Below are 129070 nucleotides of genomic sequence, written 5' to 3' on the forward strand. Positions count from 1 at the left end.
CTTTCCGCACTAGCATCGATATGTACTATTATAGTTCCGAACAACTGACAGGACGATATCGTCCGGCGGACTGGTAATCAGTGGGCCCCTTACTATGCATAATTACAAACGTTAGGTACCTACTCCCGCCCTCGTTATTTCTTGTTGGTTTGCTAAAAATTATTTGAATTAGTTTTAGTTTGATTTTTATTATATTATACAGGGTGGCCAACTTGGGAGGTATACAACTTTGTTTTGCCGCCATTTTGTTTTCGCGGTAAATATGACAGTTGTTGCATGAAAATTACTTTGTGTATATTCTGTTTTTTTATTCCGTAGACTAAAATGACATTTCATGTGGTACTAAGAAATGTCATGTCTTACACATAAAACGTCATTTTAGTCTACGGAATAAAAAAACAGACTATAGATACGGCAAATTTGTTATGGAGCGTTTTACGACGGAACAACGTGTTTTAATTATTAAAACGTTTTACTCAACCCAATCATGTACCTATTGCGGAAACTAAGAAAATTGCGGAAAATTCGAGAAACGATGACATTGATTGGCCCCCAAGATCGTCTGATTTAACAGCTGACTTTTTTCCGTGGGGCTATCTAAAGGGACGTGTCTATGCTAACAGGCCAATGAACCTTCAGCAATTAAAACTAAATATTCGAGACACAGTCACTGAGATAACGCAGGAAAAGCGCGATTAAAAGGGTTCACATCTGCTATGCTGCTAGAGGTGGACATTTGTCTGACATTATTTTCCATGTTTAACTGCCGGCATATTTAACAAGGAATACTTATAATTTTTTATATTTCATATTTCATATATGAAAATTACAAAACTAAAGTGTATGCCTGTTATTTGGCCACCCTGTAGTAACAAACTACTTTAAGAATGTATTTAAAGATCAAATTTACCACTTGTCATCACAGTTGCTGTTGTTTCGTAACCTTCTCTGGAACTGAAAAACGAAAATAGATTTATTAAAAAAAGGCAATGCATATAACTTAAGTATTACAAATCCCTAGCAGGGAAAAAGGGAGTATTTGCATTTGCTCCTACTTCCCGCCTCTTGCTCAAGGGGCGAAGACCAATGGGTACCTTTACCTAATAGTCCTAATACACCGATAGTGGACGAACACATTATAGTGGACGTCCGCTTCTCCATACATACGTATTCCCCATTTCATACGTTAATTTTCCATTTCAGCTTCAGTGATATCTGAGGTTAATAAATAACTGTTTAAGTTTAGGTACTAAGTCAAGTTTGGTATCATTTTTAACTACAACAAAGATGTAGGGCATACCAAATTTCATCTAAATCGGATCAGCGGTTATTGATTTTCCATACAAATTTCTAACCCCCCCCCCCCCCCCTTTCACACCCTTAAGAGATGATTTTTGGGATAAAAACTATCCCATGTCCTTCCCCGGGACTCATTATCTCTATACCAAACTTTAACTAAATCGGTTCTGCGGTTTTAGCGTGAAGAGGAATTTCCGAAAAAGTTTTTTTATCCCTACTAATACTATAAAAACCAAATTATCTTAATTCACACGGAATTAATGTAAACAGAGGTGTGGACGGTGACAAAAAATTTTTGCAGCATTCAAGTAAACATATTTTTTTATAAATATTATACTACAGAAATGACTGACTTTGTTAAAAGGAAACTAAATTTTAAAATAAAATATTTTAGTATATTAATGGAAAAGAAAAAGCTGATTTCGTCGGGTATTAAGGTTCCGTAGCCAAATGGCAAAAAACGGAACCCTTATAGATTCGTCATGTCTGTCTGTCCGTCCGTCCGTATGTCACAGCCACTTTTCTCTGAAACTATAAGAACTATACTGTTGAAACTTGGTAAGTAGATGTATTCTGTGAACCGCATTAAGGCGGTTCCCTGAGCCAGAAAGCGAATAATCTCCTTATATGATCATGTTTTTCTAAGAGCTGTTGATATTCGTAGACGTGGAAAAAATATATGTAGTTCTTGACTATATTATCTTTAACATCATAGCTTCCGATACACGAATTATGACACTTCGCTCGATACAAATAGTTCCCAAAGTAACCTCTAACTCGGACTTTTAATCCTACTTTACTCGGTTATTTATTATGTGATACTATAAACAAAAAAAAAAGAAAAAACAATCTTAACATAAATAGTAATTCCATAGCTTTAGAATTTCGATATTGTAAGGTAACGTTTTTAAAATAAATAAAAACCGACAAAATTTGATCTAAATTGACACTTGGCGCGTATGTTCTTTCCCGTTCTTTCTTGCGAAATGTGACAAAGACAGCGGCAAACCGATGGAACGGCCTTAAGACTTTCACACAAAAATAGAAAAAAAAACTATAAATTTTGGGGGTTCCCCATACTGAAACTGAAACTAAAAAAAATTTTTTTCATCAAACCCATATACGTGTGGGGTATCTATGGATAGGTCTTCAAAAATGATATTGAGGTTTCTAATATCATTTTTTTCTAAACTGAAGTTTGCGAGAGACACTTCCAAAGTGGTAAAATGTGTCCCTCCCCCCCCAGTAACTTCTAAAATAAGAGAATGATAAAACTGAAAAAAATATATGATGTACATTACCATGCAAACTTCCACCGAAAATTGGTTTGAACGAGATCTAATAAGTAGTTTTTTTTTAATACGTCATAAATCGTAAACCGCAATTTGCCTATCACTCACGTTTCACATAAAAAATACATTGTTTCAATTGTGTAATGTACGGAACCCTTGGAACGCGAGTCCGACTCACACTTGGCCGGTTTTTTATTTATTGCACTGGTAAGGCGACGAAATATAAAAAGACATCGCTCTCCATAGAAAAATGCCTTCCAAAAATGACCCCAGCCACACTGACAGCTATCCCTTCTCTATTAATATGTTTAGCTCAAAAAAGGTTAATATATCCCACTTTTAAATATATCCAAATGATATCCAATAAACAATTTAACGCTTTAAAAAAAAAGTTGTGATTGGTCAATATAAGTTTTGACACCTGTCTTGTAAAAAGTAAAAAAAACTTTTGACACTTCCGTCATTGTGTATTTTTATTTACAAAAACTGCAAGTTTTATGTATAAAATATTATCAAAATAGGATAAATCTGTACATAAAGCAACAAGGGAAATTATATTTAATATTGTTCAGTTTTGTCAGCGGGAACAAAACAGCTAAAAGACGACTATATCGACTTACAAAAAGTCACACAACGTGCTTCCGCTATAACGGATATTTATGTTGTATTTAATATAAAATAATTATCTATTTAATAGTCCCCCTAAGTAATTAGCCTCCGGTACATAATCGGTAAATATTATTCATTAAAAATATATTAATTTACGTAAATAATGAAGGTCATTCGTGATCTTGAATAACTGACAAATAGTTTTGATACTTGACCATTTTAGTCATATTTAATATTTGTTTAATTTATTTTCAGGACTGAGTAAAAGTACCTACGGTATCTCGAATAAAAGACCGTTTTATTAGATGATATGCCATAATTTGTAATCCACATGTCAGATTCAAGCACATCCAGTTTAGATGAAGACAGTTCGATGAGTGTCTTTGCAAGGGTGGTTATTCTAAAGCTAGCTCAATCATAAGTTACGTTGAATATTTAGATTCAGAGGGCCTACCGCGAACACGGAAGTTCCCGAATTGCGGGCACCTTTCTCTTTTACTCCAATCAAGGCGTAATTAGAGTGACAGAAAAAGATGCTCGCAATTTGCGTCTTTCGGTGTTCGCGGTAACACGCCCTCAAAACCTACGTCGCTTGACTTTCCGCACAGACTCTACAATATTTTGGCGTTGTCAAACCTTATAAGGATGATACTAACAAAGAGGGAACCAATTCATATAATTATTATTTTGACGCGTAATTCTTGTTAAGATTACGCATGTCTAAACTTTATATTATGAGTATATCGGTACATTCAAAAGTTGAAATATAATATTAATGCGTAGTATGTATTTTGGAACAGTGTCCGTACATACAAACTTTTATAAAATGCCAGTGGTCAACGTTTCTCAATTTTATTTAAAACACTTTTCTAGGTAGGGACCTAGGTACGAGTAGCGATAAAATGATATACAAAATCGTCGCTTAAATCCGTGGCACCTGGGGCCGATTGCACAACATTTTGTAACTAATAATATTAGCGGAAGTCTCTTTCCAATTCCATTGATTAGAAAGAGAGTTTAGCTAATATTTTTAGTATTTATTAGTTAATTGTTATGCAATCGGCCCCAGGGCCGTGTTGCATAATAAACTACAATTAATATTAAGTACAAACGGAAATCCTTTTCTAATAAGTGGAATTAGAAAAGGAGTTTCGCTTGTAATATTAGTCTCATAGTAATCACTTTCTTTGAAATGTACGCTACAAGTTCGCGTGGTTGGGCTAGGGGATAAATCTGGTTCCTGCCTCTCTAAAGTAACAGCATCTGTCCAAAGAATTTTCTGTTCTGGGTCCTTTGGGAAACTAGAATAAATAAAATAGGAAGTTTACCGGTAAGAAATTTGCACCGTTCTTTGATATTTTACATAAAAACAAATAATCGGAGTAGCTTGTTGCTTTAAAATAAAATCACAACACACACACACACTCTCCAATTGCACCAATTGCAATGTGCGTACCAGCCGGGTAAATCGACTGAAACGGCACTGCACCTGGTGACAACCAGAGCAGAGCAGGCGATAGAGAACAAGGAACTATGCCTAGCCACTTTTCTAGACGTGGAGCGGGCATTTGACCGCACCACGTATCAGGCAATCAGCATTGCAGCATCTAAACATGGCATAGAACCGACAATCTGTAGATGGATTGGTACTATGCTAAATAGCCGACTAATAAAGTCCACCCTCATGGGAGATGAAATATTAGCCACGGCCACGAAGGGTTGCCCACAGGGGGGGGGGGTTCTTTCACCGACTCTCTGGAGCCTGGTAGTGAACTCACTGCTGGAAGAACTAAACAAAGGCCCAATATACACGGTAGGGTATGCAGATGATTTAGTGATTCTTGTAAACGGGAAATTCCCGGAAACGGTATCGGAAATCATGAATACAGCACTGAAGCAAGTGGAGAGGTGGTGCAACCATCATCAACTCTCCATCAATCCTGGCAAAACAGTAGTAGTACCGTTTACCAGGAAAAAGACCCTTAACGGCATGAAACAGCTGAAGCTTTATGGAAGGGTACTGGAAATGTCCGATGAAGTGAAATATCTAGGTTTAACACTAGATAAAGAACTGAACTGGAAAAAACATGTCGAAACTACCATAACCAAGGCACTGAGGGTGTTTGGAATGTGTAGAACGGCATATGGCAAAACGTGGGGTTTAAACCCAAAGGTACTGAGATGGATCTATACCATGATGGTAAGACCTATCATTCTGTACGGATGCCTGGCATGGTGGCCAAGGACACTAAAGAGCACATGCAGGGATGCCCTTACGAAAATACAAAGAACGGCGTGCATGGCTATTACTGGCGCATTTAGAACGACGCCAACAGCGGCGATGGAGGTACTACTAGACCTCCCGCCGCTGCACCTAGTGATACAATCTGAGGCGCGGAAATCGTTACACACGCTGGCTTTGACAGGTCTCTGGAGCGATAACAAGCCAAAGACTAAACACACAAAAATGGAATGTGACAATTTCATGAAAAGGATTACGAATATGGGCTGCGATAAGATGCAACCCAAGTTTGTGTTCCGTAAGAATTTTAATGTTAAAGTTCCAACAAGGGCTGAATGGACCGAAGGTCTTGAAGCACCAATGTCTGATGAAAATGACATCATATGGTACACAGACGGGTCCAAGACAGGTTCTGGTACTGGGGCAGGCATTTATGCAAATGACTTTAGTAGTAGCATAAGCATGGGCAATTACGCCACTGTCTTCCAAGCCGAGACATGCGCTATAATTGCCTGTGCACATGAGAATATAGTTAGGCAAACCCAAGGAAAGAATATCTATATTCTCAGCGACAGTCAAGCTGCACTTAAAGCGCTTAAGGCGCCTAGAGTGGACTCTTGGCATCCAAGCTCTGAACAAGCTTGGAAGGCAAAACAAAGTGCAACTGGTGTGGATCCCAGGGCACGAGGGATTCATGGGCAATGTAAATGCAGATGAACTTGCCAGAGCTGGATCTGCAAACAACCTTATAGGTCCGGAACCATTCGTGGGGCTCTCACAGGGAACCATCACAACGGCTATCAAAGACCTTACTAAGACCAAACACCAGGAAGAATGGGACAGTCTGACGGGTCTAAAGCACTCAAAGCTTTATACAAGGGGTAGACTCTGGTTGGAGCAAAAAGCTTTGGAAACTTAGCAAACGGCAACTCCAAATAATAACGGGGGTGTTTACTGGCCATTACGGGGTCAAGGGAATCCTGGCCAAGATGGGGCACGCTGACAACACCGATTGTCGTATGTGTGGCGAAGAGGAAGAGACAATAGAACACCTTATGTGTCGAATGTCACGCCCTCGCCAGACAAAGAATGAAGGACTTTGGAACAGGCTACCTGGTACCAATGGAATTCAAAAAGCTACCCATAAGGTCCATCATCCGGCATATGGAGATGGTGGGGAAGACTCTTGAGTAGCGGACGGATCTTTCCTAGGGGGTAACTGCACAAAAGATCCCTATGGGTCGAAGTGTATCCGTAAGGGCCCCCGAAACTATAAGATAAGATAAGATAAGCTTGTTGCTTTAAAATAAAATCAATAGCCAACTATGTCATAGATGTTGCATAACGCTATCCTCATTCTGCCACCCCGTATCGAAAAGGCATAAGTCATTATGAAACTAGTATAGAGTTACGACATTTGGTTTAGCGTATTAGTCTTCAACAGTCTGCTAATATAAAATAGTACATTTCGATGCTAGTGCGGAAAGTATGTCATTACTTGAAGACATTTCACATTAAACAAAGAATGACATTTCCGCACGTGTATCGAACGACGTTTTTTAATACAGTTGCGAAAAAATAAGAAAAGCAACAAGTAAGGAATGGAATTCGAAACTTTTGTATTATTAATTCTGTGACATTACTGACATTGACATTCTGAAGAGGTGTTTTTCTAGCTTTTATTCGACTAGAATACATTTTGTTATTATTATTGAACCCACTTCAATGAGTTTTTTTTTTCAAATGCATGTTCTATAAGACAGAAACGATTGTAAATATTAAAACATTGTACTATTATTACCTAAATATCGTTATTATTATTTGTGTATCGTATGTTTATAAAAACAATATCGAATGTTGCCTTTGGAAACTTAAAACATTCTTGCAGTAAGAAAATACGCCTCTTCTTTGACAGGCGTTCCGTTCCATTCAGACAACTTATTAAGAACGGTTTTTCAACATTAAAAAATAAACGTGTTATAATACTTATAATGATGAAGACTTGAAGAGGTAAGTAATAAAATATGAAATATGCATTAATTATTCGTATTCTTACATTAACAGTAGGTTTTTATGTTGATTACGACGTTTAAAGGAAACTAATATTAGCACTTGTCGGTATAGTATGAATCGATATTATGTGGGTATTCTCAGATATGAATAAATGAGTCTTTGTCTCGAACTTGTGTTTGACTTACGTGTCCCAATACATAACATGGCGCAGCCGCATGCAGGATTTCTAAATAAAACTTAGTAAACGAATTAGTAGTATCGGGATACTAATTGCGATTCGGACTTAAAAGTGATTTGTTTATGTGTCGCGACTGTCGCGAGTTTACGCCGGGCGTAGATAGTGTGTTATAGTTGAAAAATGGAATCGTTGTTGCCTCCACCGCCGCCATTTACTTTTTTGAACAATGAACAGAATGTAACGTCTGGAAATGTTTCAAAAGACTGGGAGAAATGGAAAAAATCATTTGAAATTTATTCCGTCGCGTGTGAACTAGGGAAAAAGGACGCAAAAGTGCAAATAAACTTTATTACATGTAATTGGTGAGCAAGGACGTGAAGTGTATAAACAATTTAGTGACACGTTTGCAGATTTAAACAGTTTACTTAGCAAGTTTGACTCTTTCTTCTTGTTGAGGAAAAATATCACTGTACAAAGACATTCATTTTTTACACGCGATCAGAAAGATGGAGAATCAATAGAACAATACTCGTTTGAACTGAAAAAATTAGCTAACAAATGTGAGTTCAAGGACTTGTGCGACGATTTAGTACGAGACAGGTTAATTTGTGGCGTTAAAGACACTACAATAAGGGAACGGCTCCTTCGGGAACCAACTTTAACGCTTCAGAAAGCGATTGATATCTGTAATATAGCACAGATGTCACGCGTGCAAGCAGGCGTTATAAAAAAGGAGTCGACAGAACAACACGCGTATTACATAGGTAGTGGCAGTGCACAGGAGAAAGTTGCAGATGTACATTTTCTATATCGACGTGGAGGAGCGGCTAGCAGAGGTCGAGGTCGGGGTGGCTGGCGAGGCGGGCGCTTCGCTCGACCACCGCTCGCGCGCCCCCCGTCTGCCGCTCGCCCCGCCGCCGCCGGATCAGCTGTTCGGCGACCATATGATCAACGGGATAACGGAATCAATTATGGAATGCGCGCTGCCTGTGAGATGTGTGGAGTGTCCCATGATAATCAGAGATGTCCAGCTTATGGAAAAAGGTGCTTGCGGTGCAATCGGTTAAACCACTTTTCGCGTGTTTGTCTCGTGTATGAATTGAGCGCCGAAGACACCGATCAGGTAATTTACTATTTCAATAATAATAATAGTAGTGATTGGTCAGTAACAGTAAGCATAAATAATATCAAAATATCGCTTAAAATTGATACAGGTGCAGACACAAATGTATTGCCGTACAGTTACTTTGAAAAAATAGGCTATAAAAAACAAGATATTTTGCCTACGCTAGCTAGGTTGCGTGGGTATTCTGGCGGCGAGATCAAAGTATTAGGTAGATGCAACTTAAAGTTGAGGCACAGGAATAATGATTATATTTTAAAATTTATAATAGCCGATACAGATTCACCTCCGATTTTAGGTCGCGATTCTTGCCAGGAGTTGAATGTTGTAAAGTTAATACTTTCAGCAGACTCGCACAAATACTTTAAAACAATATTTTTAGAAGAATACGCGGACGTGTTTGAAGGTATAGGTTGTATGCCGGGTGAGTACAGGATGGCTATAGATGACAGTAGTACATGCACCGCGGAAATTGCCTGTAGCCCTTAGAGAACAAATAAAGCTTAAATTAGACGACATGGAGAAACAACAAATTATTGCGAAAGTTGAAGGCCCAACTGATTGGGTAAACAGTATGACCGTGGTTAGGAAGCCTAATGGGGACTTGCGCATTTGTCTGGATCCGAAAGATTTAAACAAAGCGATCAAGCGGGAACACTATAGATTACCTACAATAGATGAGATAACAGCCAACTTGACAGGTGCAAGATTCTTTAGTACACTAGATGCAAAAAATGGGTTTTGGCAGTTAAAACTTAGTCAGGAAAGTACCAACTTATGCACATTTAATACAGCCTTTGGTAGGTATAAGTTCCTAAGGCTACCGTATGGTATCACGTCAGCGTCTGAAGTATTTCATAAAAAGCTTTTTGAATGTTTTGATGATTTAGGATGTGGAATCTGTTTGTTTATAGATGATTTGTTGATATTCGGGCGCACCAGGGAGGAACACGATACACGGCTTAGAAATGTACTTGATAGGTGTAGGCAGATAAATCTAAAATTGAGTTTAAATAAGTGTAAATTTGCATTGTCTGAAATTAAATACCTTGGACATAAAATTACTCAAAATGGTATTTACCCAGATGAGTCGCACACGTCAGCGATAAAAAATATGCCGAAACCCGAAAATCACAAAGATCTAGAACGTTTCTTAGGCCTCGTGAATTACGTAGGAAAATTTGTAAAATGTCTGAACGAACGCATCATTTAAGGCAATTATTGAAAAAAGATATTGAGTGGCATTGGGACAGCTCTCATCAGCAGGCTTTTGATCAGATCAAGAAATGTCTGACAGAGGTACCGGTGTTACAGTACTTTGATGTAAGTAAACCCGTAGTTATATCGGTAGACTAGTAAAAACGGACTTGGAGCTTCTCTTCTTCAAAATAATCTTCCCGTAAGCTATGCGTCAAGGTCGTTGACAAAGGCGGAGCAAAATTACGCGTAAATAGAAAAGGAATTATTGGCATGCGTGTATGCGTGTGAGAAATATTATTCTTATATATATGGCAAACATGATGTGACAATTGAAACGGATCACAAACCACTGGTAAATATAATAAGCAAACCAATTGCAGATGCTCCCGCGAGACTCCAAAGAATGTTACTACGATTACAATTGTACACATTTAAATTGGTATATAAACCCGGCCGGTTTTTGTATATAGCGGATACGTTATCGCGAGCCGTAGAACCCGCGAGCGCAGGTACCGAGCCTGCCGCCGAAACAAAATATATTAACGAAGGATGGCCAAACAACAATAGTTATTTGTGCAACAAGAGAGGAAAGTTGGTTTTTCTTGCGAGTGCTTATTTTTAGTCCCGAGAAAGCGAAAGATTCTAAGGTAGAATCTTGAGCGTAGCGAGGGACTCAAAAACATGAGATGTAAAATAACTTTGCTCTCGTGTTGCACACATAATTTTTCACCTCAGTAGTGAGAACATACTAAAGGTTAAAATGTATTTCGAATTACACAGAATAAACAGAAAAAAAAGTATTATAATATGTACGATACGATACGATACGGGACGGGACCGGACCGGACCGTACCGTACCGTACCGTACCGTACCGTACCGTACCATACCATAAAAAAATGTAATAAAAGTATGAAGTTCATGGCCTTCACTAAATTAAAAAGCTACATTGTTTCACTCCCTGGAGTGAGGAAAGTCGCACTTTCCTCACTCCAGGGAGTGACGAAAGTAGGCTTGTTCGATCTGCTGAGGTGAAAAAATAATTGTGATGACTGTGTTAAACCACATTGGTGTTATAAAGATGAGTTGTCAGTTTCGTACGACATTGTGTGGAGAGGTAACCGTGTCGTAGTTCCAAAGGCAATGCGTAGTGAGATACTTAAGAGAGTGCATTTAGGTCATTTAGGACTCGAAAAGTGCAAGTTACGAGTGCGCGAAACTGTGTTCTGGCCGAATATCAACAGTCAGCTAGAAGATTACATCACGAAGTGTGCAGTTTGCTTAAACTATAAAAATGAGAACAGAAAAGAAACAATGATTTCACATGACATACCTAACCGTGCTTGGTCTAAAGTAGGCACGGATTGCTTTCACTTTGGTAACGACAAATATGTACTGGTGGTCGATTATTATAGCAAATATATTGGGGTCAGTAAATTAAATAATCTTACGTCAGATGAGGTAGTAGATAATTTAAAAACAATCTTTAGCCGTCGTGGCATACCCGACATTGTTGTTTCTGACAATGGTCCGGAGTTCGGTTCATTAACATTTGAGCGTTTTGCCCGCGAGTGGCATTTTAGTCACGTGACTTCTTCACCGAGGTATCCCCAGTCCAACGGCCAATCCGAAAGGGCTATACAGACAGTTAAAAATATGTTAAAGAAAACTAATTTAGCGCAAACGGATATTAGACTAGCCTTGTTAGAATACCTAAACACGCCCATTAGTAATACATTAGCATCTCCGTCGGAACTGCACTGCTTAACAGTAGGAAATTACGAAGTATAGTGCCTTGTGCTCCGCGTTTACTTAAACCAAAAATACCTACCAATGTTCGTAACGAAATCAATAAGCGTCAACAAACACAGAAAAAAATCTATGATAAAGGCGCTAAGGATATGGCTACGCTGTCAGTCGGGCAGCGAGTAAAGGTGCGCGTGGATAAACGTTGGGTCAGCGCGCGAGTCAAAAGTTTGGTAGGTATACGATCTTACTCGGTACAGATTGATGGAGGAGGTGTTATAATTAGGAACCGTCGACATTTAATTATTGATCATTCTGAAAATTTAGGCTATGATAGTAACTATTCCTCTAGTTACCTTTACGATGATATCGCCGTCCCGAATGCTCCCACTGTGAATAATGCCATTAATACACGACGCTACCAGTAAGACCTGACCCTTATGTTACTTCTTCCGGCAGGGTGGTGATTAGACCTGATCGGTGGGGCTTCGATTCTTCGTGATTGCATTAGTAGTAAGTGAATGCATGTTAATGTTAATTAAAACTTTAGGCATGAAATGTGTTTAGAAAATTGTGTCTATGAATTTGTACTTATTGAAAGATTAGATTCGCAAATGCAATACACTTCAATTTTATTCCTTATAAATTATCAAGTTATTATGAAATGAACTGTACCTAAAATCATTTTAGGTGAAATTACATAATTTTATCATTGCTTTGTAATAAATCCTATAAATGTAACATATATAGGTATGTATAATTTTATTCACTATATTATAGGTACCAACTTTACTTATTCTTGTCACAAAGCTTTGTATTTGTAATTAAACTTAGTGAATAAGCAAGTTTGGCAAAAAATTAATTGTAATCTTAAAATAATAAAACTTGGTTCCTATTACATAAATAATAGGTCATTATCAAATGAATGTAAACAAATATAAAATATAACTTCAATTATGCATGTACCGTAGGCAAATATGTTATTTAGTGTTAAGATTAAAATTTTCTTGTAAATTTTTTTTTCAAAAAAAAAAAAAGGGAATTGTCGGTATAGTATGAATCGATATTATGTGGGTATTCTCAGATATAAATAAATGAGTCTGTCTCGAACTTGTGTTTGACTTACGTGTCCCAATACATAACAGCACTCATCAATAAGTAGTCATGAATTGGAACAAGTAAAAATTTAAAAAAATTGGAAAAGTAAAAAGCACTAGTTCGCGAAAACCAACTTTCCGCACGCTAAACAGCCACGAAAAGTAGCACTTTTTGAGCAACTGTATTAAAATAGTTATTTGTTATACAAGGGTGCAAAGTTGTATTTTACCCGCGAGTGTGGAATTGAAACACGAGCAAGCGAAAGGATTCTATAGTTGAACCACGAGCGAAGCGAGTGGTTCTAAAAGAGAATCCTGAGCGTAGCGAGTGTTTTAACACACGAGACGTAAAATACATTTGCACCCGTGTGTAACACAAAACTTTTCCCCTCACTATAGCGAGGAAAGTGCAACATCCACAGGCGTTAGATCATCTTCATCAACTGGAATCACTCATTTTTTTACGATATTATAACAAAAAACTCTCGAAATTCTGTACTTTTACGTGAGAAGTTTTAAAGCAAAATTTTTGTTGTCAATGTTGACATTTCTGACGTATGAAATGTCAATGATGCGTTTTGAAATTGCATCGACTTAAGTTGTGCGTTCAGAATTATATTTAACATAATTATTAAAAAAACAAACTTTTATTATGGAATTTTAAGGTTTATGACTTAAAATGATTAAATAAAGCTAAATCTGGTATTTTTTATTAGATTCTTAAATCATTTATTTAATGATAATTAATATCGAACGAACCATTATTATGAGCGTTTTACGTTTTGTTATCTGTCAAGCTACTTAAACACGCTCCATCCAAGGTCAAATTACTTTCCCCACTAGTGGATAAAATGCGTTTTTCCCCGCTTGTTTTAAAGGATAAAAGACGGCTTTCCGAGCTAGTGAGGGGAAAAATTGTTAAATAACAAAGGAAACCGTCAATGCCATCTAAACGAGAATAGGCCAATAGGTTGGTATTGGTGGTAGCGCCATCTGTGCGAGAATCGAATTCTCTTGATTTTCGAGGCACGTTTTTTCCTTAGACTTTCTTCATCTTATACGGAGTTATATAGGTCTTCGTATGCAATTCAACCTCCTTTGCGGGTGTTAATGATACTTGAAATTTCTATTAGATTACCTACATTGAAAACACCTTCTTTCAAATAAAATAAAAATAATTGAAATCGGTTCACATAATAAAGAATTATCTCAAAAAAATCAACATATACACAGGTCGCGCAAATAACGAGGGCTGAGTGATAAGTCTGGTAAAAATTCAACAATTTTTCTTTGTTTTGACCAAAGTAAATACGGGAGTTGGAAGGGGCAGACCTCGGCGGACTTTCTCTGATCAGATCGGGGAAATCCTGAAGAAAGGCCAGGCCAAGAGCACCCTAAACCGGCGAGCGTGTATGAGGAATGTTATGAAAGTGAAGGAAGCGAAAGAGGTATGTCAGGATCGTAGCAAGTGGAAATCCGTGGTCTCTGCCTACCCCTCCGGGAAATAGGCGTGATTATATGTATGTATGTATGTATGTAAATATTTATTTTTCGACGTAGTCTCCATCTAACTCAGTGCACTTATTCCATCGTTTTTCTAGCTTTTCGATTCCCTCCGTATAGTATGATTTCTCCAACCCTTCGAAATACGCATTAGTTTCTTCGATGACTTCCTCGTTGGAACTAAACCTTTTTCCGCAAAGCCATTTCTTCAAGTTTGGGAAAAGAAAATAGTCGCTGGAGAATAAGGCGGGTGTGGGAGCAATTCGTAACGTAATTCGTGTATTTTAGCCATAGCAAGTGCACAAGTGTGCACCCGTGCGTTGTCTTGGTGAGAAAGGATTTTCTTCTTTGCCGAATGCGGTCGTTTTTCCAATAAAACTTCATGAAATCGCTGCAGTAAATTAGCATAATATTCGCCGTTGATTGTTTTGCCTTTTTGAAGGTAATCAATATATATTACACCACGGGCATCCCAGAAGACAGTAGCCATAACTTTGTTCGCCGATAAAACTACTCTGGCCTACTTCGGTGCGGGTTCACCTGAAGCAATCCATTGTTTTGACTGTTCCTTGGTTTCTGGTGTATGATGATGGATCCAGGTTTCGTCGACAGTTATAAGACGACGCAAGAAATCATTCTTGTTACGCCTAAACTTCGCTAGACATTCCTCTGAAATGGTTACTCTAGTGCGTTTTTGATCAACCGTGAGTAAACGCGGCACCCAACGGGCGGATAGCTTTTTCATATCCAAATAATTGTGTAGTATATTACGAACCCGTTCTTCTGAGATGCTTACGATATCAGCAATTTCACGGACTTTTACTCTGCGGTCATTCAATACGATATCGTGGATTTTGGTGATCATCTCTCGTGTAGTGACTTCAACTGGGCGTCCGGGTCGGTCGGCGTCAATAGTGCTTGTACGACCACAACGAAAATCCGTAAACCACTTGTGAATCATCTTAATCGATGGGGCGGAGTCCCCATAATATTTGTCTAATTTTTCTTTTGTATCCGTAATAGTTTTTTTTCGCAAAAAATAATGTTTAATCAGAACACGAAACTCACTTTTCTCCATGTTTGCAGACCGCATAGCAATTTTTTTTTCATAGTTGTCAAAAAAAAAGTAAGCATGCGAACTGGCTGATAATATACAATTTACCTCCAAAAAGGTTCTATTACAAATTGTCATTATTAAATTTGTGAAAATTGGTGAAAATATTAGCTTGAATATCGTTTTTACCGGACTTATCACTCAACCCTCGTAGTTAGCCAATTTACCTACCGACAGATGGCGCTGGTTACAATTATGCTTAGCATACATCAAAAGCTTTTTGTGTTTTTTATTACATGAGATAATTGAAAGTTTGTACAGAGTCCTCGGTGCGCGAGTTAAACGGACTCGCACTTGACCGGTTTTTTTAAGTATGTAGGTATGCTACCGTAAAACTCCGTCATGTCTGGGCCGATTTAGAAAAAAAAATTGTATGAAATCTTATAACTTCAAGTTGGTCCAATTTTTGGCTGAACCCAGCTGTGATGATCGAATCCATGAGTAATTGAGGGAGCCCCTCACAGAATTTAAAATGGCTCTTAAGTCCTTAATGCGAAAATCCACAATTTCCAAAATTTTCCAGAGAAAGTAGTACCATGTGTACTGTAAAAACTATAACTACTGAACCTGCTCACAAAATTTTACGAGAATCGGTTGAGAATTGCGATTTGTAGAGAAGAACATCATCCTGACATACGAAAGCAGTTCGCCCGAGTCGAGCGAGACGGAGACCTTCGCTAACGCTTCGGTCAATTATACAATTTATAAATGTGAAAGTGTGTCTGTCTGCCTGTCTGACCTCTTCACGCTTAAATCGCTGGCACAGGGCGGACACGCTATACATCAAAAATCACTTGCGTTTCTATGTGTGAACGGCACCTCTGTACACGCGTCATGCGTCATAGTGTGAGTAAGTTGCTTAAAAATAGTACTGAGCGGCCGGCAAACGGCCGTCAATCTGCTGTCGCGGGGCGAGGTAATTCGAGTCGGGGCGAGGCGGTGCGTGGCCGTTCTGTATGATTATACTATTACTTATTCTGTGTCGCTGAAGCGATTTCGATAAAATTTAGAGATAGTTTGAGTCCCGGGGAAGGACTTAGGATAGTTTTTATCTGGGAAATCATCCCTTAAGAGAAAATGGGACGGCCACTTCTCCATACAAACGTAGTCCCGATTTTTCTCTCTGGATATTGACATTATGGAAAATATTTCAATACAATTTATTTTGATGTATTTTAACCATAGCTATGCCCCGTTTGACTTTTTTTTAATTATTTGATTATTGTAAAAATTAGGAGCGAAAAACAGATTTCATACAAAATTTAAAATGATATACCTACTTAATAACTAACAATTCGATAAAATCAAACGTAGGGGCATAGCTGTGGTCGATAATGTCGATATACAACAAATTGTATCAAAATATTTTCAAAAATTATACGAAAATGATATCGGTACCGGTACAGTTAACCTGCCCTAGTTGCTAAGAGCAGGAAGAAATTTAGCACAGATTGGACCTGGGGAGCCGACCCTTCCCCCCTTTTTGGGGGGTAGGCACGGTACGATCTCGTGGCTACCGGACCAAATCAGTTTTGTTTGACCTAAGGAACAATCGCACCAAGCGGCGTCGCCCGAGACAAAAGTGCATACTGCTCCATACATTTGTGCACCTTACCCTACTAAGGTATGGTAGGCATTATTTTATACTGTAAATGAGGTGAAAATATGAGACGATTTTTTTTTGCACTTCGCGTCGTAGAGTCCCTCGCTAGCTCGTTACGCTCCCTATCCTAATTATAGAATCTTATTAGAATATATTTGGAAAATCTTTCCGGACTCAAAATTAACACTTGCGGCAAAAACTAAATTGCTAAAATAACTATTATAAATGTATTACTTTTATGCTATTGAGCACGTCTCCCTGCGTGGCGACGGTTCGCTCGTCGGAGCGCACGCGCGGCGAGCGCTGGAACATGGGCGCGGGCGCGTTGCGGCGCGCGCCCAGCGAGCCCGTGCCCACCGAGTGCCCGCCGAGCGACCCGTCCCGCGGAACGGGTACACCTGAAAACACTGTCAGCACTTGAGAATAACCAAAAGGTCTGCTCATAATGTCTATTTTACTGTTCTCGCAAATATCTGAACGGATTATTTTGAAACAAATCTATACTAATATTATAAATGCGAAAGTCTGTCTGTCTGTCTGTGTGTTGCCTCTTCACGCTTAAACCGCTGAATCGATTTAAATAAAATTTGGCATAGAGATAGGTTGAGTCCCTGAGAAGGACATAGGATAGCTTTTATCCCGAAAATCATCCGTTAAGAAAGTAAAAAGCGGGGTGGAATTGAGATAATTAATGAAGCGTCTGCTAATTTGTGTGCATAATATGCTCAAATTGAATAATTGCTATAAGACTTTCTCCAGGCGCTATTCTTACTCTTGCTGGGGTTATTAAGTCCACGCAGACGAAGTCGCGGGCAAAAGCTAGTATCAACTAAATATAGATACCTACCTATTAACTAAAAGAAAACAAAATAATAACTTGGAGTTGTACAGTTAGGTTGTGGCCGACAAGTGCGGTTCAGGGATAAGTACGGATAACAGTTACCTATAAAAGAAAGTTTTGTTTTCGATTGAAAAACACACACCTTCCAACACCATTTTTTGACTTCCATATGACTGTTGCATAAATTTTAAACAACGGGTTTAAAGATATTTTGAATGAATTTCAGTTTGGCCCCATGAAGCCCTCTTCATAAAGGTTTTCGGAACTACGTCCATGACCAACCCATGACTGCCCCATGAAGGCCCCCATGACAACCCCCCATGAACTATCTCATGAATGTTGATCAATGTTGTACATGAATCAAAGAGAATATATAGGACAGAGGGGTACTGTCATAGTAAATTTTGTAGTCACAGCAAAGATAGATATAACTTCGTAATAGATGGATACAGTCTAAGGAAAAAACGTGCCTCGAAAATCACGAAAATTTGATTCTCGATCAGATGGCGCCACTACCTTTGGCCTACTCGCGTATAGAGTTATTTAACAATTTTAACGCATATCGGTAAAAGAACATGGGTCAAAGTCATATAAAAATAATTAATGCAAATAAAAAAAAACATTTATCCATTTTTAAATACATTTTGTCGTATTTTTATAAATCTTGATTTTTAGTTTTAAAGTGTGTCGATAGATGGCAGTGAATTTACTGTGGTTACAAAATTTACTATGACAGTACCGCTCTATTCTATTATATCCTCTTTGGTCACAGTAAATTTACTGCCATCTATCGACACACGATTAAAACTAAACAAATCAAAAAAATTATATAACATTATGGATAAATAAATAGATGTGATATTTTTTATTTCTATATATTATTTTTATATGATATTGACCCATGTTCTTTCACTGATATGTGTTAAAATTGTTAAATAACAAAGGAAACCGTCAACGCCATCTAAACGAGAATAAGCCAAAGGTTGGTATTGGTGGTAGCATCATCTGCGCGAGAATCAAATTTTGTTGATTTCGGAGGCCCTAATTTTCCTTAGGTTTTATTCATCTTATACGGAGTTATATTACAGGTCTTCGTTTGCAATTTAACCTCCTTTGCGGGTGTTAATTATATTATACTTGATAGGTCTTTGACATGAATGCAATAAAGGATGATTTAGGCCACCAAACGAAGGCAAATCGGGGGAAATAATTCGTGTGCTGGCTTACCAACTTGTCGAAAACTAGTCCGCACTTATCCCAACATATAGACCGCGAGCCAGGCGCAAATTTTGTCAGTCATCGCCTCCCGGGCGAAAACTCGTATAGCGGTTAACGGATATGTAAGATGAACCCTCGTGAACGTCAGCTGCCGCTCCGTTGGTGGGTTGAGGAATGACAGCCACCGAAACGCATAGCACGGTGTTTCCACCGCTATACAACCGGCTGACGATTTGTTTTATTAACAATCTAAACTACCATCTGACAAAGTATTAAACGGGAGGCGATGACGCCGATGACTGAAAAGAATTTTCTTTTTTACACGTTCATGTGACCAGCTGACGTTCTTTCCACAGCGATACAATCGGCTGACGATTTTGTTTATTCACAATAGTATCTAAACTATCATCTGACAAAGTATCAAGCGGGAGGCGATGACTAAACTTTTTTTATAGACTATTTGCTGCCATTCCTCAACCCACCAACGGAGCGGCAGCTGACGTTCACGAAAGTTCATCATACATAGCCGTTAACCACTATACGAGTTTTCGCCCGGGAGGCGATTGGTCATAGAAATCTGTTCCTGGCCCGCGGTCTAATACCTTTCAATGAAGAAATAAGAATGTGACACCGTTATTAGAGGGAGTGCACACCTGTCTGTGAACCATGAACATAGAAACAAACCAATGTTTTAATGTTGGAGTGCCTACAAGTTTATACCTACAAGAACTCAGCTACCCTGGATTAAATAGGGACGCGTAGTCATTGCATCCAAAAATCAAACGTCGAACATGAACATAGTAATGAAGTCCTGCTGTTCGTCATTTATTCGATGCGATTTTTTGTCAAACTAACATTTGAGCTTCGACAGAGCTCTCTTCAACGAAGACTTGGAGCCATCTCTGGCGAGCAATCCTCTGCTGCCGTTGTTGCTGGTGCTCGGCGTGTTGGTGGCGCGCGAGTGCTCCAGCACCCGCGCAGGACTGGGGCTGGGGCTCAGGCTGTTGCTGGGGCTCGGGCTGCGGCCGAGCCTGCGCCGCGGGCTCGACTGGATTGAGCCGCGGGATGCAGCTGTATTGTCAAATTGAGTTTACTTAGGTTAGATGACCTCTGTTAGGGATCTAGCTGTCTCTCACAATATTCCTGACACGTTCTCTGTCCGTGATATCCAAATTAATTTCATTTGCGATCAATACCAATATGCTAAGCCCCGTTATGCGTACGATTACTACTTTGAAACAATCTCCTATCTCACACAGCTACTCAAAATTGAATCAGTACTAGTATGTATCCCTTAGGCGCATGGCACACTGCATCAGATTAATTCACACGTCGCTCTGATGTCTCAGCGAGACAACGCTCCGCTATACGTCGCATCGGCGCAACGTGCGAATCGGATGCAGTGTGCCATGCCATGCAAGTTACCTACCACATTTTTCTTTTCATTGACAGAACAAGGTACCAATCAAGGTACGTAGAATAAAACCTGGATTGAGATTTAACTGACAATTCTTAAAAACTTTTTTATATATTAGGTATTTCTTAAAAAAATGTATAGGCCAATTGTGTCATACAAAATCTAGTATTATTTTGAATCACATGACACAATTTGTGTTGGTAGTTTTTGAAGAAATTATTAAGTAAATCTTATTCTAGGTTTTATCCCTATTGAAGTTGAAGGTAGTACTATGCCTTATGGGAAACGGTCGAAGAGATAATTCAGATCCGGAAACCGCTACCAAATTTTAGTATGTTGTTGGGCATGGTACTGGGTCTCCAAAACTGCCGGGAGACAGCGGCGCCGACCATCTACTTCAGCGGAATGACGTCATCAAAATGACTCCCGCCTCGTTGCGAATATTGCATTTTGCACCCAAACTATGCATTGCACATACACGTGTGGGGTATTAAACGAAAGCCAATAAAATATTATATATTTCACTAATACACTATGCACCAAAATATACAATAGTTTAAGAGAAATTTAAAAATAAATAAAAATGTTTTTTTTTTTTTCGATTATTTGGGTTTTTCAACCAAACCAAAAGTCTGACGTTAAAGCAATATACTACAAAATTAAAGCTGATGTCTCAAGCCATACAATGATATCAAAATAATCAAAATCAGACCAAAACTGCCGGGAGACAGCGGCGCCGACCATCTACTTCAGCGGAATGACGTCATCAAAATGACTCCCGCCTCGTTGCGAATATTGCATTTTGCACCCAAACTATGCATTGCACATACACGTGTGGGGTATTAAACGAAAGCCAATAAAATATTATATATTTCACTAATACACTATGCACCAAAATATACAATAGTTTAAGAGAAATTTAAAAATAAATAAAAATGATATTTTTTTTTTCGATTATTTGGGTTTTTCAACCAAACCAAAAGTCTGACGTTAAAGCAATGTACTACAAAATTAAAGCTGATGTCTCAAGCCATACAATGATATCAAAATAATCAAAATCAGACCAAAAATGTGAAAATTATGCATCAAAATTTAGGTAGAACAAATGCATTAAAGTTAAAAAAATCGAAATTGGTCATTTCCTGGATAATTCGCATAAGCTTCTAGTATGTTATTAGCAATATAAAAGGGATCATAAAACTGCTGGGAGACAATCTCTATAGTGCCTGAGTAACAAATAATGGTGTCATTCATGTGACCGCTGCCGAAATTTTTGCAAAATCTAAATTATAACTATACCATCAGTCATACATACACGTGTGCTATATCAAACGAAAGGTTATTAAATATATTATGATTCGTTAATACATTATTTATAAAAACAATGTATATTTTAGGAGCTACAAACAAAGAAAAGCCACATTTTTTGAGAAAAGTTCCTGCATATATATTTTATAGCTCAACTAAAAACGTTATAACAATGTTGCGTCTAATATAAAAGAAACCAGTTATTCAACTATACGTCACAGCTAAAATTTTTAATTTCTGATAAAAACTGTGGAAGTTGTACCAAATAAACTAAAGCGCGCCAACAATTCTACCTTTATGCGCTCATATTATGCAAAGAATAGTTCTAATTATGGGGTATTAAATGAAAGAACATTACATAAAATACATGAAAACGACATTTTGGAGTGGAATCTTAAGGTGGTTCGACTAGGTTACCCAAAGCTTAAACCCCGCTAGATGGCGTCACTTTCGCAAATTTTCAGGTTTTATTTTTTTGTGGAATAGTGTTGGTATATGTATACTTAAAAGTATGTTTAGCGCACTCTTTACATAAATATTGAACTATTATAATAAACATTGAATACTTCATTGTGCAAAAACCACCTTTAATGTCGACAGTGTTTCTGTCATGCTATTTCCTACTATTACTTACACATGCAAACAGTGTTTCCGTGATGCTTGTAGTAGACAATTTCATGCAGTGTAAGTATGCTGCAATGGCGTTGCGGTATGTTCGTGGAAATACGTGCAAAAGGATTCGGGTTCGAGACTGGTACGACAGGGGTACTTTTTTGTTCTTTTTGTGTTATCTTATCTTTCTTATACCTTTTCTTCTTCGAATTCTTGTCAGATTCCGATATAACCGAAATATATTTCAGTGATATCGGAAACGGCTCTAACGATTTCGATGAAATTTGCTGTAAGGGGTTCGATCTAGCTAGGTCTTATCTCTGGGAAAACGAGCATTTTTGAGTTTTTACTTATGTTTTCCGAGCAAAGCTCGGTCTCCCAGATATTCAGTATTATTAATAAATTCGTTTATTAACGTTTTATAAGAATATGTGACGTTTTGAACAAAAAGGACATTGTCGGTTGTCGATTAGGTTGAAAGTAAAGGGCCATAATTATGTACTGCAAAACGTTGTACAATACACATGCGAAAAGGTAATTCACAACGCGTGTCGATTAAAACACTTCCTTCGGTCGTGTTTTAATTTATCGCCACTCGTTGCCAATTTCCTACTTTTCGCACTTGTATCGTAATGACTAATAATAAAGTAGTAATTGTAAAATAAAATTAAAACTTTTTATATTTTTATTTTTTTTGGATTCAAGTACAGTGAGTAACAACATTGCATGGCGGATATTTATCATGTTTATTTATATTATTTATTTCTTGTTATTTTGGCCGGTCTTGCAAGACCGGTCGTTGTGGAGATCCCTGGGGAGGCCTATGTCCAGCAGTGGATGTCTTGTTGGTGTAGATAGATGGATTCACACAACAAATGAAATAACATTTTTTTCATATTTGTTATCCGTAGTTGTCCCTGTACCTGAAAGAAAAATAATATCATGATAGAACAAGTTTGAGAACAAATCAAATTATTTTATTAAATATTTTGATTTGTGTTTTTTAAAGTAGTCACACTACTATATATAAATTAAAAACTGTAATAGATGTCATATATTAAAGAAAAAGTGACGAAGCCCTCCAGTGGTGGCGGGGTGGCCTAGGGGTTCATGGCGTTAGCCGCGATAGCTAAAGACGGCGGTTCGAATCCGGCCTTCACCACTGGAGGGCTTCGTCACTTTTTCTTTAATATATGACATCTATTACAGTTTTTAATATCATGATAGCACAAAATCTATAATGTTATAGGAAGAAAGATGATGCAACAAAATGGATTCTAATAAAGTTATCATTTACTTACCTAGTAATAATTGTGTTTTTCATTCGTAGACCAAATTCCATAATTTTCAACCCCAGGAAATGTTTTATTTTACTTTATTGCAGTAAGGATGTCCTGATTTTTTCTGGCTAATGAAGGAAAACATTTTATTTCCAAGAATGCCTCTTCATTTTGCACAATACCTAAAAAAACCTAGAGTGAGTGACACATTGACTATTCGGCAACCAAAACAGTAATAATTACATTATATAGGTATTGTTCACTGCTTATTATCCTACCATTACGGAAGAAGTCAGAATTATTTTCTAAAAAGATCGGCACGAGAAAATTACAATGTACAATGAAGGAGTGAAACTGTACCTTACGAAACTTCACCATCATGAATTCCGCTTCAATTGAGTCTGAATTTTCCTGGATTTTCGCGGACCAGAACACCGATGATTTTTGTAACTTGATTTAGACGTTGCTATCATTTTCAATTTATACAAACAAATTGATAACTCACAATAAACATGACCCTATGTGTCAGTGTCAACACTGTCATCAAAAAATGCACTAAACATGACGGCACTGCAAATCCTGCCAGGTCGGCCAGGCAACGTCGCCAACGTCATAGAGTGGCAACGCCGCACACAACGTATTTGTACACGACATTTGTGACACACACATACGTAAAATTGATGAAAAAATTACGTTGATTTATGTATGATTTCTGTATGAAACAAAGTTTTTCTATTAATTTAGCGCAAACGAATATTCGAAAGTAGATAAATGAGCAAATATTTGTGTAGTAATAGTGTGTAGTGCCTTAATTAAAGCCGATTGAATTTCGTATGAAAATCGAACCACCTTAATTTATAAAATTCATTTTGATGACGTCATTCCGCTGAAGTAGATGGCCGGCGCCGCTGTCTCCCGGCAGTTTTGGAGACCCAGTGCCATGCGCATGAACTATATTCCCATAAGGCAGTGCACTAAGGTACTTTTTTAGGGTTTCGTAGTCACCTAGAAACCCTCATAGTTTCGCCATGTCTGTCTGTCTGTCCGAGGCTTTGCTCCGTGATCGTTAGTGCTAGAAAGCTGCAATTTTGTCCCAATAGTGTGGGCTATCGTTGGATAGGTCTTTCAAAACGAATACGGGTCTCCAAAACCAATTTTTTTATATAGTAAATATTTTCGGAAATAATCGCTCCGAAAGAAAAAAAAAATGGGCCCCTTCCAACTTTTTACCATGGGTCCAAAAATATGAAAAAAATTGTTAAACAAAAGCTTAATAAATACTTTTAATGAAAACTATAGCGAACATGATCGGTCAAGTCGTTTTTGATTGCAAAAAAAAAACTTTCCTTAGTAAAAAGACGTACAAAGCGCTCCCTTATGCTTGAATGATACTTACGTTCGGCCTATTTTGACAGAATACTAACTACGAAACCCTACACGGAGCATGGCCCGACACAAGCTCTTGGCCGATTATTTATAGATCGGTTCATTCACGAAGACGCGTGCTTTGGTCATTGACTTATATGTACATTCCCAAAGTTTCAAAAATATGTGTACGCTCGTACACCTTAGACAATAAAGTGTTCAAATATTTTTGAGCAATTTGTCTGGATCGATATTTTTGCCTTCGACTGTACTACGTACTAGACAGGCAATCGAAAACAAGTTGTGTCCGCCATTTTCGGCAGTTGACGTCTGTCACTGAGATACAGAATAAGCATAGTTAACCATTTACCAGGCTAAGGGATATATATTTACCACATAATAATAATAATAAGGGCAAATAAGCGCCTCCCGGGCGAAAACTAGTATAGCGGTTAACGGCTATGTATGATGAACCCTCGTGGACGTAAAAAAAGGTGTAAAATTTCACTGACTAAATCTATCAATTTTACATTTTTGCGACTAAAATCGACACCGGCCTCTTAATTCTCATAAAGAAAAGAATTTCAAAACTTTTTGGAAAGAAACGAACAATTTGAAGCCTAAGGCGGGCCTCCCGGTGTGCGTGAGTGGCTGTGATAATCATAAAGACATAGCCAACATGTTTCAAAATCATTTTAGGATAAAGCCGAGACTGACCAGTGATGTGCAGGGTCTTGGTGCTGCAGCCGACGTTGCGAGTCACCCCATTCTTATTACAGCTAAAGATGTTGCCTCTGTAATTAATAAAATGACTCGGGGAAAATCTCCAGGGCACGACGGGCTGAGCATCGAGCACCTGCAACACGCTGGCCATCACATCCATAGGCTGTTGGCTATGCTTTTTACCCTTGGTTTGAGACACTCCTACTTACCAGACGAGTTTCTGAAAACGATTGTTGTACCGATAGTAAAAAATAGAACCGGCGATGTGTCTGACATTGATAATTATAGGCCAATCTCTTTGGCCACAATTGCAGCGATGGTTTTTGACGGTGTGCTTGAGCGTCACCTCAGTAGATACGCAGTGTTAGATGATAGACAATTCGGTTTTCGTGCTGGTCTGTCTACTGAGAGTGCTATTCTGGTTCTGAAGCACACCGTCAGGTACTACACTGACAGGAGAACCCCCGTGTGCGCTGCTTTTCTCGATCTTTCGAAGGCCTTCGACCTAGTGTCATATGAAAAACTATGGGAGAAGCTGCATAAGGCGGGTCTTCCTCAAGAACTGATAAGACTGTTAAAATATTGGTACAACAATCAGTATAATTTTGTGAGGTGGGGGATGTCGGTATCGGATGGTTATAGAGCTCAGTGTGGAGTAAGGCAAGGGGGACTTACATCTCCACTACTGTTTAACATTTATGTTAACCAGCTGATTGTCGAGCTCAGCAGCACCATGGTTGGCTGTTCGATCGGTGGTAAAATGGTAAATAACATAAGTTACGCCGACGACATGGTGCTGTTGAGCCCGTCGATCAGTGCTATGAACAAATTGTTAAAGGTGTGTGACACGTATGCGGAGTCTCACGGGCTCATCTATAATATTAAAAAAGTGAGATACTCATCTTCCGAGCTGGTAACAAGACCCTATAGAATAGTTGAGCCGGTGACACTCGGACATGTTGCCTTGAACAGAGTATCCAGTTTTAAATACCTGGGACATGTAATCACCGAGGATCTAAAGGACGATGCGGATATTGAGAGGGAAGGCAGAGCACTGGGAGTAAGAGCTAATATGTTGATTCGCAGGTTTGTGCGTTGTACAGTGGAGGTCAAGAAAACATTTTCATGTCGTATTGCCAATCATTCTACACGTGCAGCCTGTGGATCAATTATACGAAGCGTGCTTACAGTGCTCTGCGTGTCCATTTCAATAACGGCTTCAGGATGCTGTTGGGGCTACCACGCTTTTGCAGTGCATCAGGCATGTTTGCGGAAGCACGAATGGACGATTTTCATGTCATAATGAGAAAAAGAATCTCCTCTCAAATGTATGCGGGGTAGCACCAACAGCTTGCTGGTAGATATAGCCGAGAGGTGGGATTGTAAAAAAAACTGTAATACCTAGGTTAAGATGTACTAACTGTAATATTATAAGTTATAAGTCTGTATATAACTAACAATCTATGGGCAATCTGGCCTGAAATAAAGAATTTTATTATTATTTGTATCTCGTATAAACTCACGGGTATATACATCCCGGTCATTTGATAGGCGTGCGTGGGGATACAGATCCAACACGTAGAGGCCCTTTGGAGAAGTTTGCTGTTACGTAATACACCTGCTAGAACCCATTCACGGATACAAATAGATACCCGTAAATCGGTCCCAATAGGCGTAGGGGCTATTATAAACACAGTGGAAAAAAGTGCCGGTTATGGTCTTGAAGTTTGGCTGGTCAAAAGATTGGGCTATTGCTGAGAGGTCCGGACACCTGCCATAACAATGTATATACACGTTATCGAGGCAGGCGGTGACTCGCCGCTGACTAGATGGGCCCCTGAAACTGCCGTCGTGAAGACGACCAGGAGCAACACCGGTGTGAGCGGCTCAGGGGTGTCGAGAGGTGTGCGCCGCTTTCTACCCAGTGGCTGTTAACAGGCACTGTGCCCACCCGCGTCTTATGCATCTTTCACTTCCACCCCTGGCGCATATAGCTCTAGCGACTCCTCTCTGGACAGCCAATGTAGGCAAGCCAGAGCTGAGAGTCCTGCGGGTCCCCTTGGGGTCCACTCCCACCGACGAAGACACGCCGGAGACGGAGACCCTGACCGACTCTCGGGAGCACTCGGGTCCGTTGGGTCGTTACTCCCCAACAGCTCGCCACAAGCTGCCCTGCGGGGATTTATTATTATTATTATTATTTATATGGGTTCTTGAGATATCTCAGTACACAAAGTACTGGCGTAATGAAGTACACGGGCCGAAGCCAAGTGCATTTCATATTAAAATTTTATAATGTAATTTCTACTTTCTAGTCTAGGTCTGTGTGGCTAAATCATTCTGTAAAAATTTTCGGGTGATTCGACAAGTATTTAGAATTGCAGCTTTCTGCATAACAATGTAAGATGATGGGGATAATGACAGGGATTTTAAGGAGGTGTGTAATTGTTGCGGGATGACACCTGTGGTAGACAAAACAATAGGTACTATGGTAACGTTGTTTAGCTTCCATATCCGGGCTATTTCTTCCTTTAAGTCGGTGTATTTGGATAATTTTTCAGCTATTGTGCTTTGAATGTTATGGGTGTTTGGGATGGCTATGTCTATCAAAAGGGCTGTTTTATTTGTTTTGTCTACCACAGTTATATCTGGTCTATTATAATGTGTGGTTCGGTCTGTTAATATGGCTCTATCGAAGTACATTCTATGGGTATTATTTACCAGGACATTGACAGGTGTGTACTTGTAGTAGGCAGTGCTGGAGGAGGGATCAGGTGGTATTTAAGTGCAAGTTTTTGGTGAACTATATTTGCTACCTGGTCTTGCCTGTGCTTATAATCAGTTTGGACTTTATTATTATTAAAGGTTAGATATTGGACAAATCTGCGCGTCATCGTGAATGACACTATCTATAACTAATTAAAATAGTGTGATTTTTTATAATATTTAAAATTGAGTAAGTATAATGCTATAAATACCTGTGCTGTACATCGCAGTGGTCTTTTCGTTGGCGGTGGAAGTGACTCTGTTGGCATTATGCGGAGTCACAGTGAGGGCATGGCATAATTTATTTAGTGTTTCGTATCTACTCGCGGTATTATTTGTTTCTTTGCTCTTTACAGAGGTTTTCTGGAAACATTTTAAAAGCCTAAAAAAAGTAGACAAAGCGGAAATATGAACTCATGACTTAAAAAAAATTGATGTTTTACCCAAACGTAAGGTTCTTGAAAACCTATGCTTATACATATATAAATATGTAAAACTAGTATATTTTGTTTGAAGTAAGTGAATTCAATTAGGAGTTTGAATAGTTTACAAAGGTTTTTTAATACATACTTCGAAACGAAGAGACATTGTCATTTTAGGTATTTACCTTTTTATTATCAGCTGCTGTTATTTTCTTTGGCGATGGAGACGGGTTAATAGGACGAGAAGCTTTCACATTTCTGACGCAAATATTTGTATACTGAAAAACCGAATCAAGCATTGAATATTTTTTGGAACTATCATCAGTTATTTTTATTTTTGGATTTAGATACCATAAAATGTGCCTACACATTCCTCCCTTACTCCGAACTTGTCAGTAGAAGAAGGCGCGAAATTCAAATTTTGTATGGGACAATAACTCTTCGCGCCCTCGGAAGAAATAGTAACTGGAGTACGTATCGCTACATCTTTCCAAACAAAAAGTTCTATCGTTTTTCGAGGGGGACGAGGTTAACACACATATAAAGATACTAACTACAAATGCATCTTTTCCCCTCGTTACTACGCACCCATACTAAAAGAATACTACAACACTAAGTTAAATTAGCACACTAATGCAGTAAAAACGATATATGGAAACAATTTCACACTATCGGTGTAGGCGTAATCGAAACGATTAATAAGACTTCCAAGTGTCTGGATACTATCGTATCGATATAATTTTCTATACGTCAAAGACAGCGCTACTTGGTACTTGAGGAATAGTTTAACAAATATAACTTACTGGATATCAAAATTACAGATATTGAAACTCAATAAACTAAAAAAAAAGGTGGATCTAAAAAGGGTACCTAAACTAAAGGGTGGAAAAGTCGAAACATGAACATCGAAAGTAGAAAATTTCGAGCAACTACTCGTATCTCTATTAAGGGCTTAGGCTTAGGGTTCATCAATTAATTACGTCTCACGAATTTCGAGGTTTTCCCCCCCTCGTCACACTTGGTCACATTTCGCAAACCCCTCCCCCCTAGTGTGACGTCACAGTTATTCAATAAAATCGGCAAATCGAATTAAGTATTATTAATATTTTATCAAATTATTTTTGACAAAAGAAATATTAGTAATTTTATAACCCAAAACAGATAAGGAAAGAAAATTAAATGATTAATAACGATTATCGTTCCAAAAACTTATTATTTAACTGTACAGCACATAAAATAATTTAAATAAGTTAATGTGACGTCACAAAGTTTGTGACTCTCCCCTCCCCCTTGTCACAACATGTCACATTTTCTTGACCCCCTCTCCCCCCTAAACGTGTGATGTAATTATTGGATGACCCCTTATTACACTTATGCAGGATAGCCTTCGGACGCATATTTGGGTGATGCTCAAAAAACTGCAAAATATATATTTCAAATAAATAGGGATGATGACACATGTTGAATTTTATAACAAAATCTAGTAAAATAGATAGCAAATGAGCAATTTATCACAATAATTTGGATATTATATGGAAATGATAAAAAAATGCAGGATATAAAAGTTTCAAAATTTAAAGTTTTTTTTTTAACTTCCAATAAAGGAATAAAATAAAGTAAAGATATTTTCTTTATTTCAATTCCTTGCATTTTAACAAAAAAATATATCGTATAGCAACTATATGCATAAACGCAATATTTCACCTACAAAATCGCAATTTTACTTATTTTCCATACATTCAAGATGGGCTCTCAGTAAACTTGACGTCATAGACCGCGGGCCAGGAACAGATTTCCATGACCAATCGCCTCCCGGGCGAAAGCTCGTATAGTGGTTAACGGCTATGTATGATGAACCCTAGTGAACGTCAGCTGCCGCTCCGTTGGTGGGTTGAGGAATGAGGCAGCAAATAGAATCTATAAAAAAAAATTGTCATCGCCTCCCGCTTGATACTTTGTCAGATGATAGTTTAGATGCTATTGTGAATAAAAAAATCGTCAGCTGATTGATCGCTGTGGAAAGACCGTCAGCTGGTCACATGAACATGTAAAAAAGAAAATTCTTTTCAGTCATCGGCGTCATCGCCTCCCGTGTGATACTTTGTCAGAGATAGTTTAGATGCTATTGTTAATAAAACAAATCGTCAGCCGGTTGTATCGCGGTGGAAAGACCGTGTTACGCGTTTCGGTGGCTGCCATTCCTCAACCCATCAACGGAGCGGCAGCTGACGTTCACGAGGGTTCATCATACATAGCCGTTAACCGCTATATGAGTTTTCGCCCGGGAGGCGATGACTGACGAAATTCGGGCCTGGCTCGCGGTCTATCACGTTCACATATCGTTTTGTAAAGAGCGTTTCGCGAGTAAAGTACGACTGTCGCACTTTGACTATCATTTCTGAATTTTGTATTGCTTTAATGCCCATGGTTCCATGTAGACATTTGATCCCAAAAACAAACCTGATCGATTGTATACCATTATTAAAAATTTGTCATCTATCCTACTATGTTCACTTGGAAATTTTCCAGATTTTTAGTAAATCGTATCGATAATTATTCATTGTATCGACCATACCCTCATCTCTACTTTAAAGTCTGCGGTGACAGCACGGTCGCATTTTTATCGCTTGTCACTTTGCCTGACACGTTCTAACAAGTATGTAAGTGCGAAAGTGACAGGAATAGTGACAGGCGCTAAAAATGGAACCATGCTGGTGACATTTCAAATAAACCCTGCAAATATAATTTTAAACTCTCTTTTAATTGCAGTTAAGTTCATTAATCCAAAATACGAAAATCAAGCCTCGTTTTGAGTGATGATTTTTCCGTTTTTTTTTTTATGCTAATAATAATAATAAAAACATTTATTTCGACCAACTTAGGATCATATCACATTACATTGGGACATTACATTAAATAATAATATATATATATTATTATTATCGACCCTATTTCAAATAGCTTAAGATTATTTCTTACAAAGCATGAAGACCAAGTTTCGTGGGAAGTGACGTTTTTTCCACGTTCGAATTGTAAATCGATTGAAATGGATTCATTTGACGTGTGATGAAAAATATTTTTATAAAAATAATATTAGAGCGATAAAAATAACTAAAATTACTTACAAATGGAATGATATACCATCTTTTTCTATGCTTGAAGTGGTGATCGTTTATTACATGTGCTCACAGCACATGCGGGCATTTTAAGTTACCAGTGATCTCTTGCGAAGCGATTGTGGAAATGAGCAATAATCGATTGTGACATTGTATCTAGTCTGTTTTTTTATTCCGTAGACTAAAATGACAACCACAAATGTCAAACGTAGAAATAATGTGACCAGCTTAAAACAAACAGTGCTGATCTTTGATTTCGGTTTGTGAATAACCGATAAATATTGAATTAATTTTAGATTCAAAATAATCAATAAATGAAATCTACTCGCTATACATGATAGGAAATAAACAATAAATAAAATTTACTTACTACTAATCTACTCAAACATTTAAAAAATGACATTGACATATCGCCGACCTGACGCAACGCTATTTTGGTATTTTTGGTTTACGTATTCGACATTTGTTACTTTACTCGTATAGTGATCGGACGTATTCAGTGCGTTTTCTCTAGTCTTCATCAACAAATGTAAGTACGTCCCAATAGTTTATTTTCGGTTAGTACCGGTTGTAGCACATCACTATTTATAAGACGTAAAAAACTAGCAACACATGAAATGTAATTTTAGTCTACGGAAAACAAACGAACAAACAAACTACTTCATTCGATTGAAGATGAATTTTTAACAGGTCACATTGTCAATATCGTCATATACCTACAGCAATAAGTGGAGATTAATAGGTTAAACTAACATTAGTGAAACTAGGTCTGCCTCTACTAGTGTTGGTTTTCGCCGTGGTCACGGATCTGGTGTTAGCGTCGGAACACGTATTCGTGGGACGCTCGCCGGAGTCTCCGCCGCGCCGCGTGGTGCACCGGCCCCGTTGGTTCTGGTCTCTGTTTAAAGTGAATCAAATAAGTGCATTCCCGTTACCAGGGAGGTTTTGGGATTATACTGAGCAACTTTTACTATGGGAACAACCACGAAATCGCGAAAAAAAATTTGGCTATTTAATACATTTTGGTCGGTCCATTTTCTCTGGGAGGGTAAATTTTTTTACGCGATTCGTTGTTGGTTCCATAGTAAAAGTTACTCAAATTATCCTAAATCCTCCCTGCAACGGGAATGCACTTATTTTTAACTACCCTGTATAGTAACGGCACCAGTCATGGGACATTTAAGAGGAAATTTGGAGTAAATGTGATATTTCCCTGATACATTTTAAAGTTCTACCGCTTAGCATCTTAAAAGATGAATGTCCTATCCGTCATTCATGTTTCAGGCGTGTTGCCGATGATACCGCAATTAGCTTCCACATACTTAACAAATAAAAACTAAGGTAAATGAAGGTATTAAGTATTAACGCCCCCTTTAAGGCAATTTTAGAATCGATCATAGTTTTTAAGTATACAGGTTGCCCTCAAATATACTTTTCCATTTTTATATGCTAAAATTATGTTTATAAAAGGTAATTACTAAGTTACCTGTACCTAAATAAAGGATTATGATGTAAAAAATATTTTTAAAAGTTACTGAGTCGATTGTTGCTATTGCCGACCCATATAATAATGGCTGAAGTTATTAACGATTTTTAAGCAGCTATTACCGATCGTGATAAGAGAAGGTATGTGCCCAGCAGTGAGACGTATTTACCTAAGCTAGCGTGGTGACATAGTTTCCATAGTGGATTAATTTGAAAATTTCTAACATTTTTATAGGGAGAATAAAATTTTCTATTTCCAATATGAATGAAAATTAACCAGAATTTACTAAGAACTTTCACACTTTGCTTAGTTTGGGGAGATTGATCTGGGTCAGATTGAGTGTGTGTATTTATAATAATAGGTACCTGTTATGTCACAAAAGTATATGAAATGAAATAACATATATATCTACGATCGGTAATAGCTTCTTATGGTTGCTATTACCGATTTCTATGAGTCGGTGATAAAGTATGTAAGTACGAACGTAAAATGCATTAACGACTCATAAAAAAATATTATTTTTATTTAATTGACCTTGTAACTACAAACCAGTTTGTAATTATGTAACATATAAAAATAAAAGCACATGTACGCAGTTTCAAGTAATAAAAAGTTTCACATGAATGTTGTTACTACACAACATCGGTGCTCCAAAATATCATATTTGTGGGTAATTTTACAACGCTAAAAATAAAAATAAGAAAACTAGATAATAATGGGTATGTCGGTAATAGATTTTTAAAAACACTAATTGTTTGAGTTTAAACGGGTCGATAAAAATACTTGTGTTGGTATGTTATAATAATAAAAAAGAATGAAAAACTAGACATTACGTTGTGGCCGTTACCGACTTACGGATCGCTGATAGCTGCCGCAACTAAAAGTGGTGAAGCTATCACCGTCCTATTTTAATTTAAAGTTTTATGGTTTTAAAAAGTCTTTTTTAGATAAATTGTGATGTAAAAACAAGAATTTACAATTGAATGAATACATTTAGTAATAAAAAGTAAAGTACAGTAGTCAATTATTATAATAAATGTCTTAACCAGAAAAGTCACGTTCTTAATTGAAAGTACAGGCGCCAGTATGACATAACCTGCGTCCACGCCACCCGAGTCGTGATTTGCATATTTTATCTTTTTTTCGAACTACCACTCAAAATAACGTTAAACTACCCGATACCCAACGAACAAACGCTTGTGGAAGTTTATCTACACTACACTACACTATTTGACATTTGGGGACCTCGAGGAATCGCAGCCATCTTGGAAAATGTGTACCATGGTATAGTATCTCTGAAGAGGAGTAATGTAATGCTGATAATAATGCCATCTCTGGGTTATGCTGGACATATATTCCTCAGCCGTGGTGCCCTGCTGAGCTAAAAAGCGGTATCTCAATTGAAGATTGCATGCAAATAAGTACCTTAAATTTGAATCATAACGTTCCATTTCCAGTTCATTCGTTTTTGAGATACCGCCTTTAGCATAAGGAGGGCTGAGTGTGGCTAGATATCATTCTTGTGTGTAGATAGTAGAAAACAAAATATACCAAAACAAATATTTAAGCAGGTAACTTAATCGTATTTAATTAAATCTAGAAGAATATATTTTAATAAAAAATGTTTTGATAGTGTTACTAACCTTACGTTGCAAATAAACTAGGAAACAAAATAAATTTGAAACGTAAAAGTAGTTTTTTTAATATGTAGTGCAAACACCGTACAATGACAGACTGACGTATTTAGACGAATAAAAAAACCAAATGACGTTTGGTTTGACGGGAAATTTTGAAATTATTTCTAAGTTGTTTTTTAATATAAATTCCGTTTAAACATATTTTTGGTCAGATTTATGTTAAGATATTAACAAACAGCGTTTCTTTATATCACAACCAACCTTGTAAGTTGTGTTGAGTTGTGCTCTTACTCATTCAACCAAACCAACGCAGGCAAGATGAAAAGCAATGCCGGCCGGGCCGCGCCGAATCTGTGTACCTTCTTGTATGTACATCGGTATAAGGGCAAGGTAAGTAAATTTTCGAGTTTATAATATATATATACCTCCTGAACATTTATTTATTATTTCATCTTTATCAAAAGCTTTGATAGAGGCTTCGGGTAAAGCATATTTATGAAATGTTGGCGATGGAACATGGAACATTGTAACATTTCAAATAACAGCCGTTGAACTAGCACCATTCTTAGTGCCCGTAAGGCCCGTCATACACGTTGCTCTGATTATCATAATTAAGATACTATTTTCCGTGCCTAGGTCTTAATCTGATAAATCAACTACAACCTGCCAAAATTAGAAAGACATACATCTACTGATAAAATCCAACCACAATACGTTACCTTTGTCGACATTTTACATGAATAATATCCCGATTCACTGATTTCTTGTTACCTAACATTAAATGTGACAATAGCACACCCTTAAAATGCATGCTCAACACTTGTCCTGTTTCGCTGTAAAATAACCTTTTTATACTTTTGATAACATCTTAACTGTTAATATATTTTCAGGTATTAAAAAGCTTTCAGAATAAAGTTGCGACACGGCAGGTATCGTGCTTTTCTTCGATAAGTTTTTCGATGTTGTCAATGGCAATTTCAGTGAACCTAAAAAAGGAAAATCTACCTAATCTAATGCGCTGTAACACCCAGATCACCGCACCACAAATTGTGGATAAAAAGCTTGAATGTTCTCAAAACTATGAAATATGCGACAAAAATGGATCTAAATTAAATCAAAAAAAGTTGGATCAAACTATTGAAGCTTTCCAAGTTATTTTGGGATCAAGAAGAAGAAATGAATTAGGTTGCCTCTAATTATTGTTTAAAACATAGTCAGGAAATAAATTGTTACATACTTGCTGTTAAGTTATTTTCACGGAAGTGCGCTTAAAGCGTCGCTGTATTTGCATGTGTCTTAGTTACTTGGAATGGGACGTATGTAAATAAGTAGGTACTTATAAATAATATATTGTACTTGATTCAACATAAGTTTTCATTTATTTATTCTGAAAAACTGATTTATGTAGTTTTCTAAGCAAATGGAAATTGGTGCGACAAAGATTACTACATAAATCAGTTTCCAATATTAAAGTTGTTACATGTAGGTAAATAACCCATAAGTACGTGTGTGTGTGTGTGTGTACATGTGTGCGTGTTTACTGCATATACAGTCTCATTAGTTGAGAGCAGGACCGCTAGGGGCAGCACTAGTAGAGACGTGAACGTGAAATGTCCGAGAGTTTCTTATCTATTACAGTAATAACATATACTAATCTATGATGTGTACCATCCTGCCCGCGCAGCATGGTTTCCCCTATCACTAAGTCCGTCACTTTCGCACTCACATACTTGTTAGAACGTGACAGGCATGGTGATAAGCGTACCGTGCTACGACTCCTGGAGAAATTTGCGTTTTACTCTAAATATACGTTCTCTATGAAAATATGGTGTAAGGTAATAAGCTTTTGTTTCGCCATACACAGTATTCACATTAAACCCAGATATTCCGAGAAAAACAGAAATACCAAAAAAGACATACTTTTCAAGATGGCGTTTGATCCCCGTGGTCCCCAAAGCTCTAATTTTATTACACGCAAACAGGGATCCCTGAAATTGTAGGTGTCAAATTTCGTTACCCCCATTTAAGACCTAAAATCTGTTTTTGCAGTCACATTTTTAAGTCCTAAATATTTTTCCTCAATTTATTTTAGTAAATTAGTATTGCATAGCACTCGTGTACTAATTATGGATCTACTCTCTATTGTGGATGTCTATTTCATTGAAATCCACTCAATACTTTAGGCGCTAGAAGTAAGAATGTGATTTAATATTCGGCATCCTCTCAAGGCGGCTATATTGATTTTTCTTTAATAAAACAAGTGTAAACAGGTTGTGAAGGGCAAGAGGAATCTACAGATACGTCGTTTTAAAAAATCCCTCCAGTATCCTGAGCTACAGGGTGTACTGATTATCAGTATTTAAACCCATAACCCTACTTTCTGTTTAAGTCGCAGTAAAATGTTGATATTGGGGTAGAGCATAGAACTAACTGGTATACATATTTCATAACATCAGTCGTTGTGGACCACAACTTGTGGTATTCATGTTTGAGCTGTTGTCCGAATTCCATAGTTGAACGCTTAAAATTCGACGATTTTATGTTTGTGTGCGAGCTGATCAATTTTCTCGATACAGTGTTGGTACAAAATAAAAACTGAAAAGGTAACTTGAAACTTTTTATCGAGCAGGAACTTCTGCGAGCGTTACCACAAATTTAACTGGCTGACAAATGGTCGCAGGTTTGAGTCCTGCCGGAGGTGTAAATTTTTCAATTTTTCCTTTAAATAAAATTTTGTGAACTTCGATTTGGTAGATATAGGCAATATTATACCTAACTTGCGTTTGACACTATAATACTCCAGGTTAGAAAATAAAGACAGTACATCAGTTGAGTATATATTTTCACATCACCTATTCGAAAAGGGAACTTTTATTCCCTGCTAGGAGGGATCAAAGTGGCACTTTTCTGTTCAAGGACATTTTGTTGCTCGTATGAAATATTGACACAAAGACATATGAAATTAGTATGCATATAATCGATTACAATTTATTTATAATCGATTACGTGCATACAATTTTTCTAACTTAAATAATATTTTGTTGTAATTGTAAACAATAAATGTAATTAGCGTATTTTAAATTAATTAATAGCATATTTAAATTAAGTATATTAATTAATAAGCGTAAAAGTACAATCGCATTAAGTCTCACCTCGAAATCCTTCCAGTTATGAAATTTGGTATGTTTGTTAATTAAAGGTCTCTTTTTCATGTCCACACTATTTCACATTTGGGGACCTCGAGGAATCGCAGTCTTCTTGGAAAATGTGTACCATCCTGGAGAAATTTGCGTTTTACTCTAAATATACGTTCTCTATGAAAATATGGTGTAAGGCAACATTAAAGCTTATTAAATTCTACACAAAAAAGTCCTAGATAACTTTGCGGAAAAAATACATCTTCTTATAGAAAATAATAGCTGAATCCAGATTTAGCGCATATACCCTTTCAAGGGATATTCTCTTAATATGAAACTTGGAGGAATATGAATTCCACTTTTGTCTATACATTTGTACACGTTCTACTCCAATATCAACATTTTACTCGACTGCGACTTAAACAGAAAGCAGAGTTATGGGTTTAAATACTGAAAATCAGTACACCCTGTAGCTCAGGATACTGGACGGAGTTTTTAAAACGACATATTGGTAGATTCCTCTTGCCCTTCACAACCTGTTTACACCTGTTTTATTAACGAAAAATCAATACAGCTGCCTTGAGAGGACGCCAAATAGTAAATCATATTTTTACTTCTAGCGCCTTAACTATTGAGTGGATTTCGATAAAATAGACATCAGTAGATCCATAATTAGTACACGAGTGCTATGCAATACAAATTTACTAAAATAAATGGAGGAAAAATGTTTAGGACTTAAAAATGTGACTGCAAAAACAGATTTTAGGTCTTAAATGGGGTTTAAACAATAGTGACAGTAATGAAATTTGACACCTACAATTTCAGGGATCCCTGTTTACGTGTTATAAAATTGGAGCTTCGGGGACCACGGGGATCAAACGCCATCTTGAAAAGTATGTCTTTTTTGGTTTTTCTGTTTTTCTCGGAATATCTGGGTTTAATGTGGATACTGTCTATAGCGAAACAAAAGCTTATTAAGTTCTACACAAAAAAGGTATAAAACACCATGTCCCTAAAACGGAGCTTTCTTCTAGAAATATGGCTCAGAAGTCAAAAGGTTATACTAAATCATCTAATAAAATTTTATTTTAAGACGGGTCAGAAAAAAATACTTGTATAATTTTTTTAACCAATTATTGGAACACAAAAACATTGTCTACCCAACCATGAAAAAAAAATGTGTGGAAACTTGTAAGCTTCCCTTGTAACTTGTAAGCCCTATTTCTAGAAAAAGGCTTCGTTTTTGGGACATGGTGTTGTATAACTTTTTAGTGTGGAATTTAATAAGCTTTCGTTTCGCCATACACAGTATTCACATTAAACCCAGATATTCCGAGAAAAAAGAATAACCAAAAAAGACTTATACTTTTCAAGATGGCGTTTGATCCCCGTGGTCCCCGAAGCTCCAATTTTATGACACGCAAACAGGGATCCATGAAATTGTAGGTGTCAAATTTCATTACTGTCACTATTGTTTAAACCCCATTTAAGACCTAAAATCTGTTTTTGCAGTCACATTTTTAAGTCCTAAACATTTTTCCTCCATTTATTTTAGTAAATTTGTATTGCATAGCACTCGTGTGCCAATTTTCGATCTACTCATGTCTATTTTATTGAAATCCACTCAATAGTTTAGGCGCTAGAAGTAAAAATATGATTTACTATTCGGCGTCCTCTCAAGGCAGCTGTATTGATTTTTCTTTAATAAAACAGGTGTAAACAGGTTGTAAAGGGCAAGAGGAATCTACCAATATGTCGTTTTAAAAAATCCGTCCAGTATCCTGAGCTACAGGGTGTACTGATTTTCAGTATTTAAACCCATAACCCTACTTTCCGTTTAAGTCGAAGTCGAGTAAATGTTGATATTGGAGTAGAACGTGTACAAATGTATAGACAAAAGTGGAATTCATATTCCTCCAAGTTTCATATTAAGAGAATATCCCCTGAAATGGTATAAGCGCTAAATCTGGATTCAGCTATTATTTTCTATAACAAGATGTATTTTTTCCGCAAAGTTATCTAGGACTTATGTGTGTAGAATTTAATAAGCTTTAATGTTGCCTTACACCATATTTTCATAGAGAACGTATATTTAGAGCAAAACGCGAATTTCTCCAGGATGGTACACATTTTCCAAGATGGCTGCGATTCCTCGAGGTCCCCAAAATTAAATGTCAAATAGTGTGGACATGAAAAAGAGACCTTTAATTAACATACATACCAAATTTCATATCTTTGGAAGGATTTCGAGGTGAGACTTAATCCGGTTGTACTATAATATTTACAAAGAAACGTAAAAAACATTAGTTTAATAATTTAATTTTTATTTTGACATTTTAGTTCTCCTTAAACGCAGCCATTCTTATCTATGCAATTTAAAAAGTTTATATTTAAAAAGTTTTGTACAAATATTTCACAAAGCATAATTATGCGGTTCTGTATTGTGTATAAATTTGTAAATACTTAGTTTAAATTAATAACTTTATAATAATAAATATAAGTGATATCAGTCTTCATAGTGTTCTTCCGAAGATTTGGTTCAAAGGGGTAAGAGCTAATTTGTTACCAGAAAAATCTACAAAAATAATGTACTTGATTTTCATTGTATCATTTTAGGAGTTTGCTGCTGTCTTTGAAAAGATATTAGGTACATAATTATGAGCTGTAGGTACTTTTGATTTGTCAGTACAGTCACGTCTGAAAATATACATACGGACAAAGTGCCAGAAGTATGTACCTATACTAAGGTCGTGTAAACAGATTTTTGGCACTTTATCCGTATCGATCTTTGTTTAAAATAATAATGTTTTGAAACCTAATAATGTAATTTCCTCATAGGTGATGTGAAAAGCAGTATGTGTCACATGGTAGCAAAATTATTTTCACCTTGGGCGTTAACACTTGAATCCCTCACTACGCTCAGGATTATATGTTAGAATCCCTCGCTACGCTCAGGATTCTATTATAGAATCCTTCGCTTCGTTTAGGATTCAATTGTACGCCCTCGCCGTAAATATGTCATTTTGCTCCCTTGTGACACAATCTACTATTAATATGCCCATGCATGCTTGCTGACGCCTAGTACCTAAATAAAGGGTCACTTATATTTACAAGTCATTTGCTATGTTGATTTGGTGCCTACAGAGTCAAAATTGTTTATTGTTTGTCAGGGGTCTGTTTAGACAGTTAAAAATGACATATGAGATGATTTACACATATATTCTGATACCTACTACGAAGGGATGCACTTTGTGAAATTAGAGAGTAAAGGAATTTTTTAAGAACAACTGAATGTATATTCTTAAAAATAAAAAACGGGGTAAAACGTGTACAAATGTATAGACAAAAGTAGAATTCATATTCCAACAAGTTTCCTATTAAGAGAATCTCCCCTGTATAAGCGCTAAATCTGGATTCAGCTATTATTTTCTATAACAAGATGTATTTTTTCCGCAAAGATATCTAGGACTTTTTTGTGTAGAATTTAATAAGCTTTAATGTTGCCTTACACCCTATTTTCATAGAGTACGTATATTTAGAGTAAAACACAAATTTCTCCAGGATGGTACACATTTTCCAAGATGGTTGCGATTCCTCGAGGTCCCCAAATGTCAAATAGTGTGGACATAAAAAGAGACCTTTAATTAACATACATACCAAATTTCATAACTGGAAGGATTTCGAGGTTAGACCTAATCCGATTGTACTATTTAGTACCCTTAGAATGCTATACATGTCACTAGCCGAATCGATAATAAGTTACAGCTTAAGTACGGCAGAACCTATAAAACTTACCTGGATAATGTATATAAACTACAACTAAGCCTGATAAAAACAATTGTACCTAACTCGATAAGGAAAATGTAAAGAAACGACGAATCAAAGCTATTTGAGTACTGTAAAATAATTAATGTCTATGATAAGTTTAAAATGATGCTAGTACCTATGTGATGAAATCGCTAACTTACCTAACCTTAAAAATATATCTAGGTCACAAAAATTGAGAAATATAAATATACCGAAGTATGTATTACCACCTTACAGGAATACCTAGGTAAAAAGAACCTGGCAATATATGTTACCCGAAACACTAAACTCATGGCCTAATGATGTTAATCAAAATATACTTAATAACACACATATTTGTGCAACAAGATAGGAAAGTTGGTTTTTCTTGCGAGTGTTTATTTTGAGTCCCGAGAAAGCGAAAGATTCTAGGTTAGAATCTGACCTCAGTAGTGAGAACAAAGGTTAAAATGTAATTCGAATTACACAGAATAATACAGATAAAAAAAAATTGTAATAAAAGTATGAAGTGGCAATTCATGGCCTTCACTAAATTAAAAAGCTACTTTGTTTCACTCCCTGAGGAAAAGTAGGCTTGTTCGAGCTGCTGAGGTGAAAATAGTTATTTGTTATACAAGGGTGCAAAGTTGTATTTTACCCGCGAGTGTGGAATTGATACACGAACAAGCGAAAGGATTCTATAGTTGAAGTTCTAAAATAGAATCCTGAGCGTAGCGAGTGTTTCAACACACGAGAAGTAAAATACATTTGCACCCGTGTGTAACACAAAACTTTTCCCCTCACTATAGCGAGGAAAGTCCTCCACATCCACAGGCGTTATATCATCTTCATCACTGGAATCACTCATTTTTTACGATAATACGATATTATAACAGAAAACTCTGGAAGTTGTGTATTTTTACGTGTCGGAGTCGGTGAGAAATTTATTGTGACAATGTTGACATTTCTGACGATGCGTTTTGAAATTGCATCGACTCAACTTGTGCGTTCAGAATTACATTCAACATCATTTAATGTATTATAAATTCAATATACGCGATATAATCCGTTTTCACAGTTTTATTTCATTAAAAAAATATGTTGTTGTCAAGTACAGGTGCGCGCCCGAGTTGCTTATTAACAACTCGGGCAAACCAAATGCTTATTATTTAACCTGCCATTGTTTCCTTAATATTAAATTTAGATAACTACCTAACCGGATAACCGGATTGTAAACAAGCGACAATGGCGGTAGAAAACCGTACGCCGTTTTCGCTCGCTGTTTCCAAATGTAAATAGTATTTAGAAACGAATGGTTTCAATTGCCTATATAAAAGAATATATATTAGCAAAGAGGATATAATAAGATAGAGCGGTACTGTCATAGTAAATTTTGTAACCACAGTAAATTCACTGCCATCTATCGACACACTTTAATGAAGATATATAAAGATACGATAATATGTATTTAAATATGGTATTTTTTTTTTATTTGCATTAATTATTTTTATGATTTTGACCCATGTTCTTTCACTGATATGCGTTAAAATTATTAAATAACAAACGAAACCGTCAACGCCATCTATACGAAAGTAGGCCAAAGCTAGTAGCGCCCTCTGATCGAGAATCAAATTTTCTTGATTTTCGAGGCACGTTTTTTCCTTAGACTGTATCCATCTATGACGGAGTTACATCTATCTTTGATAAATTAAGTAAAAACGTTCATGTTATGGATTATGTACTTCCTAAAACATGACCAATAAGACAGTTGGTCATGATTTGGGTAAATGCACTAAGGTCCACCGGGGTAAATGCGTTAATTTTTAGGGTTCCGTACCTCAAAAGGACAAAACGGAACCCCTGTAGGATTACTCGTGCGTCTGTCTGTCCGTCTGTCACAGCCTATTTTCTCCGAAACTACTGGACCAATTAAGTTGAAATTTGGTATACATATGTAAGTTTGTGACCGAAAGATAGACATGTAACGTAAACAAATAAAATTTAAACATGGGGACCACTTTTTGGGGGTAAATGAGAAAATTAAAAAATAAAAATTTTCAAACTATACCGTGTTACATATCAAATGAAAGAGCTCATTGTGAGACTCAAATTTTTAATAATTTTTGGATAAACAGTTTAGAAGTTAGAAGTTATTCAAGAAAATATATAAAAAATGACCATTCCCCCCCTTTATCTCCGTAACTACTGGGTCTAAAATTAAAAAAAAAAATACACAAAATAGTTCTTTACCTATAGATGACAGGAAAACCTATTAGAAATGTGTAGTCAAGCGTGAGTCGGACTTAATTACTTAGTTTTTGATCCGACCCCTACGGGTTTTTTAAAGACAGTTCACATAAAAAATACATTGTTTAAATTATGTAATGTACGGAACCCTTGGAACGCCAGTCCGACTCGCACTTGGCCGGTTTTTTTAAATATTTTTTTCACTCTCCTTTAACCCGATATTATGAAGTGTCTAATAAGTCTGTGTACTCGCTGACACTCGTTTCATAAAACCACACTTGTCTTTTAAGGCCTCTCATTATGTATCAGTTGCATAAACTACTATTTTCTGTGTGCTTTCTACAACTCTTTGCCAAGATAATGAAGTAACTTTTTCGTTGCGCTATAATTAAAATATATAGAGGTTTTTTTTAAGCGGAAGTTTGATTGAAGACGCCTTTGCCCCAGTTGCTACTGCCCAGACAAATTGCGTCTTATTAAAATAATTTATAAACAATTACGATAGCACAAGCTTTTCAAACCTCATAAAACGGGCCAAAAACAGCAATTTAAAACATCAAGTAGAAAATAGTATAATTTGGGTAAATGCGTCCCTAATTTGTAGACGCATTTATCCAAACCTGACTTCCAGATGTTGTAAATTTTTTAGTCGATTAAAAAACTAATATTAAAAAAAATGATGTTTTATTTTAGTGTGGGCGAGTGGTTCTGGTAATAAAAAAACTGGAAAATGTATTCCTTATATTGAATAGCTTGGCAACCAAGAAGAAATATCCGTTCCATAGAATAGCTAGTACTAAAAAAAAATGTATAGTCGAAGGGCTGAAATTTTAACTTCGCGAGCTTGTCTACTGACCAAACTTTTTGAATAGCTGTTAGCAGATACGTATCAAGTATACTGGTAAAACTACGTAAACGTATCTAGTAAAAAGGTTCCTGAGTCAGGAATCCTGACCACTGTCATTGGGACAAATGCGTTATATGTATACACGGTGTAACATGAGGATACCGAATAATTTTAACAGCGTTTTCTTGATCATATTTAAAGACTAAAATGCCCTATAAACTTTCCTGTAATTTGACTAGTTTCAGAGTTAATACCAATAAAAAAAAAACAAGTTTTTATTGTTACATAGTGCAAAACGCTTTTTTGATGGCGATGTTGCCACTGTACGACGTAGTCTAAGTAACCTTATTGATAGATGTCAAAAAGTGACAAGTAACACTGTAAAAGGTACGTTTTACGAAAAAAAAAGTAAAAGTCCATTTTAAGTGACAAGTTTACCAATAATATTTACTTTTTATGTACAAATACATCTGAAAAATCGAAAAATAAATCGAAAAAATTTTTTTTTTGCGAATTTGACCTAAACTTATTATAGTACTAGCGGTTACGGCGATATTTGCATCGAAAGCTGCACTTGATGCAGAAAGCAAGCCGCTTTGCCCAGTGATACTAGAGACCAATCTGAATGATTTCATCCGAGGAAACACAAATTTCATCCACTAGAATTCAAGATGGCGGACCTTTTCCAAAATGGCGGCTGCAAAATTAAAAAAAATTGTAGACACAAATGAAACCTGATAATATTAGCTACAAAATAAAATAAAAAACTTGAGTACAATCTGTTGAGTAGTTTTTTAACTATACGCATTACAAAAAGCGCGTAACACCCGTCCGAAACGGCCCCCTCGCGTCAAAACTGACAACTTTGATGATATTTCTTTATATTTAAAGGTAAAAAAAGAAAATAATACATATTTACTTTATTGAGCTATAAATAAATGTATTGCCGCTTATTATTTGTGACGTTCCACGGAAAAAGGAACCTTATGGAGGCTGGCGCTTACGTCGCATAGCACCGCGATAGTATTGGAGCGGCGTTAATAATAGCTTAAAGAGGAGTAAATGTGACGTCCCACGGGTAAAGGTACCTTATGGCGGTTGGCGCTTAAGCTATTATTAACGCCGCTCCAATACTATTGCGGTGCTATGCGACGTAAGCGCCAGCCTCCATAAGGTTCCTTTTTCCGTGGAACGTCACAAATAATAAGCGGCAATGCATTTATTTATAGCTCAATAAATAAAGTAAATATGTATTATTTTCTTTTTTACCTTTAAATATAAAGAAATATCATCAGTTGTCAGTTTTGACGCGAGGGGGCCGTTTCGGACGGGAGTTACGCGCTTTTTGTAATGCGTATAGTTAAAAAACTACTCAACGGATTGTCAAGTTTTTTATTTTATTTTGTAGCTAATATTATCAGGTTTCATTCAAATGAAAGAATATGTGACCATACTATAGAACATTTAGTTGTTATTTTCAGTAGAAGGAAAAAAATGAAGAAAAAAAAACATAATTTTCTTAATATTCGGCCGCCATCTTTAATATCTTAAATGGTATATATTTTTTTCAATTACAGGTGGCAATACGAATTGATTGATATATCAATCACTAAAATCGGTGCATCCGTTTAGTCTACAATTTTTTTAAATTTTGCAGCCGCCATTTTGGAAAAGGACCGCCATCTTGAATTCTAGTGGATGAAATTTGTGTTTCCTCGGATGAAATCATTCAGATTGGTCCCTAGTATCATTGCGCAAAGCGGCTTGCTTTCTGCATCAAGTGCAGTTTCATTTTGCTAACCGCTATAGCTATTACATTTTTTCCTTCTTTTGGCCTCAGAAAAGCGTGGTTAAAATCTTTCGGTTTCCTCGTGACCACCTTGTAGACGCAATTACCTCAACATTATTGACGCATTTACCAAGTAAAAAAAATATCTTCCAACAATCTGACATGGATTTTTTTCCAAAACAGAAGTATTATTAATACAAATCGCATGCCTCAGTTAATATTGAGCACATTTATTACTAAATATTGCCAAATATCTAAATAAAAACAAGGATGTAAATGGATTTTGTTGACTTACCTCATACACCGTGTAGGTCTGGGGTGAAAGTAATTCTCAAAAATAGCCAGCTATTTGAATACGATTCAGTAAAACGCCCTGTATGTTACGTGTTGTCCTCCAAGTAGTTCTGACCTTTTTCTTTAGATGGAGGGAGCTGTAGTAACTAATGTTGTTTAAATAATAGCTCGAATAGACGCAATAACCCCATCAATTACCGGTTCACCTTAATTGAATTATTTTAGTGGTGATTTTTAGGAATAAAAGCTAAAAGTTGAACTAGTAATTTTGTTCGTTCTAGTTTTGGGCATAAGTAGAAGTATGAACCAACTAAAACAAACCTTAAAATAACCGTGTTATATATACAAAGTTACGTTCATCTTTTGGGTAACAAATCAGCAGATGATTCATTACAGACATGAAAATGTTATCTACCTTTTTGCGAAGAATTAATAACGGCATTTGAAAAACTAAGGTCTGTTTAAGTATTGTTTACCATAGTACGAGTACCTATGTTAGACTTGTTAGAAGTATGTTGCTTTATAGTTTCAGGCGCCATTATTGACGCCTTGTTTCTACTAGACTTATATTGACCGGGATATGGACCGTTATTACCTTTACCAAAGATAGATATAACTCCGTCATAGATAGATACAGTCTAAGGAAAAAACGTGCCTCGAAAATCAAGAAAATTTGATTCTCGATCAGATGGCGCCACTACCTTTGGCCTACTCTCGTATAGAGGGCGTTGACGGTTTCGTTTGTTATTTAACAATTTTAACGCATATCAGTGAAAGAACATAAGTCAAAATAATATAAAAATAATCAATGCAAATATTGTAAATAATAAAAAAAAACATTTATCCATATATAAATACATTTTTTGACTTTTTTTTTAGTTTTAATCGTGTGTCGATAGATGGCAGTGAATTTACTGTGGCTACAAAATTTACTATGACAGTACCGCTCTATCCTATTATATCCTCTTTGCCTTTACCTTTTGTATTGTTTCAAAAGGCAATCACGGCCCATATCCCGGTTAAAATAAGTCTAGTGAAACTAACCGTGAATCATTCAAAACTTACTTGTTTCTACTACCAATTAAATTTAAACTCAAACTCAAACACATATTTATTGCTGAGTATTACAAGAATACAGACCCTGTAAGGGCACAGCAATTTATTTTTATACATACTTATACTTAAAATTAATCTTATTAGGTGCATTGCAAAAAAAACTACTTTTTTCGGGAAGTATCGTCGAAAAACTCCTGCAGAGAGTACTTAATAACTTTTATCTAATAATTATATATTTAAGGTGGTTTCAAATGATTTGGGGTCTTCTATCGATTTTATTGCTTGTGGCTTGTGGAATTTTGTTATATATTTGAATGCACATCATGTGAGGTCCTGAGTGCTAATGTATAATGTTTGGTTGGATGTGGGTATCGCGGGTTGTTAATATTTTGTCGAAGGTTAAGCGGCTTTGTGTGTCGTTCTTTGACTTGTAAGAAAAAAATGGTTATGGGCTTTTGCAAACTTAATTTGCTATAATTCTGATACACTTTTTTGTACAATGAACAGACTAGACTTCACATTTGTATTGTTGCCCCAAAGCAATATGCCGCAGCGGAACAAGGAGTGGGCATAAGCATGGTAGGCTGTTAAGGCAGTTGTTATGTCGGTAGGGATTTTTAATTCATACAGTGCATATGTAAATCGCGATAATCTATTAAATAATTGTTGTATATGGTCTTTCCAATTTATATGTGAGTCTATATTTAATCCTAGCAAAGAAAACGTATTTACAGGTTCTAACTTAATATTTTTGAATATGCTGCATTTCATGCCAAGTACCATGCTTCCTGGCGGATAGGACCATAGTTTCAAGATTAGTCAAGGCAAGGCGCCTCAGAATAGTGTTTTTCTGAGAATTCATATCATCATCATTCGTTTAAAAAAAACGCTTACCCTTTGTTGAAAGGCCTCTGAAAACTGTGCTTAGATGATTCCGTGCTACTATCCCTCTGCATATGCGGCTTATTTACGGCTGTTACAAAAAGACAATTCTCATAAAAAAAATACCCAGGACTAGAAAGACAAGGGAGGGATACATTGGTCCATTTGGTCCTTGGGATTACTTGATGAATATTTATTAAGTATATTAATTACACGGGTAGGTACCTAAGTGTAAAATATAGTATTATGTAAATTAATTACACGGGTACCTAAGTGTAAAAAGATAGCATTACGTAAATTAATTACGCTGCGTCTTACGTAAGCGAACAACTCGCGAACGCGAAGCGAAGCGGCGCGGCGGGCCCACGGCGTTTGCGTTCGCAACGAGATCGCCCACGTAGGACATTTCTATAGGTATCAGTATCAATGGATTGATTTAGCCCGCGCCGCATATAAGCGATATCGCTTCGCTTCGCGTTCGCGTGTTGTTCGCCTAGTAGTACGCTGCGTTACATGGGTACCTAAGTGTAAAAAAATAATATTATGTAAATCTATTACATGGGCACCTAAGTGTAAATACATAGTATTATGTAAATTAATTACATGGGCACCTAAGTGTAAAAAGATAGTATTATGTAAATTAATTACATGGGTACCTAAGTGTAAAAAGATAGTATTATGTAAATTATTACATGGGCACCTAAGTGTAAAAAGATAGATGTCGCTTCTTTGTTATTGTTTTTTTGCAATATTTATTAACCCTTTGAACGCTTTACGTTATAAACAAAAATGTCACTAACACGCCAAGGTCCCGGGCGCGGGCGCGGGCGCGGGCGCGGGCGCAGGCGCGAGCGAGCTAATGTAAACCTTACTACTACTTTGACAGTGTACTAGTACCTAGTACTAGAAGAACGTCATAACACTCATAACATAACACCTATACAGGGTGGACCAAAAATACTTTCGTTGAGAAAGTTTTTCTAATTCTTTTATTAGGTACTTGCGTAACTAGTACAAAATAAGTTAAAAATTATAACTACAGTCTTTTTTGTGCAACATAAATTAATCGTCTTCAAAATAGCCTCCTTTCGCCTTGATACACACACGCAAACGTTTGTTAAAATTTTCAACGATATGCCGCAGCTCTCCCAAGGATATTTTTTCCCATTCTTTGGTAAGTGTTGCTTTTAGAGCGTTTACACTTTTGACCACAAACTATAATATACGGATTTAAATCAGGCGAGTAGGGTGGCCACTCTTTTGAACTTATGAATCCGGGAAAATTATCTTTGCCCCACTGCTGCACACTACTGCAAATACCACCCCAAACCATAACTGAATGCGGCTTTTGGCGATGATGAATGACTGCGGCTTCTCCAACACGACAAGAAGAGTACATTCTATCATTTTGGTGATTATGGGCCTGTTCAATGCAAAAAAGTTTCTCATCAGTAAAAAGTACATTTTCCCACTTTTCAGTAGCGGCAACCGAATCAATCAATCTCTCCAAGCGAACTTTTTGATCTTTATCCTCAAGGAGTTATGCTTTACGTAGCTTGTGTGCTTTCAAAAAGACTAGTTTTAATTTTTAACTTAGTTTGTACTCGTTACGCAAGTACTTAATAAAATAACTAGAAAAAACTTTGTCAACGCATTTTTGAGCCACCCTGTACTCTGTAGTTGTCCATGGCGCGATGGGCACGACTAGTAACGACGGCTTTACGGTCGGGGAGCCCAAGAGGGGATTTTTGGAGTCACTCGAGCGCGTCAGATACCTTGCATTCAGTTGAGTACCTCCACCAAGTATGCGTCCTTGACACCGAGCAGAGTCAAGGACAGCCCGTCTGAATAGTAAAAAAAATCGCCACCTTAAATACTCGAGCCCGTCAGATTAAGATATGGTGGATTAATTACTTTTTTAGGGATCCGTAAGCGAGTGGCAGGGTCACAAAAATGCAAAAAAAATCGCAACCTTGACTTACTCGAACGCGCTCGATTTTTATTTTGAAGAGAATAATGCAAGAATAACTAAATAAAAAAAATCTGGCGATTTGAGCAAGCATAGTTTAGTGCACAGCTCTTTTTTCCCTTTAACTTTCTCGCTATCTCTTGTACAGTTGTAAAATTTTATTGTTATTTATATTTTTAGTTGATGCAAATTATTTTTTTCTTTCTCTCGCACTGTCCTCATATAGCCCTCCGTTGTCATTATTTTAATAATACGCTTTAAACGAAATAATTAAACAATGTTAATCACAGGGGAGCCAAAGATGCTAAATTTGAAGTAACTCGAGCTTCGGTGAAAAAAAATTCGTTGTTAACCAACATTTATTTAGAAATCTTCAAACTGTATTATCTCTTGAACCCCTTGGTCAATTTTGATCTACTTAACGGCATTATGCTCAGTTTTTTAGGCACAAAAAAGTCTACAAATAAAATAAATACATACGACAGGAACTTTCAAAATTATCTTGAAAAATGAAAAAAAAAAAATAAGTATATTTCGATGCTAGTGCGGAAAGTATGTCATTACTTCACGAGTACCGAGATAGAGAGAGTACTCGGGACGAGTGAAGAAGGACATTTCCGCACGTGTATCGAACGACGTTTTTTAATACAGTTGCGAAAAAATAAGAAAAACAACAAGTAAGGAATTCGAAACTTTTATATTATTAATTCTGTGACATCACTTACATTGACATTATGAAGAGGTGTTTTTTTAGCTGGGTGTTATTATTATTGAACCCACTTCAATGAAAGTTTTTTTTTAAATGCATGTTCTATAAGACAGAAACAATTGTAAATATAAAATATTGTACTATTATTACCGAAATATCGTTAATTACGATTATTTGTGTATCGAACACAAAAACAATACCGAATGTTGCCTTTGGAAACTTAAAGCAGAAAGAAAAAACGCCTCTTCTTTGACAGGCGTTCCCACGTCGTTCCGTTCCATTCAGACAACTTATCAAGAACGGTTTTTCAATATTCAATATAAACAAAATAGACGTGTTATAATGATGAAGAGAAGTAATAAAATATGAAATATGTATATTTTTTGTATTTTTACATTAACAGTAGGTTTTTATGTTAATTAAGAATTTTAAAGGAAACTAATATTAACACTCATCAATAAGTCAGTCATGAATTGGAATAAGAATAAATTTAGAAAAATTGGAAAAGTAAAAAGCACTAGTTCGCGAAAACCAACTTTCCGCACGCTAAACAGCTACGTAAAGTAGCTCTTTTTGAGCAACTGTATTAAAAAAACATTTTTTCATATCGTTAGAATAAGGATCCTGCTCAACATTATCTTGAGGTTTTACATAACTGGGACATCAATCTGAACCTGTCTGTATAATAATCTGACACGCTCGAGTATTTCAACATGGCGGTTTTTTTGAAACTGACTGCTATTTGCTTACGGATCGCTGAAATCGTCAGATTATTAAAATAGACACATTTGTAGGGTAGGGTCCATTTAACAACCCCTTTGAATATATGAAGCGCTAGAGTAAATATTTTTTTCCAAATTTTCTACCCTTCCGTATGACCACCCTGCCTATGTAAACCAGCAGATTAACATACCCTTGTTATCAGAGACATGTTGCGCGACTGACACTACCAATATCTGACGCGCTCGAGTAACTCCACAAGGTGTTTTTTTTTTTACATTTAAAAAAATCTGTAGACGCTTTCCTGCTCGCTAAAAAAGAAAATATTATAGACATTTTTTTCTTCCTTTCATCTAATCATTCGATTCCAATAGGTCTCTGCGACGCTCGTTACTACACATTTAGCATCGTCGCCTCCCCTGCTATTAGGTGTTCTTGGCGTTCAAAAGGTTAAAAACTTTAGTACTTAATATTAAAATATAACTTATTTACTATAGCCTGTCAGGGTTCATGTTTCAGATACACGGTGTGTTTTTTTAACTCCGTTAACTTCGGGATTCGGGGTACGGCTAAAAAATTACATTTGACCAACTGAATGGCATAGTTAATTTTTTTTCGTAAAATGTAATAAACAGCGTTATTGTAACACGGACATTATATTTAAATCTAGTGTTGCTCAAATTAAATTTAAGCTTGTAAAATGTTGAATTTAAGCTCAAGAATGCACAATTGAATTGAAATTAACGGACTTTATACAACTTGTCGAAAAACCCTCATGCAAACCAAACAAAAACCCGGACCTGGTTGCCTGAATAGTCGAATAATTCCTCAATAATCTCATTTCCCCTGGCTATATCTATCTATTCGCAAATTCCCAGGAGATTCCGCTAAGCAGTTTTGGTTGTAGATGGAACTTTGCACAGTCACCAAAAATTAGATGCTAATTAAGCTGTCTCCTGGGAATTTGCGAATAGGTAATATGGCCAGGGGAAAAAGATTTTCCATGCAGTAATGACACATTTACCTTCTCTAAGTTTGGAGGCCCGAGGCCTTGGTGGCGACAGTATATCGCACCGGGTGCTCCACTGGATGGGCGGCGGCGGACTTTGATTGCCTTTCGCTAAAATCTGTGAGCCGGTTGTCCTTTTCAAGGCCTTCTCGGCAATCGAATACACTCCGTACTTGTGCACCGGAATACGATCCTCATCATTAAAGTATTTTTTCCTATCACAGACTTCATTAAGGTTAAGATTTTATCACAAAATTCGACAATTCTAAACTACTTTACTCGTATCTCTTAGGCACCGATTAAACCTCTACGTATATTTGTTGTCTTGACTTAAGTAACACTGCGATACTGGATATTTAGCATTTGTTTATTTAGGCGAATAGTGCAAGCATATCTGGGCAATTTTTCAACAACAAGTGACGGCGACTATAGTGTAGTCCACAACGACTAAAGTACATACTTAGGCCCTTCGCTCACGGAGCTACTCAAAAATGACGGAACTAATTAGTAATTACAATTACAATCCATTTAGAAACCGTACCTCGCACACGACGCTACTCAAGTTCCAAGGTTTCAGTCAGTTCTGTTTATTTCTGCTCACAAAAGCACACGAGACGGACAGACAGACAGACGGACAGACAGACAGACAGACGAACGGAGAGACAGACAGACGGACAAACAGACGGACAGACAGACGGACAGACCGGACAGGCGGACAGACAGACGGACAGACAGACGGACGGAGAGACGGACAGACAGACAGACAGACAGACAGACAGACAGACAGACAGACAGACAGACAGACAGACAGACGGACAGACAGACGGACAGACAGACGGACAGACAGACACGGTTTGCTCGCGTTTGCTGCACAAAAATTTCTGCTCACAAAAGCACACGAGACGGACAGACGGACAGACAGACAGACGGACGGACAGACAGACAGACAGACGGACGGAGAGACAGACATACGGACAGACGGACAGACAGACAGACGGACGGAGAGACAGACAGACGGACAGACAGACGGACAGACAGACAGACAGACGGACAGACAGACGGACAGACAGACACGGTTTGCTCGCGTTTGCTGCACAAAAAGGTTTGCTCGCTCATTTTTTCCAAAATCACAGAAAACTGGTGACCAGTAGCGCGGAGACCGGCACGACGCGTCACGCACGATCAGTTGCTGACGCGTTACTAACAATACTAACCGGTTTGTGACTAGTCGCGTCGTGTGCGAACCTCAATGAGAATGTATCGGCGGTGACGCTCAAGCAACTCGTTAGTAATTTACGTTTGTAACTAGTTATTTTTGAGTAGCTCCGTGAACGAAGGGCCTTAGATGCAAACAATTTATATATTTACCTGTAGTTGTTGCCTTGTTTTGTCAGCCAAGATTCTATTTGCTCTAACCATCCCTGTAACACACCACATTACGACTTATCGGCGTCGTTTTAGGCTACGAAGACCGCCTAATATTACTAAAAACTAGTTTGTTTGGTAAGCTTTAATATTTAAATAGAGCTAACGAAGTAGAAGGAGGGTAATAAGTGTGATATAAGATGATGCGAAATTTACATTCTACATATAATGAGTCACCTGTTGATGGCCGATGACCGAGCCCGGCCTGCATATCCTCATCCATCCGATCGCTTCGCGCGCGGTCATTCGATAGTGTTTGATCAAGTAACTGCCGATCAATGACCCCGTGCGCCCTAGACCTGCCTAAACAAATCCTAAGTCAGATATCAGAAAGGATCAGACGGTGGGCTACACCTACTGGGTCTGCGCTACCACACCTGCCTATACAGGTGAACCATATCTGTCACTCCCCTTATACAAGTAAGTATTAGGTTGCTAAGTGTTTGGTATATAGGTATATACCTATAAGTAGGCATTAGGTACCTGCAACGCAACACAACGCAGATAACATCATAAGTATAAGATAATCATACTTTAAAAACGCCAAATTCAGTGTTCTTGTAAACATTTTTAATCATTAACTTTGGCCATAGTTCCATTAGTATGAAAATCGTCACCGCCACGTGCTATAAATTATTTTTTTCCTACAAAAAAATTTATGAATGCCTCCTTGGAAATGACGTTTCCACAATGAAGAATAAATGGGCAATATCGTCCAATTTATTAGCGTAAATCGCCACACTATGACTGTAACAGCCAAAAATGTCACAAAAAATTACATAACATTTTCATTTTTTGCACAAAAATATTTTTTTGTACGAGGTATAACAATTATTTTAAAAATGAATTCCTCTTCCTCGTCCCTAAATTATCCTAAAATGATATATAACTTGCCCTAGTTGCTAAGACCTGGACGAATTAGACCTGGGGAGTTGACCCCTCCCCCCCACTTTTTGGGGGGTATGCACGGTACGATCTCGTGGCTACCGGGCCAAATCAGCTTTGTTTGACCTAAGGAACAATCGTGCCAAGCGGCATCGCCTGAGACTAAAGTGCATGCTGTTCCATACATTTGGTGTCACTACTTACCCTACTATGGTTGGCTTTAGTTAGGTAATAAGGTCGTAACCTTGCAGTGGACGGCGATAGCTCCAGCCGTGTCCTCGCTCATCTGGAGGAACTTGAAGAGGATGTGTCGCGGCGGGCATGAACCGTCTGGGAAGAACAGGTCGTGGTGGGCGATTCCGACTTGGGTGAACCTACACGTCATACTTGTGTTAAAATTGTGTTTAATTGTGAATAAAACAAATAACAGAAGTAATCATATTATTATGTTCAAGTAGTTAGTTAGTTCTAGTATTATGTTCCAGTAGTTACATAATAAAATAACCTTAGCGAGAACCATATAATTCCGGTGGCAGATTTTCAACATTTCGGATAATTAACTAATAATGGTGCAACAGGGCCGCACGCAGCAGCAGGGATTGGAACCAATCCATGCTAATATTATAACTGTTAAATTAATTCTGTTTTGTATCTCCTTTTCTTATAGATAAGATAGTTAAGTAAGTTAAGTTAGTTATTAGGCTTTCAGTTACAATTGTATAATCTCTTTAGAGTCTGGGTTACCTATGAGACAGAGGCTAAGCCTAGTGTAGGAACCAGAGCAACCTGATTAATATCTTTCTATGCCAGGTACCTACATTTTGTCAACTGTTTTTAATTAGATTAATTTTAACAACCCTGATAATATTTCTGTGTACCTACAATAAAAAACTTGAAGTTTAAATGCGAAAGTGTGTCTGTCTGTCTGTTACCTCTTCACACTTAACGCATTCACTGCCAGGGGGCGTGGCCTAGGAACAAACTTGTATAACGCACATGTGCGTTGGGGGCAGTGAATGTGTTAAACCGCTGAACCGATTTAGTTGAAATTTGGTAGACAGATAAGTAGTTTGGGTCCCGGGGAAGGACATAGGATACTTTTTATCCCAGAACTCACCCCTCAAGGGGGTGGAAATTTTGTATGGGGAATCAATAACCGCGGAACCGATTTACATGAAACTTGGTATTGGGATCGTTTTAGCTGTGGGGAAGGATATAGAATATTTTTTCTCCCCGAAATCATCCCTTAAGGGTGTAAAAAATGGGGTGAAAATTTATAGTGGACCAATTTGGGGGTGAAAAAAAGGATGGATTTAAAAGCAGATTTGTTTAAAAATGCAGGAAATTACTAATTCCACGCAGACGAAGTCGCGGGCAAAAGCTAGTAATAGATAAACAAAACAATCATCCTTTCCAATTGCCTGTCCACAAATTAACATTAGATATGATGCAACCTGGTATGTGAAAAACCTTTTCTCGAAACGATCTTGATAATTTACGAGTAGCTTTAACCATTAACAAAGAGGATATACGAGTAATAGGATAGAGCGGTACTGTCCTAGTAAATTTTGTAGCCCCAGTAAATTCCCTGCCATCTATCGACACACCATTAAAACTAAAAATATCAAAAAATGTATTTATATATGGATAAATATTTTTTTTATTTGCAATATTTGCATTAATTTTTTTTATATTATTTTCACTCATGTTCTTTCACTGATATGCGTTAAAATTGTTAAATAAATTACGGAGTTATATCTATCTTTGACCATTAATAAGACATATAGTAACGGCACCAGTCATGGGACTTGTAAGAGGAAATTTGGAGTATTTGTGATAATTCCCTGATACATGTAAAATGTTACCACTTTGCGTGTTAGAAGTTGAATGTCCTATTCCTATCCGTTTTTTATGTTTCAGGCGTGTTGTATCAAAAATTCAGCAATTAGTTTCCCAAAGCTCTAGTAATGGGCCCCCTATAATGGGCAGGAAACATTTTTGGTATAAGCTTTTATCGCTGAATGTATTTTTCTTTCCACAGCCAACTAATACTCATCGAGACAATTCCGACAACCCCAAACACAATTAGTTTGAGTTTATCACGGAGTTTCCATGGCTATCTCCTATCTCCATCATCAGATCAGGTCAATGTTATCATAATATTACATTTTCACCCGATTTGCATACGTATGTAAAATTTTAACTCAATCGGAAAGTGGCTCAAATTCAGCTTCCAAAATTTGATCCACACTAATAGACCGGGAGCCAAGAACAGATTTCCATGACCAATCGCCTCCCAGGCGAAAACTCGTATAGTGGTTAACGGCTATGTATGATGAACCCTCGTGGACGTCAGCTGTCGCTCCGTTGGTGGGTTGAGGAATGGCAGCCACCGAAACACGTAAAAAAAATTAATCATCGCCTCCCGCTTGATACTTTGTCAGCCGGTTGCATCGCGGTGGAAAGACCGTCAGCTGGTCACATGAGCATGTATAAAAAATATTTTCAGTCATCGCCTCCCGTTTCATACTTTGTCAGATGGTAATTGCCTATACTACAGGTATAGCATAGAGCATAGATAAAGATGCGGATGTCATTCCAGATCTAGAGCAGAGCCCAACTGGGGAAGTACCTCCACCTTACAGAAAACCGCAGCCAAATAACACTAGTGTTGTGTTTCTGCCGGTAAGTAAGGTTGCCAGAGCTCAACGATGGAGAGGAGTGTTAGGGTCGGCAACGCGCGTGTAATATCTCCGGTGTTCCAGGCGTCCATAGGCTACGGTAACTGCTTACCATCAGGCGGGCCGTATGCTTGATTGCCACCGACGTGGTATAAAAAAAAGATGTAGTATGTAGCTGTGTTCAGTGTACACAGTAACATACTACATCTATATCTATGCTCTATGCTATACCTATACTACACAACAGGTGTAGATGCTATTGTTAATGAAACAAATCGTCAGCCGGTTGTATCGCGGTGGAAAGACCGTCAGCTGGTCACATGAACATGTATGTAAAAAAAACTTTTCAGTCATCGCCTCCCATTTTATACTTTGTCAGATGATAGTAAAGATGCTATTGTTGATTAAAAAGTCGTCAGCCGGTTGTATCGCGGTGGAAAGACCGTCAGCTGCGGGCTAAGCACGGTCGTATTTTTATCGCCTGTCACCATGCCTGTCACGTTCTAACAAGTTTGTAAGTGACATGCGATAAAAATGCAACCATGCTGCCACCGCTGGTCACATGAACATATTAAAAAAACCTGAACAGTCATCGCCTCCAGATTGAAACTTTGTCAGATTGTACAGTAAACCAATTTGATTCCTAGGCCACTATAGAACCTTTTGTCTCTTTAGCAATTAGATATATAACATACATCATACGCACTGTCGTAAAATATAAACACATTGATTAATTATGACATGGTTCTATAGTGGCCTAGGAATCAAATTGGGTGGCTGTACTTTGATGTTATTATGAATAGAAAAGATCAGCCGGTTGTGTCGCGGGTGAAAGACTGTCAGCTGATGCCGTTCAGCTGATGATGAGAGCATCTCTTACCTATTTAAACATAATAAAAAATATGAATAACACTTAGGTACTAACATGTTTAATTGTTTTCCATTTAATTCTATATGAATTATTGGAAGCTGAAAAAAGTAAGGTCAAGGAAGGTACAGTGGCTCGGTAGAAAATAACCGGGTACAGTGGCTCAAGAACTTTGTAAGTGAAATATCATTAGTTAAAATCATGACGTCCTCAATCACGAGGCAACTAAGGTCCATATATAACGTATACGGAGTGAAATCTGGACAAAATTTAATGTCGTATTAAATAAAAACAACATGGTTATTTTTCATAATGGTCTTTTTCATGTATTTAACAATTAAATGCAAGATAAAGTTTACTCAAATGCGAGATTTTTAACGGAAGTTGTGGTACTTTAAAGCCATCGGTGTCGAAAACACAAATGTTGGCATTTTTTTTAGTTAAAACTTTATCTTCCTTAGGAAAACTTTTTAAGGAACTTCGTATGCTCTACATATTTCACATTCTCATCCGTTGGACCATTGGTGTTCTCAAAATAATAGTTACCTTGCCATAAATTTCCATTTTAAGTGACATATGATTAGTCCCCCATAAATCCCATTACGCAAAAACAGCTGTTTTTTTACACATTTTGGTCGGTATGACGTTCCCACATTTTCAAAGTTATTTATTTTTATTTTCGGATACGGTGACCTTAACTTTTCTTAGATGTGTGCCGATGCCCATATCTTCAAGAAATTTTTAAACAGTTTACTGCCACATTTGAATAATCTCATGACCTCTGTAAAATTTTGTGACTTAGCGGGCCGTCATTTTCTTCAATCGATCTTTCCCAGAAAACTAGCTAATGCTGGAAGGTTTACCTGAACCAGACTTTATAGCCGTAGTTTTTTTTTAAAGAAAAAGGATTTTAAAATATTATAAACATATCGTCACCTCGCTCCACAAAATGTTCCACTATCTTCGCATTTGGCCATAGGGAAATAGTACTGGAGAAATTACATACAGTTTCGAGATGGTGTTCTTCTAGCTTGACCACAATTTCAAGAGAAAGAAATGCCAATGAAACTTACCGGATTAATTAACAGATATATAGACTTTAAATTGGCAGTTGGATATAATTTCAGTTTAATTTTTTGTTTACTTTTTACATGTTCAAAACTTTGTCCAGATTTCACTCTGCATACGTTACATACAAACTAGCATACATTACATACATAAAATAATAAAAATCTTAAATACTCAAAATTCATTTTAAAGACTCATTTTCTGTTGCTGCTTCACTTATTCTGGTGTAGGATTCGGCAGATTCCCATTTTTTTACGTGTTCATGTGACCAGCTGACGGTCTTTCCACCGCGATACAACCGGCTGACGACTTTTTTATCAACAATAAATAAGCTACTATGTTCTGTTTTAGAATATATTTTATGCTATTCGTGCACTCTGTAAATAATGTATATAATGTTTGTTTGTATTTCTCTATGTAAGTGAATTGTAATATTCTTTTGGAGAAATAAATTCATAAACCATAAACCATACAATAGCATCTAAACTACCATCTGACAAAGTATGAAACAGGAGGCGATGACTAAAAATATTTTTTTAATATTTTCATGTGACCAGCTGACGATCTTTCCACCGCGATACAACCGGCTGACGATTTTTTTATTTACAATAGCATCTAAACTATCATCTGACAAAGTATCAAGCGAGAGGCGATGACTAAATGTATAACATTTTTTTATGTGTTTCAGTGGCTGCCAATACTCAATCCACCAACGGAGCGGCAGCTGGCGTCCACGAGGGTTCATCGTTCATCATACATAGCCGTTAACCACTATACGAGTTTTCGCCCGGGAGGCGAAGACTGACGAAATTTGCGCCTTGCTCGCGGACTATAACTAGCATACAAACTAAAAGGGCAAGTTAAATAAAAGTTTGTAAAAACGATGTTAATTTTATCTGAAGTCCGAGCATACCTGCTGACAAATTTCGTAACTACATTTTACCTCTGTATTGTTTAAACATGAAATGACGGCATGGGAAGCATCATTATGTAAATTGTCCCATCATAGGAGGTATGTAGTTTTACAGCTCCTATAATGGGATTGGGCAAAATACCACTATTTTTTTACATCTCTGGAGTCACAACATAGTATGTTGTATACCTTATCTCATGGTGAATGCAATTAACAAAACACATTCTAGTTTACATCAAGTAATAATTAATTAAAATTTAATATTAACTTATATTTACTTTTGGGTTGGCGCCAATTTCTTAAAAAATAACCGAATTTCATGAAAAGTCAAACTGAAACAGCTCTATGCTCTTTTTATGGTAAAATATTACCAGTGTTTATAAACTACTTTTAGATACTTATTTTAGAGGATTTGTGGTTTTATATCCCATTACCGGTTCCACGCCCATTATAGGGTCCACTACTATAAGGGTTTCAGAAATTATGCGAAATTGAACCCTATCACTTTGAAACGAAGTCCAAAATCATGTTGGAAATATATTCCCTCTGCCTTATAAACGCTTAAATTATTTAGCGTAAGTCTGTCATGTTCATGTCATCTCCTGGATAGCGGAAATATAGGTACATACTACTTACAATAAAATTGTGGAAGCGCAAACTAAAGGACTTCATATTCCGTCCATCTGTATTCTATACAATCCTTAGAGGCACTATACTTGCTGCTTGCATCAATACGCTCGACTTATGCGATTGTTATTTTCGCAAATATCGCAGATTAATTGTTGACATTGAATCTCGTATCTCGCTCGCAACGCAAATCATGCCTGACACGCCTAATGATATTACTAAATATACCTGCCGGGCTATGATGCTCGACTGTATAAATGATATAGCTGTATAAATGATGATAAAACTGACATTTTATCCAGTTTTGACGTCTTATCCACTTTTGACAACGATAGCCGGTAAATGATATACTGCATAACATGGTCGTTGGATAATATGTCATTTGTCTAAATTTCCACCTTAAAATTTGATGATAAGTGGATAAGTTAAATGATATATATGACACTTGTCCAAATTTATACATTTTTATACACTTTTGTCCACTTTGACAGCAATAGCCGGTAAATGGCTACGATTGTTGGATAATTAGACATATAGTCGATTTTTGACGGCTAGCCTTTGATTAATTTATCGTAGTGCTCACTGGGCACGATAAGTGGAAACACATGGACTTGAATACTAGAAGGGGATTTGAAATGAAATGAAATGAAAAGTATTTATTTGTCAGAATATGGTACATTGATGTGATCTTAAGTTAGAATTAATGCAAGTTCCATCATATTCTACCGTGAAGTTTGGTTTAAGGTCTTTTTGTGAGGATAGTACATCTTTCGTTTGTTCTGCTAAGATTAGCGAAAAAGACTTGTGGAATATAAATTGTGAAATATACCAGTTTTTGGAGTTAAATATCTAGACTTATGTATCATTTGAACCATGGGTTCAAAACAAAAAAAAATATCGTGAATGTAGAGCTGTAGAAAGACATTCAATGAAAAGTCGTTTTTGACTTATCGCTAAAACTTCCCTTCTTAGTAAAAAGACGTACCTATGTACAAAGCGTTGCGAAGTGTTGTTACTTACTAATAGGCTCCATTCAAGGCAGCCTATTGTGACGGACGGGTAACTACGGAGAACTACAATGAGCATGGCCCGACATGCTCTATGCCTTTTTTTCAGATATTCAGCACTTATGGTCACGGAATTAATTTAGACCAATCGGACTTATTTTATTGTCTATGTCACCTATTTTGTGTGTTTTTTTACTAGCCTATACATATATAAGAGTGTTCCACTGCTCGGCAAAGGCCTTCCCTCTCACCGCTATTTAGTCCTATCCAAATTGTCCAATGCACACTCCCACTTCTTTTCTAAATAAGTATCCTGCCATCTCTATTTTGGTCTTCCTCTGCTCCGAGGTCCATCCTGTGGGATCCAGTATGTGGCTAGTTCGTTAATTCGGCCAACGTGCCCTGGCCAGCCCCATTTAGCCCACTTATAGCTTTGCGACCTTCATGCCCACATCCACAATACCGGTTTTGGATCGCAGTGCGGTGTTTATATGTAATATGCTCGGTTGGTCGGTTCTACGAACATCCAGCATGCTGCGTTCCGTTGCTCTCTGACAAACCTTGAGTCTGGACTTTTCAGTTTCAGTTTAAGACAAAGTTTATGAATAGATAGGATAGACATTCCGACCAGTTTATTTGACAAAGAATATCTGAATTTATACCAAATTGACCTGAATATCTATTCAGGTGCTGAATTTCTTAAAAAACAAACTCACGTGTTGTCATCATGGTTTATGAGATACAGCCTGGTGACAGACAGACGGACAGTAGATTCTTAGTAATAGAGTCCCGTTTTTACACTTTGGGTACGGAAACCTAAAAAGTAACCACGGAACCATATACATTGGACACACGTAGGGAACTTTTGAAATGTTTACGTTTCCCATTCGTAAAGAGTGTCCTAACAGCAAAATCCAACTATCTATATCTTTTTCGCTCATTACTTTTCATATGTATGTGGTGGTCAAAAATTGTGGGTTCACCCTCGGGTTGTGCTTTAGGTATGAATTTCGGTTAGGGTCCGTTTCATACAGACAAGTGGTTAATAAGGATATTCGCTGACTTTGAATATGTTTGACGAGGATGTATTTTCAAAATGGCATAAAATCGTCAAATGAAGGAGTTTAATAATAAATAATACTTCGTTTTAAAGAACATATTAACTATTTACTTAAATAAAACAAAATTGGGCGGTATCGTGAGTATTTTTTGAGAAAAGTTATCTTAAAAAAGAAAAAAACGTTAAATGCTAAAAAATTTGCATCTTTGGTGACAGATTGCACAAAAACTATAAGTGATAGCACTGTGGTGTGTATAAGAGATTAATAGCAAATTTATTAAGGATCACTTCGTTCCTACACACTTTTTCTGTATCTTGAACGGTTTCCTTAAAAATTGAGAAAAACCGGGTTACGGGCCCGGGCCCGGTGGGGGGGTGATGAAAAAATAACTTCGGTCCATAACGTACATATTCCAATTTAAAAAAGTCTTCCATTAATTATGCCGTAATTTTAGCTAATTTCCCTTACCTAATGATTGACGCGACAGTATCTCGCCGCGAGATAGACTACCCGTCTTTCTGTATGAATTAAAGGGGGTCGGGTATTTTATGCCGTGACGAGATACTCTCGCGCCAAACATGTGCTAGCCCGGCTGTAATTAGTTTATGTAGCTTCAGATACCATAGTAAAAAAATACAGCGAATATAAGTTTTTTGTGTAACTTGTTTTTGCTCTATTTCGTTTACGTTTACGAGAGCTATATAAACTAATTACAGACCTAGATATACCTCATGTTATCGTATATGCAAGGTTTCATTAAAATCCAACACGTAGTTTTAAAATGAGAACGAAACTCCGCTTGTATGGGAAGGTGAAATTCGGCCGAGCTTGCCCGGGACTCTTAAATGAAGATTACTGTTTACATGGCGGAACAAAAAATATCATTCATAAGATGAACATATAGGATAGCTTTTACCCCTAAAAGCATCTGCTAATAGGATCAGAGTCACATGTAAAAGCTAGTTACTAAATAAAATACCTAATTCATGCATGTTTGAGAACGATAGACGCATTTAAAATGGCATGGCGGTAAGAAATCCTGCTTCTTTTGATACAGGCGTTCGTAGGGCTCTGTAGGAAAAAGATAGGAGGGCGAACCATTCGTTCAATCCATTAATTGTAATGCAATTATCAATGATACTACATCAGTTACTAGCGGCGATACTCCTCGCCCCATTTGGAATGTGGGGAAAACTCGCACTGACCCTTAATGAAACAAGTTGGTCTAGGCTACAGCTATGTGTTTGTGAAGCTGGAGCTGGTGGTGTGATATTAAAGCGAATAGAGGCCTCGCCGGCGGGTTGCGGAGGCATAAGGTGGGGAACATCTTTGTGTTTACGAGTAATATGCGACTTAAGACCTCGGGATGTGAACACTCGCGACGAGTCAAGACAGTAAGGGGCACGACGACTCGGACAGAGAACTCATTGCATCTAACACCATAAAATAGTAACATAGTAAATGAGAAACTTATATCAAATAACAAACACAAACCACAGTATATAATTATGTATAACTAAACAATTCACAATTAACGTCTGGCACGATACTGCAGAGTCGATACTCTCTCGATGTGTGGTGCACGGTGCACCGTCGCGACTAGCGGCGGTAGCGGGGACTTGGTCGAAGCCGGAGCGCTAGGCCTCAGACAGGGCGTCGAAACGAAAGGGGCCTTACGGCAGGCGAAAGCCGGCACTCCAATGGGTAGGCCTAGTTTTTTACAGGCGTCTTCGGGGACATCGGTAAACAATGAATTCGATAGGGTCGTAATCGTAACACAATTTCAAACCGTAGCACAAAATTCTTACATTGCATATTTCCATTTTAAAAGAACCTTTTTTACATATATACCTATATATTATATGATTAAAGTAGAATTGTACTACTGCTGTAATGCGACATGCTAAAGACGGTTAAATTTGAGGCGACGGTATAAAAGTTTTACTTTAATAAACGCCTTAAATAAACTCAATTAGAGTTTATTTTTCAAACGCTTACACCATGGATAATTTTTAACTATCAATATCACATAAGTGATAGGATGTCATTTAGCCAAATATTCATTAAAATACACTTTAAGTAAACTTGTTTAGAATTGATTTTTCAAAAGCTCAAACCATGGATAATTTATAACTGTCTATGTCATTTGTACACGGATAAGTGGTAGAATGTGATTTAACAATCTATTCTTTAAAATACACCTTAAGTCATCGAGCTTAAAATTGATTTTTCAAAACCTCATCGCTATCATTTGTCACTTATACGTTATCCTCGCGACTTTATACCGAATTAAATCACTTATCAGATATGCCGTCTTTTCACTTATACAATGATAAATGAAATGGTGACAAAGCATCATAGCCCGGCTGGACTTGGGTCGAACGCCTACCCCTGCGCTACTTATAAGTGCAATCGCTAAATACTGTTTAATTCTAAGAGGGCTACACAGGAACAATTATCTTGAAATGACTTTTAGTCATAAATACCAACTCACACATCTCCATCATAAAGTTTCTTGTTCAATCTGATAACCATTTTAACATCATTCTCTAAGAAGTAATTCATATATATCTCAGGTGGATGGTATAGATTTACGCTGTAGTCCACATCAATCGGTCCAATAAAAGCTAAAAATTTTCCTGAAAATCACACACAAAAAGTTAGTGGTGGTAATAACTTTGATATCATTAACTAATATGTTTCGTTTACCTGGAACTATCCAATTGAGATCACCTCCTGCTATCTTGTCTAGTCGATTATAATCGTCGTAATTGAAATCTTTAAAGTTGAAGAATCCCAAGTCCCGAGCTTTCTTGATGGCTTTAAGGCAATCTAGTATAGTTATTGTAAAAATAGAATCCCCGTCAGTTGCATCTTGAAAAGGTCTTGAACAGAAAATAATTAAAAGAAGTGAGATATTATCGGAATGTTTGCGACGTGTCAAGGATGTACTTCATAGTTGGTCCCGAATAATCCCGATGGTCCCATTTTCATAAGTTTCTGATGATGGGATTCTGAAGAAATAGAGGAAATTCTTCAAATATTAAAGTCACACGCACGTCTAGTGATTTGGTTATTTTTAGGGTTCCGTACCTCAAAAGGAAAAAACTGAGCCCTTATTCCTATCACTTTGTTGTTCGTCCCGTCCGTCAGTCTGTCGATACCCCTTTATCCAGGGAACGTGTGGAAGGTATCGAGTTGAAATTAAGACCATATCACATATACTCAGGTCTACAGTCCCTATACAAGCTGTGAAAAATCAAAATTCTAAATTAAGGTAAAAAAGATACGGCATACGGCCGTTTATGCCGCAAAATAGTATTTTATGCAATCGTGATATAATAGAGAGCTTTTCAGTCGAGTACCGTGTTTAAGCAACGAAGCTGGCTGAGTTGCTTAACTAAGGTACGAGATTGAAAAGCTTGATTATATCACTATTGTATACAATACTTTTTCTACGAGACAAAAAAATAATACTTTCAACTAGTAGAATCATACCACCAAACCAAACCAAAACCAAAAGTACCTATACAGCTAAGATACGCGAGCTGCCGCAGCCCGCGATACCTTCATACTCGTGCGCGCCCCGGCCGCGGCCGCCGCGGGCCCGGCGCGGGTTGGTCAACGACACCTCCTCATAACTCATGACGCCCTGGTACCTGGTAATTTTAAGACAGTTTTTTTCTCGATTTTGGCCACCGTAGCCTATGGAGACTAACAAGCAATGCTAAGCGGTTTTCGTAGGGTAATGGAATGTTGCTATATAAAGGGTGTCACATGCACGTTTCTGACTTATGAAGCAATTGTTTCTACTACAACATAAGATAAAATGTTTTTGTTGGCCAACCAATCACAAAGCAGTGCGACGCAGCAGCGTGTTTAAGTAGGCTAATTTGCTTTGAATCGAGTCTCCTTAAACAAGAAATATTTTATCAAAATGTATGAAGTTCCATTTTCAAAATTTTTATAATTGACTAAACCGTATCGATAAAATTCTTATGCTTGAGTCGGAAGTGCCATAGACTATACAACGTTGAAAAGAGTAAGGTTGTAGTATTGCGTGTGAAGTTGTAATACACAGATTATACTCGACGAGTAGAAAAAATATGATTTACTATTCGGCGTCCTCTCAAGGCGGCTGTATTGATTTTTCTTTAATAAAACAGGTGTAAACAGGTTGTGAAGGTCAAGAGGAATCTACCGATATGTCATTTAAAAAAATCCGTGCTGTATCCTGAGCTACAGAATGTACTGATTTTCAGTATTTAAACCCATAACCCTTCTTTCTGTTTAAGTATTAGTCGAGTAAAAGGTTGATATTGGGGTAGAACGTGTACAAATGTATAGACAAAAGTGAAATTCATATTCCTCCAAGTTTCATATTAAGAGAATATCCCCTGAAAGTGTATAAGCGCTAAATCTGGATTCAGCTATTATTTCCAACAAGATGTATTTTTTCCGCAAAGATATCTAGGACTTTTTCGTGTAGAATTTATTAAGCTTTAATGTTGCTTTACACCATATTTTCATAGAGAACGTATATTTAGAGTAAAACGCAAATTTCTCCAGGATGGTACACATTTTCCAAGATGGCTGCGATTCCTCGAGGTCCCCAAATGTCAAATAGTGTGGACATGAAAAAGAGACCTTTAAACAAGTTTGGGAACAAATCAAATTATTTTATTAAATATTTTTGATTTGTGTTTTTTAAAGTAGTCACACTACTATATATAAATTAAAAACTGTAATAGATGATGAGATGTTTTTCTTTAATATATGACATCTATTACAGTTTTTTTTAAGAGACCTTTAATTAACATACATACCAAATTTCATATCTTTGGAAGGATTTCGAGGTGAGACTTAATCCGGTTGTACTATAAGTAGTTTTTTTTATACGTCATAAATCGTAAACCGCAATTTACCTTTCACTCAGGTTTACATAAAAAATACATTGTTAAAATTATATAATTATGGAACCCTCGGTGCGCGAGTCCGACTCGCACATGGCCGGTTTTTAAAAAAGGTCTCATCTTGAGTACTTAAAAAATCTTGTACTGCAGCGACTACCGCGTCTTCGTCTTCAAATTTCTGGCCTCACAGGTATTCTTTCAATCTCGGAAATAGATAGAAATCACTGGGGGCGAGATCTGATGAATACGGAGGATGCTTAAGGATATCGAAATTAGCATCACGACTTGCGGCCATTGCAACGGCGGACTTGTGTGCCGGGGCATTGTCCTGGTGGAACAGCACAACTCTCGAGAGTTTACCTCGCCGTTTTTCGCGGATCTCATTGCGCAATGTTGCTATTTGTTTGGCATATGAAGTGCCCGTAATAGTAGCTCCATGCTCGAGATACTCAATCATTACTACCCCTCTACCATCCCAAAAAACAGAGCCCATGACCTTACCGGCAGATGGGCCCACCTTGAATTTCTTCGGAGTTGGAGACGATGGCTTTTTCCATGTCATAGACTGCAGTTTCGTTTCAGGGTCGTAATGATGGAGCCATGTTTCGTTCATTGTTATAAATCGCGCCAAGAATAGTTCCCAGTCTTGCTGTATTAGGTCCAAAGCTTCTTGACTCATCAAGAATCTAGTTTGTTTTTGCGTGTCAGTAAGCATTCTTGGTACCCAACGCGCAGATACCTTTTTCATACCCAAGCGTTAATGTAAAATATTATGCACGCTCCCCGTTGAAATCTTTACATTTTCAGGAATAAAACGAACCGTGACACGACGATCCGCTTTAACTAAGTTTTCGACTTTTTTCACAATTTCTTCAGTTAGGAAATAAATGCCCAAAAAAAGGTATAGAGGGAAATGCTAGGAACACAATTTTTATCTTCGTAGCTTTGTTTGGACTAGTTAGGAGATTAACATATCAAAAGTCCCCGGCCGTAAGCCTGGTGCTGGGGGGGAGAGGGGGGTTTGAAGGTTCCATTTTTCGGTTTTTCGATTATATCTCGGAAACTATGCGTCTGAGCGACTTGGCCACTTACACAAAATGAAAAGAGATTTAATTTGTAACAAGTTTTGTTCCGTCAAGTTTTTCGATATCTTATATAGTTTTTGAGATATCCGCTCTTGAAAGTTTATTTAGGGCTCTTCATTTTTATCTTGATTATCTACATCAGTACAAGCTGCTAGGCCGAGTTTGTGATCGTTTTCGTATAAATCGGGGGTGCTGAATTCATTTATGGTATCAACATTGACACCATTCCTAAGTAAAAACAAAATTAAAAAAAAAAGATTTTTTATAAAACTCCTCTTTACGCTTAATCCGCCGTACCGATTTCGTTGAAATTTGGTATAGAGATGGTTTGAGTCCCGGGACAGTACATAGGATAGTTTTTATAACCAAAATCATCTTTTAAGGGTGTGAAAAGTGGGGTGGAAATTTGTATGGGGAGTCAATAACCGCTGAAACTATTTAAATAATATTTGGGATGGTCTTCATGTTTGATTTAGTTGATAATGATACCAAACATGACTTTAAACCTAAATTTAAACAGTATTAACCTCAGGAATTCAACTTCGGCGAAGAAGCTGAATTCCTCTCACACCAAATTTCAAAGTATGATTTTTGAGATAAAAACTATAGTATATCCTGTCTCGGGACTTAATAACACCTATTTACCAAATTTCAACTAAATCGGTTCATAATATTGTCTTCGGTTACCGCGATAGTTACTCATGAAATAAAACTATGAAAAACGGATTATATCGCGTATATTGAATTTATAATACATCCCGACGTTTCGAACTCTTTACAGCGTTCGTGGTCAACGGGTGACTGAGGAAAAATTACAAAATGCAAAAATACCCACATACTAAAATAATGAACAATCATAGACTACAAACTTTAAGGCTGGTTGTACATGCAAAATCGGTTCATAAGGCTAGTTATACACTATAATTATTTTTCAAGTAAAGATATATATATATACGCGATAAAAAATAAACTATGCCGGCTCCAACCCTACACCACGGACCCGAGAAGATTTAATTCCCTCCTAAATTGTAGGAGGGTATCCCAATATGGGACCGGCAACAAACTCGGCGGGACACATCTTTTCAAAATCGGTTCAGCTAAATCGGTTCAGCGGTTTAAGCGTGAAGAGGAGTTAAAAAAAAAGTTATTTTTTTAAAGTTTATACGTTTTTACTTCGGAAAGGTGTAAATGTTGATACCATAAATGAATTCAGCACCCCCGATTTATGCGAAAACGTTACCAAACCCGGCCTAGCAGCTTTACTGATGTAGATAATCAAGATAAAAATGAGAGCCCTAAATAAACTTTCAAGAGCGGATATCTCAAAAACTATACAAGATATCGAAAAACTTGACTGAATAAAACTTGTAACAAATTCAATCTCTTTTCATTTTGTATAAGTGGCCAAGTCGCTCACACGCATAGTTTCCGAGATATAATCGAAAAACCGAAAAATGGAACCTTCAAACCCCCCTCTCCCCCCAGCACCAGGGTTACGGCCGGGGACTTTTGATATGTTCATCTCCTAACTAGTCCAAACAAAGCTACGAAGTTAAGAATTGTGTTCCTAGCATTTCCCTCTATACCTTCTTATTGCTTGGCCTACTGCTGTAGTAGGGCGTCCGGAGCGGGGGTCGTCCATGGTCGATGTTCTTCCACGTCTAAATTCGGCGCACCAACGTGCGACTGTCGAATACGGAGGAGCATTAGACCCTAAAGTGTCCCGCAAATCTAAATTGACTTGGTCCGTAGATTTTTTTTTCAAACACAAGTATTTGATAACGGCGCGCAGTTCAATTTTCTCCATCTTCGCTAACTAGTACGGTGGTTTTTGGTCTAGAAATCGATTTTCGCTCATGTCGTCGCAAATATGGACATATTTAGTATCAGTTAATTCAGTGTGATGTCCTGAACACAAATATATAAGACTAGCTGTTGCCCGCGACTTCGTACGCGTGGATTTGTATGTTGGTGGTTATATATTCTACATGAGCATAATATAAAACATTATGCAGCAAAATATATCAGTAGGGACGGTTAATCATTTGTTAATAATTATACAACGCATGAAATTTGTCTTGTTTCAAGACCCTAACTGAAAAAAAATGTTCCCGATATAATCCCTCTCGACCCTCTTAGAAGATTTACAAGTCCACTATTTAAAAAAATATTCGCTCCCGAAACTATTAATACAAACTTTTCAAAAACGGTGTAAGTAATCAGTTTTAAGTAATATAATGCCCTTTTTACCAAGTTTCAAGTTCCTAGCTTAAAAGAAAATTTGTACCACATATAAACTTACATCCCCTTTTTAACCCCTTTAGGGGTTGAATTTTTAAGAACGCTGAAATGAATTTTTTGGACTCTTTTTCAATGCCGTTCTAAGAAGTTTCAAAGCATTTGTAATAGATTCACTTTTCTTGTATTCTAATAATATGCCTTTTTACAAAGATTCAAGTCCCGCACTCAAAAAAATATTTGATCTCCATACAAACTTTCAACCCCATTTTTACCACCTTAGGAGATGAATTTTCAATAATGCTGAAATAAGTTTTTTTGTCTTTTAATTATATATCTTTCTATGAAGTTTCAAGTACCTAGCTTAAAATAAAATTAGGACCACTACAAACATTCAACCCCTTTTTAACCAATTTAGGGGATGAATTTTTAAAAACGCTGAAATCACTTTTCTTGTATTCTAATAACATGCCTTTATGCAAAGATTCAAGTCGCGCACTTAAAAAAATGTTGTCCTCCATACAAACTTTCTACCCTTTTTTTTTCATTTTATGAATTTTCAAAAACGCTGAAATTAGCTTTCTTCTCTTTTAATGAAATACCTTTTTACAAAGTTTCAAACTCTTAGCTTAAAATATAAATTGGACCCTATACAAACTTTCAACCCCTTTTTAACCTTTTACAGGAATGAATTTTTAAAAACGCTGATATTACATTTCTTGTATTCTAATAATATGCCTTTATAGACCAAACTCTCCTTCAGGCCCCACTACGACTCCATTGTACTTTAGGCTAGATAAACACTGGGCTTCATTAATAGAATAACAAGACCATTTAAAAATCCCAACAGTATACTGACTCTCTATACTTCCCTTGTGAGAAGTGTACTGTAGTACGGTCTGGTCTCCACACTATAAGATCCATAATGATAAAGTGGAGTCTGTGCAAAAGAAGTTTATCAGACAGCTATGCAGCCGATTCGGATTAAAAAGAAAATTGCCTTTATATGAAGACAAATTCAACCTTGACACGCTACAAGTAAGACGATAAGCGACCTTTGCATATTGTATAAAATTGTCAATGCTACACTAGACACGACTTTATTAACTCATATTCCCTTTAAACTACAAACCAGGTCCAGCCGCAAGCAACATTTATTCAGTGTACCCCCAACTACAAATAATGTATCACAACATAGCCCGATACCGCGAATGTGCGCTCTCTACAACGAAATAAACAAAGATCTCGACATTTTCCACTGTAGCCTTGTTACATTTAAGCAAAGAGTTAAATCTGTCTTACAATAATTAGTTAAGTTGATGAGTACATTTGAATGATGTGCACGGTTTTGTTATCGATGTACAAATTTACCACGATAACCATGTGATTCTTATTTTTTTTTCTCTATTGTAATTTGTATGTTGTTACTGTGCCTAAAATTAATAAAATAAAATACAAAGATTCAAGTCACACACTCACAAAAATATTTGATCTCCATACAAACTTTCAACCCCTTTTTCACCACCTTGGGGGACGAATTTTTAACAACGCTGAAATGAGTATTCTTGTTTTTTTAATACAATTGATAAACATTTATATTATAAAATTTGAACCCCAAGAGAAACTTCCATCCCCTTTTTAAAACCCTTAGTGGTTGAATTTCCAAAAAACGTCAATATTACTTTTCTTTTGTAATCGGCTATTATGCCTTTCTAGGAAGTTTCAAAGTATTTGTAATGGATTCAAACTTTCAACCCTTTTTTAACCCATTTAGGGGATGAATTTTTAAATACGCTGAAATCACTTTTATTGTATTTTAATAATATGCCTTTATACGAAGTTTCAAGTCCCGCACTCAAAATATTTATGATCTCCATACAAACATTCAACCCCTTTTTCACCACCTTAGGGGATGAATTTTGAAAAACCCCTTCTTAGTGGATACTAACGTTATAAAAGCTACCTATTGTGAAAAATTCAGCTCTCTAGGCTTGTAATGCAATTACCAAAACAAAGGTATTGCCCATATGTGTCGTTCTCAAGTAAAAGGTACCACATTGTCGCTTACCACAAGGACGCTCTGACAGGTTATTCGTATAGAGATGTAAGCAAATTTCATGCTTATGGTAAGCGACAATGTGGTACCTTTTACGGTGCGATTGGCAACTTCATTAACCGTAATAAATAATAATGCTTTTGTAATGCGATTGGCAACTCCTTTGACCATAATGCTTAGTATAGTCCGCCTGTAACTGTTATTCCATTATATAACTATTGTGAAGCTATATTTAGGGTCTAAAGCCGTATAATATTTGTGCCTAAATAGGACAGAATCCATATAAACGTTCATAATGCTGCTATAGACCTAACGTAAAATGCGAAAACGACACAAAAATGCTGTAATTCGGCCATTATACTGCTTCTGTGTGTTACTTGACTTACTTGGGAATGGGAATTGGGATACTACAAGTACAGGAGAAAATCTAAAACCTATCAATTTGTAAAAACTAAATAATAAGTTAATTTGTACGGAACCCTAGGTGGGCGAGTCCGACTCGCACTTGTCCGGGTTTTTATTAGTAGTAGTTGTGCATTTTCTCATGAAAAACGACCTTTGGTGAAGTGGAACTACTGATAAAAAATATAAAATAATGGCATTATATTTTTTGCTGTGTTATTTTCTTGTACAACGTGACGAGTTTTGGAAGATAAGCAAAATTTCTGGAGTTGGCAAATCATTGTTTAACTGGTACAGATTTGAATCCTTACAATATACTTTAATTAACGCTAATGTTATCAGTATTTAAACCCAGGTGGTGGTCATGCAGCTTCACTACCAACTAGCAGGGGTGCGAAACTCCTCGCTTCGGGTAAACTCGGCTCCGTTCGGCTCAGCATTACTCCGAGCAATTATTAGGGTTGACACAACTTGACGTCCCTTTGCGTGCACGACCACAGATAAGATAATGACTTGAATTTTGACAACCCTAAATAGACGAAAGGGATAGTGCCATATATTAGAAAGGGACAGTGTAATGTACTGTATTTACCTCAGTATATCATACGATGTAATGTATTTCCAACGATTCGCCAACACAAACATCATGCGGTACGTCCGGCTCTGCTCACGGCATAATATCGACTGACCCTAACTGTCAGTGACGTCACCATGACGTAAGCTCTCGAAGCGTCAATACACTACATCCCTTCCTTTGTTTATTTTTCGAGAACTAAGTTAATCATAACAATACATACCCAACGTTCTATGAATGCGCTGGTACCATTGCCTTGGGTGGACATCTCCAAGACTCCGAGATCTATGACTTACCCCACTTGGGACTTTTGTAATCTTCAATTTCTCTACTGTATTGTCGATAGCTCCTGTAAGTCTGATACCTGAATCCCTTTTCCTTTCCCCCTTTTTCCGTAAAGTCTAAGTGCTTATACTTAATCCCCTTGTTTTTATAATCGTCAAAACCGTTCCTAAAATGTTCGTGATATGGATAGTGGACTACATCATCGGGTAATGCCTAACAAAACAATTCGTAGCCAACTCAGTCTGTGATAATTAACTTATTTAGGTACTGAGTTTATTATCTGTATTAATTATGAAATGATTTCATGAAGCTCCAACTGCTCCAAGAGTTAGTAGTTTCCCTCTAGAAACCTCTCATCTAAGTCACTGCATGAGCTACTGAGCTTATCATTTGGGAGTGGTCTGTATGGAAATACTATGATGCAAGGCCTTTAATTTTTCTTCGCCTAGTTGTCCAAAACAGTTGTACCAAATAAAACTGTGGCCCCAATTCTTTATATTTGATTAGCTAGACAATAAGAGCTGAACAATCATTACAGTATTAATGACATTCTTCAATTTTGGTGACAATGACGGTTCATTTTTTTTTCTATAACCCATGACGATTGAATGCTGACATGATGATCATATTTTGGTTTATCTCTGGTCCGTTTGTTATTTATTTACATTTCCTATTGTTAAATTTAATTTTTCTACACCTTGTGTAGCTTTCTACGACCCGAAAGTGATTTAACGAATCCTATTTGAGTACTCGATAATGGCTCACTATCTTATCCCATCCTCGTCGCCACATGTAATGTACTGTATTTACCTCAGTATATCATACGATGTAATGTATTTCCAACGATTCGCCAACACAAACATCACGCGGTACGTCCGGCTCTGCTCACGGCATAATATCGACTGACCCTAACTGTCAGTGACGTCACCATGACGTAAGCGCTCGAAGCGTCAATACACTACAGACAGCATGATTCGACCCTGAACCGCTGTCAAACTTTGGTTTTTTAGGAAGTTTTCTTTATATTTATTATTTATTATTATTATTATACTGTGACTAGGCTTAAAAGATACAAACAATACAATTCAATGGTAAACTGTATAGGTAGGTACAAACCGGTAAGTAATTGATCCATTCATCGTAAGAGGCTTCAAGGCGTCTTTCGGAGATAAGCCCAAGATCAGTATTCCGTAACAGCCCACGAGGAAGGCTGCATTGGCCGCTTTCCTCGGATCAGGCGACGTGTAGTGCACAATAGCTTGCTTGTTCAAAAATAGTTTCAATTTTTCACTCAATAATTTACAGTATTTATAAACACAACCGAGGTTAAGGGGCCCAAAGTCTGAGAAGTAATTTTCATAAACTAGTTCGTTATCGATACTAAAATAATGTGTATCTGGCTTACTTTTGATTTGTTTATCTTGTCTCAAAGTGGCAAAATATAATATGTTTTTAATATACTCTGTCTTAAACACAAACTCGTTACCACGCGACATCATTGCAATAGCAATGTTTTGTTTGACCTTATCATAAAATACATTTTATAACAAAAATAAAATATCCAGCAAAATGCCACTGAGATATAACAAATTTACAAACCTACATGACATTATATGACAGGCATTTTTTAAAAAAGTTAGGCAGGAATAAGGTAATGCCCTGTATATCGCCAGTAGTATTGTAACTCGGTTTTTTGAATTGCTATTGCACAAGGCGCACAGTGTGACAGACTATAAGCGCTCTTTAGTGTGACAGACTATAAGCCGAATCAAAGAGTAGTAGGTATTAGTTATTTACTAGTGCGAAAAATAGGAAATTCGCAACGAGTCGATCTTTAAAACACTACCGAAGGAGGTGTTTTAACTATGGATGGTATAGAAAGGATGTCAATCTCTTATGGCAGAATTATAGTGTCCTACCTATATCGAATCGATTAGAGTCAAACCCAGGGGGAGGGGGGGGGGACACTAGAAACGTAGTTAACGTCAGTAAAGATGCAGGCGATTTCTATATCTTGCTCCCAGACAACCTACTTTTGCGTAAAGTCGACTTCCGATGCTTTCGATTTGCAAATTACGTCACCAGATGTCACTATAAAATTGATACAATTTTAAGGCATGGATACATCATGAATCCAAACATTGAGGTTACATATACCTAGTGTGTCAAGACTATGGATGGTATAGAAAGGATCGCAATCTCTTATGGCAGAATTGTTGTAAAAGTGACCGCGTTAAGCTTTAAATAATAGTTCCTAATCTCTCCGGTGGCGCTAGTTAGGCTCTGGGACATGAGTATAACATGAACCATATAAGGCAACAAATAACCCTACCAAATTACGTAGGCTGTTTTTGGTAGTATTTCGGTGCATGGTGGCGCCGCCTAATTACTGTTTTTTGATGGACACTTTTCATACATAGAGATTTGGCTCCTTTATACAGTCTCCATGGTCAAGACCTTTCTTTATTTATAATGTTGGTTACCCAGCAACGGCAACTGTTGACACTGTTGTTTACTGTCAGACAAATTAAATGTCGATAATTTTCACAGAACTAGGATGACAAAGAACAACTGTCAGGCTTTAAAAGTGCGACCAAAAATGAAATGCAAGTGCGTGCGTAAATTGTCTATGTGAGATCAAAACTAGTGATGTCAAGTTACAACATATTAATAATCTATCGGTGTTTGACTGCTTTATCGACTACTCTTTCAATGTTTCTTATTAAAATAAAATGAATGAATTGAATCCTAAACTAAGCGAAGAATTCTATAGAATCCTGAGCGTAGTGAGGGATTCAAGTGTGTTACGCCCAAGTTGGAAATAATTTTTCCCCTCACTAGCTCGGAAAGCCGTCTATTATCCTTTAAAACAAGCGGGGAAAAACGCATTTTATCCACTAGTGGGGAAAGTAATTTGACCTTGGATGTTTAAGTAGCTTGACAGATAACAAAACGTAAAACGCTCATAATAATAGTTCGTTCGATATTAATTATCATTAAATAAATGGTTTGAGAATCTAATAAAAAATACCAAATTTAGCTTTATTTAATAATTTTAAGTCATAAACCTTAAAATTCCATAAGAAACGTTAGATTTTTTATAATGATGTTAAATATAATTCTGAACGCACAAGTTGAGTCGATGCAATTTCAAAACGCATCGTTGACATTTCATACGTCAGAACAGAAATGTCAACATTGTCAACAAAATTTTTACTGTTCTTCTCACCGACTCACGTAAAAATCAGAATTTCTAGTGTTTTCTGTTATAATATCGTAAAAAAATTAGTGATTCCAGTGATGAAGATGATCTAACGCCTGTGGATGTTGCACTTTCCTCGCTATAGTGAGGGGAAAAGTTTTTTGTTACACACGGGTGCAAATGTATTTTACTTCTCGTGTGTTGAAACACTCGCGGGTAAAATACAACTTTGCACCCTTGTATAACAAATAACTATTGCTACCATGTGACACATACTGCTTTTCACATCACCTATGAGGTAATTATGACGTTTAAAAATATTATTTAAGCTAAAATAATAATGTGCATTTTTTTTTAAATAGTGTCCTAGAACAGAAAAGTGTTACTTTGTGAAAACCCCTTTTTCACATCACCAATTCGAAAAAGGGGTTTTTCTTCCCTGCTAGGAGGGATCAAAGTGGCACTTTTCTTCCCTGCTTCCTAGCAGGGATCAAGGGATCAAGGGATCAAAATATAGGTACTTGCACCATATGTATTATGTAGACAATATAATAAACCAATATTATTGGTTGACTACTGACAGTTGGTGTGCCAATCTGTTTAGCAAGTGAAGGAAGGAACAGAACAGGGTTTTAGAGGTCAGATTAAAGGACGAACTAATTACCAGGTTTTGGAATTCCATGGTGGAGTGTACTCGATCCCATGGCGCCCTCACAAACGGCAAAGAGGATGAAACGCCGGCGGGGGTTTAGTGGGTAGGGCCAGGTTCTCCCTCCCCTCTCGCCAGTTGAGAGGGGACAGGAGCGGCGAATCCCACACACCCCCCCTATCAATGGCCTTCTCGCGGCCGGGGGGACGGTGCGTAAAAGCATTCGCCCACTCCGTGAACAAAAAAAAAGGTTTTGGAATTCGGTTGAGGCATGGACTCCAGCAGCTTACATTAAACAGACACAAAGGACGAAAAAGAGAATGAATTGTCAATGTTGTAAATTATTATATATATATTCAGTTTGCTTCTGGTTCCCGACTAAGGAACAACAGTAATAAGGGTCCGTGCAGGGCCAAGCCAGGCCCCGCACTTTCAAGAAACCAAATAAAAAGCTCCTGCATTCCTGGCGCTCTCTCTGCACGCGCCAAAGGGTGGTTCTTCGCGGGTGCCCTATCGGCGCGCCTCACCTCTGCAAGCACGCGCTGTCAGCGCGCCTCTCCTCTACAGGCGCGCGCTATCGGCGCGCCTCGCCTCTCCTCTACAAGCGTGCGCTACCAGCGCGCCTCGCCTCTCCTAAGCGCGTGCTATCAGCGCACCTCGCCTCTCCTAAGCGCGTGCTATCAGCGCGCCTCGTCTCTACAAGCGCGCGCTATCAGCGCGCCTCGGCTCTACAAGCGCGCGCTATCAGCGCATCTCGCCTTACCTTGCGCGTGCTACCAGCGCGCCTTGCCTTGCGCGTGCTACCAGCGCGCCTTACCTTGCGCGTGCTACCAGCCCGCCTTACCTTGCGCAAGCTACCAGCGCGCCCTGCCTTGCGCGTGCTACTAGCGCGCCACTACAAGCGCGTTCTCCAGCGCGCCTTACCGGCACGTCACTCCATCCTTGCGCGTTCGCCTAGAGGACTCCTCGTATTTATTCTTTTTCCAACTAAAACAACTTATTAGCGTGTCATATTGACACTTTAAGCCGATAAATAAAGATCCTACCCCTGTTATTTCTATCTTTTTCTTTCTATCTTCACTCCCTGCTCCGTTACGCACTCCTCCGTATACGTGGAGGAGGACGCGATAACGCGACAACCGTGCCATCAAACTGCTATCACACAGTTTTAAGATTTGGGAACGAGTTCTGGATCAAAGACTTCGCAAACTAACATCAGTGACAGAAAACCAGTGCGGCTTTGTCACCGGAAAATCTACAACCGACGCAATCCACACCATACGTATTTTAATTGAATCCTACAGGGACAACAAGAAAGACTTACACATGGCCTTTATAGACCTGGAAAAGGCGTTCGACCGAATCCCGAGGCCTCTGATTGGGCAGGCGTTGCGGTCCCAGAAGGTCCCTGAATGTTATACGTTATACGGATCATAGTCGACATGTACAGTAACGTCACCACAAAAGTAAGATGTCCAGCGGGAATGGGTGATGAGTTTCACGTAAATGTTGGAGTTCACCAAGGGTCAGCTCTCAGCCCGCTTCTATTAAACCTCGTTATGGACTACCTCACGTCTAATATCCAGAAACCAACACCTTGGAACCTTCTTTACGCAGACGATGTTGTCCTCATCGATGAAGATCCAAGAGCACTCCAAAGAACGCTGGATAGCTGGAGGTCAGCCCTATAAAAAGCGGGACTGAGAATAAGCAGAGAGAAAACTGAATATATGCACTGCAATGTTGCCAACAGTACGACCGCCAACATACGCCACATATGCAACATATGTGGCCAACATACTTTACACCTGCAAAATACTGCGCTTAAAAGTGTACAAAACTTTAAGTATCCAGGCAGCGTAATAACCAATGACGGCTACATCGACAGCGACGTAGCGCATCGTAAAAGTACACGCTGGAAAAAGTGGAGGGAGCTTACAGGAGTACTCTGTGACCCGAGGATGCCCATCCGCGTGAAGGGCAAAGTGTACAAAACCGCTGTAAGACCAGCAATGTTATATGGTGCGGAATGTTGGCCTCTCAAGAAGCAACAATCCGACCAACTTCACGTCGCTGAAATGCGAATGCTAAGGTGGTCTGCTGGAGTGACACACATGGACAAAGTGCCAAACCAGAGGCTCGTTCAAAATAAGACCCATACAGGACCAGCTAACGGAAACACGACTCCGATGGTATGGTCATGTCATGAGAAGGCCGGAGGACCACATGACTAGAAAGGTGCTAGAGTGTGTGAAAAAGCCGAAAAAGAGTGGACGACCCCGACTTACATGGATGTCCGTAGTTAAGAAAGACCTAGAGAATAAGAATATAGACCCAACGACGACCCGGAACAGATACAACTGGAGAAAATTGATTAGGAGAGCCGACCCCAAATAAAAATGGGATAAGGCCTGAAGAAGAAGAAGAAGCCTATACCTATTAGGTGTGTTGAATTTGCTGTGAAACCTTAATCTAAACCAATATTATATTGTCTACATATGGTGCAAGTATTAAGATGTTTCATTCCACTTACCCGTAATCAACTCCAAATATTGTAAACAATCGCCTTTTTTCAGCTTGAATAGCCTCGTGCTGATTTTTTATTAATGTAAAAATATTTATCATGCGGAAAAGTAGCTCCAGCACGCCACTTTTATAAGGTTTTACCATAGTTTCCCCGTTTATCACAAAACACAAGTAATCCAACAAATATTTAATACGATTCTGACAATACACATGTTATATGAATGACGTTTAGTGACTGCTAAAACATTGCCATATATAATTTTTAATTGAATGCCAGTTGCAGATTTTGGTTGGTTTGACTCGGCTCTAGAAAGTAACAGGTTACGGCCAAAGGCAGCGACTAGCGCCTTCACTCGTTTGTCTAAGAAAAAAAACATTCGTCTTGACGGAGGATCGAATTGCCGCCATTACTGTTGTCATTTGTTTGTTGTTTTTTTGCTGTTACGAAAATATAATTGTGAAAAGTTGTTTGTAATTTACATTTTAGTTGACTATATGAGTACCTAGTTTCTTTCTGTATTTGTTCAATTTTATTTTTTATTGCATTATAAATTAATATCTAGTCTAGATATTTTAAGGTAGCACTAGTAGCAATGCAGGTTTTTCCTACGGCTTCTGAGCCCATCTTAGAGTACTTATGACATGTGTTTAGATAAAGTAGTATATGCCACTATACATAATTAGGCCTTAAAACACTTGTGTCATTCTATTATGAAACTCGCTGACGCTCGTTTCATAAAACCACCAGCGGCGGCTGGTGATTCTATATTATGGGTGTTCACTATCACAGTAAAAAACTACACATTGAATTAACCGACACAAAATACGGTCATTGAACTCTCTTATAGAATTTCGCTATTACGAATATCTTGACGACCGATAGACGCTAACTGCAGTTCATTTTACAAATGGATTCTAGGTTGTGAATGTTGTTTTCAAATTTTATGGAAATATGTGCTAAATTGTTAACACATCGGTTTCGGTCCAAGCAAACTCACCGCACAGCCGTCGCCCGGCCCGCCCGCGCCCGCTCCAAACAAGACATATACTTAGGTACATACATGTACTTAGGTAGGTAACACGATAAACTAAAACACCTAGTTACTTTTATCACAGCGACATAACACAACCACGGTGTTTTTTCATATTGATCTTATTTAATGACATATAAGTTTTTGTTTTTGACGAACATTGTTACGAAAGTTCAAGGTTTTCCTTTTATATTGAACTCGAGTCGATTTTGTAAACTTTTTTCACATTCTCCCGTTAAATTCATTCATTTTAAACACCTCACAACAAACAAATTATGTGCACTTACTGCTTAAACTCTTGGTTAATTATTTATAATAAAAAAATGCCAAAATTCCATTCACGCGCGTACTTTAAAATTGACTACTAACTAAGGTCTGTTTACAAACAAGTGACAATATGGCGCACACAATGCGCGCGCATTCGACGAGAGGGCGCAAGGTCAAACGGGCTACGGAGCGCCGCTCCAATTTTACCTCTTTCTTCATAGAAAATCTTCTGTTTCACGTGCGGAACTGTAGCGAAACTTCTCTTTCGCTCTCATTGAATTTCCTATTGATTTTATGTACTAAATCTTTTTCATAGGAGCGCAATCCAAAGCGCTCCGCTTCGCGCGTTACCTATGATTCCTATGAAATTATAGGAGTAGGCCGAGTAGTATAGGCCGTCTATAAACTTATAATGAATAAAGGTAATTATTTAATTGGTATTGACTTTTGTACGATAGATCTTAAAGAGTAATATATTAATTAGGCACTATAATTTTATGGGAGTGCACTGCACAAGCGCTCCTTAGAGGAAGCCGCGCCTGAAAACCACCCTCTTATTTTGTTGCATTACTACTATTAATTAAATTTAATAAGGTTGATATCTATTTAACGTAAAATTAAAGAACGCTCTTGATTAACTTAGGCCCTCCGTTGCCGAGTAGCAGAACTTCTGTGATTGTAGCTCAACTGCGACGCTTGATGGGACTATTAGCACAATCGTATTAAGTCTAACCTCGAAATCCTTCCAGTTATGAAATTTGGTATGTATGTTAATTAAAGGTCTCTTTTTCATGTCCACACTATTTGACATTTGGGGACCTCGAGGAATCGCAGCCATCTTGGAAAATGTGCACCATCCAGGAGAAATTTGCGTTTTACTCTAAATATACGGTCTCTATGAAAATATGGTGTAAGGCAACATTAAAGCTTATTAAATTCTATACAAAACAGTCCTAGATATCTTTGCGGAAAAAATACATCTTGTTATAGAAAATAATAGCTGAATCCAGATTTAGCGCTAATACCCTTTCAGGGGATATTCTCTTAATATGAAACTTGGAGGAATATGAATTCCACTTTTGTCTATATATTTGTACGCGTTCTACCCCAATATCAAAATTTTACTCGACTGCGACTTAAACAGATAGTAGGGTTATGGGTTTAAATACTGAAAATCAGCTCAGGATACTGGACGGATTTTTAAAAATGACATATCGGTAGATTCCTCTTGCCCTTCACAACCTGTTTACACTTGTTTTATTAAAGAAAAATCAATACAGCCGCTTTGAGAGGACGCCGAATATTAAATCATATTTTTACTCCTAGCGCCTAAACTATTGAGTGGATTTCGATAAAATAGACATCAGTAGATCCATAATTGGTACACGAGTGCTATGCAATACAAATTTACTAAACTAAATGGAGGAAAAATATTTAGGACTTAAAAATGTAACTGCAAAAACAGATTTTAGGTCTTAAATGGGGTTTAAACAATAGTGACAGTAACGAAATTTGCACCTACAATTTCAGGGATCCCTGTTTGCGTGTCATAAAATTGGAGCTTCGGGGACCACGGGAATCAAACGCCATCTTCAAAAGTATAAGTCTTGTTTGGTTTTTCTGTTTTTCTCGGCATATCTGGGTTTAATGTGAATACTGTGTATGACGAAACGAAAGCTTATTAAGAGAATATCTCCTGAAAGGGTATAAGCGCTAAATCTGGATTCAGCTATTATTTTCTATAAACAAGATGTATTTTTTCCGCAAAGATATCTAGGACTGCTTTGTGTAGAATTTAATAAGCTTTAATGTTGCCTTACACCATATTTTCATAGAGAACGTATATTTAGAGTAAAACGCAAATTTCTCCAGGATGGTACACATTTTCCAAGATGGCTGCGATTCCTCGAGGTCCCCAAATGTCAAATAGTGTGGACATGAAAGAGACCTTTAATTAACATACATACCAAATTTCATAACTTTGGAAGGATTTCGAGGTTAGACTTAATACGATTGTGCTATATCTTTAAAAATAAAAATCGTAGATGCAATTTCGACATCATTTCCTTTACTGTAAAGTTCAAATTATTGTAATGGGCGAGGGCTCATAATCTCTTTCGAAATAAGAAAATATGGCCAATTATCCCTTTAGATAGCGTTGTGTTTGTCCTCTGTAAACAAACCGCCTTGCCTTTAAAATGGCTAGTTCTGCACTCTGGTGCCAGAACATTGCAGTAATATCCTCTATTCAGGCTCAGGCCGCTTCCTGTCAGGGCCCGCCGCGCTCTTTCTTTATTCCGTGGTTAAATAAGACCCAGTTTTTAACTATGCTTGCTTACTTTCATAAGTTTAGAAGTGTAAATGGGTTTAAATTGTGCGTCCATGTTAGCTAGTACCATAGACAAAACTGCAAGTTCATATTAAACAAGAAAAATAAAATTATCGATGGGCCTTCTTATTTGGCCGACTGGTTGGTACCATTTGCTGCATCCTGCAACACCGTCGACGCTGACGCTGCTGTATGTGTCCCACCAAAGGGGATATAATAGGATAGAGCGGTACTGTCATAGTAAATTTTGTAACCACAGTAAATTCCCTGCCATCTATCGACACACTTTAAAACTAAAAATGAAGAATTAAAAAATACGATAAATTGTATTTAAATGTGGATAATAGTTATTTACGATACAAGTGCGGAAAAGAGGAAATTCGAAACGAGTGGCGATAAATTAAAACACGACCGCAGGGAGTGTTTTAAATCGACACGAGTTGCGAAATACCTATTCGCACGTGTATCGTACAACGTTTTACAGTACATATGGCCCTTTAAACTTTCGACGTATGCACGAAAAGTGCTATTTGACGCACTAGTGCGAGAAAGTAGCACCATATGTACTGTAAATGATATTTTTCTTTGCATTAATAATTTTTATATGATTTTGACCCATGTTCTTTCACTGATATGCGACAAAATTGTTAAATAACAAACAAAACCGTCAACGCCCTCTATACAAGAGTAGGCCAAAGGTAGTGGCGCCATCTGATCGAGAATCAAATTTTCGTGATTTTCGAGGCACGTTTTTTCCTTAGACTGTATCCATCTATTACGGAGTTATATCTATTTATGGTCCCACGAAGGTCGAGTACATCGTAAAGTATGTATCTACGAGTCAAGTCCGGATTCGCCATGAGGGTCGCGAAGTTGGAATCTCGACACAATGCGAATTTCAATTGTAGCGACCTTCACCAAGGAGGAGTTTTGGCCGAAGGGTGTCAAGTTTCGGCGGTTCCGCGGCCGGCTCCGGCGGCTCCCTGACACAGAGTGACACAGCGGGGTTGCTAAATGCATCACAGCCATAGTGTGTGTTTTTAGTTTTTAAGACATACTATTGTATAATGTGTATGCTAGTTTTAAGGTATTTATCTAAAGGCTAACAGTTGCCTGAAAATAAAGATTTTTTAAGATATTTTCATTTCATTTCATTTGGCGCAGGTACCTTATTCGAGATGAACACTTGTAGCAAAGATAGATATAACTCCGTAATAGATGGATACAGTCTAAGGAAAAAAACGTGCCTCGAAAATAACGAAAATTTGATTCTCGATCAGATGGCGCCACCACCTTTGGCCTACTCTCGTATAGAGGGCGTTGACAGTTTCGTGTGTTATTTAACAATTTTAACGCATATCAGTGAAAGGACATGGATCAAATCATATAAAAATAATTAATGCAAATAAAAAAAAATATCCATATTTAAATACATTTGAACGTATTTTTATAAATCTTCATTTTTAGTTTTAAAGTATGTCGATAGATGGAAGTGAATTTACAGTGGTTACAAAATTTACTATGACTGTACCGCTTTATCTTATTATATCCTCTTTGCTATGACAGTATCGCTCTATTCTATTATATCCTCTTTGCTTGTAGGAAATAAATAATTTAAAAATAATTCAAATATGGACAGTTCACGCACGATTTGATTCATGTAGGTAGATTTAAAGAGTAATGCATGTCGATTAATATTTGAATGGTTTTAAATGATTAGTTACAAGTGTTTATGACCAATAATTTCAAGGTAGGTAGAGGTACTAGAATCAAATCAGATTGTTCGTGGCTATAATATAATGCTGGCAGTGCTGGCTTTTCTTTGGACAGGTATATTGAAAAATACAATAATACATCAAAATATTTTATTTCAGTTATGTTGACAATATGTATTAGACAAAAATTATACATCGCGGTCGAATTAAATAAATAGTTAACACTAAATAGGTATTATTGTTAAAAATCGCTCTTAAAATTAATCAAACACTTGAAATAGATAAAATAGTAAAAACAATGACTTAATAATTGTGGTAACTTTATGATGACTGTTATTACACTAACACTATCTGTTGCCTTAGGAAATTGTAACTAAAGAATAATAATACATACCAACATTTGTTAAAAATGTACGGAAGTATTTTTGTATCCAGAAGAGGTTATGGGCCGTCGCGTCGGTGCACTCTGCAGCAGAGATTAGGGGTAACAAGGTGTTCGAATGAGAACTAGTTTATTGTTACAGGAACTAAGAACCTTGCGGATTTATTTTTTAGCTACCTCATCTTCACTGCTTTCTGCTGCTGACTTAACAAGATTTTAAAATGTTCTACCAAGATCGCGACTAAGACCATTTTGCATTAGGTATTTGTATACATCTAGTATTGTGACGCAATATATATTTTTCACCTCACCAGGCTGCCTTAGCACGAAGGCGCCGTGACGCGACAGCGCGAGATAAGACTGCACGACTATTTTTAATTAATACAGAAAGAACACGCTCTTTATGTTTTGAAAATAGTGGCAAAAGTGACTTTTATTCTGTAAAGGAAAAATAAGCTTGATCATAACGGAATACGTATCATGAATATCATGATGGTGAAGTGCAAAGAAGTTGTACATACGTAGCTATAAGGACCTGTAATTAGATTTAAGTTAATTGATTCAGTTTCAGTTTTTATTTAAGTTATATGTATGGGAGTGTGTTGGCTTATGCTATAAACTTACCTACATGTGTATGAATTAAGTACAATAAATACAACACATTATGACTTACATGGTTAATTTACGTAACCGGTCCTTAACCACGCTAAACTAGGTACATTTTTTTAATACACCCATGAAACAAACTTATTTAAGTGGTGAGTTGAAAAAGGTTATATTTCGCTCTCGAGAGCAGTTGTTTATCATATCGAGCCTCAAAGGCCTCGCAGCTCGCAGCGGTAAACGTTTATATTTTACCACCACTTGCGAATCATGTGAATTGATTTTTGGTGGCTTCTTTCACTGGGTTATCACTTATCAGTGAACATGTACAACTTTGTGCTCTTGCATATTAACTAAATAATATTGGTTCGTAAGTACTCTATAAAGACTGTACACGATAAAATCCGGTCATGCATGATCTGGTATACATTTTTACCGAATGGACATATTCAAGCAGTACTTTTATTTAAATAATCTGTATACCTATATATAGTTCTATATTAAAAATACAATCATATCACAATGTACGGGCGTGTGTGAGTTTTCGCCGAATATATTCCATCATATCTTTAATTATTTATTTGTCCAGAGTTTTTTGATAATTTTCAGTATCTTCACTCGCTTCCTGCTACAGAGCCACAATTGTGTTTATATTTTTACAAGCTGTTTTGTGCGGGTACACTACAACATTCCGAAAACTTTTATTCCGAATTTTAGAATGTCGAATTTTATCATTCCGATTTTTAAATGCTCGACCCATCAAAATTCCGACTGTGGTAATTACGAATGATGAAAATCACGAAGATTTATATTTCCGAAAACCCAAAAAGCCGAATTTTGTAAGTTCCGAAACACATAATTCTGATTATAACAATTCCGATGGTGACAAACACCGAATTTAACAATTACGATTTTTGAAATCACGAATTCCGAATTGCCATTAACCCGAAATTTTAAATTCCGAAGCACATAATTCCGATTATAACAATTCCGATGGTGACAAACACCGAATTTAACAACGAATTCTGAATAGCCCTTATTTCGAATTTGAAAAAAATTGGGATATTTAAAATAGGAATCACGTGATTCCTATTTTAAATATCCCAATTTTTTTATTTCCAAATAACGATATTTCGAATATATTGATATAGTTCGTTTTCTTGAGGGTCGCAGTTCTAACCTAACTTAATCCATTTTTCTGGCAACAGTAAAAAAAAAACACAGTTCTCACCTAACCTAACCCACTTTTCTGGCAACAGTTCGTTTTCTTGGGGGTCGCAGTTCTAACCTAACCTAACCAACTTCTGGCAACAGTCGCAGTTCTTGCTTATTTTTTTATGCCGAAATTAACATGATGCGCCACGACAGGCACGTGTAATAACTACTAAAACGTGAGTCTTCATTTGAATATCACGGATTTCATTTTTCCAACCTTACAAAAAACCGAATTCTGAATACCGAATTACTAAAGTAAAACGTGAGTGTAATTTGAATTGAATACCACTAATTTCATTTTTCCGACCTTACAAAAGACCGAATTTCTGAATATCGAATTATTTTATTTCCGATCGGAGAATGATTTTTCGGAATTTAGAAATTCGGAAAAAAATATTTTCGGAAAAGTGTAAAATCGGAACTTTAAGCTTTCGGACACAGGGGTTGGATCAAAAACTAAATAATTAAGTCCGACTTACGCTTGACTGCACATTTCTAATAAGTTTTCCTGTGATCTATAGGTAAAGATCTATCTTGTGTATTTTTTTCAAAATTTTAGACCCAGTAGTTTCGGAGATAAAGGGGGGGGGATGCTCATTTTTTGCCTATTTTCGTGAATAACTTCTAAACTGTTTATCCTAAAATTATAAAAAAATATATTTGAGATTCTCACAATAAGCTCTTTCATTTGATATACAACACGATATAGTTTAAAAATATTTTTTTTAAATTTTCTCTTTTACCCCCCAAAAGTATTTTTAATATAGAACTATATATACAGAATATTTAAACAAAAGAACTGCTTGAATATGTCCATTCGGTAAAAATATATACCATGTTTAAAATTCATATGTTTACGTTACATGTCCGTCTTCGGGTCACAAACTTACATATGTGTACCAAATTTTAACTTAATTGGTCCAGTAGTTTCCGAGAAAATAGGCTGTGACAGACGGACAGACAGACAGACAGACGCACGAGTGATCCTATAAGGGTTCCGTTTTTCCTTTTAAGGTACGAAACCCTAAAAAAGGGGAATTTGGTAAAGACTGTCAGAAGACCGTGGCCAAAAAAAAAAAAAGGTAGGTACAGTGGAATATATAATGCTCAAAGTCACAGACAAACCAAACAGTTTGTAATTTTATTATGTAGTTTGGTTTACTGTCATTAGGTACAAGGTACAAATGGAACATAGTCTACTTGAAATGACCATTCTGAAGTTGGACCAAAAGTAATAGTATCCAAAGTGAATCTAGTCAAGATGTAATTGTGCTAAAAACCATTTTTAACCAAATTTGTAATCGTCGTAAATTAATTATGCCATAATGGAATTTTGCCCATTATAAATTATGAGCAAAATGAAATACACGCAAAGTAAATATAGTTTAATATAAAGTAAGATCAAAATTTAAATTATTGTACTTCAGAATGTTCATATCAGATACACAATAACACATATTTACAATTGATATTTTTTCTGAGTGTCCGTAAACAAAAATGGACAAAATATTTTTTGACCTGTATCATATTTGACATTTTTACTATTGGACAATAATTTTTCGACATTACGCTGGATAGACAATTTTCCTAATTGATGTATTTTAAATTGTCATTTTTCTATTTTGACGTATAATTTCGAGTGGACAATTTTCCATTTGTACCTAATGATAGTAAACCACAAATTATTAAAAAAAGTGATGCTTGAAAATGCACACTCATTTAAAAGATTTACCATATCATGCGTGGACAGGTTTTATCGTGTACAGTCTTTAGTATACCTAGTTATTCTATACTATAGTACAATTAGTGTATAGTGTAGTCTAACACTGTAAATATAAAATGGGCAATGATAGGTTTACTATTAAGAAGGGGCGTAAAGCCAGGGAATTAGAAATAAACAAAAGATATGGCGCGCCGCGCGAAGATATGTTGCGGCGGAAGATTAGGCAGGCCTCCTTCACTCGCTCAAGGCCACGCGCTATATGCCTACCGCTCGGCGTATCGTCGACGATTCAACCGACAGAGGGCCGCCGAACGCCCGCCTGAGCGCTCGCACCGCGCGTTTCCCGCGCCTACGCTTCGAAATGCCGAAACCACGAAATTATTGTGCAGTAGATGGGTGTAAAAGTCAAAAAACCAAGGAAAATTTGTCGTATTTACCGAGTAGTATTTTAAATCTATCTTTATGAATTTTGTCACCATTTCTTTCTTTGAACATAAGTAGGTAAATCGTAAATGAAGGAGTTTTTTGAGTCAGGTAATATAATTGTTGTTTTTAAATATTCGATTGACTAATAAAAAATATGGTTGATTCGCAACATTTGTTTTATTACAATAATAACATAAGTAACAGTACAACCCTAGCGCATTCTTACGATGACGCGTTGGCACGTGACTCGCACGGCGAGCAAGGCAGTCTCGACTCTTTGTTCGCGTACTTATGGTACATTTCTTCTCGTCCTGAGCAGCAGGTATTATTATTAAGATTTTGTAGGCTATTATAGCGTAGGTATTTTCGCTTTTGTATGGGAATGATGTATCTGTTACGTAGTAACTATTTATTAATCTGTGACATGACGACTTAGGAATGCCGTTCATTAGTCATCAATGATCGAGAAATTATAGGTACATATGTAACAAGACAATCAAATTACTTACTTTATAAAACATGTTGGTTCGTTTTAATTAAATTATTTGGAGTCTCTCAAGTTTGAGTTATACGTTGCTTGGGACTGGATCTTTTATAAAATAATTGTTCACTTGTCTTATTTGTTTACTTATTTATATTTTATAGTACAGGTAACATATCGACATTAAGTATTAGGGTTCATTCATTAATAACGTCACACGAATTTTGAGGTTTTTTGACCCCTCCCCCCCTCCTTGTCCACACTTGGTCACATTTGGCAACCCCCCCCCTGGTGTGGCGTCACATTTTTTAATGAAATCGGCAAATCGAATTAAGTATTATTAATATTTTATCAAAATATTTTTTACACAAGAAAATTTGGAAATTTTATAATCCAAAACTGATTAGGAAAGAAAATTAATCGATTACAAAAGATTATCGTTCCAAAAACTTGTTATTTAACTGTAAAGCGAAAAAATAATTTAAATAAGTTATAGTGACGTCACAAAGTTTGTCCCGCTTGTCAAAACATGTCACATTTTCTAAACGTGTGATATAATTAATGGATGAACCCTTATTTAAAAAAAAAGTATTGAAGACAAGCTAATCCTTCCTTTCTTCGGCTGGTATGAAGTCCATCGAGGCAGAATTAATACAAAAACGTTTCTTGGTGGGCGCCGGCCCGTCATCGAACACGTGACCCAGGTGCGCGGAGCACTTGGAGCATCGCACCTCAGTTCGCACCAAACCTGGCCGTGTTAAAACTAGTAATATATTCGCTCCAACTTTAATTCCGTAAGCACAATTTGTTCACCCACATCACCATTTATTTACACAGATACAGATTGAAACCATTGTGTGATGCCATGAGCACATATTCCGAAATGATCTCCAGAGTTGATGTCGTGAATTAGCAGGCGCGTTGACGCAGCGTCGCAGGAGTCCGTCAACCGTCAACCGACGGCCATCCGGGCAGCGGGCGGGGCGAACGCCGGGCGGGGCGGGGCGGGGCGGGGCGGGGCGGGGCGGAGCGGGGCGGAGCGGGGCAGGCGGGCGGGGTATCGGGCGCGGGCGGGGGACCGGTATAATGCAGTGCCGATTTCATGCATATTCCAACATTTATGAGATGAGATGCGTTTAATAGCGAGTGAACGTAAACATAATAATCATGTAGTAAATTAATGTGTGTGTAATTCGCAATTTAAATAGAAAATGATCGTGTGATGTAGTAATAACAATTAGGAAGTCGAGAACAGAGAAGACAAAAAGTAACAAAGCGAGCAATGCTCGGGTTAGTACGGGCGACGCATAATGGAATAAAGATTATACGTAACGACGAAAAAGCATAAGAAGACAGTTCAATTATAATTACCAATTTGGGACGACTTACGTATGCGTTGGGTTCAGGATTGTGTCGGAAGGGGTACGGGAAGACAGACAGAAAAAAAGATAAAAATATATTAGCACCAAAACTCCACATTCCCGTCACCAGAATATACTTGTTGAAATATGTATATGATAAATATATACAGTAGAATCCGCATATAATGACATCGACGGGAAGTGACAAAGTGACAAACACGTCATACTAAGCAGATGTCATATAGAGCATAGTTGATTAACTTCTTATTTTTGTGACTTTTTTCAAATTCCTTTGTAAGAGATTAATTGTGAACTTTGTACCAATTATCAACTTGTCACTGAGAATAAAAACGATAAAACATCTTACACGCCACCAACGCACCTAACGCCGACACCGCCTTGCAGGGAAAGACGTCAAAGACGTGGCGAGTTGGCGACGACCACGAACCCGCGTATGTAACCGGTCAGAATTTCACGAAAAAAGATTTGTCACTATAAGCGAAGTCATCTTATGCGACTTTGTTACAAAGAATTTTAAACTTCGCACAGTAATTACGTCATAGTAAGCGGTTGGTCAGTATGTTACAGTATGTTATATATTTGTAATCTACTTACAAAGCCCTTATATTTGGTACCCCACATGGTATGTTTAAAATCAAGAAAAAAAAGTTTTGTACTGTAAACGTTATGACGTCACAGCAACTACCCTACCACTTTCGCGCTTGTCATTTCACATATTTGTGTTCAGGACATCATACTGAATGCACTGATACCAAATAATATATACCCATATTAGAGACGACATGAACGAAAACGGATTTCTAGAACTTTTCGAGAAAAGGTCAAGCCACTAGTATTAAATTTGATCTGTATAATAATTCAATACTATATTTATGAATTATATTTACATGAATAAAATGCTCTGATAATTAGCTTATATATAGTTTATATGTAATACCTACTATTCATAAGTGCCTGTGGCTAGGCCTACATGAATAAAGTATAATTGAACTCTGAAAGACTGATTAGGATTAACTATACAACTCTGTATACTTATCGTAATATTGATGTTATAACAGGTAGATTAAATATATTATTTAAATGTGAGTAATGTAAAAAGATATTAAAAAGCAAACTTAAAATACGTGTGAACGTGATACCTGTAGTTATACATATACAATCTTATTTGCATAGCCAATGCCAGATATAAAAAAGCGGATTTAAAATCAACAACTATAATTATTTTGCCAGCATGAACAGATTTTGCTAGCAATTCATTATAAACAAAATCTTAAAAATTGTTAACATTGAACAGATACTTATTAGACAGCATTGTTATTACAAATAGTTGTTCACCAGAATATTTAAATAATTTAGCTGCCAATTGTGTGCAAAAATCTTAAATAAAGCTCTGTTGATCAAAATGAAAATTGGAAAACTCTTGTGATGACGAAGGCTTATTCAGTAAGTGTTACACAATAAGTCTTAATGTGTCATGTATTTACACTGTCTTAAATATTTACATAGATAAAGCGCCGATAATATGTTATTGCCTAGACATAAGGCCATGTAGTGGCAATTTCTCTCACTTTTGTTACCTATGATTATGTCTACACTACGCATCCTTGATGCCATTTCCTTTAAGCAAATACCTATCGGAAAAGCCTCTAAATAAAAACATAAATATGAAAGGAATAAGAAGAATTTTGTCTTACCCATTTATAACTTATCCCAATGCAACTCATATTGGTAAATGTTTATAAAAATACTCAGTAACTAGGTACTTTCTGTTTTATCATGTATTGTTTTTTATGTGATTGATATACTACCTATGTATCAACATGTATATCAGAAGTTGATAACTGAGAACTCTCTGTGAAAGGTTCAAAATGCAAAAAAATATCTGAGACCTGATGATAGTCAACCTTTTAAGAAAAACCGGCCAAGTGCGAGTCGGACTCGCGTTCCAAGGGTTACGTACGTAATGTAAATTGTGTAATGGACATTACACAATTTTTAATTTAAAAAAAATATGTAAAACATGAGTGAAATGGTTTTAAAAAACCCGTAGGGGTCGGAATAAAAAACTAAGTAATTAAGTCCGACTCACGCTTGACTGCACATTTCTAATAGGTTTTCCTGTCATCTATAGGTAAAGAACTATATTGTGTATTTTTTTCACAACTTTAGACGCAATAGTTTCGGAGATATAGGGGAATGGTAATTAGGGTTCCGTACCTCAAAAGGAAAAAAAAAACGGAACCCTTATAGGATCACTCGTGCGTCTGTCTGTCTGTCCGTCTGTCACAGCCTATTTTCTCCAAAACTACTGTACCAATTAAGTTGAAATTTGGTTGGAAGGTTGAAAATGTAAGTTTGTGACCCAAATACGGACATGTAACGGATGTGTCTCACTGACGGAAAGAGCAACCATCTTCTCTGCTGTTTTATGCAAACCAACGATCCGCAACGTTGAACAAAAATGTTAAATTATATCTACCTATTGCCTAATTTCAATTTAATTTCAATTTTTTTTCTGCAATTCTGTAATTTGTGTTTGAAGTTTGTCTTGTCCCTCGTTTAGTTTTAGTTTAGTTTAGCTTAGTTTAGTTTAGTTTAGTTTTAGTTTAGTTTCGTTTTAGTTTAGTTTAGTTTAGTTGTAGCTTAGGTTTTAAGTCAGGTACCCACTGAAAATCAGCGTCATGGCTTGCCGTGGCATTATGCTGAGTGGGGATCCTGTTTTAGCATCTAATTTGTGTTTTATGTGTTCTTCATAGTTTTGTCCAATGTTTATGATGTTAAAATAAATGTATTTTCTTTCTTCTTTCTAACGTAAACAAATTAATTTTAAACATGGGGGCCACTTTTAAATGTAAATGTAAATGAGAAAATTAAAAAATAAAGTTTTTCAAACTATATCGTGTTACATATCAAATGGAAGAGCTCATTGTGAGAATCTCAAAAAAAAAATTGTAATTTTAGAATAAATAGTTATGAAGTTATTTAAGAAAATAGCCAAAAAATGACCATTCCCCCCTTTATCTCCGAAATTACTGGGTCCAAAATTTTGAAAAAAATACACAAAATAGTTCTTTACCTATAGATGACAGGAAAACCTATTAGAAATGTGCAGTCAAGCGGGAGTCGGACTTAATTACTTAGTTTGGATCCGACCCCTACGGGTTTTTTAAAGACATTTCACTCGCGTTTCACATAAAAAATAAAAATTGTGTAATTTACGGAACCCTTGGAACGCGAGTCCGGCTCGCACTTGGCCGGTTTTTTTTTGTCTATTTTCTTTAACAAATTCTAAACTATTTATTTTAAAATGACAATATATATATATATATATATATATTTGAGATTCTTAGAATAAGGTCTTTCATTTGATATGTAACACGATACAGTTTGAAAAACAAATTTTTTAATTTTCTCATTTACGGGGGGTAAATGAGAAAATTAAAAAAGTGGCCCCCTATGTTTAAAATTCATTTATTTACGTTACATGTCCGTCTTTGGGTCACAAATTTACATATGTGTACCAGATTTCAACTTAATTGGTCCAGTAGTTTTGGAGAAAATGGGCTGTAACAGACGCACGAGTGATCCTATAAGGGTTCCGTTTTTTCCTTTTGAGGTACGGAACCCTAAAAAATGTTTCAGTGACACAATTTGCAGATAGCATTGTTCTAAATTATTTATCCACTAGCGGGCGCCCCTGCTTCGCACGGGTAGTTGAACTAATTTACACAAAACCTTTACAATTTATACATATAAACCTTCCTCTTGAATCACTATCTATTAAAAAAAACGCATCAAAATTCGTTGCCTAGTTTTAAAGATCTAAGCATACATAGGGACAGACGGACAGACAGCGGAAAGCAACTGCATGTGTTATATTTTAATGTTTGTACACACTAAATTTTAAATTAAAAATGTTAAACTTAGCCTTCAATGTTGCATTGTTGGGTTTTTGCCCTTCGGGCAAAGTTGATTGTACACGGGTGATATCAGAGCTATTTTAGATAGTAAATTGAAATATAGTTTACTGATTTTCACAAAAGTATGACATACTATTTTTAGAGATGCCACAAATATTCGGCAACTATTCGGTATTCGGCCGAATATTGCCTACTATTCGGCCGAATATCGAATATCTGTTGCACCTACCTAAAAAGAAAAACTACACAATAAAAATAACCAAACACTAGGTATATTTAATAATTAAAATGTATTCTTGGAAAGTTGTTAAATACGAAGACCCTTTTTTGAGCATTTGTTGATTATAAAATATTTTATTTTTATCATGAGTCGGATTTGATTGACTCTAACTACCTACATGTTTTATAATAATTGTGATTCAAAATATTTGCATGTCATGCCGAATATTCGGTGCTTCGGCCAAGAGAGGAGCTGAATATTTGGTATTCAATTTGGCCAAAACCACTATTTATATTCGGGGCATCTCTACTATTTTTACAACTCACTCCAAAATTTTACAATAAGATTGACATATGGATCTAACATTCAATGGGGTTGGCCGGTTGAAGTATTTAGCAGATGGCGCCAGCATAGCTTGCCCTGTCAATCCCAACCACCTAAATCCTAATGTCCCAATGTCCTAGAATTGTGTCAATATTTTGATTTTTTAATGCCCTGGATGCCAGCCCTTTAAGCCAAATTCCATAGAAAAGGGGCAAGCTATGATGGCACCATCTATGCAAACCTTTGACAGTTGCCAACCCCATTGGGATTGAGTACGCAAAATACCTATTTATAGTTTTTTTTTTCAGTTTTCAGTAATAAAATATAAGACAACATAACACATTAAGGTGATAAATCAAATTGGAAGCCTGTTTTACAATGAGTTCTCCTGGCATTGGCTGTACGTGACATTGAACATAATGTTCTGCATGAATAGGCATACATAGTACAAAGCTAGTAGGTATAGGGTATGGATGGTAGAATGAAATTTATGATACAGATGAGTATGATATGTATTTTTATGATACAGTACATTCAATTCCCAAGCAATTATATTATTTGAAATTATTAGTAGGTAATCAAAACATACCTGCACTTGTATCCTGGTGCAAAGTGACTTTATCTTTAGCTAGGCAATCATTGAATGCAGGCCAGCCACAACCAGAGTCAAACTTGGTGTTTGAACTAAACAAGTCCTGTCTGCAGACTATACACACATACACTCCTTCTTCGTTAAATTTATTGAAGCACCCTAAAATAAAACAGTGTGGTGTGATTAAACATAGAATGTAATACATAACACATATTTACAGTGTTTTATTTACCTGTATATGGTCGTTCGGTGCCAGCTTCTTGAGTGACATGGTATTGCAGTGGTGTTAAACGCTTTTTCAAGGCTTCTTTATCTTCCATTGCTCTCCACACTAAAGCTGTAAATACGGAACTAAACTGTAGAAGAGCTACCGCGTCTACTCTGGCGTGCTGCCAAACTGAACGTGACGAGGTTATTTCGTTCTACTGTCAAGACATACCGCGGGCGGAGAGGCCCTGGGTAGCGATACATACTTACCTGTTGTAAAAGGATGTCTTAGCTTTATTGGTATCACCTTATTATTTAGTTGCTGCCGCAATACTTGTCTGGACGCAATAAATGGCCTGAGTAGAATGCGCATAACTCACATCGCCTATTTCATGAATATTGTTATGCAATCAAATGCTTTTAAACAGCGATAAGATAACGTCGCCTTTATAATAAGGTCATCAAGCACTGGAAATAGACTAGGTAGGTAGATACCTACTAAAAAGATAATAACTAATGATCTTGGCCGTGGTCGCGTGGTGGGTTTATATATATTTTTTTATTGACAGCTGGTAGAGTTGATAGACAGCAAAGAGTATATGACACAGTGTTGAGTGTTGCCAATGTCAATATTGTCAATAGGCTATTTGACTTGATTTGACTGTATTTAAAATAAATTATTTTACACCATGCATGAAATAAAGCACCAGAAGATTCATAAAGAAACGTAGACAGAAGTTATTTTTAGTCACAATTTCTATTTTAAAACCCGTATAAAACTATAAAGAGTAGGTAATTTGATTGTGACGTCACATGCTAGTGTTTCATATAAATTCCTTAGTAGCAAAGTCGTTTTGACAGTTCGAAAAAAGAAACTGATTTGACTAGTACCTAGTCAAATACCCTATTCTGTATTTTAAAAAAAAACTATGTTCGGAGTTGGTGGTGGGGGAGGGTATTTGACTACTAGTCAAATCAGTTTCTTTTTTCGAAATGTCAAAACGATTTTGCTACTATGGAATTTATATGAAACACTAGCATGTGACGTCACGATCAAATTACCTACTCTTTAAATTTTTATACGGGTTTTAAAATAGAAATAGGGTATCTGGTAGGGTTCTGTGGCATAACACGTAACATGTCAGCCCATACAAAATTATTAATTCAGAAAGCCACATATTATAAAATGCCTTGTTGTGCGGTAAAATGGTGCCGCAACAATTCAACAAAACAAAAAAAAAAGGATGGGATTAATTGGTTTGTGTAAGTTTAATTCCTAAACACGATAAATATTTTTTTTTATATTAGCAGACTGTTGAAGACTAATACGCTAAACCAAATGTCGTAACTCTATACTAGTTTCATAATGACTTATGCCTTTTTGATACGGGGTGGCAGAATTAGGATAGCGTTATGCAACATACGTATCTATGACAAAGTTGGCTATTGATTTTATTTTAAAGCAACAAGCAACTCCGATTATTTGTTTTTATGTAAAATATTAAGAACGGTGCAAATTTCTTACCGGTAAACTACCTGTTTTATTTATTCTAGTTTCCCAATGGACCCGGAACAGAAAATTCTTTGGACAGATGCTGTTACTTTAGAGAGGCAGGAACCAGATTTATTCCCTAGCCCAACCAAACGAATTTGTAGCGTAAATTTCAAAGAAAGTTGTTACTATGGGACTAATATTACAAGCGAAACTCCTTTTCTAATTCCACTTATTAGAAAAGGAGTTCCGCTTGTAATATTAGTTGTAGTTTATTATGCAACACGGCCCTGGGGCCGATCGCATAACAACTTGTAACTAATAAATACTAATAATATTAGCTAAAGTCTCTTTCTAATCAATGGAATTGGAAAGACTTACGCTAATATTATTAATAGTTACAAGTTGTTGTGCAATCGGCCCCAGGTGCCACGGATTAAAGTGACGATTTTGTATATAATTTTAGCGCTACTCGTATCTAGGTACCTACCTAGAAAAATGTTTTAAATAAAATTGAGACACGTTGACCACTGGCATTTTACAAAAGTATGTATGTACTGACACTGTTCCAAAATACATACTATAGTTTGTCAAAGGACTGTCTCATTTCAAACAGACGGAGAGAATCATACTATCTTTGTCTTACACTGGTACTAGCGCCCAAAAGAAAGGGATGAGTATAATTTTCCTGGTTGTTACTGACTGACAAATTGGTTTGACCAACTATACGAATTAATATTATATTTCAACTTTTTAATGTACCGATATACTCATAATATAAAGTATAGATATAGTCATAATTTAGACATGCGTAATCTTAACAATAAATACGCATCAAAATAATAATTAGGTATAGGAATTGGTTCCCTCTTGGTTAGTATCATCCTTGTAAGGTTTGACAACGCCAAAATATTGTAACGCCGCGCAAGAGATTTGGCGTAGATTTGGCGCATAGAATTTTATTATAGCCGATCAAAACTTATGTTGACCAATCACAACTTTTTTTTAAAGTGGGAAATTGTTTAATGGGCGTGGAACCGGTAATGGGACAAAAAACCACCAATCCTCTAAAATAAGTATCTAAAAGTAGTTTATAAACACTGGAAATATTTTACCATAAACAAGAGTCATAGAGCTGTTCAAGTTTGACTTTTTATGAAATTCGGTTTTTTTTTAAGAAATTGGCGCCAACCCAAAAGTCACTGAAAAAAATAACCACTAAGAATTCTTAACAACTTTGCTAAGAGAATTTTAATTAATAATTACTTGGTGTAAACTAGAATGTGTTTTGTTAATTGCATTCACCATGAGATAAGGTATACAATACACTATTTTGTGACTCCAGAGATGTAAAAAAAATAGTAGTATTTTGCCCAGGCCCATTATAGGAGCTGTAAAACTACATGCCTCCTATGATGGGACAATTTACATAATGATGCTTCCAATGCCGTCATTTCATGTTTAAACACTACAGAAGTAAAATGTTGTATTGAAATTTGTCAGGAGGTATGCTCGGACTTCAGATAAAATTAATATCGTTTTTACACTTTTATTTAACTTGCCCTCTTAGTTTCTATGTTAGTTATACCGCGAGCCAGACGCAAATTCCGTCAGTCATCGCCTCCCGGGCGAAAACTCGTATAGTGATAGTGGTGGCTATGTATGATGAACCCTCGTGAACGTCAGCTGCCGCTCCGTTGGTAGGTTGAGGAATGGCAGCCACCGAAACACGTAAAAAAATGTTGTACATTTAGTCATTCGCCTCCCGCTTGATACTTTGTCAGATGATAGTTTAGATTAGATGCTATTGTGAATTAAAATAATCGTCAGCCGGTTGTATCGCAGTGCAAAAATCGTCAGCTGGTCACATGAAAATGTAAAAAAAAAATATTGTCAGTCATCGCCTCCTGTTTCATAGTTTGTCAGATGGTAGTTTCGATGGCAGCCAAAGACTGTCATAAAAGGTATCTCATGAACCGTAATAGCTAGACAGTTGAAATTTTCACAGATGATGTATTTCTGTTGCCGCTATAACAACAAATACTAAAACTTACGGAGCCCTCGGTGCGCGAGTCCGACTCGCACTTGGCAGGTTTTTGGTATAAGCTTTTATCGCTGAATGTATTTTTCTTTCCACAGCCAACTAATACTCATCTAGACAATTCCGACAACCCCAAACACAATAAGTTTGAGTTTTTCACAGAGTTCCCATGGCTATCTCCTGTCTCCATCGTCAGATCAGGTTCATGTTATCATAATATTGCATTTTCACCCGATTTGCATACGTATGTAAATTTTTACTCAAATACAGCTTCCAAAATTTGATCCACTCTTATAGACCGGGAGCCAGGAACAGATTTCCATGACCAATCGCCTACCGAGCGAAAACTCGTACTGCAAGCGACGATTAAAAGTGACGATTAATTAGTTTTATTCGAAAAGTTTCGATTAACGTTAGTCGCGATTAAATTAGTCGTCGACTAATTTCCAGCGACTAATTTTTTCATTCGAATAATTATTCGAGTAATTTTCTCTCGATTAATTTTAGGAACAATTATGATCATGGTTGTTTTATAGGTTTTAGGGACAGGATTTCGAAAATGATGACCATCTTGGAATCCAAGATGGCGGACATGCACTATGTCATAAAAGTCGTCATGGATGTCGTTTTATGAGTTTTAGGGAGTGCTAGTTTCGATAATGATGACCATTTTGGAATCCAAGATGGCGGACGTGCACTATGTTATAAAAGTCGTCATGGATGTCGTTTTATAGGTTTAAGGGGGTGCAGATTTCTAAAATGATGACCATTTTGGAATCCAAGATGGCGGACATTCACTATGTCATAAAAGTCGTCATGGATGCCGTTATATGGGTTTAGGGAGTGCAACAAGCGGCCAGTACTGTGAAGGGGATACGTATCACGTGATGTTTGGGTTGACAAGCCGTTGGAAATACTTTACATCGTATGATTTACTGTGGTAAATACCGAACATTACAATGACCATTTTGGAATCCAAGATGTCAAATTTACGACGGCCCAGCCAAACGGTCAAAATTAGGTGGGGCGTGCTCGACCAAATATCATAGAGGGACCCTGGCAGTTTCTGACGCCGCAATTTTTATTTCAAAATGGCTGATTCTAAATGGCGCCCGATTTTCAAGTTTGTACTAGCGCGCTAAAATGTTGGTCACGGAAACTCGGGGTCCCATGGATTGCTATAATTTTTTTTTTGGAAAATATCCAAGATGGAAAAAATTGCCACTTATTTTGTATAGCAACTTGTTAACGGTGCGAGATGGGTGGGGGGTGCTCGACCAAATATCATAGAGGGCCCCGGGAGAAATTGGTCTGATATTGCTTAATCCGTTTTTTGTTTTTTACATATACATAGCTTCTTTTGATAGGTACTGTAAAGGTTTTGTAACCTTTACAGCCTTTTTTATCAGTAACTGGCAACAGCCACGTTTTGAATTTAGAATCGTATCGCCCTGTCAAATGAAACGCGGGTGCGTGATCGCCATTCCTGAAGAGGCAGTCCTGTATAGATGATTTGTCAATTAGCTAACCTGTGAGAAAAAAATAATATATTGAAGATCAATCCTCTATGTTTAAATATCTACCACGTCTTCCCCAATAGACGTATCCCCTTCACAGTACTGGCCGCTTGTTGCACTCCCTAAAACCCATATAACGACATCCATGACGACTTTTATGACATAGTGCATGTCCGCCATCTTGGGTTCCAAAATGGTCATCATTTTCGAAACTAGCACTCCCTAAAACTCATAAAATGACATCCATGACGACTTTTATGACATAGTGCATGTCCGCCATCTTGGATTCCAAAATGGTCATCATTTTCGAAACTAGCACTCCCTAAAACCCATAAAAACGACATCCTTGACGACTTTTACGACATAGTGTATGTCCGCCATCTTGGATTCCAAAATGGTCATCATTTTCGAAATCTGCGCTCCCTTAAACCTATAAAACGACATCCATGACGACTTTTATGACATAGTGCATGTCCGCCATCTTGGATTCCAAAATGGTCATCATTTTCGTAATCTGCACTCCCTTAAACCTATAAAACGACATCCATGACGACTTTTATGACATAGTGCATGTCCGCCATCTTGGATTCCAAGATGGTCATCATTTTCGAAATACTGTCCCTAAAACCTATAAAACAACCATGATCATAATTGTTCCTAAAATTAATCGAGAGAAAATTACTCGAATGAAAAAATTTGTCGCTGGAAATTAGTCGACGATTAATTTAATCGCGACTAACGTTAATCGAAACTCTTCGAATAAAACTAATTAATCGTCACTTTTAATCGTCGCTCGCAGTACGAGTTTTTGCCCGGTAGGCGATTGGTCATGGAAATCTGTTCCTGGCTCCCGGTCTATTAGAGTGGGTCAATATTTGGAAGCTGTATTTGAGCCACTTTCCGATTGAGTAAAAAAATTACATACGTATGCAAATCGGGTGAAAATGCAATATTATGATAACATGGACCTGATCTGACGATGGATACAGGAGATAGCCATGGGAACTCTGTGATAAACTCAAACTAATTGTGTTTGGGGTTGTCGGAATTGTCTAGATGAGTATTAGTTGGCTGTGGAAAGAAAAATACATTCAGCGATAAAAGATTATACCCTGCCAAGTGCGAGTCGTACTCGCGCACCGAGGGCTCCGTAAGTTTTAGTATTTGTTGTTATAGCGGCAACAGAAATACAATATCTGTGAAAATTTCAACTGTCTAGCTATCACGGTTCATGAGATACAGCCTGGTGACAGACAAACAGACGGACAGCGGAGTCTTAGTAATAGGGTCCCGTTTTTACCCTTTGGGTACGGAACCCTAAAAATAAGTTTTTTGCCAAAATCTTATTCCCTATTCCAATATTTTATACTGATAGGGATGCCCATTATAGGGGGCTCATTACTGGATCCACGCTCATTACCGGGGTACCATTACTGGAGATTTGCTGACCATGACTGGAGAAAAAGAACATACTTACTTTTAATTTGTTAATTATGTGGAAACTAATTGCTGAATTTTTGATACAACACGCTTGAAACATAAAAGACGGATAGGACATTCAACTTCTAACACGCAAATCGGTAATATTTTACATGTATCAGGGAATTATCACATATACTCCAAATTTCCTCTTACAAGTCCTGATGCCGTTATAATTAAAAGCTGGATATATTAACCTTTTTTGAGCTAAACATATTAATAGAGAAGGGATAGCTGTCAGTGTCAGTGTGCCTGGGGTAATTTTTGGAAGGCATTTTTCTATGGAGAGCGATGATATAAGTATTATACTACTCTTTGGAGCGATGTCTATTTATATTCCGTCGCCGAGTTGGAAGAGTTATCGGCCCATAGAAAATTTGAATTTCGCGCCTTTTTGTTTATGTTAAAATTTCTTCAAGAAATATTAGGTCTTCTGTAGCACAAAATATCCATAAAATCGCATATTTAGTATTTTTTGAATTTTTTGTCGGTTCGATTCCTGGACGAGGGAAGCGAATTAAAAAAAATCTTTAGCCCGCTCGCTCCCATGAATCTATGCTCGCTCTACACTCGTGCGCGAATCGCCCTTTTGAATCATAGACCTAGCAATAGCATTACATATAGATGAGCTATACGCGTGCGCCACCACCACGCGAACAACAATATGTCAAGAACGCGCACTCAGCTTTTTTGGACATATCATGCGGTCTGAGAAGCATGACCTAGAAAGGCAGATTATCTTGGGTCAAATGGATGGCAAGCGCGGGCGAGGAAAAGCACCCACGAGATGGTCTGATGGTGTGAAGAGGGTGGTTGGCGGCAACATGCAGTGCGTGACTCATGTGGCTTATGACCGCACACTATGGAGACGGAGCATACATGGTCGCGATCCTCAGCAATGAGGGACCGAGGAAGAAGAAGATACGCGTGCGCTCGTGAGGGTCAGAACATACGCAATGCGACAATATGATTGACTGGTCGAGTACTCGAGTAGATTTGTAGCCATCATAGACATAGTATATACAAGTCTTAGAGCATTTATTAACTGGAGCCGGTTTCAATAACTTAAAGCCTGACCAGTAATATATGATCACTGTCAAGAGGGCGCTGTTATTTTTAACCGACTTCAATTTCATAGAAGGAGGAGGTTCTGTATTCGGTTGTGGCTATTTTTTTTTTGTTTTTTTTTTTTTTTTTATGTATGTTCACCGATTATTCCGAGACCCGTGGTCCGATTTGAGTAATTCTTTTTTTGTTCGAAAGGAGCTACTTCCAAGTTGGTCCCATATTAATCTGGTTCTGATCTGATGATGGGATCCCTGAGGAATTGAGGGAACTCCTCAATTTTTAAAGGCACATGTATGGTGATTTGGGTGTTTTCATAAGCAACTTGAGCATTTTCTCTCGACAACGACCAATTTGATGAAGTGGACCTGATGATGATGATTGTTTTGAAGATAGTGATGATGTTTTTTTTAATGTAGGATGTTCAGCGATTACTCCGAGACCCGTGGTCCGACTTGAACAATTCTTTTTTTGTTTGAAAGGAACTACCACCAAGGTGGTTCCACATTAATCTGGTGCTGTTCTGATGATGGGATCCATGAGGAATTGAGGGAACTCCTCAATTTTTAAAGGCACATGTATGGTGATTTGGTCGTTTTCTTAAGCAACTTGATCATTTTTTCTAGAAAACCACCAATTTGATGAAGTGGAGCTGATGATGATGATTGTTTTGATGATAATGATTTCAGCGATTACTCCGGCACCCATTATCCGATTTGAGTTATTCTTTTTCTGTTTGAAAGAAGTTACCTCTCCAAGGTGTTTTCGTAATATTTTTGGTTTTGATCTGATGATGGAATCCGTGAGGAATTGAGGGAACTCCTCAATTTTTAAAGGCACGTGTATGGTAATTTCGGTGTTTTCTAAAGTAACTCAAGCATTTCCTCACCAAAACCACCAATTTGATGAAGTGCAACTGTAGCCTAACCACGAGTTTGGCACTAAATATTACGTTACAGTACGAGCGAGATGCATAAACAGTAAGTTACGCACACGATAGCGAATATATCAATGTCAAACTCGTGGTAAGGCTACTGATAACTTCCCTCGTATGTGTATTATGATTTTTGAAGTAGGTAGTGTTGGAAACAACCAAAGAGACTGAGAGGTGAAGGTAGAGGGTATTAGTGTTTAGGGGGTTTGAGGTTGGGGGTTGAGGGGAGGTGAGTTGATGGGTCGGGGACTGAGGGGTTGGGAGTTAAGGGATTGGGGGTTAGGGTTAGGAGTTAAGGGGTCTGGGGTTAGGGGTCGGGAAATGGCGGTTGGTGGTTTAGGGTCGAGGGGTTCAGTGATCAGGGGTTGATGTGCTGTGAGGTTGAGTGATCGGGGGGTTTGAGGGATTGGGTCAGTGGCGGGGCGGAGAATGGATTTAGTGACAGGAATGATTTCCCAGACGGACTCGAGGAAAATTCTGATTATTTAATAAAGTTTACGAATTTACAGATAAACATGATTATATTTTTCATTCATGCGTCACGCTCTTAACAATGTCTTAAAACTAAAAATGGAAAAATAAAAACTTTTATAAAAAAAAGATAAACCGACTTCAAAAAGGATGAAATAAAATATTATCCTTTTTAGGGTTCCGTGTTTAAGTATATGCGTTACCAACTGATATGTTTGAAGTCGGTGCCAATCCAAATTTTAAACCATATATTCATAGGGATTTTGGTGCAATTCGATAAAGATACGGCTATATAAGTATGTACGTTGGATTACCTAATGCAGCGTACTACGTAGGCGAACAACACGCGAATGCGAAGCGGCGCGGCACGGCGCCTTAATTAATCCTTTGATACCTATATAGAAGTGTCCTACGTGGGCGATCTCGTTGCGAACGCGAACGAATTGGGCCGGCCGCGCCGTGCCGCGTCGCTTCGCTTCGTGTTCGCGAGTGTTCGCCTATGTAAGACGCAGCGTTACACGACGACAATAAACGAACTTCCTGTACACCTCAGAACAGAACACACGGTTGAACCTTCTTGGCGCAGTTCGTACCATGCTTGTCGGCACGTTAGTGTAAATCTAATACGTTTTGTCGTCGTATTTTTTTAAAGAGCATTTCTTACTAATTCTTAAACAGTCATAGCACGCAAGTGTGGGATTGGGACTGAGTTATTTTCTGTCGCTTATCCAGAGGACTACATTTCAAAATATAAAACAATTCAAGGAACAAAACTATGAAAACGGATTATATCGCGTATATTGAATTTATAATACATCCCGACGTTTCGAACTCTTTACAGCGTTCGTGGTCAACGCGTGACGGGTGACAATATTAAATTCAAGGAATCTTCATGCAAAATTTCAGCTAAAGCGGTTCAGTTGTTTAGCCATGAAAAGGTAGCAAAGAGGCAGACATAATTGCTTTCACGTTTATAACATTTGTACAGTTGTATTGCGATTTATAGACATAAAGCTGATTATTTTTGACTGGTATTGTTACTACTTGGAGTACTTGGCTTGGCACCGACTTCAAACATATCAGTTGGTAACGCATATACTTAAACACGGAACCCTAAAAAGGATAATATTTTATTTCATCCTTTTTGAAGTCGGTTTATCTTTTTTTTATAAAAGTTTTTATCATGTATAGGGTGACAGTTCAGTATAGTATGAAAAAAATAGTTCCAGTGAAATTCCGCAACATGGTGCGTGATCATATATTCCTGGTCATATACCCCTCTGCCAAAAAAACTTGCACACTGTGCAAAAAGTCACGTAAATACAATGTCACAATCGATTATTGCTCATTTCCACAATCGCTTCGCAAGAGATCACTGGTAACTAAAAATGCCCGCATGTGCTGTGAGCACATGTAATAAACGATCAACTACTTCAAGCATAGAAAAAGATGGTATATCATTCCATTTGTAAAAGTAATTTGTTATTTTTATTGGTCTAATATTATTTTTTAGGGCGAGCGAAGCGATTCCTACCACTATTCGACAATCTATGCATTCTTGTGGTACACTTTACGAAAAAACTATCCACTTGTTAGCTTTGAGATTTAGGCGCTTCGCGCAGTTTTTGGCCAAAAACTGTTACTTTTTAGAGCTTATAACTTCTAAATGAGTCAACAAAAAATTATGAAAAAAAAAATATATGCATCTCCACTCTATGCACAACAATTGTAACATTTGACTTTTTTCCTGAAATTAGTAGTTTATCCGAAAAAAAAATAACACGACAGGCCGTTTTGCGGCTAACTTTGCTTATAACTACTAAACGGCTGAATCGATTAAAATTATTTTTAAACTAACAAAAATGTTTTAACAGGTTCTATAAATGCAACATAGCTTTTGTTAATTAAAAAATATTTTCTTAAGAAATCGAACGTTTTTCCACATTTCATGCGTATGCAGCTTGAAAATGGCGTGGCCGGCAGTCGTGTGCCAGCTTTGAGACGAGGAGGCTGTGTCGCTCGTCGCTCCGTGCCTTCCTTGCACTATGTTCGCTTATGCACAAGCAAAGTGCTATAAAATCGGATTTATTGTGGCCAAAGAATAAATAACTGCAGAGCGCTGATTTGGTTGGGACGCGCATTAGCGAGCGTATTGTGCGGTATTTTGCGGTTTATTACAATGAATGTAATGATAATATCCGTATATATTATACTATAATATACGTATGTTTGAGAAAACTTCATTTGAAATAAATAAATAAATGTTTTCTAACCGACATATTATAATATCATTCAAGTTTTACGTTTTGAATAATATTACATTCCATCTCGAAACAATAAATAATTAATTTAACATAAGCTACCTCTTACCTATTACGTTGTATGTATGTAGTACCTGTTAAATTTTTTTTTTGTAGTTTAAAAATAATTTTAATCGATTAAGAACTAGCAAAACGGCCTATCGTATTTTTATTTACGGAAAAACTTACTATTAAGATCGTCACAGACGGAGCGATAATCTGTCGCGCGTGTAAGTAAAGCGCCAAGTTGAGCTAAAACAAAGAGGCACGGCCGTACCATCTTTTTCTCAAAGCCACTCAGGCCATTTTCAACGTCCTGTAATTTTGTGTTGGCTAAAGCTTGAACCCTGAATTTAGTGACACATATGGCATAATATGGCTTAGATATATCCAAATTCCAAATTATTTATTTGTTAAACATAGGTATGTACAACAAGGTCTTAAATGTATAATATAGTATCACTATGTTTCGCCACATGGCACACAAATAGCTACAGAACCGTAGCGTGCAATTATAAACTAGAAGAAGAACAGAACATAGAATATATTAAGAACATTCCATTTAAACTTGTAGTATAAGAATTATTGCACGTCAAAGTTGCTTACTTTGGTCACTGACACACTCACTCACTCACCAATCATTATAATTCTAAGGTACTTCTAGCAGACCCACAAGCTGTAAATTTTAATCATAGTAGTTTTTAGCTTCTCAAGCCATAAAAAACCTAAAAATATTGCAAGATCAGTCAGGTTTTAAAGATTTGAGAAATGCATAAGTTACTTTGTAATCCCATATAAATATATGCTACTACAAAGTTACTTTTGCAGTTCCTACAAATAGTAGGTGAAGGTCTACGATGTACGATGTGAGTATGAAGATGTGTATAGTATGAGTATCGTATGGCTATGGGTATGGTAAGGATATGAATATGGTATAGGTATGAGTGCGGGTATGGTGTGGGATGGGTAAGGGTATGAGTATTGTACGAGTTATAGTTTGGTATGGCCATGAGTATTGTATAGTATAGGTATGAGTACGAGTACCTATAGTGTGGGATGGGTATGAGCTTTGAGAAAAGTGGTAGCTGGCGTACAAGAAGTAGTACCCGAAAACAAGGACTGCCTACAAAAAGAGATGAGATCCCATCAAAAACATTACATGTAAAAGATGCAAGTCTCGCAACGCAATTTTTTAACTACAAAAGTTTTGAGATGTAATGTGAAACCAAATCGGTATTTTAGTCAGTGCCAGGGGGTGTTAAAACTGTATCAATATTAGATATTTGTAGTAGAAGAATTGCGTTGCGAAACGCAAAAACATTACATGTAAAAAGATGCAAATCTTTTTACATGTGTGTTGTTTTTGAGGGGATATATATTAATATACTGTAAGATATCTTATAGTATAGCTAAGCACCACACACGTCAACGATACCAAAATATATATATCGCTCTCTGTCTAGCACCTACATTGTGAGAGGACTGAGAGGGACGAAATATACCAAAATATATCGTAATATACCGAGCTATAACATCTTAAGGTATAAGTACCAAAATATATATTACGGTACTAGCTTCTGCCCGCGACTTCGTCTGTGTAGAGTTAGTAATTTTTTTATCCAATCTGCATTTTATCGATTCCCCATACAAACTTCCACTCCCCTTTTCACCCCCTTAAAGGATGATTTCTGGGATAAAAACTACGCTATGTCCTTCCTTGGGACTCAAACTATCTGTATACAAAATTCCAACTAAATCGGTTAATAGTAAGATATAGTTTAATAGTAAGGTAACGATTCTAAAAATGTAGTACTTAGTTTACAAGTTAACTATTAATGGCATTATTTATATTTATTAATTCATTAAAGAGATAAAAAAACTATAAACGCACTATTCATTAATATATTTTTCTTATAATTTTCGACCTCCACTAAATGCATAATCTACTCATACTCAAAGGACAAAATAGCTGCAAAGCAGTCTTTGCAGTCAAGATACACAAATACGAGTATAGCGCCATCGGCGCGCCTCTGGGCTGTCTTATTATATTCTTTGAACCTCGTTGCGTGCCGCGAGTCAAAATTCACGTACGATCGCAGTGAGCGGAGTGCGGGGTGAAGCGGGTACATTTGCCCAGACGCTCAAGGCCAAATCAGCTAGAATCGTCTTAACATTCAGGTCTAGATGTGTTATCAAACATAAAAATATCATTTTATAAACATAAAAAAATATAATAAAGGAATAATACTTTGTATTACTACTAACGCCATCTGTTAGAAAAATAATGAATTAACATTCGTGCTAATGTTTCTTTCTTAGTAATAGGGTCCCGTTTTTACCCTTTGGGTACGGAACCCTAAAAAAGGCAAGGACAAAATAAAAGCTGTAACAGGCGTATCGGACAGAGACCGTGGTCTGTTCAGGTTATTTCTTTCTAGCTCTCAGAGCCCCCGGCAACGCTCTCATTTTAAAACGACTATCTAGATTGCTCTGAAACTTTGTACTTACAATATGCCTGTAATTAGTTTATATAGCTTCGGATACCATAGTAAAAAAATACAGCGAATTTGTTAATTTTTTACAAAACTTGTTTTTGCTCTATTTTGTTTGTTTTATAAGCTGGAGCTATATTAACTATAGTCTGTCAAAGGACTGTCTCATTTCCAACATAGACAGAGATAATCTTACTATCTTTGTCTTACACTAGTACTAGCACCCAAAAGAAAAGGATGAGTAGGTATAGTTTTTTCTGTTCTTTTTTACTGACAATTTGGTTTGACCAACTATAATTACACGCATAATAGATATACCTTACCTTACCTACGTAGTTTTAAAATGAGAACGAAACTCCGTTTGTATGGGAAGGTGAAATTCGGCCGAACTTGCTGTCTCTCTATCACTCTTCCATATTAAGGATGACTCACGTTAGACCTGGCCGTGTCCGGGACGGAACTTCCGGCGCTTACTTTTCTATGACATGACAGGTGATCACGTGGTGCTTTCCATAGAAAACGAAGCGCCGGAAGCTCCGGCCCGGACACGGCCCGGTCTAACGTGAGTCGTCCTTTAGTGCGACAGTGACAGCTGCGTTTTCTTCGCTACGGATCGGAAACAATAGGCATGCGGGGCGGGCTACGCTCAGGGGCTACGCACCCTGGTTACAATAATAAACAAAATCGTTGAATATTTAAATGTGAAGTTAAAGGCGATATAATTTTTTGGCATGAAATAGAAAAACTATTCTATTGGAGCGTCAGTGATCATGAGGTACCTATCTATAAGTACCTTTAACAGAAGCATAAAAAACTGCTGTCTAAACGTGAATTATACTTACAGCATAACTTGGTGAAAACATGTAAAATTTAAATTATATTAATGCTTTTACCCATCGCCGAACAATGGTTCTGGACACTTAGGAGGCTTGCGTGGAGCCGAAGCCAACACGTAGACGCCCTTTTGACATTTACACCTGTGTGTGCTGGAAAAGTGGTACCTTTTGATTGAGAACGCTACAAATATTTATTTTATTCTGTTTTTAGTATTAGTTGTTATAGCGGCATAGCTGTCTAGCTATCACGGTTCATGACGATATCTCATGAGATACAGCCTGGTGACAGACAGACAGACACACGGACGGACAGAGGACTGGAGTCTTAGTAATAGAGTCCCGTTTTTACCCTTTGGGTACGGAACCTTAAAAAGGAAAAACTCAACGTCGTCGTATCAGGCTGTCAAGGAGAAGGTAGAGTAACGAAATCGCTTGGACGGAAATCGCTTTACCGACAAGTCTAACTCTTAACTTAACTATATAGTGATGAGGTAGAAAAACTCCGCGAGCCCTAAAAGCTCCGCTTTTTGCTAGTATAATAGCTATTTATGCAACAAGTGCGGAAATCATCTTTACGCACGTGTATCATACAATGTTTTTTAACACACTTGCTCAAAACGACGTTTTTATTTCACCGATTTTTGGCTCATAATCCTAGATATTAAACACGCGTGCTCTTTCAGTGTATTATTCCACTCGTGCTTTTTCATTATATTATCCGACTGAGTTAAGAAGGTAACTGATTGCTAATAATATGCATGGAAAGGGAGCCTTCTTTAATTGGTCAGACTGGCGGGCACCGTCGCGCCCGACCGCCTGCCCGGTGCGCGGCCCGGCCGGCCCGCCCCCCGCGCCGCCCGCGGCCGGGGCGAGGGGCGGCCGGCAGTATGACAGATGCAACACACAATACTAACTGTTTTAACTATTAAAATTTGATTAATATGAGTTTCTTTTTTTTCTCGCAAGTGTGTTGAAAAACATCGTATGAACCGCGTGTGCATTGGTCATTACACACATCGGCTTTCTTATTGCGAGCTCGCTTACAGCTCGCGCGCACAATATCGCCTCGTGTGTAATGACCAACTTAGCACACTTGTATCATAATGTACTATTTCAAAACACTTGCTCAAAACGACGTTTTTATTCCACCGATTTTTGGCTCATAATCCTAGATCCTAGACACGCGTGCTCTTTCAGTGTATTATTCCACTCGTGCTTTTTCATTATATTATCCGACTGATTGAAGAAGGTAAATGATTGCTAATAATATGCATGGAAAGGGAGCCTTCTTGAATTGGTCAGACTGGCGGGCACCGACATATGCACGAAAAGTGCTATTTGACGCACTAGTGCGAGAAAGTAGCACCATATGTACTGTAAAAATATTTTACAATGCAAGTGCTCGAAAAGTGCGTTTCCTACGGAGCCATATCATGCGGAAAGTACTGCTTTTCCGCACTAGTGCTTTTTGTTTTCAATTTTTTTTTACAGTACATATGGTGCTACTTTCTCGCACTAGTGCGGAAAAGAGCACTTCGTGCATATGTCGAAAGTTTAAAGGGCCATATGTACTGTAAAACGTTGTACGATAAACGTGTGAATAGGTAATTCGCAACTCGTGTCGATTTCAAATATATACTCCTTTTAATAATTAAACTTATTTGCCATGATATGTTTTTTTATTTACTCGCACAATGCATAGTAAAACATTGTATGATACACGTGCGTAAAGATGATTTCCGACTCGTATTCCTCGTACACTCTTTACACTCGTCGGAAATCATACACTTTCCGCATTTGTTGCATAAATAGCTATTTCATCACACGTCAAATGAATCCATTTTTCAATCGATTTACAATTCGAACGTGGAAAAAAACGTCATTCCCCACGAAACTTGGTCTTCATGCTTTGTAAGAAATAATCTTAAGGTATTTGAAATAGAGTCGATAATAATATTAGCATATTTTTTTTAAATAAACAAAATTATGGAAAAAGCGTTACTCAAAACGAGGCTTGATATTCGTATTTTGGAATAATGAACCTAACTGCAATTAAAAGAGAATAGACCTGTACCAATAACTTCTGAGGTTATAAGAATATTAATGTTGCTTATTTTTTATATATAGTTTCCAGACCATATACTAAACCTAAAAATAATATTTTGTGTCATCCTAGGTATTTGCTTAGGTAGAAATTTAGGTATTTCTTTTTTCAATCAGCATTCTGTAAAAAAAATATTCGAGACGAAATTCTTTGTTTCCCTGTAAAGGCAAAGTGGCTTCCGACGTACACACGCATTTTGTGTCATTTTCATCCACGGGTATAATGGCATTTAATAAATACCTAATATTGATCCTAAAACGCCTAAAAAAATATTAGAGTCGGTAAGTGAAGTGTTGTACTTTACAGAACATTGTTATATGTTATTCAAACAAATCTGTGTCAAATTCATCCACCGCTTTTATTTAAAAAAAATTTTTTTCTAATTAACACCCTGTATCTGCCACAAAAAAAAATTCATGTTATTAAGTTTACGTCTACAATATTATAATACCACATTGAGACATCATTCATAATTTGGGTCATTTTGATCCACGGTTTTTTTACTATCTGGCAAAATAAAACTCAATTGAGCAAGAAGGGCGTGCGCGGGGAAGGGTACCTACGCGGGTGGGGTGCTTATTATACTTGCCGCAATATCAGCTGGCGACTGAGATCTTAATACTATCTCCTTTACCCTTGTTAAGACCAACCAAGAGATGGCATTATGAGCTGTCTCGCCACTTAGTTTTGCGATACAGTGTATTTATTTCATTCGTAGGCATAATTACATTGTCTTAATCTTACCGTAGTAGGTATATAAATATAATTAAAAATAAACTGTAGGCTGCACTCCTCATACTGACCAACATTTGTGACGTTCCTAATCAAAAGGTACCACTTTCTCTGACAGGTTATTTGTATAAATATATAATCAAATTTCGTCTTTATGGTAAACGACAAAGTGGTACCTACCTTTTGATTGAGAATGTCACAACAGCGACTTAAAAATTACTTTTGTTTCGATTTTTAGTAGACTTTTTAAGTTTATTTTAAGACGCAATTTATTGTGATTTTTGTTATGTTTAACCGTGGCAAGCAACATTAATTACATTGATGATGATGTTCATTAAATACAATATTTTTTCATACTATACTGAACTGTCACCCTATACATGAGAATGAACAGCGCCCTCTTGACAATGATCATATATTACTGGTCAGGCTTTAATATGTGTCATAATTTAGTAAAGTCCCCTTTGTGGATTCTAAATTTCCGAGTTACAGCAGTTTAGTGAAAGCGTTTTTTTTTAAATATAAATTAAGGGTTGAATAAAGAGGAAAGAAAATTTGATTATTTTTGCGCTACGACGCACGGTTTAGGAGATACAGCCCTATAAAGTTTTTTTTATTGTTTTTTTCTTTTTTACATTGTGTTTTTTGTATATTACTTTGAGGTTTCATAAAGGGGAACGAAAATTTAATTATTTTTGCGCTACGACGCATGGTTTAGGAGATCAAGCCCTATAAAAAAAAACTATTTTTTTTTGCGTTTTTTTTTGTATAAATTAATGGTTACATAAAGGGGACCGAAAAGTTGATTATTTTTGCGCTACGACGCACGCTTTAGGAGATACAGCCCTATATAGATTTTTTTCTTTTTCTTTTTTACGTTTCTAAATCTTAATTAAGGGCTTCTTAAGGGGAACGAAAATTTGATTATTTTTCGCTACCATGCACGGTTTAGGAGATACATCCCTAAAGTTTTTTTTGTTGTTTTTTTTTCTTTTTTTTGTCATTGCGTTTTTTGTTATTACTTTGGGGTTTCATAAAAGGGAACGAAAATTTTATTATTTTTGCGCTACGACGCACGGTTTAGGAGATACAGCCCTAAAATGATTTTTTTCTCTTTCTTTTTTGCGTTTTTAAATCTTAATTAGGGGCTTCTTAAAGGGGAACGGATATTGATTATTTTTGCGCTACGATGCACGGTTTAGGAGATACAGCCCTATAAAGTTTTTTTGTTATTATTTTTTTCTTTCTTTTTCTTGTGTTTTTGTATATTATTTAGGGGCTTCATAAAGGGGAACGAAAATTTTATTATTTTTGCGCTACAACGCATGGTTTAGGAGATACAGCCCTATAAAGATTTTTTTTTTAAATTTTGCGTTTTTTTTTAAATATAAATTATGGGTTGCATAAAGGGGAACGAAAATTTTATTGTTTTTGCGGTACCACGCACGGTTTAGGAGATACAGCTCTATAAAGTTTTTTTTCCTGGTTTTTTTTTTGTTTTTTTTTTAAAGTATTAATTACGGGTTTCTGAAAGGGGTTTTTAAAATTATTTTTGCGCTACGACGCATGGTTTAAGAGATACAGCCCTATAAATATTTTTTTATTGTTTTTTTTTTTCTTTTTTTCTTTTTTACATTGTGTTTTTTGTATATTACTTTGGGGTTTCATAAAGGGGAACGAAAATTTTATTATTTTTGCGGTACCACGCACGGTTTAGGAGATACAGCTCTATAAAGTTTTTTTTCCTGGTTTTTTTTTTGTTTTTTTTTAAAGTATTAATTACGGGTTTCTTAAAGAGGTTTTTTAAATTATTTTTGCGCTACGACGCATGGTTTAAGAGATACAGCCCTATAAAGATTTTTTTATTGTTTTTTTTTTTTCTTTTTTTCTTTTTTACATTGTGTTTTTTGTATATTACTTTCGGGTTTCATAAAGGGGAACGAAAATTTTATTATTTTTGCGGTACCACGCACGGTTTAGGAGATACAGCTCTATAAAGTTTTTTTTCCTGGTTTTTTTTTTTTTTTTTAAAGTATTAATTACGGGTTTCTTAAAGGGGTTTTTTAAATTATTTTTGCGCTACGACGCATGGTTTAAGAGATACAGCCCTATAATGTTTTTTTTTTAATTTTGCGTTTTTTTTTAAATATAAATTATGGGTTGCATAAAGGGGAAAGAAAATTTTATTATTTTTGCGCTACGACGCATGGTTTAGGAGATACAGCCCTATAAAGATTTTTTTTTAAATTTTGCGTTTTTTTAAATATAAATTATGGGTTGCATAAAGGGGAACGAAAATTTTATTGTTTTTGCGGTACCACACACGGTTTAGGAGATACAGCTCTATAAAGTTTTTTTTCCTGGTTTTTTTTGTTTTTTTTTTTTTAAGTATTAATTACGGGTTTCTTAAAGGGGTTTTTTTAAATTATTTTTGCGCTACGACGCATGGTTTAAGAGATACAGCCCTATAATGTTTTTTTTTTAATTTTGCGTTTTTTTTTAAATATAAATTATGGGTTGCATAAAGGGGAAAGAAAATTTTATTATTTTTGCGCTACGACGCATGGTTTAAGAGATACAGCCCTATAATGATTTTTTTTTAAATTTTGCGTTTTTTTTTTAAATATAAATTATGGGTTGCATAAAGGGGAACGAAAATTTTATTATTTTTGCGCCACCACGTACGGTTTAGGAGATATTATATTCGTTCAAAATTTCGCGCCGACCTCGAAATTCGAATAAATATGATGAACAAACCGACCAAAACAAACAATGCGCTGTCGCCATTCCGTGCGCTAGCGACTGGTCGCTGCATGCATCACTCCCGCCCGCTCCACTGACCCCCATCCCCACCGCATCATCTATCCATCACGCCGCGTGAGTGAAGTGAAAGAACGAACGCTGGCTCACTCACTTCATTGCAGTGCTTGGCTTGACTAGTTTTTTTATGTGATAGTCAGCAAACGAGCAGACGAGCCGGCTGATGGGAAGCAGTCATCGTCGCCCATGGACATAAGCAACAACACAGGAGCCCTTAAGCATTGCCGACCCTTGAGAACCCTAAATACCCGCTTCTTGAAGAATCCCATGTCGAAGCGCAAAGGAAATACCTCAGGAGGCAACTCATTCCACATTTTGCACGTTCTGGGAAGAAACGAGCGAGATGCCCGCTTATTCTTGGTGTGCCATGTGTCTAAGAAGTGAGGATGAGTTTTGCTCCTTTGGCGGGAGGTGCGTGCGGTGATAGAAACGAGACGATGACACCAGATCAAAAAGTTCTTCGGAACATTCCCCATTGTACAGTAAGTTCGGGATCGCCGACAATACGAACTGCCCGCCGTTGGATGGAGTCAAGGGGAAGGAGCTGGTATTGTGGAGCGCCAGACCAGTGATGAGATGAGAACAGTACTCCATATGAGGTCGAACCTGCACTTTATATAACAAAAGTCGGTGACCCGGTGTGAAGTACTGTTTGGCTCTGTTTTTTGGAGGCCAGTTTGGCTTTTTGTTCCAGATGACTACGAAACTGGACTTCGTTCGTAATGTCGACACCAAGTATCGCGATACTTTTAGCCGTGGTAAGGGGAATGCCCTGAAACTTTGGCGCCGTGACAAATGGGGTTTTTTTTGGCGGAAAACGCGCAGACTTGTGTCTTACTAGGGTTGAACTGGACGAGGTTACGTCTACCTCATTTGGAGACCTATTCAAGGGACGTCTCGATCTCAGACACAAGTCGCATCCTGCACTCCGACACCTGCTCAGGGGGGGGCGTTTGCACGACCTGTATAACAGCTATCACCAGTGCTGTCATCCGCATAGCAATGAATATTGTTAGTAAATAACATATCATTGATATGCAGAACGAACAGGGTAGGCGATATTGTATTGGGAACAAAAAAAAATGTTTCCTTAGCTTGCAGGGTTGGCGCGGTCACTTTTAAGCATTCCAGCTACAAGTACACCCAGTGAAAGGGTGTTTTCTGTAGCTGGGATGGTTTTGACTGCTAAGCGATCGCGCTTAAATCCGGCAAAGGTGAACAAAATATTTTTTATTCACGATAATTACAACCACTGTAGCTGTACTGTAAACAATTTTTAGTCAGTGATTGATGGAGATAAGAAATAAATGTTTATTCCTAGCATAGTTATGTTTTTTTTTAATTATTCCTCCTAAAAAATGTCCTCACGCCGGCGACGCCGCGCCGCGCCGGGTTCAAAACCCAGCGCGCCGCCGCTGGGTTTTTTGGCTGCGGCGTGGATCTCTAATATATAGCTATAATAGCTCTATAAAGTTTTTTTTCCTGGTTTTTTTTTAAGTTTTAATTAAGGGTTTCTTAAAGGGGAACGAAAATTTGATTATTTTTGTGCTACGATGCACGGTTTAGGAGATGCAGCCCTATAAAGATTTTTTTTGTTGTTTTTTTTTTTCATTGTGTTTTTTGTATATTATTTTGGGGTTCCGTAAAGGGGAACGAAAATTTTGTTCTTTTTGCGCTACCACGCACGGTTTAGGAGATATAGCTCTATAAAGATTTTTTCCTGTTTTTTTTTGTTTTTTTTTTTAAGTATTAATTAAGGGATCCTTAAAGGGGAACGAAAAATTGATTATTTTTGCGCTACGATGCACGATTTAGGATATGCAGCCCTATAAAGTTTTTTTTTTTTTTTTTTTTTTCATTGGGTTTTTTTGTATATTACTTTGGGGTTCCGTAAAGGGGAACGAAAATTTTATTATTTTTGCGCTACGACGCACGGTTTAGGAGATACAGCCCTAAAATGATTTTTTTTCCACTTTCTTTTTTGCGTTTTTCAATCTTAATTAGGGGTTTCTTAAAGGGATTTTTTTTAATTATTTTTGCGCTACGATGCACGGTGTAGGAGATACAGCCCTATAAAGTTTTTTTGTTATTTTTTTTTTCTTTTTTTTCATTGTGTTTTTATTATATTACTTTGGGGCTTCATAAAGGGGAACGAAATTTTTATTATTTTTGCGCCACCACGCACGGTTTAGGAGATATTATATCTATATATATAGCTATAAAGTTTTTTTCCTGGTTTTTTTTAAAGTTTTAATTAAGGATTTCTTAAGGGGAACGAAAATTTGATTATTTTTGTGCTACGATGCACGGTTTAGGAGATGCAGCCCTATAAAGATTTTTTCCTCTTTTTTTTTCTTTTTTGCGTTTTTAAATCTTAATTAGGGGCTTCTTAAAGGGGAGCGAAAATTTGATTATTTTTGCGCTACGATGCACGATATAGGAGATACAGCTAATACAGCCCTATAAAGATTTTGTCTTTTTTTTTTCATTGTATTTTTCATGTATTACTTTTGGGTTACATAAAGGGGAACGAAAATTTTATTATTTTTGCGCTACGACGCATGGTTTAGGAGATACAGTCCTATATTTTTTTTTACAATGCATGTGCTCGAAAAGTGCGTTTCCTACGGAGCCATATCGTGCGGAAAGTACTGCTTTTCCGCACTAGTGCTTTTTGTTTTCAATTTTTTTTTACAGTACATTTGGTGCTACTTTCTCGCACTAGTGCGGAAAAGAGCACTTACCGTGCATATGTCGAAAGTTTAAAGGGCCATATGTACTGTAAAACGTACGATACACGTGCGAATAGGTAATTCGCAACTCGTGTCGATTTAAAACACTCCTTTTAATAATTAAACTTATTTGCCATGACATGTTTTTTTATTTACTCGCACAATGCATAGTAAAACATTGTATGATACACGTGCGTAAAGATGATTTCCGCACTTGTTGCATAAATAGCAATTTTTTTTATCAAAGAATGAAAGAAAGTCACGGTATTAATAACCAAATTTTACTTTAGTGGTACCTTTTCCCTATCACTGTCACAAATGTATGTGGCGTTCACGTAAACGCGATATTTTTAAGATTTCCCTGCGCAATGTTGCCAGCTCGCTCGCAAATCAAACATGTACTTACAGTTCTTTTGCATAATGGTGACATTGTACAATATCTATGAGTTTTAAATAGGTAAAAGATAATTCGACGCATTCTTTGCTTGCTTGTTGCTTGTTGTTGTGTTGTTTGCGTAACTTCTTTGAATAAGTTGCGTTAATTTGGCGCACAGGCGAAGTAAACATGCGTTGCGTACGGCAAGGTCACGCCGCGGCCCCACCCTGCACGGCCTCCGTTGCCCATTCAGACCGCCCGCTAGCTTCGTTTGAACGCAAATAATATTTTTGTAATATTTGTTTATGCAGTGGATGAAAGTGACACAAATTCATACATCTTATTTATCCCGCATTTCAAATTAATAAGATGTAAACTCTAATATCTTTAATATTCTTTTGTAACGGTGACAGCCTGTTACAACAAAATCATCAAATATCTTATGAAGCTATGCCTTAATAAGACACAAAATCATTTAATGGACCTATTTAAACGATTAAATTCGACCTAAGTAATTTTTTTTAACTCTAATTTTTTTTTGTGTCTTTTAGAATATTATGACATAGTATCAGATTGCAGTGGACGTAATTGACACAAACTATGTTTTCACACTAAAAACACTATCCTAAATGCAACACAGTTACATGTTTTCTCTCGAATATTTTTTTCTCCAAGATAATTCAAAATAAAAAATAATTACCACAAAATAACAAATTACTAGAAAAGCAAATTATATATATGACACAAAACAAAATGTAAGATTTACATCTTAACAAAGTATTCATAAGCGAAAACAGAATTGACTTTAATATTTTTATAACCTAGGGGTCAAAATATAGCCAGCGGTACAGGTCTAGAATTTAAAATTATATTTGCAGGGTTTATTTGAAATGTCACCAGACTTTAAAGTAGAGATCATGGATAGAGATGAGTCGATACAATGAATAATTATCGATACGATTTACTAAAAATCTGGAAAATTTCCAAGTGTACATGGTAGGCTAGATGACAAATTTTTATTAATGGTATCAAGGTTTGTTTTTGGAATCAAATGTCTAAAAGCCTGACCAGAAATATTCATGCGCCATGTTGAGGAATTTCATTGGAACTAATTTCTTACACTGGCAATAATTTTAATGATAGGTTGTCACTGTTGTCAGTTTTGTTGTGGCGGTTTACTTGAATAATGCTTAAGTGTTGAATATTAAATAATAAATGACAATAATGCCCAAAACTATACATAGCCAGGAGCGGAACATTGTTAATAATGTAAATAATAAACTGCTGGAAAAGAACAGTTCGGGAAATTAAACTATTTCGCTACGAAATGTTACCAAATAAACATCAGAGCTGACAGGTAAACAAATCAAAATGTCATTATAGTCGGGTTATTACGACTTAGTTATTGTAGTGTTATGTTATACAAGCGAGGAAACACAGTAACAAAAATGAGTTAACGTTTGAAAAAAAATTACTATGGGTTTTGGAGACGATCAATCTGTTTAATTGACAATGTAGCAGAACCTATGTAAGGTTACGGAATATATACCTGGTAACATGACCATCATCATCATCATTGTGACCTTTTGGTGATCCAATCTTGGATGTAGGCCTCTTCCCAGAATGGAGTAACATGATAGATGAAATATTTTTTCAACTATAGAGCTGAGCTGAGCTGATGGTGTGGCACCATGGTATGGTATGGTATGTTACGACTAAATTAAATACATATGCGTAAATTTATATAAATTTCTAGGTAAATCGGAGGCATCGATTACGCGGATTACGAGAGAAGGTTGTACCTCCTGAGGTTTTATGAAAACAAAGAAAAAAAGATGAAATTAGACGATTTAAGAAAATACATGAATTTTATACGGCAAAAAAGAAGTACCGACTATGAAAAAAAGTGTAGACACCAAATAAATGGGTTCTGATTTTGATTACGGTGAATAAAAGTAGATGTAAGTCAAACGAGTTGCCAATCCACATTGTTCAGACTATACTGAACTGTCATTCCTATGGGCATTAAAGCAATACAAAATTCAGAAATGATAGTCAAAGTCCGACAGTCGTACTTTACTCGCGTAACGCTCCTTACAAAACGATATGTGAACGTGATAGACCGCGAGCCATGCGCAAATTTCGTCAGTCATCGCCTCCCGGGCGAAAACTCGTATAGCGGTTAACGGCTATGTATGATGAACCCTCGTAAACGTCAGTTCCCGCTCCGTTGGTGGGTTGAGGAATGGCAGCCACCGAAACGCGTTACACGGTCGTTATTTCCACAGCGATACAATCAGCTGACGTTTCAATGAAGGTGTCTAAGTCGTCCCGCCAACTCCGTCTGGGCCTGCCATATCCGCGCTTAAACGCTTGTTATGATAGTAAGTAGCACGTGCGGTTTCATTTAACAATAGACAAAGGATAAGCCGAAAGGGGACTGTTTGAAATCTACGAACTATACACCTTTCTGAACTTAGTAACTGACAAGAGGGACACCGCAATACGCGAGATATGATAGGAGATATCTCTTATCGTGTCTCATGTATTGCGGTGTTCCTCTTGTCAGTTACTGTACTCAGGAAGGTGTAATAAGCTCTTTATCTTGCGGCATCCACTTGGTGGCTATACTAGACTAACCTAAGTTCCATTTCAGCCAGGCAGTAATTCTCCCGTACGTCAGCTATGCATGGTTTGAAGCGCAGTGTAGTGCACTTCTAGTGAGTATTGTATTCTTTGGTATGAACGCAAAATGAAATTCAAGGACATTGGCTCTGCGATCCAACCAAAGAGAGATCCAACTATGTAATTAGTCGTGTACGTGTGGACGCTAGATGAGATCGACAAACAATTTCCGTAAACTCAGGTAACTTAGTAGTCCACAACTTACAACTATGGTCCAAATTCAAGTTGCAGTAAAATATGTATAGATATTTTTTAAATTATGTTGAGTATCTAATATAGAGAAAGTATTAGTATATTTAAGCTCCAAAATAAATGTACCGAGTATAAATTAAAAAGGCTCATTATATAATAATCAACGTTAAAAACTGGATCATATAGTTAATTGTTATATAGGACTATAGTTACCTGAGTTTACGGTTGCCAATTTAATTTCTGATCAAATTGGCAACTTGTTTGTCCCGCCTGGACGGGCCTTAAAAATAACTATAATGCGTTTCAGACATTTTATTTAAAACCATTTTGCGTTAGGTCAGGATTACACTTGTATAGTTTTACTTACGTAAGTAGGGACACAGCTATGCTACAGAATGAGATATGAATATTGTTATCTCATTCTAGCAAATAGCTTTGTCCCTACTTACGTAAGTTAAACTTACAAGTGTAATCCTGGCCTTAGAGCCAAAACCAATAAAAGTCTGCAGAGATTTTGACAGCACACGCAGTGCAGCTGTTATGTTAAATGTCAAACTTGTATGAAATTATGACGTATAAATAACACTGGCACTGCGTGTGCTGTCAAAATCTCTGTAGACTTTTCTTGGTCTAACTCTACTATATTATTGCTAAAACATGAAATCCCTACTTGTATCCATTACTGAAGGGAGCTAATGTAGGTGTAGCTATTTGAAATAAAACTAAGGCTGATTTAAATTATCATTGGCAGCTGGAGCTGGCTGTGTGGCTGTCACGTGGCCTGTAGCGTCAATCGGTGAGTAAGAAGTAGTTTCGACTTTGACTTGATTTCTCTGGAATTAAATGAACTTTGAATAAACATCTGTTTAAAAGCTTTTATTTACAATACTTGCACTTGTATCTAAACTATCTATACATGATGTATGGATGGAGTTACCACTCTTTCTATACTTATATTTCTCTATTCTATACATAATATTTTTCTAGTTTTCGATTGTGTTATGTAAGCATAGAGCATAGACATAGAATATACAAGTAGTTATAGACGGGCCACCGAGCGACCGGCGGTAAGAGAAAAAATATTCATATAAAATTAAAATTATATATATATTTATTATTCACCATATGACTTTGTCCCATGTTCATTCACAGATATGTGTTAAAATTGTTTAATATCAAACGGTGACTCCATCTACACGAGCATAGGCGAAAGGTATGGCGCCATCTATTGGAGCATACATTTTTATTGATTTTCCGAGGCACGTTTTTCCTTAGACTTTACTTATCTTATACGGAGTTTCATATATCTTTTCATATCTCATGCTCTGAAAGTGGGTCGTTGTTGTTCTAAAAAGTGCGCAGAAAGTGATACGTTTGTGCTCTAGTGCAGAGTGCAGAAAAGTGTTGTACTCCTCTGCGCTCCCGTCCCACGAGCAACTGGGTGGAAACAAAATAAAAAAATTGTGTCTTTATTTCCCCGCCTGGAATAATTGATAATTGTTCTAATTTTACAAATCCCGCATTGAATCGTTTTTTATTAAAAATGATGTAGGTAAGTAAATTGTTAAAATAAATTATTCTTGATTTCTTTTGTTGAATTGTATTTACTCGATATGATAAGGCGGGAACCAAAAGGAATACAACAAAAATAATTTTTTTAAACCATACACTTGCGTAAATGAGCAAAGGCAGTATCTTATACAGCCAGCAGGAGTTAAACGTTTGTACGATATTAAATGGGTTATTAAAGTTATTTTGCACTATATTCGTGAAAATAAAATAAAATAAAATAAAAATATAATATAACATAAAAATTGCTTATTTTATTCATTAAATTGTTACTTAATATTAAAAAAAAATTAAATACTTTTATTATGTTGGCTAAATGACTGGGATGCCATTGACTATCGGGAGTTTTAGAACGAAAAAGTAAAAAATTAAAAAGTAAATAAGAGTAAGAGGCAATCCCGCTGATTTTGATACTTTAATACCCAAATCATTTTAAAATTACTGCAGTTTATTTAAATATGTGTTTTCGTAAATATTGCAATCTAAATGTTTTTCGCTAGGGCTATTTATCTTCACACATGAAAAGTTTCCGATGGCAAGTAAGTCCATAGGAAAAGAATCATGGCTGCAGGTCTATTAGGTAGTTCTTTAGTTACTGATTTTGATTTTGCCTTGTCTTGATTTGTTTCCTCGCATTCGATATGAAAAGTAGAGTGTTTAACTCGAGTGAAAGGCACCATTTCAACTCTTGGTTAACAATTTTTTTTTCTTTAATACCACGTCGGTGGCAATCAAGCATACGGCCCGCCTGATGGTAAGCAGTTACCGTAGCCTATGGACGCCTGCAATCTACAATTGATGTTAGGTAGTGTACGTGTGACTGTGTTAGCCCTTACAAAGCTACGCGAATGCAAAGTTTCTGGCTTGCCTCCGGATAGGACTGTACTTTAAGCTAGGACTCGGACTATGCATCTCATTTCATCCTTTAGCGTCGCTTTTTACACATAGGTATAAATATTGGTTCGTATTCATGTTCAGTTCTCCTGAAGCTTGACCTTTGACCTCGCATGAAATCTCACCTCCCTAAAGCGCTGCTGGCTTTTAGGGCTACGCGGACCTCGACCTCCGGCCTCTCTTTTTACTATTTTTAACACATTTGACCATTGGTCCGTTTCCAAGCTCCGCTCTCCTACATCTCGGCCTGTGGCCTCGCTGTGCGAAGTTCTTATGGCTTTCGGCAGGGGGGTGTCACTACGCAGTTTAGGTACATTTGGCCGCGCGCCTCCCGGGCAGGCGTATGGCAGTGGGCTGCCGCTCGGTTCGCACGATTATCGTGTCACTCGTGCAAAATTGAAAATACACATGGCTTCGAAACCTAAATCTCGATCTAATCTGTATAAAACATCCTTAATTTATTGAATATTGATTGCCCAGAAACAATATTAATAACTGACTGACATATTTTCAAACGAATACGGCAGTGGCATACCTACTTCCGTGAGAATCAGACATACTATCTCAGGATAAAAAAAATATGTTTACAGAATCAACGTTTGTAATTCCTACATATTTATCTTAAAATTAATAAATCAATGGGTAGGTATAGGTACAAAAACTTGTCAAGTGACAACCCCGTGCCGACACTCACAGCTCGGTCATAAAACTGCGGCGCGCAAAGAAGATTCACGGTTCGTGCGCGGTTATAAGTTTCAATTTTGTTTGCAGGCGGCGAGTATAGGTAAAATTTTATACCTAAATCTGACTTTTGTGAAGGAGTGAATTTTCTGTGCGGTAGTACTATTAGTTATTCTGTGCTTTCGGCCCAGTGGCGGCGTAGCGCAGGTTGGCACCCGGGGCGGTTTTCTATGAGCACCCCAAAATAAAGTAAAAATCGGGTAGGCTGTAAGTGTAGGTATGTATGCAATCGGAAAACGTGAAACGTTTCGTGGCTAAGACCAAGGCGGAGCTTCAGGAGAAGGAGCTTGGTCACGAATCAACGGCCAGGAAAGGAGTGTCCAAGCGGTCCGAAGGCCGAGCTCCATCCAGGCTGATAACGGCACGCTTCTCTACAAGACCAAGGTCGAGCTGCAGCAAAGCAAAGCTTGGAATTAAACTAGTGGTCAAGTGTGATCGAGTGCGAATGCCGAACTTAGTAAAGGGCCAGAATTCTGGAGCGTCTGATTGCGACGCGCTTCTGTGCGAGGCAGCAAATCGAGCTGCAGGAAAGCTGAGCTTGGAAATAAACCAATGGCCTAGTATGATCATACTATTACTTATTCTGTAGTATAAGCTAAGCCGAAGGCTGAGCTCTGCATATGGTTAAAGGCCTGGAGCTTTCCTGTGGGGCGCGTACGTATA

At 37.1% G+C, this 129070-nt stretch overlaps 2 protein-coding genes and 1 pseudogene across 3 annotated transcripts; 1 reads left to right on the forward strand and 2 right to left on the reverse strand.

Annotated features, from left to right (window-relative positions):
• Positions 1-894: 894 nt before the first annotated feature.
• LOC134754838 (dual specificity protein phosphatase CDC14AB-like) lies at positions 895-77334 on the reverse strand. Its single transcript, XM_063691270.1, has 14 exons — positions 76858-77334; positions 66898-67073; positions 66683-66827; positions 56208-56337; positions 55256-55381; positions 55022-55074; positions 53669-53868; positions 49259-49337; positions 32839-32983; positions 29155-29247; positions 28760-28910; positions 19932-20147; positions 17252-17415; positions 895-954 (listed from the first exon to the last, which is right to left on the reverse strand). The coding sequence occupies exons 1-14, from the start codon at positions 77238-77240 to the stop codon at positions 907-909; spliced, it is 2109 nt and encodes a 702-aa protein (XP_063547340.1). The 5' UTR covers positions 77241-77334; the 3' UTR covers positions 895-906.
• LOC134754996 (uncharacterized) lies at positions 7687-9245 on the forward strand (annotated as a pseudogene).
• A 10259-nt stretch (positions 77335-87593) lies between the features above and the next one.
• Positions 87594-99449, reverse strand: LOC134754945 (methionine-R-sulfoxide reductase B1). Of its 2 annotated transcripts, none has more exons than XM_063691428.1 (4): positions 99206-99449; positions 98961-99065; positions 98726-98887; positions 87594-93074 (listed from the first exon to the last, which is right to left on the reverse strand). In XM_063691428.1, exons 1-4 carry the CDS (start codon positions 99306-99308, stop codon positions 92893-92895), a joined length of 552 nt encoding a protein of 183 aa, XP_063547498.1. In that variant the 5' UTR covers positions 99309-99449; the 3' UTR covers positions 87594-92892. The 2 variants fall into 2 exon arrangements, with proteins under 2 accessions (XP_063547498.1, XP_063547499.1); XM_063691429.1 differs by having other exon boundaries at positions 87594-93038; positions 99206-99444.
• Positions 99450-129070: the final 29621 nt, after the last annotated feature.

Source organism: Cydia strobilella, chromosome Z, assembly GCF_947568885.1.
Source record: "Cydia strobilella chromosome Z, ilCydStro3.1, whole genome shotgun sequence".
Lineage (NCBI taxonomy): Eukaryota > Metazoa > Arthropoda > Insecta > Lepidoptera > Tortricidae > Cydia > Cydia strobilella.

What these genes read in the sequence shown, in the direction of transcription:
- LOC134754945 (XM_063691428.1), bottom strand. Translation starts at nt 99,308, where the DNA reads ATGCGCATTCTACTCAGGCCATTTATTGCGTCCAGACAAGTATTGCGG. An exon ending in CACCGAACGACCATATACAG is followed by an intron (nt 98,888 to 98,960) that starts GTAAATAAAACA and finishes GTTTTATTTTAG; the next exon opens with GGTGCTTCAATAAATTTAAC. An exon ending in GCACCAGGATACAAGTGCAG is followed by an intron (nt 93,075 to 98,725) that starts GTATGTTTTGAT and finishes ACGGAATTAAAG; the next exon opens with TTGGAGCGAATATATTACTA.
- LOC134754838 (XM_063691270.1), bottom strand. Translation starts at nt 77,240, where the DNA reads ATGATGTCGCGTGGTAACGAGTTTGTGTTTAAGACAGAGTATATTAAA. An exon ending in CAGAGGCCTTTCAACAAAGG is followed by an intron (nt 32,984 to 49,258) that starts GTAAGCGTTTTT and finishes CACTTTAAACAG; the next exon opens with AGACCAGAACCAACGGGGCC. An exon ending in AGCTCTGTCGAAGCTCAAAT is followed by an intron (nt 17,416 to 19,931) that starts GTTAGTTTGACA and finishes CAGTGTTTTCAG; the next exon opens with GTGTACCCGTTCCGCGGGAC.